Below are 144,179 nucleotides of genomic sequence, written 5' to 3'. Positions count from 1 at the left end.
CAGCTCAGCTTTGATGGGCTTATAAAAAAAAACTTAGAAATGCTGTACTACCAATTATTACATTAAACCAAGACTAGAGTTTTACATTCACTATTATAATGACATAACAATTTTATCTTAGAGTATTCATTCTGCTTTGAACTAGAAGTGGTAAATATTACTATCCATCTATTGTTTAATTTTCTTAGCATATATTCTGTTGTTCAAAAAGTTGACTGTAAACAGAAGTTGAAGAAAAGATGAAAGAGAAGAAAAAACTATTTTTCAGAAAATAAATACAATTATGTAAAACTTTAAGTTCTTTTAAGTTCCTAATGGAGATGGGGTGTGGTATGTATTACAGCATATACAATGTTCCTTACTGTGGGTCACAGTTGAAAATATGAAAGAAACTTCTGTAAGTGACCCCTACCCTTGCAATTTAGTTATTCTCCCTTCACTCACATTCCAGGGCTCAGCTCCCAGGACCAAAACAATCAGTCTTTCAAAACATGAAATTTATAATTATTACAAGAGGGAAATTTTAAAGGGGCAACATTAAGGGAAGTTCAAAGGGAAAAGAGAAGCAAATTCTGGGAAGTGGGGAAAGGAGGAGGAATAATGGGATGGGAAGGAAAAGAAAGAGAAGAGGGAAAGGGGGAATAGGTTTTCCTACTCCAGAGACCATAAGTGGCTGAAGAAAATTAAAGAGGAAGACATAGGAAGAAAAGAGGTATGAAAATGTAATGGGATTTGAGCAGCATAATACTAATCATAGAAAAACTCCTCATGTTTCTCAGCTCTTTGTATTCCAAGAACAGTTCCTTTGATTTCTACTGAGAGATACATGACCTCATACATGTTTGTTCTCAAAGATACTGGGTGTTTGCTCTTGAAGATTCTGCCATCTTTGCACAGCCCTGGCAGAGAGCCAAAGGAAGGGTAGAATGTGGGCAAGCTGCAGCATCCAATAGGAAGACTCAGTTCAGTCCTCACTTAGCACCCTATTGGGTGCTGATAAGAATTCCTGACCATGAGGCATGCTTTGTTAAAAGGAGCCAGACAGGTTCTCCCTGTCCTTAAGGCCTTAAAAAAGTGTTCCCTGTTTTGTATTTCTAATAGTTACTTCACATAAACATTATTCCTTAGGATTTGAGGCTCGGATTACTATAATATTTGAATATAAATGCTTTATATATAATTCCTTTTCTCTTTTCAAAAGTGAATTTTGCTACCTCCTAAGTGAAAAACAAAGTGGACTTGCTATCAGTGTAGATAATAAAATCAAAGTAGGATAAAGAAAAGTTTTTCTCTGAGTTTGATCATCAGCACTGAGCATCAGTAATTAACAAGGGCATTACAATACAGGCATCACTACTGAGATCTTTCTATAACTCACCAACTGTCTGCATACTCTCCTCATTGCCACTTTCATTTCTTGATTCCTGAATGTATAAATGACTGGATTCAGGAAAGGAGTGAGAACTGCATAAAAGATGGCCAAAAACTTATCCAGGTGTGTGGAAGGAAATGGCCATGTATAGATAAAAATCAAAGGACCAAAGAACAGAGCTACTGCAGTGATGTGAGCTGAAAGTGTGGACAGAGCCTTAGATGAACTACCTGAAGAGTGTTTCTGAACAGTGAGAATGATGACAATGTAGGAAATTATCAGAATGAAGATGGAGCCAATAGAGATGAATCCACTGTTGGCCATGACCATGAATTCTAGTTGGTATGTGTCTACACAGGCAAGTTTGATCAACCGAGGAAGGTCACAGTAAAAGCTGTCCAACACATTTGGGCCACAGAAGGGTAAGTTTACTACAAAAGGCAGCTGAACCATGGAGTGGAGAAAGCCTATTATCCAGGCAGCCACTAAAAAGGAGATGCACATTCTAGGGTTCATGATGGTCAGATAATGGAGAGGCTTACATATTGCAACATATCTGTCAAAGGCCATGGCTATGAGCAGCATCATCTCCACACCACCAACGATGTGGATGAAGAAGATTTGAGTGATGCAGCCTCTAAAGGAGATGACTCTATGCTTTCTGAAAAGGTCATAAATCATCTTGGGAGAAGTGACAGAAGAAACTCCCAGGTCAATGAAGGAGAGGTTGGCCAACAGAAAGTACATGGGAGAGTGTAAGTGAGGGTCACAAGTCACAGTGAGAATAATGAGAGAGTTTCCCATCATGCTTGCCACATAAAATGTGGATGAGAACACAAACAGAAGTAGCTGGATCTCCCAGGAGTTGGTAAGTCCCAGGAGCACAAACTCTGACACCACAGACTGATTTGCTCCATCCATTAGCTTTGTTAGCATTACTACCTGAAGGAGGACAATAGAAAAAATGTAAATCATGATAATTATGTTAATAATAAATTAGAAGAAAAAGGATTACAGTTATGAAAGCCTATTTCTACATTAGCATTAGAACTGACCTAATATGCTCGTGACCTTAAAATGTCTTTACACAGGAAAACTGATGGCTATCATATGGGGCTATTCTTAGCACCTTATTTTTTCTGCATTTAATACCCTCTGCTTCCTCCCAGGATTGATGCCCTGTATTACTCATGAGATACAAGATGTTCAGCATTAGTATAAGGAATTCAACCTCAACCCTTTGAATTTGGGTTCAAAATCAATATGATCCAATCCTAGTTACAATGAACTAATCACTACTGCCATGTCTTTCAATCTACAAACTTTCGCCTGGCCCCACCCATGAGAACACATTCACCTTCAATATTATTTAAAGGTTTACCATATTTACCCAGTTTTGGCTTACTATTACTAGCATTTATTTTATTGTCCCTGTATTATAGTGAACTGATAACAACTCTAACTTACCAAGTAGACTCTAAGCTTCTTGAAGGCAGGGATTTTGGCTTATTCATATTTGTACTCCCTAAAAAGTGGTCCAGAGAGGTGTAGGTCCATGAACTGTTACCAATTTGTATCATACCAGGTAGAGAGTTTGTGAGTCAATATTTAAAAACTTCTCTAGCAATTTGATATACAGTGATGCCAAGTTTTGTACTTCAAAAAAGTAATAGTCCATGAAGAATTAGAAATAAAGGGAAAAATCTTATCCTTTAGCACAAGTAATTTGAGAAACATTGTCTTAGGGTTCTTAGCATATGATCTGAAAATCCTAAAACTATGAAATGCACAATGTAGTGGAAACCATTTTGTACAAATCTCTATATAAGGACTTATTCCAGTATCACGTGATTATTAATTCTAGAGATACAACTTAGCGAAGGGAATACGGGTTTTGGATTTAGATTTTAAGATTTATACTATAGTTCATTCATTGATAGCTTTATCTTGGAAAAGTTGCTTAAATTCTTTGAGCTTCCGTTTATTTACCTATGCATCTAGACATAAGGTGATAGTAAGTAACTGAGTAAGTGTTAGTTGCTCAGTCATGCCCGACTTTGCAACCCCATGGACTGCAGCCCACCAGGCTCCTCTGTCCATGAGATTTTTCAGGCAAGGATACTGGAGTGGATTGCCATTTCCTTCTCCAGGAGATCTTCCCGACCTAGGGATCGAAACCAGGTCTCCCGAATTGCAGACAGATTCTTTACTGACTGAGCTACAAGGGAAGTAAGGTGATAGTAAGTATTCAGTAAATATTATGTTTACTTTATTTCACTTGCCCTCATAGCACTCAGTACATGAGACATAGTGAGTGAATAAGAAAACAAAACACTATTGACATACAGGGAGTAGCACACTTTTATATCAGAAAATATATTTCATAAATAATTAAGAAAAATATTAATATTTACATTTTCTTAAAAATTATCTTGTATAAGTTTAATTGATTTGCTCTCAAAGCACACTGTATTCTAGCAGTACTTAACAGATATGTAATTATTTGTTCAATTTCTCCTTCCCATCTAGGCTGCAAGTTCTACAAAGTTAAGAACTGCATCTGCCTTCCTCAATCCCATTCACTGAAAATTTACAATCACAAATAATTGTTTGCTAAAACTCTGAATAACAAGTACAGTTGTCCCTTGAGCAATATGGATTTGAACTTTGTGAGTCCATTTACATGTGGATTTTTTAATAAATATACAAAAATATACCTGTAGAAAATTGTGCAAAACTTATATTGACGTGGATAGCCTGTCCTTATATAGACATAAGGTGATTAATATTTAATGTAAAATTAACAATGTGCTAGTTTCCTTAATCTTTCATAACTTGGCTTTATAAAATTACTTTACTGTATAGTAATTGGAGACACTACCTATCAGTCTGTGATCACAAGTAAGTATGTTTTAAAAACTCGAACAATGTTTCCAATGCTAAGTTATAAATATTATTGTGAAGCTATATACCATAAAGGGCTTCCCTGATAGGTCAGTTGGTAAAGAATCCGCCTGCATGCAGGAGACCCTGGTTTGATTCCTGGGTCAGGAAGATCCGCTGGAGAAGGGACAGGCTACCCACTCTAGTGTTCCAAGAGTATATATTCTAGCCTTGGAGTACAAAATAAAGCAGGGCAAAGGCTAACAGAGTTTTTCCAAGAGAATGCACTGCTCATAGCAAACACCCTCCTCCAAAAACACAAGAGATGACTCTACACATGAACATCACCAGATGGTCAATACCAAAATCAGATTGACATATTCTTTGCAGCCGAAGATGGAGAAGGTATATTTTTGTATATTTATTAAAAAATCCACACGTATATGGACTCACAAAGTTCAAATTCATATTGCTCAAGGGACAACTGTACTTGTTATTCAGAGTTTTAGCAAACAATTACTTGTGATTGTAAATTTTCAGTGAATGGGATAGAGGAAGGCAGATGCAGTTCTTAACCTTGTAGAACTTGCAGCCTAGATGGGAAGGAGAAATTGAACAAATAATTACATATCTGTTAAGTACTGCTAGAATACAGTGTGCTTTGAGAGCAAATCAATTAAACTTATACAGTCAAAAAATCAAAACCGGGAGCTGATGTGGCTCAGATCATGAACTCCTTATTGCCAAATTCAGATTTAAATTGAAGAAAGTAGGGAAAACCAACAGGCCATTCAGGTATGACCTAAATCAAATCACTTATTGAAAATGAAAGTGACAAATAAATTAAAGGGACTAGATCTGATAGACAAAGTGCCTGAAGAATTATTGATGGAGGTTCATGACATTGTTCAGGAGGCAGTGATCAAGACCATCCTCAAGAAAAAGAAATGCAAAAAGGCAAAATGGTTGTCTGAGGAGGCCTTACAAATACCTGAGAAAAGAAGAGAAGCTAAAGGCAAAGGAGAAAAGAAAAGATATACCCATTTGAATGCAGAGTTCCAAAGAATAGGAAGGAGAGATAAGAAAGCCTTCTTCAGTGATCAATGCAAAGAAATAGAGGAAAACAGCAGAATGGGAAAGACTAGATATCTGTTCAAGAAAACTAGAAATACCAAGGGAACATTTCATTCAAAGCGGGGCACAATAAATGACAGAAATGGTATGGACCTAACAGAAGCAGGAGATGTCCAGAGATGGCAAGAATACACAGAAGAACTATACAAAAAAGATCTTCATGACCAAGATAATCATGATGGTGTGATCACACACCTAAAGCCAGACATCCTGGAGTCTGAAGTCAAGTGGGCCTTAGGAAGCATCACTGTGAACAAAGCCAGTGAAGGTGATGGAATTTCAGTTGAGCTATTTCAAATCTGTAAAGGTGATTCTGTTAAAATGCTGCACTCTATATGCCAGCAAATTTAGAAAACTCAGCAGTAGCCACAGGACTGGAAAAGGTTAGTTTTCATTCCAATCCCAAAGAAAGGTAATGCCAGAGAATGTTCAAACTACTGCATAATTGCACTCATCACACATGCTAGCAAAGTAATGCTCACAATTCTCCAAGCCAGACTTCAACAATACGTGAACTGTGAACTGCCAGATGTTCAAGCTGGATTTAGAAAAGGCAGAGGAACCAGAGATCAAATTGCCAACATTCATTCAGTTCAGTTCAGTTCAATCGCTCAGTCGTGTCCGACTCTTTCTGACCCCATGAATCGCAGCACGCCAGACCTCCCTGTCCATCACCATCTACTGGAGTTCACTCAAACTCACATCCATTGAGTCGGTGATGCCATCCAGCCATCTCATCCTCTGTCGTACCCTTCTCCTCCTGCCCCCAATCCCTCCGAGCATCAGAGTCTTTTCCAATGAGTCAACTCTCGCATGAGGTGGCCAAAGTACTGGAGTTTCAGCTTTAGCATCATTCTTACCAAGAACAGCCAGGGCTGATCTCCTTTAGAATGGACTGGTTGGATCTCCTTGCAGTCCAAAGGACTCTCAAGAGTCTTCTCCAACACCACAGTTCAAAAGCATAAATTCTTTGGTGCTCAGCTTTCGTTATAGTCCAACTCTTACATTCATACATGACCACTGGAAAAACCATAGCCTTGACTAGACAGACCTTTGTTGGCAAAGTAATGTCTCTGCTTTTCAATATGCTATCTAGGTTGGTCATAACTTTTCTATCAAGGAGTAAGTGTCTTTTAATTTCATGGCTGCAGTCACCATCTGCAGAGATTTTGGAGCAAAAAAAAAAAAAAAAAAAGTCAGACACTGTTTCCATTTTTTCCCCATCTATTTCCCATGAAGTGATGGGACCAGATGCCATGATCTTTGTTTTCTGAATGTTAAGCCAACCTTTTCACTCTCCACTTTCACTTTCATCAAGAGGTTTTTTAGTTCCTCTTCACTTTCTGCCATAAGGGTGGTGTCATCTGCATATCTGAGGTTATTGATATTTCTCCCAGCAATCTTGATTCCAGCTTGTGCTTCTTCTAGCCCAGCATTTCTCATGATGTACTCTGCATAGAAGTTAAATAAGCAGGGTGGCAATATACAGCCTTGACATACACCTTTTCCTATTTGGAACCAGTCTGTTGTTCCATGTCCAGTTCTAACTGTTGCTTTCTGACCTGCATATAGGTTTCTCAAGAGGAAGGTCAGGTGGTCTGGTATTCCCATCTTTTTCAGAAAGTTCCACAGTTTATTGTGATCCCCACAGTCAAAGGCTTTGGCATAGTCAATAAAGCAGAAATAGATATTTTCCTGGAACTCTCTTGATTTTCCATAATCCAGCGGATGTTGGCAAATTGATCTCTGGTTCCTCTGCCTTTTCTGAAACCAGCTTGAACATCTGGAAATTCACGGTTCACATATTGCTGAAGCCTGGCTTGGAGAATTTTGAGCATTACTTTACTAGCATGTGAGATGAGTGCAATTGTGCAGTAGTTTAAGCATTCTTTGGCATTGCCTTTCTTTGGGATTGGAATGAAAACTGACATTTTCCAGTCCTGTGGCCACTGCTGAGTTTTCCAAATTTGCTGGCATATTGAGTACAGCACCTTCACAGCATCATCTTTCAGGATTTGAAATAGCTCTACTCGAATTCCATCACTTCCACTAACTTTGTTCATAGTGATGCTTTCTAAGGCCCACTTGACTTCACATTCCAGGATGTCTGGCTCTAGGTGAGTGATCATACCATCGTGATTATCTTGGTCATGAAGATATTTTTTATATAATTCTTCTGTGTATTCTTGCCACCCTTTCTTAATATCTTCTGCTTCTGTTAGGTCCATGCCCTTTCTGTCCTTTATCAAGCCCATCTTTGCATGAAATGTTCCCTTGGTATCTCTAATTTTCTTGAAGAGATCTCTAGTCCTTCTCAATCTGTTGTTTTCCTCTATTTCTTTGCATTGATCGCTGAAGAAGGCTTTCTTATCTCTTCTTGCTATTCTTTGGAACTCTGCATTCAGATGCTTATATCTTTCCTTTTCTCCTTTGCTTTTCGCTCCTCTTCTTTTCACAGCTATTTGTAAGGCCTCCCCAGACAGCCATTTTGCTTTTTTGCATTTCTTTTCCATGGGGATGGTCTTGATTCCTGTCTCCTGTACAATGTCACGAACCTCCATCCATAGTTCACCAGGCACTCTATCAGATCTAGTCCCTTAAATCTCTTTCTCACTTCCACTGTAAAATCATAAGGGATTTGATTTAGGTCATACCTGAATGGTCTAGTGGTTTCCCCTACTTTCTTCAATTTAACTTTGAATTTGGCAATAAGGAGCTCATGATTTGAGCCACAGTCAGCTCCCAGTCTTGTTTTTGCTGACTGTGTAGAGCTTCTCCATCTTGGGCTGCAAAAAATATAATCAATCTGATATCAGTGTTGACCATCTAGTGATGTCCATGTGTAGAGTCTTCTCTCATGTTGTTGGAAGAGGGTGTTTGCTATGACCAGTGCATTTTCTTGGCAAAACTCTATTAGTCTTTGCCCTGCTTCATTCCATATTCCAAGGCCAAATTTGCCTGTTACTCCAGGTGTTTCTTGACTTCCTGCTTTTGCATTCCAGTCCCCTATAATGAAAAGGACATCTTTTTTGGGTGTTAGTTCTAAAAGGTCTTGTAGGTCTTCATAGAACCATTCAACTTCAGCTACTTCAGCATTACTGGTTAGGGCATAGAGTTGGATTACTGTGATATTGAATGGTTTGCCTTGGAAACAAACAGAGATCATTCTGTCGTTTTTGAGATTGCATCCAAGTACTTCATTTCAGACTCTTGTTGACCATGATGGCTACTCCATTTCTTCTAAGGGATTCCTGCCCACAGTAGTAGACATAATGATCATCTGAGTTAAATTCACCCATTCCAGTCTATTTTAATTCTCGAAATCCAAGAATGTCAATGTTCACTTTTGCCATCCTGTTTGACCACTTCCAATTTGCCTTGATTCATGGACCTGACATTCCAGGTTCCTATGCAATATTGCTCTTTACAGCATCAGACCTTGCTTCTGTCACCAGTCACATCCACAACTGGGTATTGTTTTTGCTTTGGCTCCATCCCTTCATTCTTTCTGTAGTTACTTCTCCACTGATGTCCAGTAGCATGTTGGTTACCTACTGACCTGGGGAGTTCCTCTTTCAGTATCCTATCATTTTGCCTTTTCATACTGTTCATGGGATTCTCAAGGCAAGAATACTGAAGTAGTTTGCCATTCCCTTCTCCAGTGGACCACATTCTGTCAAACCTCTCCACAATGACCCACCTGTCTTGGGTTGCCCCATGGGCATGGCTTAGTTTCATTGAGTTAGACAAGGTTGTGGTCCTAGTGTGATTAGATTGACTAGTTTTCTGTGATTATGGTTTCAGTGTGTCTGCCCTCTGATGCCATCTTGCAATACCTACCGTCTTACTTGGGTTTCTCTTACCTTGGATGTGGAGTATCTCTTCACGGCTGCTCCAGCAATGCTCAGCCGCTGCTACTTACTTTGGATGAGGTGTGTCTCCTCACCGCTGCCCCTCCTGACCTTGACGTGGAGTAGCTCCTTTAGGCCCTCCTGCACCTGTGCAGCCACCGCTCCTTGGACGTGGGGTTGCTCCTCTTGCCCGCTGCCCCTGACCTTGGGCATGGGGTCCTCCCGGCTTCTGCCCCTGACCTCGGACGTGAGGTAGCTCCTCTCAGCTGCGCTTGTGCACTGTCGCAGCCGCCCGCGCTTCCTCAACATTCATTGGATCATCAAAAAAGCAACAGGGTTCCTGAAAAACATCTACTTCTGCTTCATTGACTACATCAAAGCCTTGGACTGTGTGGATCACAGCAAACTGTGGAAAATTCTTCAAGAGATGGGAATACCAGACCTCCTGATCTGCCTCCTGACAAATCTGTATGCAGGTCAAGAAGCAACCATTAGAACCGGACATGGAACAACAGACTGGTTTCAGATAGGGAAAGGAGTACGTCAAGGCTATATATTGTCACCCTGATTATTTAACATATGCAGAGTACATCATGTGAAATACCAGGCTAGATAAAGCAAAAGTTGGGATCAAGATTGCTGGGAGAAATATCAATAACCTCAGATACGCAGATGACACCACCCTTATGGCAGAAAGCAAAGAAGAACTAAAGAGGCTCCTGATGAAAGTGAGAGAGTGAAAAAGGTGGCTCAAAACTCAACATTCAATAGACAAAGATCATGGCATCTGGTCCCATCACTTCATGGCAAATAGATGGGGAAACAATGGAAACAGTGACACACTTTATGTTTCTATGGGTCTAAAATCACTGAAGATAGTGCTTGAGGCCATGAAATTTAAAAGACTCCTGCTCCTTGGAAGAAAAGCTATGACCAAGCTAAACAGCACGTTAAAAAGCAGAGACATTACTTTGCTGAAAAAGGTCTGTCTAGTCAATGCTATGGTTTTTCCAGTAGTCAGGTATGGATGTGAGAGCTGGACCATAAAGAAAGCTGAGCACCAAAGAATTGATGCTTTTGAACTGTGGTATTGGAGAAGATTCTTGAGGGTCCTTTGAACTGAAAGGAGATCAAACCAGTCAATCCTAAAGGAAATCTGTCCTGAATATTAATTGGAAGGACTGATGCTAAAGCTGAAACTCCAATCCTTTGACCACCTGATATGAAGAACTGACTCATTGGAAAAGACCTTAATGCTGGGAAAGATTTGAAGGCAAGAGGAGAAGGTGATGACAGATGATGAGATGGTTGGATGGCATCACTGACTCGATGGACATGAGTTTGATCAAGCTCTGGGAATTGGTGATGGACAGAGAAGCCTGGCGTGCTGCAGTCCATGGGGTCACAAAGAGTTGGACACGACTGAGGGGGCTGAACTGACTGACTGATATACCATAAAATTTTATAGTGATTCATTCATTATTGAATCAGCAAGGCTACCGTGAAGCAATTGTATTGATTACTCTAGGTTACTTTGAGGCAATTATATTGCTGCTTCTTCATTATCAGTATATAAATTGTTATGACTAAGGATCAATCTCTCTTCACTTTATCTTTTCTTTTTTGATGTCTAGTGTTAGCAATATGTGTAATATACACAATATTTTGTATCTTACAAGATATGTAGATATAGGTATAGACAGATGATTTATCTTATAAAGAGATGATGTAAAGTTACAGTGCTGTAAATATATTTTCTCTTCCTTAACATTTGCACACTACTATACTAAATGGCAACCTACTCCAGTATTCTTGCATAGAAAATCCCATAGATGGAGAAGCCTGGTAGGCTACAGTCCATGGGGTTGCAAAGAATTGGACATGACTGAGCAACTTCACTTTTACACTTAAAATAGATAACCAACAGGGACCTACTGTATAGCACAGGGAACTCTGCTCAATATGTTGTAACACCCTAATTAGGAGAAGAATTTGAAAAAGAAACAGATACATGTATATGTATTATAAGTGAATCACTTTGTTGTACACCTGAAACTAACACATTGTTAATCAACTATGCTCTAAAATAAAATAAAAAGTTAAAAATATTTTCTTTCTCTAGCTGACTTGATTGTAAGAATATAGTATGAATGTGTGTGTGCTCAATTTCGTCTGACTCTGCAACCCCATGGATTCCAACCAAGGGATCAAACCTACACCTCCTGGATTGTGGGTATATTCTTTACACATTGAGCCTTGAGGGAAGCCCAAAAAAGAAGAGGGGGAGATACCAAAAATATTGGTTCTGTGAAAAATTGGCTAAAATTTTCAGTGATGTGAAAAATAGGATGTAAACAGATAGCCTTCAACATAGGAGAATCAGACTGCAAATCTTATAGTAATAGGTAATAGCAGATTATGTACTTATAACAAGTCAACAAAGATAAAATGGATATAATTGGGTGTTTAAAAAAAATTACAATATCCCTGGTTATATAACTGATGAGACACACTAAAAGACTGAGAAGAGTTCTCAGGAGACAAAAAGATTAGAGACTAGATTATAAAAGTGAAGGGATAAGGAGAAGAAACTACGTTAAAATGAGAACTAAAAAGAAAAAAGGATTAAAGAAAGTATGTGTATAATGACAAGAAGAGAAAAGACAAGGCCCACTTTATGAAATACGACTTTCATGACTTTCTGGACCCACTCTTCAGGAATTTTATAATCATAAACAACATTTAATACTGTATTTCAAGTATCATTTAGGCACTCAGTCTCTTGGAAGATGTTCTCCATAAGCCTTATCAATTATACACATCAAATTGTAAGGTTTATTTGCCCTTTGGATCTCCAATATCTTCAACTACTTAAGAACTGGAATTTGAGGAAAATGGGTTTACAGGGGAAAGAACTATAACCATGAAGCCTGATAGGATAATGCTAAGAGTGATTTACTTACCATGAAATAAGTATGGGAAAAAAGAGCTTAGAAGTCAAAATTAAAATTTCCCTAGATGTACTAAAAGGAAGAAAAGTATACATCAAATATCATAATACAGAAACTCACAGTTTTAAGTGTGAAAGTCTAGATGGAGACACCAGGATATGATGTCTAGTCACCTCTTGTTTAGTTACTAAGTCGTGTCCAACTCTTTTGTGATGCCACAGACTGTAGAGTGCCAGGTTCCTCTCTCCATGAGATCTCACAGGTGAGAATACTGGATTGGGTTATTTCCTTCTTCAGGGAATCTTCCTGACCCAAAGATCAAACCTGTGTCTCCTGCATTGCAGGTGGATTCTTTACCATTGAGCCACCAGGGAAACGCCATGATGTCTAGTCACCTAGGAGTCAATATCTAGAAACCACCTCCTGACTGATGATGTTCTAAAACCCCGTTCTCTTACAGATTGGTTTTTCTCAAAGGAGAAAGTTGTTAGATTGTTTTTCTCAAACACGCTAATTCTAACTCTTTATTAAAGTAATTAAGTATTCAGATATAAAAGAAAAGGCCCAATCCCTTGCCTTTTATTGTGATTAATTCCCTTTCTTGATCCATGTAGAATCAATTAATCTTCCAGAAATAGATTCCAAGACACTTAATCTTTATAGATAAGGGAAATATTTGCAGCTATGGTTCCAAATTATAGAATTATTAAGCTGAAAGGGGATTATGACATCTTTTAGTTTTGAAAATCTAGACTATCATTGTAAATTTCCTTCTCAAACTAAAAATATTGAGAGGGTATAACTTCCCTCAGCTGAAATGCCCTGCATTTTGTTTAAAAATTGTGATAAATTTGTCTCCATACCTAAGTAAATATCTGCTTCTCCTAAATTAAGAACAGTTCTTTTACTTGTCATAACAGTGTGCAAGAAAATAATTTTCAATGTCTCTTTCAATTAACTTTTTATGTATATATACTCAGCAAACTAAGCTTTCAGTTTTCAAGACTCAAAAACTCAATCCCTTTTACATTTTCTCTTGGGATCTCTTTTTTGTGTACTTCTATGTCCAAAAAAACCACACATGTCAACTCTCTCTAAACCTTCTGCATTCTACTTACAGATTAAAGACAAAATTTAAAAAGCAAAATTCGAAAATTATTAAGCACTTAAGAGAGTAGTAGAGCCAACCGATATTTAAGTTTTTATTTTACTTGTCTACTTTCCATATCATATTATAAGATGATATTTACACTGGAAATAATTTATTCAGTTTCACATTTTTGGATGTCTCTTCTATTCAGGTAGTTCCTATTCAGACTCTTTTTCATCTTGAAAATATTACAAGTACCTAATTAATTTTTCCCCTTTTTCAGAGCATTGGTTTGTAATTTATGTCTTTTGAAGAACTAATGGAGATTACAAGAACCCTTGTTTTCTTAGTTTCTTATGTCAGCAATTTTTCTTACCTGTTTATCAAACTACAGAGGATGAGAATCATTCATATAATCATCTTGGCAACAGAGTGCTAAACCCCAAACATTAAAAACTCATTTGACTTTTCCTAATATCTTTCATGTTACCCTAATGCAAAAGCTGTGTGACTCTAGTAAAAGGCCAAAGTCGGTTTACTTTCAGCAACATATCAATACCCCTTTTACACTTATACTCCACTGCTTGTCAATTTGTTACTTCAGACACTAGCTACCCAGTTTTAGGGTAACACTCATGCATTTGAACATATGACTCACATCCTTAGCAGCTCATATCTGACATTAGAGTTACTTTCCTTATTGTTGTTTACCCTTATTATGTTCTTTTACCTGTACAAAGAAAAGAATATCTTCATAGAGTCTTAGATTTTCTGTGTTCTTTAATATAAAGTGCTACAAAATATTGTTGTTGTAGAAATAAAGCTAATTAATATTTCCAGAGGACACTGATCAAGTGATTCTGCCTAGAAGAGAGTTGCAGGGAGTTCATGGGTCTAGGGACTTTACCCCTGGGGACTTATTTGGTTTGACCAGAACAGAGATTCTAAAAAACTCATAATAAGACACTAGAGACAGAGAGGAAACAACATATGTTTATTAACATTGAAAAATGGAACGCAAGGTCTGTAAACAAGATTTTGTTAATTTGACTTATAACTTTCAAATATTTCTTTCTTCTTTAAAAAAATCTTTTGGGTGCAGTGCACAACATGTGGGATCGTAGTTTCCAGACCAGGGATCAAACCCCTTCCTCTGCATTGGGAGCTTGGAGTCTTAACCAAGTCCAGTCTTAACTGGACCACCGTGGAAGTCCCTCAGATATTTCAATATATTGCTTATGTACTCTTGTTTTCACTCTTGCCTACTTCCCCACAATTGCCATAGGCAATAACTCTTTCATTTACAGATTCAGTGATATGAGGAGCCCAAAATTGTCAGAGGCCAGTCTTAGCTGTATTCCCTTTGGAATATTCTTCCCAGGAGGCATTAGGACCTCTGAGCTTACTAACCCAAAGTTCACAAGGATGGGGAGTATAAATTCCCATGGTAAATGATTCAATCTGATTGCTAAAGTGACTTTCCCCCTCTTAGGTTCACATATGCTGGCTATAGGACAGAGGGCAATATGTAGTGGCCAGTGGTTTAAGATATGTTCTGCACAGAATATATAGCCTCCTAAACTTGCTAGGTGTTCACTTCCCAACTGATACAAAAGCTGAGCATTTACAAGGCCATTCCATCATGCCATCAGTGAGCTGTTTCTTAGTTATGGAGCATGCATGTGTGTATGCATGCTATAGTAAATTCTTTTGGTCTGTTGTTATACTTCATTTTCTGCAAAAATGTGCACAGAGCTGCTGATGTTTCATGGGACACCACAAGAACAGATAAAGGCAGAAAAGGTATTCTGTAAGCCTATAAATGATAGTTTCTGCAGATGCGCCATGGTTGGGAAAGAAAAATCAGTACCCTGAATAAATTTATATCACTGTAAAGACAGGTCTGTAATCCTGGAAAATCTGGATGGTGAGTCTACTGAGAGCATGGTGAGGTATGGCACCATAAAGGGTTCTGAGGCTTTATATGTTAGAGAGGGCACAGAGAATGCCTATGCAAAAGACTATTAGAGAATACTCACTATACAGGAACAAGATGATTTGCCTCTGTGATGTAAAACTTGCCTCCAACTTCCCTCCCTAGACTGCATGTCAAAGAATTTATACTTTGGTCTTTCTTAGGTCTTAAGGAAACAAACCAACCATTAGCCTTGTTTACAAATGAGTAACATCTATAGTAAGTAAGATTAGTAAGTATCATAGGACATCTTTTCTTCCAAGGAAAGTATACCATTACAGATATTCCCTGTCTGAGGGAAGGGAAAGATGGCTGTATAGGAAGATCCTGAACTCATCTCCTTCCACAGGCACATTGAATATATACCTACATAAAGAGCAACTGCTTCTGAAGAAGATCTGAGGATTGATTGACCATCTACTGCACAGAGTTAGTCTACATAAAAATGGAATACCCATGATGAGGGTAAAAAAGGAGAGTGAAAAAGGTGGCTTAGAACTCAACATTCAAAATCTAAGACCATGCCATCCAGTCCCATCACATGATGGCAAACAAAAGGGGAAAAAGTGGAAACAGTGGCAGATTTTATTTTCCTGGGCTCCAAAATCACTGTGGACAGTGACTGAACCCACGGAATTAAAAGACGCTTGCTCCTTGGAAGGAAAGCTATGACAAAACTTAGACAGTGTATTAAAAAGCAAAGGTATCACTTTGCCAACAAAGGTCTGTATAGTCAAAGCTATGGTATTTCCAGTAGTCATGTATGGATGGGAGTTTGGACCATAAAGAAGACAGAGCACCGAAGAATAAATTCAGTTCAGTCCCTCAGTCATGTCCGACTCTTTGCGACCCCATGAATCACAGGATGCCAGACCTCCCTGTCCATCACCAACTCCCGGAGTTCACTCAGACTCATGTCCATCGAGTCAGTGATGCCATCCAGTCATCTCATCCTCTGTCGTCCCCTTCTTCTCCTGCCCTCAATCCCTCCCAGCATCAGAGTCTTTTCCAGTGAGTCAACTCTTCGCATGAGGTGGCCAAAGTACTGGAGTTTCAGCTTTAGCATCATTCCTTCCAAAGAAATCCCAGGGCTGATCTCCTTCAGAATGGACTGGTTGGATCTCCTTGCAGTCCAAGGGACTCTCGAGAGTCTTCTCCAATACCACAGTTCAAAAGCATCAATTCTTTGGTGCTCAGCCTTCTTCACAGTCCAACTCTCACATCCATACATGATCACAGGAAAAACCATAGCCTTGACTAGACGGACCTTTGTTGGCAAAGTAATGCCTCTGCTTTTCAATATGCTATCTAGATTGGTCATAACTTTCCTTCCAAGGAGTAAGTTTCTTTTAATTTCATGGCTGCAGTTACCATCTGCAGTGATTTTTGAGCCAAAAAAAAAAAAAAAGTCTGACCCTGTTTCCACTGTTTACCTGTCTATTTCCCATGAAGTGATGGGACCAGATGCCATGATCTTCATTTTCTGAATGTTGAGCTTTAAGCCAAGTTTTTCACTCTCCTCTTTCCCTTTCATCAAGAGGCTTTTTAGTTCCTCTTCACTTTCTGCCATAAGGGTGGTGTCATCTGCATATCTGAGATTATTGATATTTCTCCCGACAATCTTGATTCCAGCTTGTGTTTCTATGCTTTCAAATTGTGAAGCTGGAGAAGTCTCTTGAAAGTCCCTTGGACTGTAAGGAGATCAAACCAATAATCCAAAAGGAAATCAGCCCTGAATAATCATTGGAAACTCCAACACTTTGGCCACCTGAGACAAAGAGCTGACTTACTGGAAAAGACACTGCTGCTGGGAAAGACTGAAAGCAAAGGAGAATGGGGCAGCAGAGGATGAAAAGGTTAGATAGCATCATTGACTCACTGGACATTAATTTGAGCAAAACTCTAGGAAATAGTGTAAAACAGGGAAGCCTTGCAAGCTGCAGTCCATCGGGTTGCCAAGAGTCAGACACGACTTAGAGATTGAACAACAACCCTTCATGGGAACCCCACCAGACATAGAGAGCTTCAATAGGGAGGACTACGACTGGTGTGCTCCCCTGAGACATGCTGAACAAATAGTAGTTTCAAATACACCTAGACTATATGAGAAGACAACCTACTTAGTAACCGGAGGTCATCTGTCAAACAAACGGGAAACTGCTGGAGCTCTCTTAAAGGTCAGAGGTGCTAAGGAGCTCCATTTTTGATGCCCCTCCCACTATGGAGAATCTGCATGGTCTGTACTTCCTCAGTGCCCAGCCATCCCTTTAAGATTGTCTTAGGTGCTGCACTCCCCAGGCACTGCCTCCAGTCTGGATGCTCATGTTCCAGCCAGCTTGCCAAAGCCCCAAAACACAAGTAGTCTACTCAAGAGGATGTTTCCCCATGGGGACAGTTTTTCAAGACCTCGAGAGGTCACTGTTTCACCTAATTCATAGAAACAAGAACCACTGGTCAAACCAAATGAAAAGACAGATAAGCATGTTCTAAACAAAAGAACAAAATGAAACACCAGACAAACTCTAATGAAATGAAGATAAGTAATTTACCTGATAAAGAGTTCAAAAAAATGACCATAAGGGTGTTCATAATACCTGGGAAAAGAAAGGAGGAACTCAGTGAGAACTTAAATTCTTAGATAATGTAAGAAAGAACCAATCACAAATGAAGAATTCAATAAATAGATGGAATCAACAGAAGACTGGATGATATGGAAGAGAAGCAATCTGTGAGCTGTGCTAGTGGAAATCACCCAGTCAGAACAGAGAAAAAGAAGAAAGAATTTTTTGAAATGGAAAAGATTTTAGTAAAATTATGATATCACAATTTAAACGCTCTACGGAGTTGGAATCATGAAAAGTACAATTTCTATGCTGCAGAAAGTGATAGCTAAAGCTAAAAAAAACCAACAAATTCAGGGAGACATTTGAATACAAATATTTGTATTATACAAACAGAAAAATTCAAATACAATATTTGAAAGCAAATAATAGAAATATTATAATAAAGGAATTAATATCATTAGCATAGATGTGGCACTGATAAATCAATATGCAAAAGCTAGTATTCCACTGATGAGAACAGGGTGGAATAACATCTCAACACAGGATATTAATTTCTATTTCATAAGAAAAAATATGTGACAACTTTTTGTCTGTCTTGAATCACTTTTGTCCTTCCACTGATGACAGTATCCCACCTCCCCCATTTGAGAAATGTTCCTCCTTAAATTCATATAGTTCTCTGGAGGTTGTCAACCATACACTTTGGTCTTTGCGACTAAGGTGGGCATCCAGACATAGTCCATGAAAGATCTGGCATAGAGCTAAAACAATGCTAACTAGAATTCTTTTATTGTGTTTTAATATAGATGTTAGGAAAGGAAACCTCTCCCTTTCCTACAGGGTTGCTCAGCTGAAATGACTTAAAATTTGAGTTATTTGCAGCCTCTCTTCACTCCCTACACGATGCATAAAAAAGTCCATGTGCAACAGAAGAAAATAAGACCAATGTACAGGGAAAAAAATAGTCAATAGAGAAGGAGGGGAGAAAGAAACAGAGCAAGGAGCAAGACAAATGGAGTGAATGAGAGATAAAAATCCCAAAGTGTGCAAGTAAATGACTCCCTGGAGACTGTGAGGCTGGATCCAGTATTAGACATCCCAGTACCCTGAGTCAATAAGTTCCTTTAAAAAATATTAAAAGAGTTTTTGCATTGTGGTAAAAATCTATGTATATAAACACATTTCACCAGTTCTAAGTACAGCTCAGTAATGTTAAGTATATTCAAGTTGTTGTACAATAAATCTATATATCTTTTCTTCTTGAACAACGGAAATTTTTCAATTCTTTGTTTTAGTTACTTTAAGCTTTTTTTGATTGGATTCCTGACACATGTAATTCAAAGAGTTCAGATTAATAATGTGAAAAAGTACAAGTATAAAAAAAAGAAAGTTAAGATAATTTTTTTAAAAAGAGCTTCCCAGGTGGCTCAATGGTAAAAGAATCTGCCGGCCAATGCAGGAGATGCAGGAAACGCAGATTTGATCCTTGGGCTGGGAAGATCCCCTGGAGGAGCAAATGGCAACCAGCTCCAGTGTTCTTGCCTGGGAAATCCCATGGACAAAGGAGACTGGTGGGCTAACGTCCAGGGGGGTCACAAAAGAGTTGGACATGGCTTAGTGACTAAATGACAAAATAAATGGATATACAGGTATTAGTTTCCCAAGGATCCAAAAATGGACTCAACAATGAATAAATGATATAAGGGCAATGGAAATAAAGAGAAAAGGCAAAGAAATTATCAAGTAAGATAAGATATGAAGTAAATAACGACTGCTTGTAAGACCAAAGGAGTATTGATAAACTATATAAGAATCTATAAAAATCAGAGTTATTTGCAGTACATCTTTGAGAATAAGCCTTAGTTCCTCTTTGTTGAAATGGGTATGAATTCTAAACCTGTTGATGCAAATCCTTCATTTCTTTATAAGAGAATATAGTCATATAGAAAGCATTTGCCAAACTTAAATTTAGTTTGCAATTCATTCAAATGCAACAGGAATAGTCATGCCAGGAGAAGGAATGGGAAGAACCTGGCTAGTCACATGTGGAAATAAGAAAGTATCTGTAATAACATAGGGATTAGATGACCTGGAACATAGTATGAAAACGAGTCAAAAGGTAAACCTTGTGATGCCCAGCCAACACTGTCCAGATAGAAGTCCTGACCTAAGGATCTTATTTTTCCAGTGTGATGGTAGGCATATCCTAGTGTGGGGACATAGTCATTAAATATCAAAATCTGATATGATTAAATATTTGTATAATCCAGCTAACTCTTCTTGCTCTGATTCCCTGCTCATTAATGTTTATATCACTGTTTAACTTCCCAGAAAATTTCCTACAGTTGTGAGTTACATTTATGTGTAAGTTCAGGCCACTTAACTGATTTTTCTATGACAAATTAATAAATAGGCATCTTGATGTATATATTTCCATGTAGTATTGCTTTATAAGTGTCAATTGACAATCCTTTATATAACCCACTCTGACACTGAAGAGACAATTTTGAAGTTTCGGTTCAGTTCAGTTGCTCAGTAGTGTCTGACTCTTTGGGATTCCATGGACTGCAGCACACCAGACTTCCTTGTCCTCACCAACTCCCGAGCTTGCTCAAACTCATGTCCATTGAGTCTGTGATGCCATCCAACCATCTCATCCTCTGTCTAGAAGTCTGCTGCTGCTGCTGCTAAGTCGCTTCAGTCGTGTCTGACTCTGCGACCCCATAGATGGCAGCCCAGCAGGCTCTGTCATCCCTGGGATTCTCCAGGCAAGAACACTGGAGTGGGTTGCCATTTCCTTCTCCAAGGCATGAAGTGAAGTTGCTCAGTCGTGTCTGACTCTCAGCAACCCCATGGACTGTTTAGAAGTCTAGACCATAGTAAATCCATCAGATAATGTGTCCTGAAAAACAAGCAATTGGCCTTCCCCAGAAGATACTTTTTACCACACCATATACTTCCTCCAACCATAGTCAGTGACATGGTTTCTCAGTTAACATTTGTAAAAGAATCATATTATTTTAATCTGGGTCATCTAAACGTGAATATAGTACTAGAAAACTCCCAATATTAATAATAGAAGTATAATATCACTCCAACTCAGTAAAGAGACTTTATAATACTTTGGGCATTTAAGAAATCCTTCCGTAAATAATAAATTGACTGCATACTTTCTTCATTGCCACTTTCATTTCTTTGTTCCTCAATGTATAGATGACTGAATTTAAAAAAGGGGTGAGAACTGTATCAAAAACAACAAGGAATTTGTCTAGGTGTGACGTGGAGTGAGGCCAGATGTAAACAAAGATGCAAGGACCGAAGAACAAAATCACCACCATGACATGAGTTGACAAAGTGGAGAGGGCCTTAGACGAGCTACCTGAAGAGTGTTTCCTAACAGTGATGAGGATAAAAATGTAGGAGACAATCAATATGAAGAATGATCCCAGGGATATGAATCCACTGTTGGTTGTGACCATAGACTCTAGCCTGAAGGTATCTGTGCAGGCAAGTTTGATGAACTGAGGAAAGTCACAGTAAAAGCTATCAATTATATTAGGGCCACAGATTGGCAATTTTACAACAAAACCCAGTTGAACCACAGAGTGAATAAAGCCAATTATCCATGCAGCCACAAGAAGCAGAAGACACATTTTTCTGCTCATAATAGTGAAATAGTGGAGAGGCTTACATATGGCAACATATCTGTCAAAGGCCATGGCGATAAGAAGCACCATCTCCACACCACCAATGATATGGATGAAGAAGATTTGTGCGATGCAGCCTCCAAAGGAGATGACTTTATGTTTTCTAAAAATGTCATAAATCATCTTGGGAGAAATTACAGAAGAAACTCCCAGGTCAGTGATGGAGAGGTTGGCCAACAGAAAGTACATGGGGGAGTGTAAGTGAGGGTTCCTCATCACAGTGAGAACAATGAGGGAGTTTCCTAGCATGCTGGCCATGTAAAAGACGGAAGAGAACATGAAGAGGAGAAGTTGGATCTCCCAGGAATTGGTGAGTCCCAGGAACACAAACTCTGACACCATGGAGTGATTCATTCCATGAACTGATATATCAGTTAGAATGTTGAAAAGGAAACTAAAGAAAAAGAAAAGGAAATTAAAATATTAATAATTTTTTATATTATTAAATATAATAATCACTTATTCTAGGATATTCACACTCCAAAGACTATAAATCTCCTCAATTCCTTCTCAGGACCATATAATTACTAAACAGCATTTTTCCTGTGGTCATCTAAAGTAGTTGGGTCACTTCCATGTGCAATGTTCCTTTCACCACAGCCTCCAGGACTACTCATCTATAAATAAGAGAATAGAACAAACATGCTAACATAGTAGATGTCCATGGTCAGACTTGGAGGGGAAGGGACAGTGGTATAGTGCACCACAAAGAGAAAAAGAAGAGGTAGAAATGTCCTTTGCCAGAACACACATATTCCATTTTTAAATTGTTCATAAAGCAATCCTTCAGCTATTCAAGTTGTGTCATTTCTTAACCTCACCTCATCTCTGGCACATACTATGTGTCTTGAATCCTTTTATGTCACTACCTACAACTACATTTGCCATTCACACAAATCACCTCAGATATGCAGATGACACCACCCTTATGTCAGAAAGTGAAGAGGAACTAAAGAGTCTCTTGATGAAGGTGAAAGAGGAGAGTGAAAAAACTGGCTTAAAACACAACATTCAAAAAATGAAGATTGTGGCACCTGTCCCCATCATTTTGTGGCAAATAGATGGGGAAACAATGGAAACAGTGGCAGACTTTATTTTTTGGGCTCCAAAATCACTGCAGATGGGAACTGCAGCCATGAAATCAAAAGACACTTGTTCCATGGAAGGAAAGATATGACCAACCTAAACAGCATGTTAAAAAGCAGAGACATTACTTTGCTGACAAAGATGTGTCTAGTCAACTATGGTTTTTCCAGTAGTCATGTATGTATGTGAGAGTTGGACTATAAAGAAAGCTGAGTGCCAAAGCCTTGACGCTTTTGAACTGTGGTGTTTGGTAAGACTTTTGTGAGGCCCTTGGACTGCAAGGAGATCCAAGCAGTCCATCCTAAAGGAAATCAGTCCCGAATATCCATTGGAAGGACTGATGAAGCTGAAACTCCAATCCTTTGGCCATCTGATGCGAAGAAATGACTTATTAGAAAAGGCTCTGATGCTGGGGAAGGTTGAAGGCAGGAGGAGAAGGCAACAACAGAGGATGAGATGGTTGGATGGCATCACCTACTCGATGGACTTGAGTTTGAGCAAGCTCCGGGAGATGGTGATGGACAGGCAAGCCTGGCATGCTGCAGTCCATGGGGTTGCAAAGACTCAAACATGACTGTGTGACTGAACTAAATTGAAGATCATGGCATCTGGTCTCATCAGGTCAGTTCAGTCTCTTAGTCATGTCCAACTCTTTGTGACCCCATGAAACACACATGCCAGGCCTCCCTGTCTATCACCAACTCCCGGAGTTACCCAAACCCATGTCCACTGAGTTGGTGATGAGACATCCAACTGAGACATCCAACCATCTCATCCTCTGTTGTCCTCTTCTCCTCTTGCCCCCAATCCCTCCCAGCATCATGATCTTTTCCAGTGAGTCAGCTCTTCGCATGAGGTGGCAAAAGTACTGGAGATTCAGCTTCAACATCAGTCCTTCCAATGAACACCCAGGATTGATCTCCTTTAGGATGGACTGCTTGGGACTCCTTGCAGTCCAAGGGACTCTCAAGAATATTCTCCAACACCACAGTTCAAACGCATCAATTCTTTGGCGCTCAGATTTCTTTATAGTCCAACTCTCACATCCATACATGACCACTGGAAAAACCATAGCCTTGATTAGATGGACCTTTGTTGGCAAAGTGATGTCTCTGCTTTTCATTATGCTATCTAGGTTGGTCCTAACTTTTCTTCCAAGGAGTAAGCATCTTTTATTTTCATGGCTGCAGTCACCATCTGCAGTGATTTTGAGCCAAAAAAAAAAAAAAAAAAGGCAGACATTGTTTCCACTGTTTCCCCATCTATTTCCCATGAAGTGATGGGACCAGATGCCATGATCTTCGTTTTCTGAATGTTGAGCTTTAAGCCAAGTTTTTCACTCTCCTCTTTCCCTTTCATCAAGAGGCTTTTTAGTTCCTCTTCACTTTCTGCCATAAGGGTGGTGTCATCTGCATATCTGAGGTTATTGATATTTCTCCCAGCAATCCTGATTCCAGCTTGTGCTTCTTCCAGCCCAGCATTTCTCATGATGTACTCTGCATATAAGTTAGACAAGCAGGGTGACAATATACAGCCTTGACATACTCCTTTTCCTATTTGGAACCAGTCTGTTGTTCCATGTCTGGTTCTAACTGTTGCTTCCTGACCTGCATCTAGGTTTCTCAAGAAGCAGGTCAGGTGGTCTGGTATTCCCATGTCTTTCAGAATTTTCCGCAGTTTATTGTGATCCACACAGTCAAAGGCTTTGGCATAGTCAATAAAGTAGAAATAGATGTTTTCCTGGAACTCTCTTGCTTTTTCCATGATCCAGCGGTTGTTGGCAAATTGATCTCTGGTTCCTCTGCCTTTTCTGAAACCAGCTTGAACATCTGAAAGTTCACGGTTCACATATTGCTGAAGCCTGGCTTGGAGAATTTTGAGCATGACTTTACTAGCATGTGAGATGAGTGCAATTGTGCAGTAGTTTGAGCATTCTTTGGCATTGCCTTTCTTTGGGATCGAAATGAAATCTGACCTTTTCCAGTCTTGTGGCCACTGCTGAGTTTTCCAAATTTGCTGGCATATTGAGTTCAGCACTTTCACAGTATCATCTTTCAGGATTTGAAATAGCTCAACTGGAATTCCATCACCTCCATTGGCTTTGTTCATAATGATGCTTCTTAAAGCCCACTTGATTTCACATTCCAGGATATCTGGCTCTAGGTCAGCGATCATACCTTCATGATTATCTTGGTCGTGAAGATATTTTTTGTATAATTCTTCTGTGTATTCTTGCCACCTCTTCTTAATATCTTCTGCTTCTGTTAGGTCCATACCATTTCTGTCCTTTATCGAGCCCATCTTTGCATGAAAAGTTCCCTTGGTATCTCTAATTTTCTTTTTTTTTTTTAATTTAATTTTATTTTTGAACTTTACAATATTGTATTAGTTTTGCCAAATATCGAAATGAATCCGCCACAGGTATACCTGTGTTCCCCATCCCGAACCCTCCTCCCTCCTCCCTCCCCATACCCTCCCTCTGGGTCGTCCTAGTGCACCAGCCCCAAGCATCCAGTATCATGCATCGAACCTGGACTGGTTCTTGAAGAGATCTCTAGTCTTTCCCATTCTGTTGTTTTCCTCTATTTCTTTGCATTGATCACTGAGGACTGCTTTCTTATCTCTCCTTGCTATTCTTTGGAACTCTGCATTCAGATGTTTATATCTTTTCTTTTCTCCTTTGCTTTTCACTTCTCTTCTTTTCACAGCTATTTGTAAGGCCTCCCCAGACAGCCATTTTGTTTTTTTGCATTTCTTTTTCATGGGGATGGCCCTGATTCCTGTCTCCTGTACAATGTCAGGAACCTCCATCCATAGTTGATCAGGCACTCTATCTATCAGATCTAGTCCCTTAAATCTCTTTCTCACTTCCACTGTATAATCATAAGGGATTTGATTTAGGTCATACCTGAATGGTCTAGCGGTTTTCCCTACTTTCTTCAATTTAACTTTGAATTTGGCAATAAGGAGCTCATGATCTGAGCCACAGTCAGCTCCCGGTCTTCTTTTGCTGACATAGAGCTTCTCTATCTTCGACTGCAAAGAATATAATCAATCTGATTTCGGTGTTGACCATCTAGTGATGTCCATGTGTAGAGTCTTCTCTCGTGTTGTTGGAAGAGGGTGTTTGCTATGACCAGTGCATTTTCTTGGCAAAACTCTATTAGTCTTTGCCCTGCTTCATTCCATATTCCAAGGCCAAATTTGCCTGTTACTCCAGGTGTTTCTTGACTTCCTGCTTTTGCATTCCATTCCCTTATCATGAAAAGGACATCTTTTTTGGGTGTTAGTTCTAAAAGGTCTTGTAGGTCTTCATAGAACCGTTCAACTTCAGCTTCTTCAGTGTTACTTGTTGGGGCATAGACTTGGATTACTGTGATATTGAATGGTTTGCCTTGGAAACAAACAGATCATTTTGTCGTTTTTGAGATTGCATTTCAGACTCTTTTGTTGACCATGATGGCTACTCCATTTCTTCTAAGGGATTCCTGCCCACAGTAGTAGATATAATGGTAATCTGAGTTAAATTCACCCATTCCAGTCCATTTTAGTTTACTGATTCCTAGAATGTCGATGTTCACTCTTGCTACCTCCTGTTTGACCACTTCCAATTTGCCTTGATTCATGGACGTGACATTCCAGGCTCCTATGCAATATTGCTCTTTATAGCTTCGGACCTTGCTTCTATCACCCGTCACATCCACAGCTGGGTATTGTTTTTGCTTTGGCTCCATCCCTTCATTCTTTCTGTAGTTACTTCTCCACTGATCTCCAGTAGCATATTGGGCACCTACTGACCTGGGGAGTTCCTCTTTCAGTATCCTATCATTTTTCCTTTTCATACTGTTCCTGGGGTTCTCAAGGCAAGAATACTGAAGTGGTTTGCCATTCCCTTCTCCAGTGGACCACATTTTGTCAGATGTCTCCACAATGACCCACCTGTCTTGGGTGGCCCCACAGGGCATGGCTTAGTTTCATTGAGTTAGACAAGGTTGTGGTCCTAGTGTGATTAGATTGACTAGTTTTCTGTGATTATGATTTCAGTGTGTCTGCCCTCTGATGCCCTATTGCAAAACCTACCATCTTACTTGGGTTTCTTTTACCTTGGATGTAAGGTATCTCTTCACGGCTGCTCCAGCAAAGCTCAGCTGCTGTTCCTTAGCTTGGATGAGGGGTATCTCCTCACCGCCGCCCCTCCTGACCTTGAACTTGGAGTAGCTCCTCTAGGTCCTCCTGCGCCCATGCAAGCATCGCTCCTTGGACGTGGGGTAGCTCCTCTCGGCCGTGCTTGTGCACTGTCGTGGCCACCCGCACTTGGTCAACATTCATTGGATCATCAAAAAAGCAACAGGGTTCCTGAAAAACATCTACTTCTGCTTCATTGACTACATCAAAACCTTGGACTGTGTGGATCACAGCAAACTGTAGAAAATTCTTCAAGAGATGGGAATACTAGACCTCCTGATCTGACTCCTGACAAATCTGTATGCAGGTCAAGAAGGAACCATTAGAACCGAACATGGAACAACAGACTGGTTTCAGATAGGGAAAGGAGTACGTCAAGGCTATATATTGTCACCCTGATTATTTGACATATGTGGAGTACATCATGCGAAATGCTGGGCTGGATAAAGCAAAAGTTGGGATCAAGATTGCTGGGAGAAATATCAATAACCTCAGATACGCAGATGACACCACCCTTATGGCAGAAAGCAAAGAACTAAAGAGGCTCCTGATGAAAGTGAGAAACTGAAAAAGGTGGCTCAAAACTCAACATTCAATAAACAAAGATCATGGCATCTGGTCCTATCACTTCATGGCAAAAAGATGGGGAGACATGGAAACAGTGACAGACTTTATGTTTCTATGGGTCTAAAATCACTGAAGATAGTGCTTGAGGCCATGAAATTAAAAGACTCCTGCTCCTTGGAAGAAAAGCTATGGCCAAGCTAAACAGCATATTAAAAAGCAGAGACATTACTTTGCTGAAAAAGGTCTGTCTAGTCAAAGCTATGGTTTTTCCAGTAGTCAGGTATGGATGTGAGAGCTGGACCATAAGGAAAGCTGAGCACCGAAGAACTGATGCTTTTGAACCATGGTATTGGAGAAGACTCTTGAGGGTCCTTTGAACTGCAAGGAGATCAGAGTCAATCCTTAAGGAAACCAGTCCTGAATATTCGTTGGAAGGACTGATGCTAAAGCTGAAATTCCAGTCCTTTGGCCACCTGATATGAAGAACTGACTCATTGGAAAAGACCTCGATGCTGGGAAAGATTGGAGCCAAGAGGAGAAGGCGACGATAGAAGATGAGATGGTTGGATGGCATCAGTGTCTCGATGGACATGAGTTTGAGCAAGCTCTGGGAATTGGTGATGGACAGAGAAGCCTGGCGTGCTGCAGTCCATGGGGTCAAAATGAGTTGGACACGACTGAGGGGCTGAAGTGACTGACTGATATACCATAAAATTTTATAGTGGTTCATTCATTATTGAATTGGCAAGGCTACTGTGAAGCAATTGTATTGATTACTCTAGGTTACTTTGAGGCAATTATGTTCCTGCTTCTTCATTATCAGTATATAAATTGTTATGACTAAGGATCAGTCTCTCTTCACTTTATCTTTTCTTTTTTGATGTCTAGTGTTAGCAATATATGTAATATAAACAATTATTTTGTATCCTACAAGATATATAGATGTAGGTATAGACAGATGATTTATCTTATAAAGAGATGATGTAAAGTTACAGTGCTGTAAATATATTTTCTTTTCATTATTACATTTGCACATTACTATACTAAATGGCAACCCACTCCAGTATTCTTGCCTGGAAAATCCCATGGATGGAGGAGCCTGGTAGGCTACAGTCCATGGGGTTGCAAAAAATTGGACATGACTGAGCAACTTCACTTTCACACTTAAAATAGATAACCAACAGGGACCTACTGTATAGCACAGGGAACTCTGCTCAATATGTTGTAACACCCTAATTAGGAGAAGAATTTGAAAAAGAAACAGATACATGTATATGTATTATAAGTGAATCACTTTGTTGTACACCTGAAACTAACACATTTTTAATCAACTATGCTCTAATATAAAATAAAAAATTAAAAATATTTTCTTTCTCTAGCTGACTTGATTGTAAGAATATAGTATGAATGTGTGTGTGCTCAGTTACGTCTTACTCTGCAACCCCATGGATCCCAACCGAGGGATCAAAACCACATCTCCTGGATTGTGGGTATATTCTTTACCCTCTGAGCCTTGAGGGAAGCCCAAAAAAGAAGAGGGGGAGATACCAAAAATATTGGTTCTGTGAAAAATTGGCTAAAACTTTCAGTGATGTGAAAAATAGGATGTAAACAGATATCCTTCAATATAGGAGAATCAGACTGCAAATCTTACAGTAATAGTAATAGCAGATTATGTACTTAAGTTCAGTTCAGTTGCTCAGTCGTGTCCAACTCTTTGCGACCCCATGAATCGCCGCACGCCAGTCCTCCCTGTCCATCACCAACTCCCAGAGTTCACTCAGACTCACGTCCATCGAGTCAGTGATGCCATCCAGACATCTCATCCTCTGTTGTCCCCTTCTCCTCCTGCCCTAATCCCTCCCAGCATCAGAGTCTTTTCCAATGAGACAACTCTTTGCATGAGGTGGCCAAAGTACTGGAGTTTCAGCTTTAGCATCATTCCCTCCAAAGGAATCCCAGGGCTGATCTCCTTTAGAATGGAGTGGGTGGATCTCCTTGCAGTCCAAGGGACTCTCAAGAGTCTTCTCCAATACCACAGTTCAAAAGCATCAATTCTTCGGCACTCAGTTTTCTTCACAGTCCAACTCTCACATCCATACATGACCACTGGAAAAATCATAGCCTTGACTAGGTGGACCTTTGTTGGCAAAGTAATGTCTCTGCTTTTCAATATGCTGTCTAGGTTGGTCATAATTTTTCTTCCAAGGAGCAAGCGTCTTTGAATTTCCAAGGAGCAAGCGTCTCTGAATTTCATGGCTGCAGTCACCATCTGCAGTGATTTTGGAGCCCCCCAAAATAAAGTCTGACACTGTTTCCACTATTTCCCCATCTATTTCCCATGAAGTGATGGGACCAGATGCCATGACTTATAACAAGTCAACAAAGATAGAATGGGTATAATTGGATGTTTAAAAAAACATTACAATATCCCTGATTATATAAATGGTGAGATGCACTAAAAGACTGAGAAAAGTTCTCAAGAGACTAAAAGGTTAGAGACTAGATTATCAAAGTTAAAGGATAAGGAAAAGAAACTATGTTAAAATGAGTACTAAAAAGAAAAAAGGATTAAAGAAAGTATGTGTATAATGACAAGAAGAGAAAAGACAAGGCCTACTTTATGAGACAGTTTAAGAAATATGACTTTCATGACTTTTTGGGCCCATTCTTCAGAAATTTTATCATCATAAACCACATTTAGTACTGTATTTCTGGTATCTTTTCTGCACTCAGTCTCTTGGAAGATGTTCTCCATAAGCCTTATCAGTTATACACATCAAGTTGTAAGGTTTATTTGCCCTTTGAATCTCCAATACCTTCAACTACTTAAGAACTGGAATTTGAGGAAAATGAGTTTACAGGGGAAAGAACTATAACCATGAAGCCTGATAGGATAATGCTAAGAGTGATTTACTTACTGTGAAATAAGTACTGGAAAAAAAAGCTTAGAAGTCAAAATTAAAATTTCCCTAGATGTACTAAAAGGAAGAAAAATGTACATCAAATATCATAATACATAAACTCACAGTTTTAAGTGTGAAAGTCTAGATGGAGACACCAGGATATGATGTCTAGTCACCTCTTGCTTAGTTACTAAGTCCTGTCTAACTCTTTTGTGACGACATGGACTGTAGTGTGCTAGGTTCCTCTCTCCATGAGATCTCACAGGTGAGAATACTGGATTGGGTTATTTCCTTCTTCAGGGAATCTTCCTGACCCAAAGATCAAACCTGTGTCTCCTGCATTGCAGGTGGATTCTTTACCATTGAGCCACCAGGGAAACGCCAGATGTCTAGTCACCTAGGAGTCAATATCTAGAAACCACCTCCTGACTGATGATGTTCTAAAACCCCGTTCTCTTACAGATTGGTTTTTCTCAAAGGAGAAAGTTGTTAGATTGTTTTTCTCAAACACGCTAATTCTAACTCTTTATTAAAGTAATTAAGTATTCAGATATAAAAGAAAAGGCCCAATCCCTTGCCTTTTATTGTGATTAATTCCCTTTCTTGATCCATGTAGAATCAATTAATCTTCCAGAAATAGATTCCAAGACATTTAATCTTTATAGATAAGGGAAATATTTGCAGCTATGGTTCCAAATTATAGAATTATTAAGCTGAAAGGGGACTATGACATCTTTTAGTTTTGAAAATCTAGACTATCATTGTAAATTTCCTTCTCAACCTAGAAATATTGAGAGGGTATAACTTCCCTCAGCTGAAATGCCCTGCATTTTGTTTAAAAATTGTCATAAATTTGTCTCCACATCTAAGTAAATATCTGCTTCTCCTAAATTAAGAACAGTTCTTTTACTTGTCACAACAGTGTGCAAGAAAATAATTTTCAATGTCTCTTTCAATTAACTTTTTATGTATATATACTCAGCAAACTAAGCTTTCAGTTTTCAAGACTCAAAAACTCAATCCCTTTTACATTTTCTCTTGGGATCTCTTTTTTGTGTACTTCTATGTCCAAAAAAATCACATATGTCAACTCTCTCTAAATCTTCTGCATTCTACTTACAGATTAAAGACAAAATTTAAAAAGCAAAATTCGAAAATTATTAAGCACTTAAGAGAGTAGTAGAGCCAACCGATATTTAAGTTTTTATTTTACTTGTCTACTTTCCATATCATATTATAAGATGATATTTACACTGGAAATAATTTATTCAGTTTCACATTTTTGGATGTCTCTTCTATTCAGGTAGTTCCTATTCAGACTTTTTTTCATCTTGAAAATATTACAAGTACCTAATTAATTTTTCCCCTTTTTCAGAGCATTGGTTTATAATTTATGTCTTTTGAAGAACTAATGGAGATTACAAGAACCCTTGTTTTCTTAGTTTCTTATGTCAGCAATTTTTCTTACCTGTTTATCAAACTACAGAGGATGAGAATCATTCATATAATCATCTTGGCAACAGAGTGCTAAACCCCAAACATTAAAAACTCATTTGACTTTTCCTAATATCTTTCATGTTACCCTAATGCAAAAGCTGTGTGACTCTAATAAAAGGCCAAAGTCGGTTTACTTTCAGCAACATATCAATACCCCTTTTACGCTTAAACTCCACTGCTTGTCAGTGTGTTACTTCAGACACTAGCTACCCAGTTTTAGGGTAACACTCATGCATTTGAACATATGACTCACATCCTTAGCAGCTCATATCTGACATTAGAGTTACTTGCCTTATTGTTGTTTACCCTTATTATGTTCTTTTACCTGTACAAAGAAAAGAATATCTTCATAGAGTCTTAGATTTTCTGTGTTCTTTAATATAAAGTGCTACAAAATATTGCTGTTGTAGAAATAAAGCTAATTAACAGTTCCAGAGGACACTGATCAAGTGATTCTGCCTAGAAGAGAGTTGCAGGGAGTTCATGGGTCTAGGGACTTTACCCCTGGGGACTTATTTGGTTTGACCAGAACAGAGATTCTAAAAAACTCTTAATAAGACACTAGAGACAGAGAGGAAACAACATATGTTTATTAACATTGAAAAATGGAACGCAAGATCTGTAAACAAGATTTTGTTAATTTGACTTATAACTTTCAAATATTTCTTTCTTCTTTAAAAAAATCTTTTGGGTGCAGTGCACAACATGTGGGATCGTAGTTTCCAGACCAGGGATCAAACCCCTGCCTCTGCATTGGGAGCTTGGAGTCTTAACCAAGTCCAGTCTTAACTGGACCACCGTGGAAGTCCCTCAGATATTTCAATATATGGCTTACGTACTCTTGTTTTCAATCTTGCTCACGTCCCCACAATTGCCATAGGCAATAACTCTTTCATTTACAGATTCAGTGATATGAGGAGCCCAAAATTGTCAGAGGCCAGTCTTAGCTGTATTCCCTTTGGAATATTCTTCCCAGGAGGCATTAGGACCTCTGAGCTTACTAATCCGAAGTTCACAAGAATGGGGAGTATAAATTCCCATAGTAAATGATTCAATCCTATTGCTAAAGTGATTTTCCCCCTCTTAGGTTCACATATGCTGGCTATAGGACAGAGGGCAATATGTAGTGGCCACTGGTTTAAGATATGTTCTGCACAGAATAGATAGCCTCCTAAACTTGCTGGTGTGCACTTCCCAACTGATACAAAAGCAGAGCATTTACAAGGCCATTCCATCACACCATCAGTGAGCTGTTTCTTAGTTATGGAGCATGCATGTGTGTATGCATGCTATAGTAAATTCTTTTGGTCTGTTGTTATACTTCATTTTCTGTAAAAATGTGCACAGAGCTGCTGATGTTTCTTGGGACATCACAAGAACAGATAAAGGCAAGAAAGGTATTCTGTAAGCCTATAAATGATAGTTTCTGCAGATGCGCCATGGTTGGGAAAGAAAAATCAGTACCCTGAATAAATTTATATGACTATGAAGACAGATCTGTAATCCTGGAAAATCTGGATGGTGAGTCTACTGAGAGCATGGTGAGGTATGGCACCATAAAGGGTTCTGAGGCTTTATATTTTAGATAGGGCACAGAGAATGCCTATGCAAAAGACTATTAGAGAATACTCACTATACAGGAACAAGATGATTTGCCTCTGTGATGTAAAACTTGCCTCCAACTTCCCTCCCTAGACTGCATGTCAAGGAATTTATACTTTGGTCTTTCTTAGGTCTTAAGGAAACAAACCAACCATTAGCTTTGTTTACAAATGAGTAACATCTATAGTAAGTAAGATTAGTAAGTATCATAGGACATCTTTTCTTCCAAGGAAAGTATACCATTACAGATATTCCCTGTCTGAGGGAAGGGAAAGATGGCTGTATAGGAAGACCCTGAACTCATCTCCTTCCACAGGCACATTGAATATATACCTACATAAAGAGCAACTGCTTCTGAAGAAGATCTGAGGATTGATTGACCATCTACTGCACAGAGTTAATCTACATAAAAATGAAATACCCATGATGAGGGTAAAAAAGGAGAGTGAAAAAGGTGGCTTAGAACTCAACATTCAAAATCTAAGACCATGCCATCCAGTCCCATCACATGATGGCAAACAAAAGGGGAAAAAGTAGAAACAGTGGCAGATTTTATTTTCCTGGGCTCCAAAATCACTGTGGACAGTGACTGCAGCCACAAAATTAAAGATGCTTGCTCCTTGGAAGGAAAGCTACGACAAAACTTAGACAGTGTATTAAAAAGCAAAGGTATCACTTTGCCAACAAAGGTCTGTATAGTCAAAGCTATGGTATTTCCAGTAGTCATGTATGGATGTGAGTTTGGACCATAAAGAAGACAGAGCACCAAAGAATCAGTTCAATTCAGTCACTCAGTCATGTCCGACTCTTTATGACCCCATGAATCACAGCATGCCAGGCCTCCCTGTCCATCACCAACTCCCGGAGTTCACTCAGACTCACGTCCATCGAGTCAGTGATGCCATCCAGCCATCTCATCCTCTGTCGTCCCCTTCTCCTCCTGCCCCCAATCCCTCCCAGCACCAGAGTCTTTTCCAATGAGTCAACTCTTCGCATGAGGTGTCCAAAGTACTGGAGTTTCAGCTTTCACATCATTCCTTCCAAAGAAATCCCAGGGCTGATCTCCTTCGGAATGGACTGGTTGGATCTCCTTGCAGTCCAAGGGACTCTCGAGAGTCTTCTCTAACACCGCAGTTCAAAAGCATCAATTTTTCAGAGCTCAGCCTTCTTCACAGTCCAACTCTCACATCCATACATGACCACTGGAAAAACCATAGCCTTGACTAGACAGACCTTTGTTGGTGAAGTAATGTCTCTGCTTTTCAATATGCTATCTAGGTTGGTCAGAACTTTCCTTCCAAGGAGTAAGTGTCTTTTAATTTCATGGCTGCAGTCACCATCTGCAGTGATTTTGGAGCCCCCAAAATAAAGTCTGCCACTGTTTCCCCATCTATTTCCCACGAAGTGATGGGACCGGATGCCATGATCTTTATTTTCTGAATGTTGAGCTTTAAGCCAACTTTTTCACTCTCCACTTTCACTTTCATCAAGAGGCTTTTTAGTTCCTCTTCACTTTCTGCCATAAGAGTGGTGTCATCTGCATATCTGAGATTATTGATATTTCTCCCAGCAATCTTGATTCCAGCTTGTGTTTCTATGCTTTCAAATTGTGAAGCTGGATAAGACTCTTTTAAATCCCTTGGACTGTAAGGAGATCAAACCAATAATCCTAAAGGAAATCAGCCCTGAATAATAATTGGAAACTCCAACACTTTGGCCACCTGAGGCAAAGAGCTGACTTACTGGAAAAGACACTGATGCTGGGAAAGACTGAAAGCAAAGGAGAATGGTGCAGCAGAGGATGAAATGGTTCGATAGCATCATTGACTCACCGGACATTAATTTGAGCAAAACTCCAGGAAATAGTGAAAAACAGGGAAGCCTGGCATGCTGCAGTCCATGGGGTTGCCAAGAGTCAGACACGACTTAGAGATTGAACAACAACCCTTCATGGAAACCCCACCAGTCATAGAGACCTTCAATAGGGAGGAATATGGCTGGTGTGGTCCCCTGAGACATGCTAAACAAATAGTAGTTTCAAATACACCTAGACTATATGAGAAGACAACCTATTTAGTAACCGGAGGTCGTCTGTCAAACAAACAGGAAACTGCTGGAGCTCTCTCAGAGGTCAGAGGTGCTAAGGAGCTCCATTTTTGATGCCCCTCCCACTATGGAGAGTCTGCATGGTCTGTACTTCCTCAGTGCCCAGCCATCCCTCTAAGATTGTCTTAGGTGCTGCACTCCCCAGGCACTGCCTCTAGTCTGGATGCTCATGTTCCAGCCAGCTTGCCAAAGCCCCAAAGTACAAGTAGTCTACTCAAGAGGATGCTTCCACACTTTTTCAAGAACCACTGGTCAAACCAAATGAAAAGACAGATAAATATGTTCTAAACAAAAGAACAAAACGAAACACCAGAGAAACCCTAATGAAATGGAGATAAGTAATTTACCTGATAAAGAGTTCAAAAAAAAAAAATGACTAAAAGGATGTTCATAATACCTGGGAAAAGAAAGGAGGAACTCAGTGAGAACTTAAAATCTTAGATAATGTAAGAAAGAACCAATCACAAATGAAGAATTCAATAACTAGATGGCATCAACAGAAGACTGGATGATTTGGAAGAGAAACCATCTGTAAGCTGTGCTAGTGGAAATCACCCAGTCAGAACAGAGAAAAAGAAGAAAGAATTTTTTGGAATGGAAAAGATTTTAGTAAAATTGTGATGTCACAATTTAAAAGCTCTATGGAGTTGGAATCATGAAAAGTACAATTTCTATGCTGCAGAAAATGATAGCTAAAGCTAAAAAAAACCCAACAAATTAGGGGAGACATTTGAATACAAATACAAATATTTGTGTTATACAAATACAAAAGTTCAAATGCAATTTTTGAAAGCAAATAATAGAAATATTATAATAAAGGAATTAATATCATTAGCATAGATGTGGAACTGATAAATCAATATGCAAAAGCTAGTATTCCACTGATGAGGACAGGGTGGAATAACATCTCAACACAGGATATTAACTTCTATTTCATAAGAAAAAACATGTGACAACTTTTTGTCTGTCTTGAATCACTTTTGTCCTTCCACTGATGACAGTACCCCACCTCCCCCATTTGAGAAATGTTCCTCCTTAAATTCATATAGTTCTCTGGAGGTTGTCAACCATACACTTTGGTCTTTGCGACTAAGGTGGGCATCCAGACATAGTCCATGAAAGATCTGGCATAGAGCTAAAACAATGTTAACTAGAATTCTTTCATTGTGTTTTAATATAGGTGTTTGGAAAGAAAACTTCTCCCTTTCCTACAGGGTTGCTCAGCTGAAATGACTTAAAATTTGAGTTATTTGCAGCCTCTCTTCACTCCCTACACGATGCATAAAAAAGTCCATGTGCAACAGAAGAAAATAAGACCAACACACAGAGAAAAAAATAGTCAATAGAGAAGGAGGAGAGAAAGAAACAGACCAAGGAGCAAGACAAATGGAGTGAATGAGAGATAAAAACCCAAAAGTGTGCAAGTAAATGACTCCCTGGAGTCTGTGAGGCTGGATCCACTATTAGACATCCCAGTACCCTGAGTCAATAAGTTCCTTTAAAAAATATTAAAAGAGTTTTTGCATTGTGGTAAAAATCTATGTATATAAACATACATCTCACCAGTTCTAAGTACAGCTCAGTAATAAGTATATTCAAGTTGTTGTACAATAAATCTATAGATCTTTTCCTCTTGAACAACAGAAACTTTTCAATTCTTTGTTTTAGTTACTTTAAGCTTTTTTTGATTGGATTCCTGACACATGTAGTTCAAAGAGTTCAGATTAATAACGTGAAAAAGTATAAGTATATATATAAAAAAAAGTTAAGATAATTTTTTTAAAAAAGAGCTTCCCAGGTGGCTCAATGGTAAAAGAATCTGCCTGCCAATGCAGCAGATGTAGGAAACGAGGATTTGATCCTTGGGCTGGGAAGATCCCCTGGAGGAGGAATGACAACCTGCTCCAGTGTTCTTGCCTGGGAAATCCCGTGGACAAAGGAGACTGGTGGGCTACAGTCCAGGGGGTCACAAAAGAGTAGGACATAGCTTAGTGACTAAACAACAAAATAAATGGATATACAGGTATTAGTTTCCCAAGGATCCAAAAATGGACTCAACAATGAATAAATGATATAAGGGCAATGGCAATAAAGAGAAAAGGCAAAGAAATTATCAAGTAAGATAAGATATAAAGTAAATAACGACTGCTTGTAAGACCAAAGGAATGTTGATAAACTATATAAGAATCTATAAAAATCAGAGTTATTTGCAGTACATCCTTGAGAATAAGCCTTAGTTTCTCTTTGTTGAAATGGGTATTTCATTTGAAGAATTCAAATCCTTCATTTCTTTATAAGAGAATATAGTCATATACAAAGCATTTTCCAAACTAAAATTTAGCTTGGAATTCATTCAAATGCAACAGGAATAGTCATGCCAGGAGAAGGAATAGGAAGAACCTGGCTAGTCACATGTGGAAATAAAGTATTTGTAAGAACATAGGGATTAGATGACCTGGAACATAGTATGGAAAAGAGTCAAAAGGTAAACCTTGTGATGCCCAGCCAACACTATCCAGATAGAACTCCTGACCTAAGGATCTTATTTTTCCAGTGTGATGGTAGGCATATCCTAGTGTGGGGACATAGTCATTAAATACCAAAATCTGATATTATTAAGTGTTTGTATAATCCAGCTAACTCTTCTTGCTCTGATTCCCTGCTCATTAATGTTTATATCACTGTTTAACTTCCTAGAAAATTGCCTACAGTTGTGAGTTACATTTATGTGGAAGTTCAGGCCACTTAACTGATTTTTCTATGACAAATTAATAAATAGGCATCTTGATGTATATATTTCCATGTAGTATTGCTTTATAAGTGTCAGTTGGCAATCCTTTATATAACCCACTCTGACACTGAAGAGAAAATTTTGAAGTTTCGGTTCAGTTCAGTTGCTCAGTAGTGTCTGACTCTTTGGGATTCCATGGACTGCAGCACACCAGACTTCCCTGTCCATCACCAGCTCCCAAGCTTGCTCAATCTCATGTCCATTGAGTCTGTGATGCCATCCAACCATCTCATCCTCTGTCTAGAAGTCTGCTGCTGCTGCTGTTGCTGCTGCTAAGTCGCTTCAGTCATGTCCAACTCTGCGACCCCATAGACAGCAGCCCAGCAGGCTCCATCATCCCTGGGATTCTCCAGGCAAGAACACTGGAGTGGGTTGCCATTTCCTTCTCCAAGGCATGAAAGTGAAAGTGAAGTCGCTCAGTCGTGTCTGACTCTTAGTGACCCCATGGACTGTCTAGAAGTCCAGACCATAGTAAATCCATCAGATAATGTCTCCTGAGAAACAAGCAATTGGCCGTCTCCAGAAGATACTTTTTACCACACCATATACTTCCTCCAACCATAGTCAGTGACATGGTTTCTCAGTTAACATTTGTAAAAGAATCATATTATTTTAATCTGGGTCATCTGAATGTGAATACAGTACTTGGAATCTCCCAATATTAATAATAGAAGTATAATATCACTCCAACTCAGTAAAGAGACTTTATAATACTTTGGGCATTTAAGAAATCCTTCCGTAAATAATAAATTGACTGCATACTTTCTTCATTGCCACTTTCATTTCTTTGTTCCTCAATGTATAGATGACTGAATTTAAAAAAGGGGTGAGAACTGCATCAAAAACAACAAGGAATTTGTCTAGGTGTGACATGGAGTGAGGCCAGATGTAAACAAAGATGCAGGGACCGAAGAACAAAATCACCACCATGACGTGAGTTGACAAAGTGGAGAGGGCCTTAGATGAGCTACCGGAAGAGTGTTTCCGAACAGTGATGAGGATAAAAATGTAGGAGACAATCAATATGAAGAATGATCCTAGGGATATAAATCCACTGTTGGCTGTGACCATGGACTCTAGCCTGAAGGTGTCTGTGCAGGCAAGTTTGATGAACCGAGGAAAGTCACAGTAAAAGCTATCAATTATATTAGGGCCACAGATTGGCAATTTTACAACAAAACCCAGTTGAACCACAGAGTGAATAAAGCCAATTATCCATGCAGCCACAAGAAGCAGAAGACACATTTTTCTGCTCATAATAGTGAAATAGTGGAGAGGCTTACATATGGCAACATATCTGTCCAAGGCCATGGCGATAAGAAGCACCATCTCCACACCACCAATGATATGGATGAAGAAGATTTGTGCGATGCAACCTCCAAAGGAGATGACTTTATGTTTTCTAAAAATGTCGTAAATCATCTTGGGAGAAATTACAGAAGACACTCCCAGGTCAGTGATGGAGAGGTTGGCTAACAGAAAGTACATGGGGGAGTGTAAGTGAGGGTTCCTCATCACAGTGAGAACAATGAGGGAGTTTCCTAGCATGCTGGCCATGTAAAAGACGGAAGAGAACATGAAGAGAAGAAGTTGAATCTCCCAGGAGTTGGTGAGTCCCAGGAACACAAACTCTGACACCATGGAGTGATTCATTCCATGAACTGATTTATCAGTTAGAATGTTGAAAAGGAAACTAAAGAAAAAGAAAAGGAAACTAAAATATTAATAATTTTTATATTATTAATTTAATGATGAGTTATTCAAGGATATTCACACTCCAAAGACTACATATCTCCTCACTTCCTTCTCAGGACCATATAATTACTAAACAGCATTTTTCCTGTGGTCATCTAAAGTAGTTGAGTCACTTCAATGTGCAATGTCCCTTTTACCACAGCCTCGAGGGCTACTCATCTATAAATAAGAGAATAGAACAAACAGGCTAACATAGTAGATGTCCATGGCCAGACTTGGAGGGTTAGGGATGGTGGTACAGTGCACTGCAAAGAGAAAAAGAAGAGGTGGAGATGGCCTTTTCCAGAACACACATATTCCATTTTTAAATTGTTCATAAAGCAGTCCTTCAGCCATTCAAGTTGTGTCATTTCTTAACCTCATCTCATCTCTGGCACATAATATGTGTCTTGAATCCTTTTACGTCACTACCTACAACTATATTTGTCATTCACAAAAATCACCTCAGATATGCAGATGACACCACCCTTATGTCAGAAAGTGAAGAGGAACTAAAGAGTTTCTTGATGAAGATGAAAGAGGTGAGTGAAAAAACTGGCTTAAAACTCAACATCCAAAAAATGAAGATCATGGCACCTGGCCCCATCACTTCGTGGCAAATAGATGGGGAAACAATGGAAACAGTGACAGACTTTATTTTTTTGGGCTCCAAAATCACTGCAGATGGTAACTGCAGCCATGAAATCAAAAGACACTTACTCCTTGAAAGGAAAGTTATGACCAACCTAAACTGCATATTAAAAACAGAGACATTACTTTGTTGACAAAGATCTGTCTAGTCAACTATGGTTTTTCCAGCAGTCATGTATGGATATGAGAGTTGGACTATAAAGAAAGCTGAGTGCCAAAGACTTGATGCTTTTGAACTGTGGTGTTGGGTAAGACTTTTGAGAGGCCCTTGGACTGCAAGGAGATCCAGGCAGTCCATACTAAAGGAAATCATCTACTCAATGGACTTGAGTTTGAGCAAGCTCCGGGAGTTGGTGATGGACAGAGAAGCCTGGTGTGTTGCAGTCCATGGGGTCGCAAAGACTCAAACATGACTGAGTGTCTGGACTGAATTGAAGATCATGGCATCTGGTCCCATCAGTTTAGTTCAGGCTCTTAGTCATGTCCAACTCTTTGTGACCCCATGAACCACACATGTCAGGCCTCCCTGTCTATCACCAACTCCCTGAGTTACCCAAACCCATGTCCACTGAGTTGGTGATGCCATCCAACCATCTCATCCTCTGTCATCCCCTTCTCCTCCTGCCCCCAGTCCCTACCAGCATCAGGGTCTTTTCCAGTGAGTCAGCTCTTCGCATGAGGTGGCCAAAGTATTGGAGTTTCAGCTTCAACATCAGTCCTTCCAATGAACACCCAGGACTGATCTCCTTTAGGGTGGACTGGTTGGATCTCCTTGCAGTCCAAGGGACTCTCAAGAGTATTCTCCAACATCACAGTTTAAAAGCATCAATTCTTCTGTGCTCAGCTTCCTTTACTGTCCAACTCTCACATCCATACATGACTACTGGAAAAACCATAGCTTTGACTATATGGACCTTTGTTGACAAAGTAATATCTCTGCTTTTTAATGTGCTATCTAGGTTGGTCATAACTTTCCTTCCAAGGAGTAAGTGTCTTTTAATTTCATGGCTGCAGTCACCATCTGCAGTGATTTTGGCACCCAGAAAAATAAAGTCTGACACTGTTTCCACTGCTTCCCCATCTATTTGCTGTGAAGTGATGGGACTGGATGCCATGATCTTAGTTTTCTGAATGTTGAGTTTTACGTCAGCTTTTTCACTCTCTTCTTTCAGTTTCATCAAGAGGCTTTTTAGTTCCTCTTCACTTTCTGCCATAAAGGTGGTGACATCTACATATTTGAGGTTTTTGATATTTTTCCCAGCAATTTTGATTCCAGCTTGTGCTTCATCTAGCCCAGCGGTTTTCATGGTGTACTCTGCATAGAAGTTAAATAAGCAGGGTGACAATATATAGCCTTGATGTACTGCTTTTCCTATTTGGAACCAGTCTGTTGTTCCATGTCCAGTTCTAACTGTTGCTTCCTGACCTGCATACAGATTTCTCAAGATGCAGGTCAGGTGGTCTGGTATTCCCATCTCTTTCAGAATTTTCCACAGTTTCTTGTGATCCACACAGTCAAAGGCTTTGGCATAGTCAATAAAGCAGAAATAGATGCTTTTCTGGAACTCTCTTGCTTTTTCCATGATCCAGCAGATATTGGCAATTTGATCTCTGGTTCCTCTGCCTTTTCTAAAAACGTCTTGAACATTAACCAGTAGTCATACATGGATATGAGAGTTGGACTATAGAGAAAGCTGAGCACTGAGGAATTGATACTTTTGAACTGTGATGTTGGAGAAGACTCTTGACAGGCCCTTGGACTGAAGGGAGATCCAACCAGTCCATCCTAAAGGAAATCAGTTCTGAATATTCATTGGAAGGACTGATGCTGAAGCTGAAACTCCAATACTTTGGCTACCTGATATAAAGAGCTGACTCATTAGAAAAGACCCTGATGCTGGGAAAGATTGAAGGCAGGAGGAGAAGGGGATGACAGAGGATGAGATCATTGGATGGCATCACTGCCTCAATGGACATGAATTTGAGCAAGCTCCGGGAGATGGTGATGGCAGGGCAGCCTGGTGTGCTGCAGTCCATGGGGTTGCAAAGAGTTGGAGATGACTGAGAGACTGAACAACAACCAGAACTAAATAATCACTACTGAAGCTTGAGGGATAATGATTTTATGACTAATTTCACTCCTCATGCACAATGAGGTATGCATGTGTGTGAATATGTAAACAGCCATATTAAAAGGCAAAGTTTTGGAATCCATTTTTTTCTATTGCTGGGTTTCTTTTGCCCCTTTGGTTCCAAGTTAACCATTTGAAAATAAGGAAAGGGGTCCAGTGAGAAACAGCAACTAGTTATTGACAGATAATCCAGATTTTCTATTTCATGTATGGCTTCAGAGTTTACCCAGTAGAAAAGAAATAAAGTGAGAAGACATAAGCTACACCCTAGATCTATTCAGTGCAAAACTGTAACTACTAGTTACATGCTGTCATTCAATGAAACTAAAAATCTGTTTTCTCAGATGCACTGGTCACATTTCCAGTGCTCAACCGCTATTTTTTATGTAGTGGATAGTGCAATAGACCATTTCTGACAAGTACTCATCCTGAGCCACTCAAGTGAGCCACTCACCTGAGCCACTCAGGTGGCTCAGCGGTAAAGAACCTGCCTGCCAATGCAGGAGACACAGGCTCCATCCCCGGCTTAGGAAGATCCCCTGGAGGAGGAAATGACAACCCACTCCAGTATTCTTGCCTGGGAAATCCCATGGACAGAGGAGCCAGGTGGGCTATAGTCCATGGAGTTGCAAAAAGTCAGACGTGACATAATACCTAAGCAACAAACATCCTTTAAAGGTAAATCAACATCCCATTTTCTCCATGAACATTTCCCTAGCTACTCTATATTAATATCTTCCTTCTCTTATTCCCAGAAGTCAGGAAAGTTAAATTTTGACTGAAATAATTAATAATTCCCGATATAAAAATAAATATATGACACCATGGACGAAGCTTCAGGTGCTTGTTGTTGACCAGGAAGGACACATAAGAGTCCACTGGACATTCAGAGACAGCTTTACAAAGAAGAAAGGATTTGAAGTGAGTTTTGAAACATCAGTAGGAGTTTAATAAGCTGAGAGGAAGGGGCAAAGTATTCTGAGAAAATATAATAAGTATCCCTTATTTAGAGCAAATCCTTGGCTATTTATCATAGTTCTTCAGTGATTTTAATTTTTAATCTGTAGATTCTCTCCCCAAATATATTGTAAGTCTGAGGAGATTAAAGACCATTTTTTTCTGGCTCTCGTGTTTTTAAAAATAACAAATGTAATAAGCAGCAAAGATTTCTTGATTGTTTAGGCAGTAACATTCCTCTGAATCAAGGCCATTTTTTTCAGTTCTGTAATTTTCCACAGTTCCTGCTTTAATAGTCTAACATATTTTCCTACTAAGTCCAGTAGGCATAAAAGAATTTGAAATTAAAAACTAACTATTAAAACTTTCCCAACAACTCTGAAGAGAATGCCTGATATTCTTGCCTTAAATTCCCAGTTGTCTAGTAAGGAAGCCTCAGATCAAGGCATCTAGAGGTCCATGGTTTAACTTCTGAAATTTTAGAAGACAACAAGAAGCATGTAAAAAAGAAAGATAGAGGAGGGAACAAGGGAGATAGATAGAGATCAAAAGAGAAGCAATAGCAACCAAAATAGAAGGGAGCTAGTTTCTATCTTCCAAATTTCATAATACAATTAACAGTCATCTTCCACACTGTTTTGAAATTCAGAGAAGCAAATACAGATGTTTTAAAACCATATTTTAAAAGTTTCTAAAATAGTTAATGATGATATTTTAGAACTGAAAAAGCATACATTATCTGTATGCCATATACATACTAAGTACTGTTACATATTAGATGCTTATGGTTACCTTTTGGGCAAATCTTTCCATAATAAAATTATTTTCATTTATAGGCAAGGAATCTCAAGTTCAGAAAAGTTAGAATTTATCTCAGAATATAGAGTTATTTAGTTTGGAACCAAAAATCAAGTTTTCTGATTCCAAACCCATTGCTATTTAAATACATCAGGCCAATATGGATTTTTGTTCATGATCTAAAACAACTATTCTTATTACAAATTTTAAGCATGAATTAAAAAAATTGTGCACCTGAAATTTACACAGTGTTATATGTCACTTTTTTCTCTATAAAGTTGGAAAATAAAGAATCCCATTTTACTCAGAAAATATCATTTACATGTAAATACTTAACACATACATAAATTAACTCACCTAAGATTTCAAATCTACTAGTAGGAGAACCTAGACTTAAATCCACATATTACTGCTAGAACTTAAAGGGAAGGGAGAAAGGTGGCCTGCTGGTTAGAATATGAAAGGAATAAAGTAAACCAAGATTTTGGTGTCAATAAATGATTCACCAAAGTCAGGAGGCAATTTATTCATAAAGAGCTGTAATAACTGACAGACCAGAAAGATTCTAACTAGAAGCAAAATTTGGAAGGTATCTAAAATTTGAAGTCATGATAAAAATGCTTATTTAAAGGATAGCATATAAAGAGATAAAAGAAAGTTAATGGAGAAACCATACATAGCCCCCAAAGAACAAATACCCTGAATCTGTCACCATCCTTATTTTATTACTATTACAACTGCCTTTAAAACACCATTTCTGTGCCCAGCAACAAAAATCAAAGGAGAATGAAATATCAAAGAGTTAAATAAGGGCTGTTACTTTCACATGCTACAAAGAAATAAAAAAGAAACACTAAGAAAATATATGACTTAGGGCTAAGATATCTTTGGTGACATAAAGGAGAGCAGATGAAATCGAACAGTAAAGTGAGAATCAAGATTGCAGGGAAGTAAAAATGGTGATAAAGTAGAAAAGGCAAAATAAAAAATGATGAATAATTTCAGTCTATAGGAGAAAAGTGTTTTCAGGGGAAATGTGGAAAATCAGACAATATGCTATGTGTACCAAATTTGCAGAAGGCATAAATCTATAAACAATTAAAAGATAAATAAAATTTCCAAGTAACTGAAAATCTTGTTGAAGATGAGAATCACAAACTTGGAGAAAAGCTAGATGGAATATTTTTGTGACACCACTCAGAAAAACTCAGGAATTATTTAATACTTGGAATTTTTGAGTAGCACATTTGTTTTGCATAATATGCAGAAAGGAGGATCAAATGAGACAGAGATCCTTGAAGGTTAGAGGTCACACTGAAATTGTTTAACCAAATTTCATTCTGGGAAACACAGCAAGTGAAACCAAAAATGACCTGATATGTAGAGAAAATAGAAAATAGGACCAGAAATCTTAAAAACAGGACAGCAATTGTAAGCTTATGATAACTACTCCTTCTCCTCTATCTTGATTCTCAAATCTTAATTCCCATTAAAAATTAACTTTACTACAATATGATAACTATAGTTATCACTGCTGTATGAGTCACAGGAAAGTTGTTAAGATAGTAGAGCCTAAGAGTTCTCATCACAAAGAGAGTTGTTGTTGTTTTTTTTTCCCTTTCCTTTTTATTTTACCTTATGAGATGATGGATATTAAGTAAACCTATTGTGGTAATAATTTCACAATGTATGCAAATTAAACCATCATGTTGTACACCTTAAACTTATACAGAGGTGTATTTCAGTTATTACTCAATAAAACTAAGAAAGATAAAACAATCTCATTTCCTGATGACATTCTTCTTGTGGTAGAGTACAATTCACCAACCCCTCACCCCACCTACCTAATCTATCAAAAGATCTCAGATGGCAGCATGGTCAAGGACTTGGAGAAGTTTCACAAACTAAATTTTCTTCTGTGCATGAGCATTATCCACATCCTTCCACCCACCTCCCTAGGATAAGAAGCTATTATTGATAATATACAAAACACTGCTATTTTGAGAGATGTGACTAATTAGCTTTAGGAGAAGGTGGTGACCAAGTGATGCATTAAGAGTTCTGGGATGCTCTGACTGAGGTCATCAGGACAGGGAATTGTCCCACAGGATTGTGAGGGAGGAGAAAAGGGAATGTATAGTTTTCTTATAAAAAACCCGAACATTTACCATTTTTTTTTTATATACTTATTTCATTATTTCATTACATGACCCAGTGGTATCTCTAATGAAAGGAATGCATATTTTTCTAATGCTTAAATGAGAAAAAGTCCAACAGTTTCTTGAAAAGACAGTACTTAGATAACTTGACAAAGTCAAGATAAGTTGACTTGACAAAGTCAAGTTGACATGACAAAGTCAACTAAGTCTCTCTGTGTGTTCCAAGTTTCAATGACAATTAGGAGCAGCAAGCATGAGTAAATATGAAAGACTTAGAATAATGGAAAAGGATGGGAATACCTGGAGTGGAAACAGAGCAGAAGAGAGACAGGATGGAAGCAGAGACGGTGACAGAGAGATGTGTGCACATACCCTTTACTTCCTGGAGAAACAATAGGCAGCCAATTACAAGAATTGTTAGAGCTCAGCAAATTTGAAAAATACAAGATAGTACACACACAAAAACTGCTAATACAAGGATATAAAGTTGAAAAATAAAATAAGATGATTTAAGTCAAAATAAGGCTCCCCAGCCTGGCAGCTCAAATGGTAAATGCTTGCAATGCAGGAGACCCAGGTTTGATCCCTGGGTCAGAAATATCCCCTGGCGAAGGAAATGGCAACCCACTCCAGTATTCTTGGCTGGAGAATTCCATGGACAGAGAGCCTGATGAGCTACAGTCCATAGGGTAACAAAGAATTGCATACGACTAAATGACTAACACTTTCACTTTTCACTACTAGAAGGGATATTTAGGGAGTTTGGGATTGACATGCACATACTGCTATACTTAAAATGGATATCCAACAAGGACCTTTTATATAGCACAGGGTACTCTACTTAGTCTGTAACAACCTAAATGGGAAAATAACTTGAAAAAGAATACATACATATTTATGTATAATTGAATTACTTTGCCATACACCTGAAACTATCACAACATTGTAATTCAACTATAAAGAGAAAAAGTGTTAGTCGTTCAGTTGTGCCTGACTCATTGTGACGTTATGTACTGTAGCCCACCAGATTCTGCCATCCATGGAAATTTCCAGGCAAGAATACTGGAGTAGGTAGCCATTCCCTTCTCCAAGGAATCTTCCTGACCCAGGGATCTAGCCCTGGGCTCCTGTATTTCAGGCAGATTCTTTACTGTCTGAGCCACCAGGGAAGCCCTAATCAACTATACTCCAATATAAAATGAAAAGTTAAAAAAAAAAACAAATAGACTGTGAGGTACATAGTAAGAGCTCAGAGACTTTCAGGGTGATCTAGTGGTTAAAACTTTGCCTTCAAATGCAGTGGGCACAGGCTCAATCCTTGGTTGGGAAGCCAAAATCCCACATGGTGTGTGGTGAGGCTAAAGATAAAAAGCAATATCAACAAAAAACATAGTAAGTACTCAAAACTGGTGATAATGACGGTAAAAATAATTGGCAACATTTCATTCTTTTTATGGCTGAGTAGTACTCCATTTTGTGTATGTGTGTGCACATGTATATATGTATGTGTGTGTGTGTATGTGCATGCTAAGTCACTTCAGTCATGTCCAACTCTTTGCAAACCCATGGACTATAGCCCCCAGGCTCCTCTGTCCATGGGATTCTCCAGGCAAGAATACTGAAGTGGGTTGCCATGCCCTCCTCCAGGGGATCTTCCTGACCCAGGGATCAAACCCATATCTCTTATGTTTCCTGCATTGGCAGGCAGGTTCTTTACCGCTAGTGCTGCCTGGGAAGCCCTGGAAAGCAGGACAATTATATGCAAAGAATCAGATTGGACTACTCTCTCACACTAGGCACAAAAATAAATTTAAATGGCATTATTTTGTGCTTTTTATGACTGAATAATATTCCACTGCATTATATATACCACATCTTCATTAGTGATTCTCCTATTGATGGACATTTAGGTTGCTTCCATGTCTTGGCTATTATAAATAGTGCTGTAATGAACACTGTGATGCATGTATCTTTTTGAATTGGGCATATATTCAGAGAAAACCACAATTTGAAAAGATACATGTGCCTAAGAGTGGCATATGGTAGCTCTATATTTAGTTTAGGTGAGGGAGATTAAGAGGTACAAACTTCCAATTGGAAGATAAATGTCACAGATATGAAATACACTGTGGGGTGAATATAACCAATAACTATGTAATGTCTTTTTATAGTGACATAGCATAACTAATTTCAGTGAATTAAAGAAAGATCTAACCACTGTTTCTCATATGATCTGATATTGTGTTGTAAGTCAATTTTATTAAAAAAAAAACTCATAGAAAAACAGATCAGATTTGTGGTTACCAGAGGTGAGGAGTAAGAGGAGGGGAAAATTGATGAAGGCAGTCAAAAGGTACAAACTTCCCCTTATAGGATGAATAAGTACTATAGATCATAAAGTACATGATAAATATAATTAATACTGTTCTGTGTTATATGTGAAAATTATTAAGAGAGCAAATCCTTAGAATACTGATCATAAGGAAAAATTGTTCTTCTACTGCTTCAATTTTGTATTTATATGAGATGATGGATATTCACTAAACTTATTGTGACAATTATTCCACCATATATGTAAGTCAAATCATTGTGCTATACACCTTGAACTTATACTGTGCTTTATGAAAATTATATCTGGAATAAATGAATAAAACTGGAAGAAGAAAAACAAGAAATTTGCTAAATAACTAATGTATGGAACCAGTATGCAAACTTGGGTACGTTCAAGTGCTAGTATATTCTATGGGCCTATTGCATGTTTCATAAAGAAAAAAATTAAATCACTGGCAAAAGAAAAATAAATTTCTAAAGTGATAACCATGTTTCAGCCCAATTGTGGCACAGGTCAGAATCACAGAACTAGTGAAATCAAGAGTTATGAAGGCCATTTACAGGCAGGATTCATTCACTCTTAGGAACTTAAAGACAGATATCATATATCTCTTACATATGGAATCTAGAAAAGGATACAAGTGAACTTATCTACAAAACAGAAATAGAATTACAGATATAGAAAACAAACTCATGGTTACCAATGGGGAAAGAGAGGAAAGACAAATTGGGAGACTGGGACTGACATATATACACAACTATATATAAAATAAATACTATATATGCGGGGGAGGGAGGGGGACGACCCAGAAGTACAGGGAGGGAGGAGGGAAGAGGCTTCAGGATGGGGAACACGTGTATACCTGTGGCGGATTCATGTTGATATATGGCAAAACCAATACAATATTGTAAAATTAAAAAATAAAAAAATAAAATAAAATAGATAATAATAAGGATCTACTGTACAGCACAGAACTCGGTAATGGCTTATATGGGAAAAGAATCTAAAAAAGAGTGGAGGGAGATATATATATATATATATATATAATTGATTCGTTTGCTGTAGAGCAGAAACTAATTCAACATTATAAAACAACAATACTTCAATAAAAATTTAAAAAACAACTTGATTGCAATCAGCTTTCAATTTTGTTGTTCTCTCATTCAGTTCAGTTCAGTTCAGTTGCTCAGTCATGTCCGACTCTTTGCGACCCCATGAATCGCAGCACGTCAGGCCTCCCTGTCCATCACCAACTTCCGGAGTTCACTCAGACTCACGTCCATCGAGTCAGTGATGCCATCCAGCCATCTCATCCTCTGTCGTCCTCTTCTCCTCCTGCCCCCAATCCCTCCCAGCATCAGAGTTTTTTCCAATGAGTCAACTCTTTGCATGAGGTGGCCAAAGCACTGGAGTTTCAGCTTTAGCATCATTCCTTCCAAAGAAATCCCAGGGCTGATCTCCTTCAGAATGGACTGGTTGGATCTCCTTGCAGTCCAAGGGACTCTCAAGAGTCTTCTCCAACACCACAGTTCAAAAGCATAAATTCTTCGGCGCTCGGCTTTCTTCACAGTCCAACTCTCACATCCATACATGACCACTGGAAAAACCATAGCCTTGACTAGACGGACCTTTGTTGACAAAGTAATGTCTCTACTTTTCAATATGCTATCTAGGTTGGTCATACTTTTCTTGCAAGGAGTAAGTGTCTTTTAATTTCATGGCTGCAGTCACCATCTGTAATGATTTTGGAGCCCAAAAAAATAAAGTCTGACACTGTTTCCACTGTTTCCCCATCTATTTCCCATGAAGTGATGGGACCAGATGCCATGATCTTAGTTTTCTGAATGTTGAGTTTTAAGCCAACTTTTTCACTCTCCACTTTCACTTTCATCAAGAGGCTTTTGAGTTCCTCTTCACTTTCTGCCATAAGGGTGGTGTCATCTGCATATCTGAGGTTATTGATATTTCTCCCGGCAATCTTGATTCCAGCTTGTGCTTCTTCCATCCCAGAGTTTCTCATGATGTACTCTGCATATAATTTAAATAAGCAGGGTGACAATATACAGCCTTGATGTACTCCTTTCCTGATTTGGAACCAGTCTGTTGTTCCATGTCCAGTTCTAACTGTTGCTTCCTGACCTGCATATAGGTTTCTCAAGAGGCAGGTCAGGTGGTCTGGTATTCCCTTGTCTTTCAGAATTTTCCACAGTTTCTTTTGATCCACACAGTCAAAGGCTTTGGCATAGTCAATAAAGCATTTTGATATTTGGCAAAACTAATACAATTATGTAAAGTTTAAAAATAAAATAAAATTTAAAAAAATAAAGCAGAAATAGTTGTTTTTCTGGAACTCTCTTGCTTTTTCGATGATCCAGCGGTTGTTGGTAATTTGTTCTCTCGTTCCTCTGCCTTTTCTAAAACCAGCTTGAACAACTGGAAGTTCACGGTTCACATATGCTGAAGCCTGGCTTGGAGAATTTTGAGCATTACTTTACTAGCGTATGAAATGAATGCAATTGTGCGGTAGTTTGAGCATTCTTTAGCATTGCCTTTCTTTGGGATTGGAATGAAAACTGACCTTTTCCAGTCTTGTGGCCACTGCTGAATTTTCCAAATTTGCTGGCATATTGAGTTCAGCACTTTCACAGCATCATCTTTCAGGATTTGAAATAGTGCAACTGGAATTCCATCACCTCCACTAGCTTTGTTCATAGTGATGCTTTCTAAGGCCCACTTGACTTCACATTCCAGGATGTCTGGCTCTAGGTCAGTGATCACACCATCGTGATTATCTGGGTCATGAAGATCTTTTTTGTACAGTTCTCCTGTGTATTCTTGACACCTCTTCTTAATATCTTCTGCTTCTGTTAGGTCCATACCATTTCTGTCCTTTATTGAGCCCATCTTTGCATGAAAAGTTCCCTTGGTATCTCTAATTTTCTTGAAGAGATCTCTAGTCTTTCCCATTCTGTTGTTTTCCTCTATTTCTTTGCATTGATCGCTGAGGAAGACTTTCTTATCTCTCTTTGCTATTCTTTGGAACTCTGCATTCAGATGCTTATATCTTTCCTTTTCTCCTTTGCTTTTTGCTTCTCTTCTTTTCACAGCTATTTGTAAGACAGCCATTTCTTTCATTAGCGAGTTAAATAAATAATTTATATGAATCATGTTTTTAACTTCTTGAAAATGATTTGATCATTTTGGAGGCTCATCAAGATATCCAAGTGGACACATCTTCTCAAGTCAATATATTTTATTTCCAAAGCAATGCCCTTATAGGGACATTTAAGCCGAGACACATCTCTCCTAGTTTCCAGAGTGGATCTGAAGCAGAGTGAAAGTTTACTTTCACAGACACTGATCTCTGTTTTGTTTTATGCTTTGGTAGTTTTTTTTTTTTTTTTTTGCTGTTGATTTGTTTGTTTCTGGGTCTTGGCAAAGTTTGGTTCAAGTCCTGGTTTATACAGGACTGATAGATTATTCCACACTGGTGGTAACATAGATTGTGAATTTCATTTCATAATCTGGACATTTGGAAATCTCTACTGAGATGGTTGAAAAGCAGAGATATTACTTTGCCAACAAAGGTCCGTCTAGTCAAGGCTATGGTTTTTCCAGTGGTCATGTATGGATGTGAGAGTTGGACTGTGAAGAAGGCTGAGTGCAAAGAATTGATGCTTTTGAACTGTGGTGTTGGAGAAGACTCTTGAGAGTCCCTTGGACTGCAAGGAGATCCAACCAGTTCATCCTAAAGGAGATCAGTCCTGGGTGTTCATTGGAAAGACTGATGCTGAAGCTGAAACTCCAATACTTTGGCCACCTCATGTGAAGAGTTGACTCATTGGAAAAGACCCTGATGCTGGGAGGGATTGGGGGCAGGAGGAGAAGGGGACAACAGAGGATGAGATGGCTGGATGGCATCACTGACTCAATGGAGATGAGTTTGAGTGAACTCTGGGAGTTGGTGATGGACAGGGAGACCTGGTGTGCTGTGATTCATGGGGTGGTAAAGAGTAGGACACGACTGAGTGACTGATCTGAACTTAACTGAGATGGTGAGGATCTGTCATGGGTTGAACTGTCTTCCCTCAAAATTCATTTGCTGAAGTTCAATCCCCAGTACTTTAGCTGCTGCTGCTGCTAAGTTGTGTCAGTCGTGTCCGACTCTGTGAGACCCTATAGAAGGCAGCCCACCAGGCTCCTCTGGCCCTGGGATTCTCCAGGCAAGAATACTGGAGTGGATTGCCATTTCCTTTTCCAACGCATGAAAGTGAAAAGTGAAAGTGAAGTCGTTCAATTGTGTCTGACTCTTCACGACCCCATGGACTGTAGCCCAACAGGCTCCTCTGTCCATGGAATTTTCCAGGCAAGAGTACTGGAGTGGGTTGCAATTGCCTTCTCTGCAGTTCTTTAGAATGTGAGGTTATTTGGAAATAAGGTCATTACAGAGGCAATGAGGTACGATGAGGAAATTACAGTAAGCCCTTATGTATAGTAGGGAAATTACAGGGCTTTTTTACTCTCTTCCTTCACTTTCATCAAGAGGCTCTTCAGTTCTTTGCTTTCTGCCATAAGGGTGGTGTCATCTACATATCTGAGGTTATTGATATTTCTCCCAGCAATCTTGATTCTAGCTTGTGCTTCATCCAGCCCAGTGTTTCTCATGATGTACTCTGCATATAAGTTAAATAAGCAGGTTGACAATATACAGCCATGATGTACTCCTTTTCCTATTTGGAACCAGTCTGTTGTTCCATGTCCAGTTCTAACTGTTGCTTCCTGACCCGCATACAGATTTCTCAAGAGGCAGATCAGGTGGTCTGGTATTCCCATCTCTTTCAGAATTTTCCACAGTTTGTTGTGATCCACACAGTCAAAGGCTTTAGTGTAGTCAATGAAGCAGCAGTAGATGTTTTTCTGGAACTATCTTGCTTTTTTGATGATCCAATGGATGTTGTCAATTTGATCTTTGGTTCCTCTGCCTTTTCTAAATTCAGCTTGAACAACTGGAAGTTCATGGTTCACATTCTGTTGAAGCCTGGCTTGAAGAATTTTGAGCATTTCTTCACTAGCATGTGAGATGAATGCAATTGTGTGGTAGCTCAGCATTCTTTGGCATTGCCTTTCTTTTGGATTGGAATAAAAACTGACCTTTTCCAGTCCTGTGGCCACTGCTGAGTTTTCCAAATTTGCGCTCATATTGATTGTGGCACTTTCATTGTGATTATCTGGGTCGTGAATATTTTTTTTTTGTATAGCTCTTCTGTGTATTTTTGCCACTTCTTGGTGGGGTTAATGGTGATCTCCTCCAAGAGGGCTTATGCCACACCCAGGTCTGCTGCATCCAGAGCTCCTGCCCCAGGGACAGGCCGCTGCTGACCTGTACCTCCACAGTAGACAGTTAAAGACAGGTCTGATTCAGTCTTTGTGGGGTCTCCTGGTATGCACATGGTTTGTTTGAACCTTCTGAGCATCTCTGGTGGATATGAAGTTTGATTCTAAATGTGATTTCACCTCTCCTACCAACTTGCTGGGGTTTTTCCTTTACCCTTGGATGTAAGGTATCTTTTTTGGTGGGATCCAACATTCACTTGTTGATGGTTCTTCATCAGCAAGTTGTAATTTTGGCGTCCTTGCAGTCCTCCTACTCCATCATCTTGATTTTCCTGGGTGAATATTCTCTTGAAGAATACTGGCAACATCCTAATTTGAACCTCTTTGACATCAATTTTTATCCCTTGCCTCTAAACTAAATTCTGAGTATCTGTTCTTCCTGCTGTTGAAGAACAGCTAAACCACCTCATGAGATGCTCAAAGAAGAGAAATAAATCCTTCAGCAGCAGCTGGAATAGGAGCCTGGTGTAAACTGAAGAATTTTCCCCACCATCCAGTTCTACAAAGCCTGAGTTATTAGCCACAACAGTCACTGACCTGCAATGCAATAGTTTTCTCATGTGCTTCCAGTGAAATTCCTGGTTCCTCGCCCTCCACACCGATCCTTTATAAGCCTTATTTATGCTGCCTGGGCTACAGTTACACGGGCAAACCCTCATGTGAAAGATATTTTGCACTGTGTTACGTTGCTCACTGAGTGGCCACTGCCGCTTTCCTGTAGTCATGTATGATGTGAGAGTTGGACCATAAAGAAAGCTGAGTGCTGAAGAATTGACGCTTTTGACCTGTGGTGCTGGAGAAGACTCTTGAGAGTCCCTTTGACTGCAAGGAGATCAAACCAATCAATCCTAAATAAATCAGTCCTAGATATTCATTGGAAGGACTGATGCTGAAGCTGAGGCTCCAATACTTTGGCCACCTGCTGTGAAGTACTGACTCACTGGAAAAGACTTGGATGCTGGGAAAAATTGAAGGCAGGAGGAGAGGGGATGACAGAGGATGAGATGGTTGGATGGCATCACCAACCTGATGGACATGAGTTTGAGCAGGCTCTGGGAGTTGATGATGGACAGGGAAGCCTGGTGTGCTGCAGTTCACGGGGTTGCAAAGAGTCAGACATGACTGAGTGGCTGAACTGAACTGAAATTACTACATTAAATTTGTTAGCATTTAAAAAAATTATCATAAGAAATCACTAGCTCAACAGCATTTTTATACTATCCAGATTCACACAATCAATTCAGGCTGATTTGATAATATTTTTTATAAAGCAGTTATAGGTCTTGTCCCTGACCTTATCAGTATAGACTGTAAAATGAGAATTTAAAATTAAAAAAATAAAAAAACTAAATGATTAACCAACTTCAGCAATACTTCTAAGAGTTCTGTGGTGTATCCAGTTAAACTTGACATTTAATATCCTTAGCAATTTTAAGACCTTGGTTTAATAATAAATACAGTATTTAATGGATATTCTTTGGGTAATTTTTAAGTAAGATTGAATATTGAAACACTGGTCAGGGTGTGTGTGTGTGTCTTTGCATGTGTGACTTTTATGTAAGTCTTGTTATACTCTATCTTTTTATAAAATTACTGAGCATGTTCATTTTTGCTACTTTAACATTTACCATGTAAGAAGGTGTGAATAGAATGTGTGTAGGTTGTTGAGGGTTTTTCTCATGAGCCTGTTGGTTTACTACAGTGATTGTATATGATAGATTTTATATATAAAATATATATACACATAATTTTGAATAATCAGTCTGAAACAATGCAATGAATGTGTTTAAATAATTTTGGCAAAGTTTACACAACTCAGGTTTTTAGGCTTGTTTAGGAATGCTTTACTAAAATATTACATTATCCAGTATCATGCATCGAACCTGGACTGGCGACTCGTTTCATACATGATAGTATACATGTTTCAATGCCATTCTCCCAAATCTCCCCACCCTCTCCCTCTCCCACGGAGTCTGTAAGACTGATCTATACATCAGTGTCTCTTTTGCTGTCTCGTACACAGGGTTATTGTTACCATCTTTCTAAATTCCATATATATGTGTTAGTATACTGTATTGGTGTTTTTCTTCCTGGCTTACTTCACTCTGTATAATAGGTTCCAGTTTCATCCACCTCATTAGAACTGATTCAAATGTATTCTTTTTAATGGCTGAGTAATACTCCATTGTGTATATGTACCACCGCTTTCTTATCCATTCATCTGCTGATGGGCATCTAGGTTGCTTCCATGTCCTGGCTATTATAAACAGTGCTGCGACCCAGAGGGAGGGTATGGGGAGGGAGGAGGGAGGAGGGTTCAGGATGGGGAGCACGGGTATACCTGTAGCAGATTCATTTCGATGTTTGGCAAAACTAATACAATATTGTAAAGTTTAAAAATAAAATAAAAAAATAAATAAAAAATAAAATATTACATTAAAGGAAAACTAGCAGTTGGTTTTCTCTGTTAGAGAAATAAATTTATCTTGAGAAGTTCATTTTTTTTTTTTTAACTAGAAGCAGTGAATGTTATTATCCATCTTCTGTGTAGTTTTCCTAGCACAGAGTCTAGTTCACAAAGTCTCTTATAAAAAGAGGCTTTTAACTGAAAAGAAGAAAGCAAATTTCCCCCCTAAGTACATATTGCTATATAAAACTTTATTTAAATTTCTTCCAAAGATGGGGTGTGGTATATACTATAACAAATACAATATTCTTTATTGCGCATCCATGCTAAGTCTCTTCAGTCATGTCTGACCCTTTGTGACCCTATGGACTGTAACCTGCCAAGCTCCTTTGTCCACAGGATTTTCCAGGTAAGAATACTAGAGTGGGCTGCCATTTCCTCCTCCATGGGCTCTTCCCCACCCAGGAGGGATCGATCTGGATCTCCTGCATTGCAGGAAGATTCTTTACCACTAAGCCACCTGGGAAGCCCCTACTCTTGCCATTTAGCTATTTCCCCCTTACTCAAACTTCACAGCTGAACTTCTGTGACCAAAGCGTTCTTGAAGGTGTGAAACTGTTGAGTAGGCAACTTATAATAATACAATAGAACAATTGTAAAGGGGAGAAGTAAGGGAAGCTAAAAGGGGACAGAGCAGGCAATGCAGGAAAGTAGGAAAAGGAAGAGTAATAATGGGACAGGAAGAAAGAGAGGGAAGTCTAAGAAAGGAGAGGGAAATAAGAAAAAGTTTTTCCTAGTCCAAAGACCATAAGTGACTGAGGAAAAAATGAAAAGAAAGAATTAGAAAGAAAAGGGAAATGACAATCTAATGGGGTTTAGTAGCAAAATGGTAATTATAGAGAAAAACTGTGGTGTTTCCCAGCTCTTTTTCTTCCAAGAACAATTCCCATGGCTTCTACTGGAGATGTGCGACCTCATACATGCATGTTCTCAAAGATTCTGTGTGCTTGCTCTTGAAGATTCTGCCCTCTTTGCACAACCCTGGAAAAGAGCCAAAGGAGGGGGCAAATGTGGGCAAGCTGCAGTATCCAATATGAAGACTCAGTTCAGTTCTCACTTAGCGAGTCTCCCACTAGGTGCTGATATACCTGTGGCGGATTCATTTTGATTTTTGGCAAAACTAATACAATTATGTAAAGTTTAAAAAAAAAAAAAGGAATTCATATCTGTGAGACATGTTGTTCAATCACTAAGTTGTGTCCGACTCTTTGCCACTCCATAGACTGTACCAGGCTCCTCTGTCCTCCACTGTCTTCCAGAATTTGCTCAAATTCGTGTTCATTGAGTTGGTTGCTGCTGCTAAGTCGCTTCAGTCTTGTCCGACTCTGTGCGACCCCATGGACTGTAGCCCACCAGGCTCCTCCGTCCATGGGATTTTCCAGGCAAGAGTACTGGAGTGGCATGCCATTGCCTTCTCCGATTGAGTTGGTAATGCTATCTAAATATCTCTGTGAGACATGCTTCTGTTACAAAAAGACAGATTCTCCTGTCCAAAGGCCTTAAAGAAGGATTCCATGTTTTGTATGTGTAAAAATTACTTCATATAAATATTATTCTTTAGGAACAGAGGCTCAAGATCACTGTAAACTTTGAAAATACTTCATATGTAATTCCTTTTCTCTTTTCAGAAGTGAATGTCCCTCCCTTCTAAGTGAAAGACAAAATAGATTCTACATCAGTGTGCTTAGAAAATCAAAGTAGGATGAAGAAAAGATTTTTTCTTGAGTTTGGCCACCAATAATTAACATCAGTAGTCAACAAAGGCTCTTCACAATGCAAGCATCACTTAAGAGATCTTTCTATAACTCACTAGCTGTCTGCATACCCTCCTCATTGCCACCTTCATTTCTTGATTCCTGAATGTGTAAATAACAGGATTCAGGAGAGGAGTGAGAACTGCATCAAAGATGGCCAGAAACTTATCCAGGGGTATAGAGGGAGATGGCCACGTGTAGACAAATATCAAAGGACCAAAGAACAAGACCACTACAGTGATGTGAGCTGAGAGTGTGGACAGAGCCTTAGATGAACCTGCTGAAGACTGTTTTTGAACAGTGAGAATGATGATAATGTAGGAAATGATTAGAATGAAGAAGGAGCCAACAGAGATGAATCCACTGTTGGCTGTGATCATGGACTTTAGTTGGTATGTGTCTATGCAGGCAAGTTTGATGAACCGAGGAAGGTCACAGTAAAAAGTGTCTAACACATTAGGGCCACAGAAGGGTAATTTTACCACAAAAGCTAGTTGAACCATTGAATGGGTAAGGCCAATCATCCAGGCAGCCACTATAAAGAAAACACACATCCTTGGGCTCATGATGGTCAGATAATGGAGAGGCTTACATATGGCAACGTATCTGTCAAAGGCCATGGCAATGAGCAGCACCATTTCCACCCCACCGATAACATGGATGAAGAAGATCTGAGCAATGCAGCCTCCAAAGGAGATGAATTTATGCTTTCTGAAAAGGTCATATATCATCTTGGGAGAAGTGACAGAAGAAACTCCTAGGTCAATCAAGGAGAGGTTGGCCAACAGAAAGTACATGGGAGAGTGTAAGTGAGGGTCACAAGTCACAGTGAGTATAATGAGGGAGTTTCCCATCATGCTTGCCACATAAAATGTGGAGGAGAACACAAAGAGGAGAAGTTGTATTTCCCAGGAGTTGGTGAGTCCCAAGAACAGAAACTCTGATACCACAGACTGATTTGCTCCCTCCATGGACTTTGTTAGCATTGCTATCTGAAGGAGGACAAAAGGAGCAAGTGTAAATTATGATAATACTGGAAAAAAAAAAAAAAAGGTCAAACTCGTGCAGCTTATTTCAACTTTAGCATTAAAACTGACCTAGTATACTTATGGCTTATAAGTGTCATTACACAGAAAAAAAAATTAGTTGTTCTTATGTGAGGTTGTTCTTATCACCAACTTGTCTCTGCAGTTAACACCTTCTGCTTCCTGTCAGGGTTGATGCCCTAATATTAGTCATGACATACAAGATGGTCAGCACGAGTAAGAGGAAGTCAACCCCCAAACTTTTGATTTTGCATTTAAAACTATCATGTTATGACCCCAGTTCCACTGAAGTAAGAGGTGCATACAGGGAGGTGCAGGTCCATAAACTCTTTCTAGTTTGCTCATTGAGGCACAGAATTTATGAGTATTTAGAAACTTCTTTAGCAATCTGATGTTACAGTGACATTCATGTTTCTGATTTTGTTTGTTTCCCAAAGAAATAGTCCATGGGAGACTACAGACTAAAGAAAAATCCTTCAACAAAGGTAATTTGAGAAACACCGCTTTAGTGTACTGAGAACATGATTTGAAAATTTTAAAGCTATGAAATGTGTAACATAGTGAAATCCCATTTGTACAAGTCTTGATATAAGGTCTTATCACATTATTTTGTAATTATTTATTCTTATTTAGAGATATATCCTAGCTTAGAAAAGAAAATAATGTTTCTGGATTTAGATTACAAAGATATATACATGTATAATGTTCAGCCACTGACAGCTTTATCTTGGGTGAGTTACTTAAACTCTTTGAGCCTCAGTTTATTGATCTATGAAATCATAATTAGTAAAATAATTAATGTATATTAATCATATGGCAGTACTAAGCATTCAGTAAGTGTTATGCTTCTATTTATTTCAACTGCCCTGATAGCACTCAACACTGTGCAGTGAATGAATAATAAAACAAAAAATATTGACCCACAGGGACCATCAAATTTTCATATCACAAAATATATTTCAGTAAATAATTATAAAGAATGTAATATTCACATCCTATTAATTATATTAATTATCTTCTACAAGTTTAATTCCTTTGCTCTCAAAGAACACTGTATATATTAGTAGTAACACCACAAATGTAATTTATTATTTGTTTCTCTTTCCCAACTAGGCTGCAAGCTACATGAAATTATGGACTATATTTGTCTTCTTCATTGCAATGAACCAAAAACTTAGAATCACAAATATAGATTTGCTGAAAAGGTAAATTAAATGTATTTACTCTGGTTAGAGACTGATTATGTGAAGAAAGAAGGAACACAGTTATGAGTTGGGGAATTTAGGAAAATGAAAATTTTGCATAAAGGAAAATGAAAATAGGGAATAGGATTAAAATTAAAGTTTTCAATCTAGTGAAAGAGACTAGTGAACTCAATGAGGTCAACTTCAGGAACTGTTGTAGCCATGCGTTCCGGGAAACAAACTCACTCAGAAGGACAATGCAGATAGTGGAGTCCAGTTTATTCCACCGGCGGGCCCAAGGTAGAGTCTCCTCTTAGCCAAGGACCCTGACCAGTTTTTGTGAAAACCTTATATACCCTGACTGTATGTGCATAAACCGACCTCCCCCAATTCCCTGACAATCAAAGTTAACCCATGATTCATTTGCCTGAAGCCTAGGTAGTTAACAGTGGACAATTATCAATAGGCCTGTGGTTATACCCCAATAAGCATAATAGAATATATGATTCTAGTCACATATGCACAGATAATTAGGATAGTCTTTTAGTGATGGAGAGCCCTGGGGTTCTTCCATCTGGGTGGGTGGGGGGGGCTCTGGTTTTCCAGTTGGTATGTCATTTCCATAGACACTGGGCATATAGCTCAAAGTCTGCAGTCCGGCCCAAGATGGAGTTCTGATTTCAAGATAGAGCCTGTTCTGTTTCCTCCTTCAGAACTATTGATAAAATCAATATGCTTTATTTATGAAAATCCCTAGTCATTATAGATTAGGAAATAAATACCTAAATATGTAAAATAACTTGATCCAAACCATAAGTTTACTTAGTGTTAGCACTTATACTAAAACCCAAATCTACTGACTCCAAGATGAGTCCTATTTTCTGTTTATTTTTTTCTGTAATCATGACTTTCTGAGGATACAGTTTCAACAAAAACATGTGACAGAGTGATAGTAGAAACTGTTGAGGAAAGATAAGCCCCTATTATAGCTGATGACAGTCATTTATTATCAAGCTGGTACCTGCTGCCTTGGTCTTCATGATTAATTACCTCCAACAACTTTCTATCACTAATTAATGTACTTCAGTGTCCTGGGAAACTGGGAAGCTTGCTAAGACATTTGTTCTTACTCTACTTGTCCAGGAAAGTACTCTTATTTGGAACATAAGGCTTTTTGGATGAACTCATGATACAAAATGCCAGCTTAATTTGTTCTACTCAACCTCTCTATCTCCTAAGGGGCCTCAGACACCATAAGAGAATCATTGTCACCTAACCACTCAAAAGTCTCCATAAATTTGCCTGAATTCAATTTCTACCTCCTTAAGAAATCATTCTTAATTCCTCCAACCTGAGTAGTTTTCTGCTTCTAATGTTTCCTTTTAACTCCCTCAATAAATTATAGGGCTATTCTACAACTATATTTCTTTATAAGCACCACAGTAGAGGAATTAACAAGTCTTCAGTAAAATGCTTGAGTGCCTCATTCTAGTCAAAATATATTGAAGTTAATCATCAATCTCAATGTGGAATCAGGGACAACAGACTCCATTTGGGACTTTGTGTTAAATAGACTGATTATATGACTTCATTATTCTTTGACTTCATCTCAATTTAGCTCTTATCATATTCTATAACAAGTGTTTCTATTATTTTTAAAAGAAGCTGCATGGGATAATGAAATGAGTATAGGCTTTGATATCTGAAAAATTATATTTCACCTTCTGTCACCTAATACTTGGTGACTTTGGTAACATACATTTCATATCTGACCCCTTTTCCCATTTGTAGAATGGAGAAAATGAATGTGTTTCAGAACTGGGAATGTGAGACAATATTTGTCATCAAATCTAATTAATTTCTCTTCTTTAATGTATCTGGTAATGGAAGTAATATATATATATCCACAATGAGGTTATATATAAGTAAATTGTAAGTTAATACAGTGAAATGAAATGAATTATTTGGAAAGTAAACTAAATAAACCAGATTTATATTTATCATCATGAAAAACTCAAATATTTTATATTGAATGAAAAACATAAAATTTTATACTAACATAAATATCATTTTATATGTTTCAAAACATTATTGAATATAAATATATATGGATGCAATAGAAAGTTTGAACAAGAATGCTACCCAACAATGTCAGAATAGTGATTTTCTCTGAGGAGGAAAAGAGAGGAATCTGATAGGATGAGTGATTTCAATTTTACTTGCAGTGATATCCTCTCAAAACAAATTTGTTAAATAACAAGTGTCCATTAATCTTGAAATTAAATACCCAATCATACAGTTTTGGGTACTTTTTAAATGACTGAAATATGTCAGAATTTCTTTTTTTAATTTAATGCATTTGCCATGGATCCATTCCTTTCTCTTTCCATTACCCCTACTTTCATCAGTTCTTGCTACATCTATCACAAAAATCTCACCAGAATTCTCTTCTCTTTCAAGTACTTTCCCTTCCAACAAAAATACATCAATTCTCAAAACAGACCCAACCATATTGTTAAAAATCTAGTGTGTCCCTTTTTGCCTTCATGTAAACCACAAAGTTCTAACAGAGCATTCAAAGTCCTCTGGAGTCTGGTTCTTTTCAAGCTCATTTCCTGTCTACTTTTCCTGCTTCTTTGCTTATACTCAATGATTTGGCAATTATGATTTACACATAATAAAGATAACCTCAATATAGGAAGATAAGATTGCAATTGAAATAGAGATAGGAATACAGATTATATATTTATAACATAACAATTCAATAAAGATAAAAGATAATATAATTAGATGATTGAAAACCATAAAATATGGCTGCTTTGTGTATCTATGGCAGGAGTTTAAAAAACTGCCAGGAGTTTTGAAGAGACAGAAGAAAATAGAAACAGATTATAAAAATGGAGGAGGATTAAGGAAAAATGAGTAGCCCATGTCAAAAAGAAGGGATATAAGGCAAGTATGTGTATAATGACAAAGAAAGACAAAGTCCACTTTAAATGAAGTAAATGGTAGCTTATGGGATATGAGTAATATTAGTTTCTGGGCCTATTCTGCAGAATTTTTAAATTATAGCAACTTTTAAGACCATGTCTACAGGTATCTTTTAAGTACTCAGTCTCTTTGAAGACTTTCTCCATACGCCTATACTAGTAACACACATCTAGTTATGAATTTAGTTTCCTTTTGGATCTTGAATATCTTCCACAATGTAACAACTGGGAATTTGAGGAAAAGTGCATCGAAAGAGGGAAGAGCTATAAATATGGAAACTACTGGGGTAACACTGATTGTTCTTTAACTACTCTGCAATGACTACTAGAAGAAAAGAAAGAGGTGAAAAATGAAATTGCTGTATATGTTCCAAAAGGGAGAGAAATATACGAACAAATGTCAGAATATAGAAATTCATAGTTTGATGTGTAAAACTCAAATGTCAAAGTTTTAAATGCATCTGAAGCACATTAAGAATTCTATTTATGTCCTTTTTTAAAAAAAAAATTTTTTTTTTTTTATTTATGTCCTGAGCAATAGTCAAAGAGAGGGTTCTAGATGGAGACATTAGGGTCTGATGTCCAGTCACCTAGGAGTCAACAAATACCTACAATCAATCTCCCAGTTGATTAGATTTTGAAACCATTTTCTTATAGATTGGTTGTGCATCCATTTTCACTCTTGCGATAGTTTACACAAATATCAGAGGCAAGTTCTTTTCCATCTGCTGGCTCAGTGACACGAGGCACCTCAAGTTGTCAGAGGCCAGTCTTAGGTGTTCCCTTTGGAAGAATTCTTTCCTGGGGCACAGGGCCGTCTGAAGCCAGCTGAATCATAAATGATCAAATGATAATTATTTAAGCAATTAAATTTACATGGTAAAAAAGAAAAGGTCCAGTTCTTCTCCTTTTACAGTATTAATTTTTTCTTGACTTATAGAGAATTGATCAATCTTCCAGAAACACATTGCTAGACATTTAATTCTTTATAGATGAAGAAAATGCTGGTAGGTGGGGGTTCTAAATAATGGAATTATCAAGCTGAAAAATGGTATCCACAGACATCTCATAGTTTTGAAAAATCTAAACCACTATTCATATACATTTCCTTCTCAATCTAAAATTATTAAGAGGTTTGAAAGTCCCTCAGCTGAAATGTCCTGCATTTAAAAAATTATTCATTTATTTAATTTTGCTTGTGCTGGGTCTTCAGTTGCTGCACATGTGCTTTCTCTAGTTGCTGCGAGTGGGGGCTACTCTTTGTTGTGGTGCGTGGCTTCTCACTGTGGTGGCTTCTTTTGTTGTAAAGCATGGGCTGTAGGTGCACCAGCTTCGGTAGTTACGGCACATGAGCTCAGTAGCTGTGTTGCATGGGCTTTGTTGCTCTGTGGCACGTGGAATCTTCCTGGACCAGGGATCAAACCTGTGTCCCCTGCATTGGCGGGTGGAGTCTTATCCACTCTACCACCAGGGCTGTCCTGAAATGTCCTGAGTTTTAACTTTCAAATTGTCATAAAAATCTTTCTTCATACCTAAGTAAAATTCTGTTCCCCCTAATTTGACTGTTTCTTTTACTTTTTATAGCTGTATGCATAGAAATCATTTTCAGCATATTTTTCAATTACTCTTTTATATATATGAATTAAAAAAGACTGAGTAATCCCTTACTTTTCTGTTTCTAAAACTCAATGTCTTTTATGTTTCCTCTTAGTATTCCTTTCTCATCTAAATCCTTACTATTCTTACTAGAGAAAAAGATTAATAAAAAACAATTATATAAAGTTTAAAAATAAAAAAAAATAAAAAAAAATAAATAAAAAACATTTTAAAATTGTAAAGCACATAAGAAAGCAAGAGAACCAATTTGATCTCCTGGTAGTTTTCATTTTGTTTTTAAATTTTGCACATCTTATTTTAAGTTGACATTTTATTGAAAACAACTTATTCATATTTGGAACTTTGAGTGTCTTATCTATTTAGGTGTCTCTAAAACTCTTTTCCACCTTGAAAATTTCACAAGTTAAATAAATTTGCTGCCCTTTTCAGAGAAGAAAACCAGTTTATAATTTATCTTTTTTGGAAAACCAATAGAGATTACAGCATTACCCTTGATTTCTTAGTTTCATGTGTCACCAACTTTTCTTACCTTTTTAATAAATTGCAGAGAATGGGAATCATTCATTTCATTATCACTGAAAATAGAGTGCTAAACCCCAAACATTATAAAACCATTAGATTTTTCCTAATATCTTTCACATTACCCTAACACTGTGTGATTCTAGTTAAAAGTGATGGTCAGTTTACATTCTCCAATGTGTTAATACCCCTTTTCACAATTATTCTCCATTACTAGTCAAATTGTTACCCAGGTTTAGGATATACTCATACATTTTAAGATATGATTCATTTCCACAGTAGTTTCCAAATAGAATCATATCTGATATAGAGCTACTTTCCTTATTGTTAAGTTTATTCTCATTCTTCCATTTTACCTGTACAAAGAAAAGAAGCCTCCTCATAGAGTGTTAGATATTCTTGTGTTCTCTAAGTGCCATAAAATCTTGCCATTATAGAAATGAAGTTTATTAATAAGTCTAGAGGACAATGACCAAGTAACACTGCAAAGACTGAAGTTTAGGAGTTCACGGATCATGGGACTTTATCTCTAGGGACCTATTTAGCTTGACCAGAAAAAATCTCCTAAAGACTCATAATAAGACACTAGAGAAGAAGAGGAAATAACGTATGTTTATTAATGTAGGACAAAACACAGTGTACTCAAAATTTTGTTACCTTGATTTATAACTTTCAAATATTTCAAAGTATGGCTTATGAGCATCCATTTTAACTCTTGCAATAGTTTCCACAAATATCAGAGGCAAGTTTTTTCCATCTGCTGGCTCAATGACACGAGGCACCCCAAGTTGTCAGAAGCCAGTCTTAGCTGTGTTCCCTTTGGAAGCATTCTTTCTTGGGTCATAGAGCTATCTGAATGCAATAAACCAAAGTTCACAAGAATAGGAAGCATAAGTTTATATTGTAAATAATTTCAGTTCAGTTCAGTTCAGTCACTCAGTCGTGTCTGACTCTTTGTGACCCCATTAATCACAGCACGCCAGGCCTCCCTGTCCATCACCAACTCCCTGAGTTCACCCAAACTCATGTGCATTGAGTTGATGATGCCATCCAGCCATCTCATCCTCTGTCATCCCCTCTCCTCCTGCCCCAAATCCTTCCCAGCATCAGGGTCTTTTCCAATGAGTCAACTCTTTGCATGAGGTGGTCAAAATATTGGAGCTTCAGCCTCAGCATCAGTCCTTCCAATGAACACCCAGGACTGATTTCCTTTAGGATGGACTGGTTTGATCTCCCTGCAGTCCAAGGGACTTTCAAGAGTCTTCTCCAACACCACAGCTCAAAAGCATCAATTCTTTAGTGCTCAGCTTTCTTCACAGTCCAACTCTCACATCCATACATGACCGCTGGAAAAACCATAGTCTTGACTAAGCAGACCTTTGTTGGCAAAGTAATATCTCTGCTTTTAATATGCTATCTAGGTTGATCATAACTTTCCTTCCAAGGAGTAAGCATATTCTAATTTCATGGCTACAATTACCATCTGCAGTGATTTTGGAGCCCCTCAAAATAAATTCTGACACTGTTTCCACTATTTCCCCATCTATTTCCCATGAAGTGATGGGACCAGATGCCATGATCTTCATTTTCTGAATGTTGAGCTTTAAGCCAGTGTTTTCACTCTCCTCTTTCACTTTCATGAAGAGGCTTTTTAGTTCCTCTTCACTTTCTGCCATAAGGGTGGTGTCATCTGCATATCTGAGGTTATTGATATTTCTCCCAGTTTGTGCTTCTTCCATCCCAGTGTTTCTCATGATATTCTCTGCATATAAGTTAAATAAGCAGGGTGACAATATACAGCCTTGACATACTCCTTTTCCTATTTGGAACCAGTCTGTTGTTCCATGTCCAGTTCTAACTGTTGCTTCCTGACCTGCATATAGGTTTCTAAACAGGCAGGTCAGGTGGTCTGGTATTCCCATTTCTTTCAGAATTTTCCACAGTTTATTGTGATCCACAAAGTCAAAGGCTTTGGCATAGTCAATAAAGCAGAAATAGATGTTTTCCTGGAACTCTCTTGCTTTTTCAGTTGGCAATTTGATCTCTGGTTCCTCTGCCTTTTCTGAAACCAGCTTGAACATCTGGAGGTTTATGGTTCAGGTATTGCTGAAGCCTGGCTTGGAGAATTTTGAGCATTACTAGCGTGTGAGATGAGTGCAATTGTGTGGTATTTTAAGCATTCTTTGGCATTGCCTTTCTTTGGGATTGGAATGAAAACTGACCTTTTCCAGTCTTGTGGTCACTGCTGATTTTCCAAATTTGCTGGCATATTGAGTGAAGCACTTTCACAGCATCATCTTTCAGAATTTGAAATAGCTCAACTGGAATTCCATCACCTCCAGTAGCTTTGTTTGTAGTGATTCTTTCTAAGGCCCACTTGACTTCACATTCCAGGATGTCTGGCTCTAGGTCAGTGATCACACCATTGTGAGTATCTGGGTCATGAAGATCTTTTGCAGAGTTCTTCTGTGTATTCTTGCCACCTCTTCTTAATATCTTCTGCTTCTATTAGGTCCATACCATTTCTGTCCTTTATCAAGCCCATCTTTGCATGACAGAATGTGTCCACTGGAGAAGGGAATGGCAAACCACTTCAGTATTCTTGCCTTGAGAACCCCATGAACAGTATGGAAAGGCAAAATGATAGGATACTGAAAGAGGAACTCCCCAGGTTGGTAGGTGCCCAATATGCTACAGGAGATCAGTGGAGAAATAAGTCCAGAAAGAATGAAGGGATGGAGCCAAAGCAAAAACAATACCCATTTGTGGACATGACTGGTGATAGAAGCAATGTCTGATGCTACAAAGAGCAATATTGCATAGGACCATGGAGTGTTAGATCCATGAATCAAGGCAAATTGGAAGTGGTCAAACAAGAGATGGCAAGAGTGAATGTCGACATTCTAGGATCAGCGAGCTAAAATGGACTGTAATGGGGAATTTAATTCAGATAACTGTTATCTACTACTGTGGGCAGGAATCCCTTAGAAGAAATGGAGTAGCCAGCATGGTCAACAAAAGAGCCCGAAATGCAGTATTTGGGTGCAATCTCAACAATGACAGAATGATCTCTGTTTGTTTCCAAGGCAAACCATTCAATATCATGGTGATCTAAGCCTATGCCCCAACCAGTAATGCTGAAGAAGCTGAAGTTGAACGGTTCTATGAAGACCTACAAGACCTTTTAGAACTAACACCCAAAAAAGATGTCCTTTTCATTATAGGGGATTGGAATGCAAAAGTAGGAAGTCAAGAAACACCTGGAGTAACAGGCAAATTTGGCCTTGGAGTATGAAATGAATCAGGGCAAAGACTAATAGAGTTTTGTCAATAGAATGCACTGGTCATAGCAAACACCCTCTTCCAAAAACACAAGAGAAGATTCTACACATGGACATCACCAGATGGTCAACACCAAAATCAGATTGATTATATTCTTTGCAGCCCGAGATGGAGAAGCTCTATATAGTCAGCAAAAACAAGACTGGGAGCTGACTGAGGCTCAGATCATGAACTCCTTATTGCAAAATTCAGACTGAAATTGAAGAAAATAGGGAAAACCACTAGACCATTCAGGTATGACCTAAATCAAATCCCTTATGGTTATACAGTGGAAGTGAGAAGTAGATTTAAGGGCCTAGATCTGATAGACAAAGTGCCTGATGAACTATGGACGGAGGTTTGTGACATTGTAAATGATTTGGTCCTTTGTAAAAGTGACTTTTTATACCTTGGGTTCATATATGCTGCCTTTAGGATAGAACGCAAGATATATTGTTCACTGGCTTAAGATATGTAGTGCACCAAATAGGAAGCATCTTAAATTTAAAAGTTGTTCACCTCCCTGTTGATAGAAACCTGACCATTAACTAGTCCATTCTACCACTCCATCAATGAGATGCTTCTGGTAAATGTAGTAAATTCCATGGGTGTAAGCTTATTATCACACTTCATTTCCTAGAAAATTATGTCCAGAGCCAAAGTTGCATGGGACACCATAGGAACAGATAAGGCAGAAAGGTATTCTGTAAGTCCACAAATGGTAGTGCTAGCAGAAGCACCACATTTGGGAAAGAAAATCAGCACAGTATGGAGACAAATCTCTAATACTTGCAGGAAAGGTAGACAGTGAGTCTATGGAGAGTATGATGAGGTGTGGCATCATACAGGGAAGCTTTACATCTGCATGGGAAGCTTTGGCACTCAGCAATAAAGATAGATTACCCATAGTGAGGGGGAAATTCATGTTGCTTCATCTATGCAGAGACGTCAACTATGCTTCTATCAGCACTGTTTAGTACCAATTAATAATGAATAGTATGTGATACCAATGAAATAATACTAGGATAGCTGGGAAAATAGGTTGTTTTGCATCACAGAAGGAAGTCTTCTTGTTACTGTATAGTGAATAATCTCTAATAGTCTTTTTCATGGGCAGTCTCTATCCTTTTTGAAAAGTCCATCCATATATACTTCTCCTCAGACTCTACCATAAAAAATTTATACTCGTGTTCTTTCTTAGGTCTTAAAGAAACAAATAAATCATTAGCTCTCCTCAGAAATTAGTATTATCTGTACAATAGGCCATCTTCCCTTCCAAGAGAAGTGTACAACTAAAGGTTATTCCCTGACTGGAAGAAAGGCAAGATGGCAGCATAGGATAATGCTGAGCTCGTCTCCTTCCATGGGCACAACAAATCTAAAGCTATATACAGAGCAACTTTTCCTAAAGAAGACCTGAAGGGAGATTTGACAGCTCCTGCATAGATATGAGGAAAGATGGAGACACAATATCCACGTAAATCCAACCTCATCCTCATTGTGATGTGATATGGAGGGTCATAACTGAGGGACTTAAGTGCAGACTCTCCCACCCTGCAGACAGTGACAAAACATCAACTTAAAGCCCATCTAGACAATATAGGAAGAAAACTCACAGTTACTCAAGTAGCAGTGACAATAAGCCATGAACTGCTAGAGCCCTCTTTGAGGTCAGAGATATCAGCAAGCATCATGGGTTGAGTACCCTTAGAACCCTCCCTTGCCATTTATTTTCCCTTCACTCATACTAGATAGCTGAACTCGTGAAGAATAATAAACTCTTCAAGATATGAAGTATGTTTGAGGAGGCAACTTACAACTACAATAGAGCGATTAAAAAGGGACAGCAGTAAGGGAAGTCAGGAGTTCCTGTCTCCAGAACATGAGACGATTTCTGTTATGGCAGCCAGCCAGTTTGTGGTATGCTGTATCGCAGCCTTAGCAAACTAGTACAAAAACGATTCTCTATCAGATGAGAAGTGATAGAGAATTTTCTCTGTTACTTAACTAAAGATTAAAGAAAAATCTATTTGTGTAAGAATATGTCTCTTTTTCTCTATAAGTAGAAAGTTTATTTGCAATCTAATGCCTGTGAGTGTCTCTTCTTTTGATGTCTTGGTAAATCTGATTCTTCTCTTGATCTGTAGGTAAGGTTGTAAATTTGAACATGAGAACTTTATGTGTGGCTGTACTTCTGCAATTGAGAAACTAGTGTGAATGTGAAATAGTCCAACTCAAGGAGATATTAATAATTTTTGTACAAAATTTTTGTACAGTTAGAGGCTGACAGGAATCTACAATAATACAGCCCATATTGCAAAATTTTTAAAATGAACTTCTACTCCTTTAAATTTGCTAGATTTTTCAGAAAATTTCTTATAAAAATGACTAACACAGAAGTGTTTTTCTATGAAAATCCAAATGCACATAGTGAAAATAAATCCTTGGACAATTCAGATTCAATTGATTATATTTTTAATAAAACAGTGATAGATATCCTTTCCAACCTTACCAGTAAAGATTATAAGACAAGCAGTGTGTCTATTTAAACAAAATGTTTAATATCTTCAGCAATTTTAAGACCTTGGTTTACTATTAAACATAGTAATTAGTAGATATTCTTTGAATAAGTTTTGAATTATTCAAAGATTGAATGTTGAAACATTCAGTGGTGTGTGTGTGAGAACTTATTTACATCTTTATAGAGCATCTATATCTTTTGATCAAGTTACTGCTTATGTTCATGTTTGCAACTTTAAGAACATAATTTATACTACCTATAAGAAAATGTGAACAGAATGTGTGCGTGTCTGTTGGGGGTTATATTAGTGTGTTCATGAGTTTTGCTAGTTTACTAAAATGATTCTCCTTTATTCTCCTTCAAGAACTCTCAGTGGAATACAAATTGCTTATGTTGGTTAAAAGTAATAATTACTATGGGTGACTGAGGCTGTACTAGAATTAACATGACCAGAAACTATCAAGGGGAAAAAGGGTACATTTATCCTAGGATAAAATGTTATTCCAGAAATTGAAAGTGGATAGTAAACAATAAAACTGAATGGGTTCGATACATGCATGTAATCATTTTTAGTACTAAAGAATACTAAGTATAGACACCAAGAATTGAATGTATAATTTGCTTTAATAAGAGTTTGGTATATTAAAATTGTGGTAATCAAGGCATGATTTTTCTTTCATTACAAATAATACACTGTGTTTTCAATAAAAATAAGGTATTGTTAATGTGTACTTATAAAAGAAGACCTGAATGGATATGGAGAGCCATAGATGGTTTTTAGGAAGCAAATTCTATTTGCTTTGGATATATATCATATAATTATATATGCATATATATAATTTCAAATAATGAGCTAAATTGAAGCAATGATATATATTAGTTTTGACAACATTTGTACAGTAAAGTTTTGATAGGCTTATTTAAATAAATTTAGAAGTGCTATACTATTAAATATATTAAAGCAAGACTAGATTTTGGATATCTGTTAGAATGACATAACACACTGATCTTGGTATATTTATTCTGCTTTTAACTAGAAACAGTGAATGTAACACTCTACTTCTGTTTAATTTTCTTAGTAATCAGAGATTCTGTAAACAACTCACAAAGTATGTTTTTAACAATTCTTAGTAGGAAGAAAATGAAAGGAAAGCAAAATTTCATAAAAATAAATATCGCTACGTTAAGCCTTAGTTCAGTCCTTTGTGGGGATGGGGTATTGTATGTACTACAGTGTATACCCTATTTCTTACTACGAATCTCTGTCAAAAAGTATGAAAGCCACTTCTATAAGGGGCCCTCCCCTTGCCATTTATTTTGCCTTCAATCACACTCAACAGCTGAACTCCTGAAGAATAATAAATCCTTTAGACATGAAATGTGTTGAGTTGGTGACTTATTCTAACTACAATAGAGCAATTAAAAAGGGGAATCAGGAAGGGAAGTTAGAAGTGGACAGAGCAGCAAAGGCAGGGCAGGGGGAAACAGGGAGGAATAACAGGATGAGAAGAAAGAGAAGGAAGAAAGGCCTGGGAAAGGAGAGGGAAAGGGGGGAAAGTTTTCCTAGCCCAGAGTCCATAAGTGGCTGAAGAAAAATGAAGAGGAAGATACAGGAAGAAAAAAGGAAGGAAATGTAATGGGTTCAAGTAGCATAAAGCCAATCACAGAGGAAAACACCTGGTGTTTCCCAGATCTTTTAATTCCAAGAACAACTTCTATGGCTTCTACCCAGAGTTGTGTGACCACTGGGTTCCTACATGTATGTTCTCAGACTGTGTGTTTGCTCTCGAAGAGTCTGCCCTCTTTTGCACAGCCCTGGCAGAGACCCAAGGAAGAATGTGGGAAAGTTGCAGCATTTAGTATGAAGACTCATTTCAGTCCTCATCTAGCAAGTCTCCCGCTAGGTGCTGATAGGAATTCCTGTCTCTGAGAAGGGTTCCTGTTAAAAGGGTCCCTGTTCTCAAGGCCATAAAGAAGTTTATCTGTTTTGTATTTCTAATAGTTACTTCATGTGAATATTATTCCTTAGGAACTGAGACTCAAGATTACTATAATCTTTGATTATAAATACTTAATATGTAACACCTCTCTTCAGAAGTGAATGTCACTCCCTCCTAAATGAAAGACAAAATAGACTTGATATCATTGTGCATAATTAAGGTAGAACAATCAAAAGCTTCTGTCTGAGTTTGATCATCAGTAATGACCATCAATAATCAACAAGGGATCTTTACAATACAGCCATCACTTAAGAAATCTTTCTATAACTCACTAACTGTCTGCATACCCTCCTCATTGCAACCTTCATTTCTTGATTCCTGAGTGTGTAAATGACTGGATTCAGGAAAGGAGTGAGAACTGCATCAAAGATGGCCAGAAACTTATCCAGGTGTATAGAGGGAGATGGCCACGTGTAGACAAATATCAAAGGACCAAAGAACAAGACTACTACAGTGATGTGAGCTGAAAGTGTGGACAGAGCCTTGGATGAACCTGTTGAAGAGTGTTTCTGAACAGTGAGAATGATGACGATATAGGAGATGATCAGAATGAAGAAGGAGCCAATAGAGATGAATCCACTGTTGGCTGTGACCATGGACTCTAGTTGGTTTATGTCTATGCACGCAAGTTTGATCAACCGAGGAAGATCACAGTAAAAGCTGTCCAACATATTAGGTCCACAGAAGGGTAAGTTTACCACAAAAACCAGTTGAACTGTGGAGTGGATGAGGCCGACCATCCAGGCAGCCACTAAAAAGGAGATGCATAGTCGTGGGCTCATGATGGTCAGATAATGGAGAGGCTTACATATGGCAATGTATCTGTCAAAGGCCATGGCAATGAGCAGCACCACCTCCACACCACCAATGACGTGGATGAAAAAGATCTGAGTGATGCAGCCACTAAAGGAGATGACTTTACGTTTCCTGAAAAGATCATAAATCATCTTGGGAGATGTGACAGAAGAAACACCCATGTCAATGAAGGAGAGGTTGGCCAACAGAAAGTACATGGGAGAGTGTAAGTGAGGGTCACAAGTCACAGTGAGAATAATGAGGGAGTTTCCCATCATGCTTGCCATGAAAAATGTGGAGGAGAACACAAAGAGGAGAAGTTGTATTTCCCAGGAGTTGGTGAGTCCCAGGAACAGAAACTCTGATACCACAGACTGGTTTGCTCCATCCATGGACTTTGTTAGCATTGTTATCTGAAGGAGGACAGTAGGAAAAAATGCAAATTATGACAATTGTGTTGATGAATTTGAAGAAGAAAGGTCAAAGTTATGAAAGCCAATTTACATATTAGCATGAAAACTGATCTAAAATGCTCATGATCTCTAAACCATGTTTACACAGTAAAACTGGTGGCTGTTATATGAAGCTGTTCTTGCCTCCAACTTATCTCTGCATTTAATACCCTTTTCTTCCTCCATGGGTTGATACACTGTATTACTCATGAGACACAAGAAAATAAATATGAGTAATATGCATTCCACCCCAAGTCTTTTTGATTTTGGGTTCAAAACTATTATGATCTTCCCAGTCATATAGCACTAATCACTACTGCAATCTCTTTGAAGCCTTATAAACCTTCACCCAGCAGAAAGACCTATCTCTTCCTTCCTTGTCCCTACCTCTGGGAACACATTCGTCTTCAATATTACTTAGATATTGTTTGCATCTATGAAGTCTTACTTTATTATTACTAGAATTTAAATTACTAGCATAACTACCAAATTTTCTCTGTATTTAATACCACTCTGCTTCCTTCTAGGGTAGATGCTATAATGTTATTCATGACATACAAGATCGGTCAACATGGGTAATAGGAATTCAACCTTAAATTCTTGACTTTTGGCTCAAAACTAATACAGGCTAGCTCCAATCACACATACTCTTCATCACTTCTCAATTCTTCCATCAACTTTTAAGAATACAAGCCTTATTCTCATAGACAGAGCCTTCCTTTTGGCTCCCCATCTCTGGAAGATATTTGTCTTCAAGTTCTATTAAGTTTTAACCATATTTGTGAGGTCTTGTTTTATACTACAAGCATTTATTTGACTATTTCTTGTATTTTAGTAAACTGAGTACCAGTCTAACTCACCTCGTAGGCTGTAAGCTTCTGGGAGGCAGGGGTTATGATTTATTCATATTTAGATTCCCTGAAGCAATGAAAAATGATCCACACAGAGGTGCAGGTCCACAAACTGTTACAAGTCTGCGTCATGTTAGGTGTGGAAATCGAGTGTTTAGAAAATTCTCTAGAAGTGTCACAGGATAGCAAACCAGTATAAAATTTTGCATTTGTTAAAACATCAGTCCATGAAGGACTGAAGAACAATACCTGATTCTTCACCAAAGATACTTTGAGAAGTACTGCCCTAAAGTACTTAGCACATAGTCTGTGAAGCTTAAAACTGTGAAGGAGATCATGCAAGAGCGAAAAGTATCTTGCTCAAACCTCTATGTAAGAATTTATCACAATATCTTGTAATTTTACTTTTAGTTACAGGAGGAACAGAGCACAGTGGAAGGAATATGTCCTTTGGATTCTGTAAGTCAAGATTTAAACTGTACTTCAGTTACTGACAAGGCAATTTTGGCAAATTCTTGAACCTTCATTTATCCATGACATTACAATTAATAATACTAACTCCTCAGAGTAATTTGGGGTATAAAATCATTGGAATAATGATAAAATAATTAAAGTTTTGCAATAATGCATTCAGTATATACCTACTATAGGTAAATATTCAGTAAATGTTATTTTTTCTTTTTTCACACATCTATAATAGTGCACAGTATATAACACGATTTAATAAGAAGAAAATAAAATGGTATTGACCAGGAGATAATATCAAATTTCCATATCAAAAAGATATTTTTTTATGTTATAATTATCTCCTATATAATAATTGGAGAATATAATATTCATATTGTTAGGGGCTTCCCTCATGGTCAGATAGTAAAGAATCTGCATGCAATGCAAGAGACCCGGCTTTGATCTCTGGGTTGGGAAGATTCCCTGGAGAAGGAAGTGGCTACCCACTCCAGTATTTTAGCCTGGAGAATTCCATGGGCAGAAAAGCCTGGCAGATTACAGCTAAAGAGTTGGACATACTTATTTACACTCATTCTTTTAGAAAACAAACTAAAAACCATCTTGTGCAGATTAAATATATTTGCTTTCTAAGAAGCACTGCATTTTTTTAATAGTACTATAAATGTAGTTCACTGATTTTTTTTTTGTTTGTTCTCATTTCCAGTTAGATTGTGACTCCCAGAAAGTTAAGGACTACACCTGTGTAGTTATCCATGTATCCCCAACTTAGAATGACACTGGTACATAAAAGAGCTATGTAAATATATCAGGAATTAAATATTTTTTGAAAGATCAAAGAGGATGTATTTAAGTAACTAAAATTATATGAATATAATTCAGTTCAGTTCAGTTCAGTTGCTCAGTCGTGTCCGACTTCTTGCGACCCCATGAAATGCAGCACGCCAGGCCTCCCTGTCCATCACCAACTCCCGGAGTTCACTCAAACTCATGTCCATTGAGTCGGTGATGCCATCCAGCCATCTCATCCTCTGTCGTCCCCTTCTCCTCCTGCCCCCAATCCCTCACAGCATCAGGGTCTTTTCCAATGAGTCAACTCTTTGCATGAGGTGGTCAAAGTATTGGAGTTTCAGCTTCAGCATCAGTCCTTCCAATGAACACCCAAGACTGATCTCCTTTAGGATGGACTGCTTGGATCTCCTTGCAGTCCAAGGGGCTCTCAAGAGTCTTCTCCAACACCACAGCTCAAAAGCATCAATTCTTTGGTGCTCAGCTTTCTTCACAGTCCAACTCTCACATCCATACATGACCACTGGAAAAATCGTAGCCTTGACAAGATGGACCTTTGTTGGCAAAGTAACGTCTCTGCTTTTGAATATGCTATCTAGGTTGGTCATAACTTTCCTTCCAAGGAGTAAGCGTCTGTTAATTTCATGGCTGCAATCACCACCTGCAGTGATTTTGGAGCCCCCAAAATAAAGTCTGACACTGTTTCCACTGTTTCCCCATCTATTTTCCATGAAGTGATGGGACTGGATGCCATGATCTTAGTTTTCTGAATGTTGAGCTTTAAGCCAACTTTTTCACTCTTCTCTTTCACTTTCTTTAAGAGGCTTTTTAGTTCCTCTTCACTTTCTGCCATAAGGGTGGTGTCATCTGCATGTCTGAGGTTATTGAGATTTCTCCTAGCTTGTGCTTCTTCCAGCCCAGCGTTTCTCATGATATACTCTGCATATAAGTTAAATAAGCAGGGTGACAATATACAGCCTTGACGTACTCCTTTTCCTATTTGGAACCAGTCTGTTGTTCCATGTCCAGTTCTAACTGTTGCTTCCTGACCTGCATATAGGTTTCTCAAGAGGCAGGTCAAGGTACATATAATTATATAATTAAGGAAGATGGGTAAGGAACCTGTGCATAGCTCCTAAGCAACCAAGAATAATAGAAAATAAGGAACTGTAAAAGTAAAGAAGACTTAGGGAAAAAGAAGAAATAAAAGGAAAATCTAATAAGGGTGAAAAAATTAAGAAAGTGTGTATATAATGGATTCCTGGTAGCTCAGAGGGTAAAGACTCTGCTGGTAATGTGGGAGACCTGAGTTCGATCCCTGGGTCAGGAAGATCCCCTGGAGAAGAAAATGGCAATCCATTCCAGAGTTCTTGCCTGGAAAATCTCATGGACAGAGAACCCTGGCGGGCTACAGTATTCTTGCCTGGAAAAATCCCATGGACAGAGGAGGAGCCTGGCGGACTACAGTCCATAGGGTCACAAAGAGTCGGACACGATTGAGTGACTTCACTTTCACTTTTCATGTGTATGATGACAAAGAAAAGAAGGGTAATTCTTGCTTTAAATTAAGTGAAAGGTAGTTTATGAGATTTAATTTGCAGTACTTTCTCGACCCACTCTTCAGAAATTCTGTAATTATAAACAATTATAGGTGTCTTTTAGTACTAAGGCTCTGGGGAGAATTTCTTTTGTTTTTAACTTTAAACTTTGTATTTTGTATTGGGGTATTAGCTGATTAACAATGTGGTACTCTCAGGTGAACAGTGAAGGGACTCAGCCTGGCAGATGGTGAGAATTTCTTAATAAGTTTTTATCAGCTATGTGCATACAGCTGTGAATTTATTTGCCTTTTGACTCTGCAATCTCTATCAACTAGTCAAGAACGAAGAATTTTAGGAAAGGTGATTTAAAGCAGCTGCTGCTGCTGCTAAGTCACTTTAGTTGTGTCCATCTCTGTGTGACCCCATAGACGGCAGCCTACCAGGCTCCCCCGTCCCCGGAATTTTCCAGGCAAGAACACTGGAGTGGGTTGTCATTTCCTTCTCCAACACATGAAAGTGAAAGGTGAAAGTGAAGTCGCTCAGTCGTGTCTGACTCTTAGCGACCCCATGGACTGCAGCCTACCAGGCTCCTCCATCCATGGGATTTGCCAGGCAAGAGTACTGGAGTGGGGTGCCAGTGCCTCCTCCGTTTAAAGCAGAATAAGGTATAAATATGGAACTTAGGTGTATCCATCCAAATGTAAAGGAATGTAAAAATTTGAAAAGTTTGGGTCATCACAGTTTTAAAGTCACTTGAGACAAAGTCAGGATCCCAATCTCAGTCCAGAGCAAGAGTATAGAGATGATTCTAGATGGAGACTTTATTCACCTAAAAGTCTTCAAATACAGGGGCAAACTGAATGAAGGTGTTCTAAAATCTTTTGCCTATTGGCTATGCTTTGAAATAATTTTTCTTAAACAAATTAGCTATGCCCATGTTTTAAAATTCATTGAACTGAAGTCGCTGGGTCGTGTCTGACTCTTTGCGATCCCATGGAATGTAGCCTACCAGGCTCCTCAGTCCCTGGAATTTTCCAGGCAAGAGTACTGGAGTGGGTTGCCATTTCCTTCTCCAGGGAATTTTCCCAACCCAGGGATCGAACCCGGGTCTCCTGCTCCGCAGGCAGACGCTTTACCCTCTGAGCCACCAGGGAACCCTGTAAACTCATTAGATACCTGTAACTCGCAAACCAAGGCATAATGCCTTGCCTTCTGTTGTGATTAGTCCTTTTTTTGTTCCATGGAGAATTGATTAATCCTTCAAACAGATTACCAGACATTTAATCTTTTACAGATGAAGGAAATATTGGTAACTGAAGTTTCAAATAGTCACCAAATTGAAAGGGATCTATGTACAGCTGTTTGATTTAAGCAAAATATTAACTAAAATCATAATTTATATGTTTCTCCCTCAATTTAAAAATATCGTGAGCTTAACAATCTCCTCGGCTCAACCTTCTTTGCAACCAAGTAAAACACTGCCTCCTCTAATTTAAGACCATCTCTACTTTTACTTTCTATAACTATGGTAAATATAGATAATTCTGTGTCCTTTTCAAATAACCTTTATGTACATAAATGCAACAAATTAAGTCATCCCTTAGCTTTCTGTTTTCAAGATTCAGCAAACTCATTACCTTTTAAAATTTCCTCCTAGGACTTCTTTTTCACTTTCCCTCTTTTACCTACATCCCCCAAATTTCATTTTTTAACTTTCTCTAAACTTTCTTCATTCTCCTTAAGCTTACAAAATAATCTATTTATAACCAAGAGACTAGGAAAACAAATTCAAGCTCTCGGTAGTTTTAAGTGTTTACAATTTTTTTCCACATCGTATTTTAAAGTGTCATTACACTGGAAATTATTTATTCAGCTTTGCATCTTTTGGTCTCAATACCTTTTATTTCTATTGAGATATTTCTGTAATCCTTTCCCACCTTATAAATTTGAGTTCATAATAAATTCCTTCCCTTTTTCACAGGAGATGATCAGTTTATACACATTTCTTTTGTAAAGCTAATGGAGAGAAAAACACAATTACCTTTTTAAAAAATACTTTCAAGTGTCATTAATTTTTACTGCTTGTTTATTATGTGGCAGATGGTGAGAAGCATTCTTAATCAGCATCAATGAACTGATTGTCATTGACTGTAAATGTGATTGATTGCAACATATGCTGAATCCAAAATATTACAAAACCATTTGACCTTTTTTAATATCTTTCACATTACCCTAAGAACAATGTGATACTAACTAAAAGTCACGGTCAGTTAGCCTTTTCCAGTGTGTCAATAAACTTTTGTACAATTATTCTTTGCATTATTCAATTCCTTATCCTGCATGCTATTTACTTTGCTTTTAGGATAACACTCATAAACTTGAGGATATCACTATTATTTATAGCACTTATGACAACAAAAATTATGCCTGAAAGTAAGGCACTCTTTGCATTGTCAAATTTATTTCCATACTTCCATTTTACCTGTATAAAGAGAAGAGTCTGAGATTTTCCTATGTTCCATAAAACAAAATGCCATATAAAATTCTTCCATAAGGAGAATTACATTAGAAGGAAGCAATTTACAGCTTGAGAGAAAGAGTGACCAAATGATAATGCAAAAACAGTTTAGAAGGAGCTCATGGATCATGGGACTTTGCCCCTAGAGAGCTAATTGGTTTGACCAGAGCAACCAAAGGATCAAAAACTATAATAAGTCACTGGAGAGAAAGAGGGAAACAAAAGTGGAATATTTTGTATATAATAGCACAAAATATTTGTGTTATTTTGTTGAAAATTTTATAAATATTGGTAATCACCCATTAGAAATAAACTCTGAAAATAGATAAATATTAACTCAAAATTTAACTCTAATCATATTAATTTTTCTGTTATAGTTTAGATAGCAGAAGAACATATGTGACTTAATTTTTATTCAATCTTATATTGACTAACTATGGATGTATATGGGCTTCCCTGGTGGTACAGACAGTAAAGGATCCTCCTGCAATGCAGGAGACCTGGGTTTGATCCCTGAGTTGGGAAGATCCCCTGGAGGAGGGATGGCAACCCACTCCAATATTCTTGCCTGGAGAGCCCCCATGGACAGAGAAGCTTGGTGGGCTACAGTTGCAAAGAGTCAGACATGCCTGAGCGACTAAGCACATGGATGTGTATAAAGATTTAGCAACACAGAAGTTCAGTGAATAAAGCTTAAAAGTTAATGAAACAGATACCAACTGATGATAAATTTAAAAAATTATGATGCATCCATACAGTTAAATCCTCTGAAGTCACTAAAAACAAGTTTCAATTCTATACAGTTAAGGACACCATACACACTACTGAATGGAACTGTGGATGGTAAAATAGCACACGTAGTGTGATGTTGTGCAATAATTATCTCTATGTCTATCTCTACTTACATCTGCACCTATATGTATGTATCTGAAAATACCAGCAACAAACTTTTTGACAAGTACTTCAGGACTATGTGATTGTTAGGTAATAAGACAAAAATTTCAATATTTAATTTTGTATCCTGCCAGGGCAAAAAATAGTACACTCAAGTTACAACCAACACAGCAGAAGCACAATCATAAGAGACTACTGCAAACAACTTTATGCCAACAAAATGGACAACCTAGAAGAAATGGACAGATCCTTAGAAAGTTGCTATCTCCCAAGGCTGAACCAGAAAAAAGTAGAAAATATGAACAGATCAATTACCAGTACAGAAATTAAATCAGTATTTTAAAAACTCCCAACAAACAAAAGTCTAGGACCAGATGGCTTCACAAGTAAATTCTATCAAACATTTAGAAAAGAGTTAACACCTATCATTCAGAAACTATTTAAAAAATAGAGAAAAGAATGCTACTAAACTCATTCTATAAGGCTAGCATTACCCTGATACCAAAACCAAACAATGAAAGCAAAAAAGAAAACTATAGAACATAGATGAACATAGATGCAAAGATCTTCAACAAAATACTAGCTAAGAGAATCCAACAATATATTTAAAAGATCATATGTTATGATCAAGTGGGATTTATCTCAGAGATGCAAGAATTTTTAATATCCACAAATAAATCAATGTGATAATCACATTAACAAATAGAAGAAAAAAAATCATATGATCATCTTAATAGATGCAGAAAAAAGCTTCAATGAAGTTTAAAATCCATTTGATAAAAAAACTCTCCAGAAAGTGGGTATAGAAGAAACATATCTTAACATAATAAAGGCCATATATGACAAACCCAGAGCTAATATCACACTCAATGGTGAAAAACAAAGTATTCTCCCTAAGATTAGGAAGAACACAAGGAAGCCTACTTTTCTTTACCATAGCTTTGGAAGTTTTAGCCACAGCAATCAGAGAAGAAAAGAAAAGAAATCCAATTTGGAAAAGAAGTAAAATTGTCACTGTCTTCAGATGACATGATACTATACACAGAAAAATCCTAAAAGCACCACTAAAAAATTACTAGAGTTCATCAATAAAGTTGGTAAAGCTGAAGGATACACAATACACAGAAATATGTTGCTTTTCCCTACATGAACAAAGAACAAATATCAGAAAGAGAAGTTAAGCAAACAATCCCATTTACATCTCATCAAAAAGAATAAAATATCTAGGAATAAACCTACCTAACTATGCAAAAACCTTGTACTCTGAAAAGTATAATACTCTAATGAAAGAAATTGAAGATTACAAAAACAGATGCAAAGATATATTGGATTGGAAGGATTAACATTGTTAAAATGACCATACTACCCAAGGCAATATAGATTCAATGCTATTTTTATTAAATTCTCAATGGCATTTTTTTCACAGAACTGGAACAAAAAGTTTTAACATTTGTAGGGAGACACAAATGATTCTGAAAAGCCACAACAGTCTTGAGAAAGAAGAATAGAGCTGGAGGGATCATGCTCCCTGACTTCAGACTACACTGCAAAGAAGTATGGTCCTGGTACAAAAACTGACACTTAGATCAACGAAACAGGATAGACAGTCCAGAAATAAATCCATATACTTATGGTAAATTAATCTATAACAAAGGAGGTAAAAACATGCAGTGGAGCAAAGACATGTCACTTCAATAAATGGTGCTGGGAAAACTGGACAGGTACATGGAAAAGAATGAAATTAGAACATTCTCTAATACTGATTATGAAAATAAACTCAAAATGGATTAAAGGCCTAAACATAAGACTGGACACTATAAAAATTCTAGAGGAAAACATAGGCAGGACATTCTTTGACAAAAATCATAGCAGTATATTTTTGGACCCATCTCCAAGATGGAAAGCAAAACAAAAATAAACAAATGGAACCTAATCACACTTATAAAATTTTGCACAGCCAAGGGAAACAAACAAACAAACAAAAAAAAAATGAAAAGAAAACCTACAGAATGGGAGAAAATGCTTTCAAATGATGATACTGATAAAAGATTAAGTTCCAAAATTAACAAACAATTCATTCAGCTCAATATAAAGAAAATCAACCCAATGAAAAAGTGAGCAGAAGACCTGAATAGGTATTTATCCAAAGATTCATACAGATAGCCAGTAGGCACATGAAAAGATGCTCAATATTGCTAATTATTAGTAAAAGCAAATCAAAACCTCACACTTTTCAGAATGGCCATTATCAAAAAGTCTATAAAGAATGAATGTTAGAAAGGGTGTAGAGGGAAGGGAATCCCCCTATACTGTTGGTGGGGATGTGAGTTGGTGCAGCCACTATGGAGAACCATATGAAGTTGATTTAGAAAATGAAATGTAGAGTTACCATATGAGATAGCAATCCCATTCCTGGGCAAGTATCTGTAGAAAACTCTAATTCAAAAAGATACATGCACTCCAATGTTCAAAGCAGCACTATTTACAATAGTCAATCTTGGAATCAACCTAAATGTCCATCAACAGATGAATGAATAAAGCAGATATGGTGTGTGTGTATATATAAACACATATTGTGTATATACATGTATATATATATATATACACACAGACTAATACATATATATATATGATGGAATATTACTCAGCTTTAAAAAATGAAACAATGCCATTTCACAACATAGATGAATCTAGAGATTATGATACTAAGTGAAGTAAGTCAGAAAAAGACAAATAGTATAGGATATAACTTATATGTGGAATTAAAAAAATGATACAAATGAATTATTTACAAAAGAGAAATAGATTCATAGAAAACAAACTTATGGTTACCAAAAGGGAAAGGGAAGGAGGGGTAAATGTGGAATTTGGAATTAACAGATATACACTGCTGCTGCTACTCGCTTCAATCGTGTCCGACTCTGTGCGATCCCAGAGATGGCAGCCCACCAGACTCCCCCGTCCCTGGGATTCTCCAGGCAAGAACACTGGAGTGGGTTGCCATTTCCTTCTCCAATAACAGATACACACTACTACATATAAAGCATACAAATAAAAGCACCTACTATACAGCACAAAGAACTATATACCTTATAATGAAAAGAGTCCAAAAAAGAATTTATATATGTATAACTGAATCATCTTGTTGTATACCTGAAATATTTTAAATCAACTATATTTTTATTAAAAAAATAAAAAATAAACAGCAAGGACCTATTGTATAGCACAGGGAACTCTATTCAATATCTTGTAATAACCTATGATGAAAAGGATCTGAAGTGTATATATATATATATATATATTCTGAAGAACATATACATATAAAACCAAACTTTGCAGTACATCTGAAATATAAATCAACTATATTTCAATAAAAAATAAATTAAAAAAATCTCCACTTGCATGGCTGATTATGAGGCTTATTCTGATAAAACAATATTCCTCATTTCTTTTTATCTCCATAAAAAACAGAACTTAGCTGAACAGCACATTCTATGTAGTGGGATAAACTAAACTTCACTTCTATAGGTTATCAGTCCTGAGATAATCCTTTGTTTAATGTGATGTCACTATTTTGCATTGATGAGAATTACTGTGCAAAGAGGCACTAATAAGCACTCCAACAAACCCCCTGAGTTCTGTACTTAATATCCCTAGTTTCTATTGTGGAATCAAAACCAAATTTCCTCCTGGTAATTGAGATCTGTCAACCTGACATGCAGTACTGTCTTTAGACCCAAATGATAGAATCCTGTGCCCTGGCCCCTATTCTTAGAAGACCTTAAATTGGTCATTGGTCCCTTCCCAGTCATGGCCTTTTATCATGGCGTGACAATTCCAAGGAACCAAAGAGTACGTCCACCTAGAGCCTAGGTGCATCCTACCAGATCATGTTCTGGTCTCCAAAACCCAGGGATTTCTTTTCAAACTTCCCCAAGTCTATAAGCCTAACTTTACAAGATTTGCTCTAGATATGCATAACAGTTATCATATATATATTTCTTGACATCAACAGATAGAATTCATATACTCAAGATTCTATTACACCGAAGGATAAAATTTTATATACTCAAGATTCCATTACCTTGATTCTATTAACTTTAAAACATTTCAACATATAGTTCATGGATGTCCATTTTCACTCTTGCCTCAGTCACCACAAATATCAGCTGTAGATCCTTTTCAGTCTGTAGGTTCAGTGATTTTAGCCCAAAGTGGTTAAAGACTGGTCTCAGCAGAATTGCCTTTGGAAATATTCTTCCCTGGGACACTCAGGTCTCTGAACCTACTAAACCAAAGTTCAAAAGAACAGGAAGCATAAATTTTCCCAGTAAATTATTTGGACTTATTGTTAGAGTAACTTTTTCTACTTTGGTCATACATTCCAGCCTTAAATAGATAGCAAAGTATATATTAGTCACTGGTAAGATTTGTACTGCATCAAACAGCACCCTAATCTTGCAAGGTTTTCATTTCCCAGTTGGTACAAAAGCTGAGCATTTTCTAGGCCATTACACTAATATTTCAAGCCAGTTGTTTCTGGGTGTGGGAGCGTAAGTCCAGTGAATGCTATGATCACACTTCACTTCCTATAAAAATAAGTCCAGATGCAATATTGTATGTGATATTATAGCAACAGGTAAGGCACTAAAGGTATTCCATGAATCAAATGGTACTGCTGCAGAAGCCCTGTGGAAGGGAAAGACAAATAATTTATACTACATAAGTATAGTATGCTGTGTTGTGCTTAGTCACTCAGTCATGTCCAACTCTTAGCGACCCCATGGACTGTAGCCTGCCAGACTCCTCTGTCCATGGAGATTCTCCAGGCAAGAATACTGGAGTGGGTTTCCACTCCAGGGGATCTTCCCAACTCAGGGATTGAACTCAGGTCTCCTGCATTGCAGGTGGATTCTTTACCTTCTGAGCCACCAGGGAAGCCTATGAATACTGGAGTGAGTAGCCTATCCCTTCTCCAGGGGATCTTCCTGATGCAGAAATCGAACTGGGGTTGCCTACATTGGAGGTGGATTCTTTACCAACTGAGCTACCAGGGAAGCCCCCCAATATAATATGCATTATGACATATATTGGAGAAGGCAGTGGCACCCCACTCCAGTACTCTTGCCTGGAAAATCCTATGGATGGGGGAGCCTGGTGCGCTGCAGTCCGTGGGGTCGCTAAGAGTCGGACACGACTGAGCGACTTGACTTTCACTTTTCACTTTCATGTATTGGAGAAGGAAATGGCAACCCACTCCAGTGTTCTTGCCTGGAGAATCCCAGGGACGGCAGAGCTTGGTGGGCTGACATCTCTGGGGTCGCACAGAGTTGGACACAACTGAAGTGACTTAGCAGCAGCAGCATGACATATATTTGTTGCTTTTGTTCAGTCACTAAGGTGTGTCTGACTCTTTGCGACCCCATGGTCTGCAGTACACCAGGTTTATGTTTATATATAATTATATATATATATATATATATATATAATTTATATATTATATATTTATAATGAATAATGTATAGGTATTATAGTAAATACTATGTACAGTACTTTATATTAAATGCATATCTATTAGATGTGTATACACAAGATGCATAAGTATATAAATAATATTTCTTCCTATGAATTGAGATTACAGAAAGAGAGATAAAGAAAGAGATTTATATCCCTATAGAGATAAGCATCTCCCCCTTCCATAAAAGAAGGGTTTTGAGCTTTATTCAACCTGCCATAAGGCAGATAGCCCTCTAATAGTCAAGTGAGATATCACACTATACAAGATGCTGACCACTTACTTCTGTTTTGCAGCTTGGGCAAGTGGTAGTTATGGTAGACAGACCAGCTCAATGAGGGGAAATGCATGTTGCTGATTTTATGTAGAGATATCAACTAGCTGCTATGACCACTTCTAGCGCCAATTATATAGTTCTAGAATAGTTGAGAAAAGAGGTTTAATAGACATCCACAGGGGCAGGTCATCTTATTCTTGTTTAGTGAATAACCTCTAAACAGCTCTTACATGAGAATAAACATTGTCATTCTCTGTACTTTTCTGAGAAATCTGGCTACACACCTCTTCTACACAGAACTCTATGCCAATAATTTTATAGCTTTTCTTTCTTAGAACCTAAATAAATATGCAAACCATTAGGCCTGCCCACAATTAGTAATATATGTACCATGAGCTACATTTCCTTCCAAGAGAATTGTGCAACTAAAGGTATTCCCTGAGTTTCTTTCCATTAGAAAGTTTTCCCTTCACCACTCTCCTTCAAGGCTATCTCTAAATAGAATTTAATGCAATGGCCATTTACTTACAGTTGTTGCCATTATGACATGCATAACTATTCATAAGTAGGCTGTGTTTTCTCCATTGCTAATTGGTTATAGAGAGCTTCCAATGTTCAAAGACAGAGAGATGTAGAAAAAAATTAAATAAATAGAAAATTTTTCTTCACTTTGGAGAGGATATCCTTTTGGTGGGAAAAAGGAGAAAAAATTTTATCACATTTTACACCTTCTATCACTACTAAGTTGGCTTAAATTCAACATTCAAAAAACTAAGATCATGGCATCTGGTCCCATCACTTCACGGCAAATAGATGGGGAAACAGTGTCTGACTTTATTTTTGGGGCTTCAAAATCACTGCAGATGGTGATTGCAGCTATGAAATTAAAAGACGCTTACTCCTTGGAAGGAAAGTTTTGACCAACCTAGATAGCATATTAAAAAGCAGAGATATTACTTTGCCAACAAAGGTCTGTCTAGTCAAGGATATGGTTTTTCCAGTAGTCATTTATGGATGTGAGAGTTGGACTATAAAGAAAGCCGAGCAACGAAGAATTAATGCTTTTTAACTGTGGTGTTAGAGAAGACCCTTGAGAGTCCCTTGGACTGCAAGGAGATCCAACCAGTCCATGCTAAAGGAAATCAGCCCTGAATGTTCATTGGAAGGACTGATGCTGAAGCTGAAGCTCCAGTCCTTTGGCCACCTGATGCAAAGAACTGACTCAATGGAAAAGACCCTGATGCTGGGAAAGATTGAGGGCAGGAGGAGAAGAGGATGAGAGAGGATGAGATGGTTGGGTGGCATCAATGACTCAATGGACATGAGTTTGGGTAAACTCTGGGAGTTGGTAATGGACAGGGAGGCCTGGCATGCTGCTATTCATGGGGTTGCAAAGAGTTGGACATGACTGAGTGACTGAACTGATCACTACTAAAGACACACAATGCCTGTTATATTACTCCTGTTTCTGGAGGAAACATTCTATATGACGAATATCACTCCATGTACTGGAAGATATGAAAGGTTGTCAGCTTTGAGAAGTGTACAGCTCTAGAAAAGTTTTTTTGTGTGTTTTAATTGAAGTATAGTTCATTTACAATGTTATATTAGTTTCCAGTGTGTGCAGCAAAGTGATTTTATTAAATGTGCACAAGTTAATCACATACCCTGTGACCCTTGCACTTCCCTTTAAATATGCTTTGCTGAAACCCTTCAGGGAGCTTGAGGCTTTTCAGAGTGTGAGACAGCTCATCTCCTTGTATAGCCTTTCAATAAAACTTTCTCTGCTTAAAAAAGGAGGCTGTCCTGACATTCTACAGACCACTGAACTCCTATTTTTTTTTTTTAAACTTGAAGGAAGAATTGACAAATATAATTGCACATATTTAAAGAGTACAATGGGCTTCAATATATACAATTATATTTTCCAGAAAGGTAGAAAAATAAGAAATCAAATTGTCAACATTTGCTGGATCATAGATAAAGGAAGGAAATTACAAAAAAAAACATCTACTTCTGCTTCATGGACTATGCTAAAGCCTTTAACTGTGCTCAGTTCAGGTCAATCAGTCGTGTTTGACTCTTTGTGACCCCATGGACTGTAGCACACCAGACTTCCCTGTCCATCACCAACTCCTGGAGCTTACCCAAACTCACGTCCATTGAGTCAGTGATGTCATCCAACCATCTCATCCTCTGTTTGCCTCTTCTCCTCCTGCCTTCAACTTTCCCCAGCATCAGGGTCTATTCGAATGAGTCAGGTCTTTGTATCAGGTGGCCGAAGTATTACAGGTTCAGCTTCAGCATCAGTCCTTCCAGTGAATATTCAGGACTGGTTTCCTTTAGGATGGACTGGTTGGATCTCCTTGTAGTCCAAGGGACTCTCAAGAGTCTTCTCCAACACCGCAGTTCAAAAGCATCAATTCTTCGGTGCTCAGCTTTCTTCATAGTCCAACTCTCATAGCCATATATGACCACTGGAAAAACCATAGCTTTGACTGTACGGATCTTTGTCAGCAAAGTAATGTCTCTGCTTTTTAATATGCTGTCTAGGTTGCTCATAGCGTTTCTTCCAGCGAGCAAGTGTCTTTTAATTTCATGGCTGCAGTCACCATCTGCAGTGATTTTGGAGCCCAAGAAAATAAAGTCTGTCACTGTTTCCATTTTTTCTCCATCTATTTGCCATGAAGTGATGGGACCGGATGCCATGATCTTCATTTCTTGAATGTTGGATTTTAAGCCAGCTTTTTCACTCTCCTCTTTCACTTTCATCAAGAGGCTCTTTAGTTCCTCTTCACTTTCTGCCATAAGGGTGGTGTCATCTGTGTATCTGAGTTATTGATATGCTTCCCAGCAATCTTGATTCCAGCTTGTGCTTCATCCAGTTCAGCACTTCACATTTTGACTGTGTGGATCACAACAAACTGGAAAATTCTTAAACAGATGAGAATACCAGACCAGCTTGCCTGCCTCCTGAGAAAACTGTATGCAAGTTTAAGAAGGAACAGTTAGAACTGGACACGGAACAATGGACTGCTTCCAAATTAGGAAAGGAGATCATCAAGGCTGCATATTGTCACCCTGCTTATTTAACTTATATGCAGAAAACATCATGTGAAATGTTGACCTGGATGAACCACAAGCTGAAGCAAGATTGCCGGGAGAAGTATAAAGAATCTTGGATATGCAGATGATACCACTCTAATGGCAGAATGTGAAGAGGAACTAAAACGTTTCTGGATGAGGGTGATAGAAGATAGTGAAAAAGCTGGCTTAAAACTCAACATTAAAAAAACTAAAATCATGGCATCTGGGGTCCCATGATTTCATGGCGAATAGAAGGGGGAAAAGTAGAAGTAAGGGCAGACTTTATTTTCTTGGGCTGCAAAATCACTGCAGATGGTGGATATAGCCATGAAATGAAAAGATTCTTGCTCCTTGAAAGAAAAGCTATGTCAAACCTAGACAGTGTGCTAAAAAGCAGACATATCACTTTGCCAACAAAGATCCATATAGTTAAAGTTATGGTTTGTCCAGTAGTCATGTACGGATGTGAGAGCTGGATCATAAAGAAAGCTGAGTGCTAAAGAACCAATGCTTTTGAATTGTGGTGCTGGAGAAGACTGTTGATAATCTCTTGGATTGCACGAGATCAAACCAGTCAATAACAGAGGAAATCAGCCCTAAATATCCATTGGAAGAAATGATGCTGAAGCTGAATCCTTTAGCCACTTGATGTGAAGAGCCAACTCATTGGAAAAGACTGTGATGCTGGGAAAGATTGAAGGCAAAAAGAGAAGGGGGTAAGACAGAGGATGAAATAGTTAGACGGCATCACTGCGTCAATAGGTATGAATATGAGCAAAAACTCTGGTAGATGGTGAAGGACAGGAGAGCCTGTTGTGCTGCAGTCCATGGGGTCTCAAAGAGTTGGACACAACTTAGCAACTGAACAACAACAAAATTATACCACGTAATGATTTAACATACATATGTAATATGGGATTGTGACCAAAATCAAGAACATTAACACATCCACAGACTCACATAGTTAACTTGTGTGTGTGTGTTTGTGTGTATGTTTGTGGTGAGAATATTTTAAGACTTTTTTTTTCAACAACTTTCAAGTACATGATACCATAATATTAACCATAGTCACCACCTTGTACATTAGAGCCTCTAAACTTGTTCTTATAACTGAAAGTTTTACTCTTTGACCTCTATCTCCCCATTTCTCTCTCTTTCCAGCCCATGAAACATTCAATCCTGTTTCTATAAAATCAGCTCATTTTTTTTTTTGATTCCATGTGTAAGTGATACAATACAATATTTGTCTTTCTCTGTCTGGTTTATTTCACTTAATATAATACCCTCCAGACTCATTCATGTTATCACAAATGGAACAATTTCGTTTTTCATGGCCAAATAATATTCTACAATGTATATATGCCACATTTTCTTTATCCATTCATCCATTTAAGGATATTTTTATTGTTTCCATATGTTTGCTACTTGAATAATTCTGCAATGAAGATGGATGTGTAAATATTCAAGATGCTGATTTTTCCCCCTTTCACTGTATAGCCAGAAAGTAGAATTGCTACATTTTATAGATCCCTGGGTTGGGAATATCATCTACAGGAGGAAATGGCAACCTACTCCAGTACTCTTGGATGGAAAAATCCCAAGGTCAGAGAACCACGGAAAAGTTATGGGGTTGCAAAGAGTCGGATGCTATTGAGGACACACCCATGCACACACACACACACACACAGTAGTTCTATGTTTAATTTGGGGGGAAACTTCATACTGTTCTCTAAATTTTCATGCTGTTTACAGTAACTTAGAGGCTGCACCAACTTTTTCTTTTTGGCCGTATTGCTTGACTTGTAGGATCTGTTTCCCAACCAGAGATTAAAATTGGGCCACAGCTATGAAAGCCTGGAACTCTAACAATTAGGTCACCCCAGGGAAATTCCTCTCTGTTTTTTTAATGATAGAGGCATGCATTGTGAGGTGATTCCAACATGTGTGAGGTGATATCTCATAGTGGTTTTGGTTTATATTTCCCCAATGATTAGTAATGTTGAGCACCTTTTTATATATTGATTGGCAATTTGCATGTCTTTTTTGGAAAAATGTCTATTCAACTTCTTTGCCCATTTTTTAATTAGATTAATTGCTTTTTGGTATTGAGTTGGGTGAGTTTTTATATATTTGGGATATTAATCCCTTATCAGATATATCCTTGCAAATATTTTCTCCCATTCTGTAAATTCAATATATGGATTGTTTCCTTTGCTGTGTAGAAATTTTTAAACTTGATATCAGATCAGATCAGTCATTCAGTTGTGTCCGACTCTTTGCGACCCCATGAATCGCAGCACGCCAGGCCTCCCTGTCCATCACCAACTCCCGGAGTTCACTGAGACTCACGTCCATCGAGTCAGTGATGCCATCCAGCCATCTCATCCTCTGTTGTCCCCTTCTCCTCTTGCCCTCAATCCCTCCCAGCATCAGAGTCTTTTCCAATGAGTCAACTGTTCAAGTGAGGTGGCCAAAGTACTGGAGTTTCAGCTTTCGCATCATTCCTTCCAAAGAAATCCCAGGACTGATCTCCTTCAGAATGGACTGGTTGGATCTCCTTGCAGTCCAAGGGACTCTCAAGAGTCTTCTCCAACACCACAGTTCAAAAGCATCAATTCTTCGGCACTCAGCCTTCTTCACAGTCCAACTCTCACAGTCTCACCTATTTATTTTACCTTCTGTTGTCTATGCATTTGGTGTCTTATCCAAGAAATTGTTGCTAAGACCAATTTCAAGGAGTTTTTTTTTTAATTAATTAATTTTCATTCTCTATTTCAGATCATCTCAAACCCTACTCATTATTTATTTCTAATTGGAGGATAATTTCCTTACAATGTTGGGTTGGTTTTTTCTGTACAACAATGTGAAATAGCCATAAGTATACATACATCCCTTCCCTCTTGAGCCTCCCTCCTATCTCCCTCCCTCTCACCCCTTTCAGTTCAGTTCAGTCCCTCAGTCGTGTTCGACTCTGCGACCCCATGAATTGCAGCACGCCAGCCCTCCCTGGGCTTCCCTGGTGGCTCAGACGGTAAAGCGTCTGTCTGCAGTGCAAGAGACCCGGGTTGATCCCTGGGTTGGGAAGATCCCCTGGAGAAGGAAATGGCGACCCACTCCAGTATTCTTGCCTGGAAAATCCCATGGACAGTGGAGCCTGGTTGGCTGCTGTCCATGGGGTCGCAAAGAGTCCGACACGACTGAGCGACTTCACTTTCACTTTTCACTTTCAGGCCTCCCTGTCCATCACCAACTCCCGGAGTTCACTCAGACTCAGGTCCATCGAGTCAGTGATGCCATCCAGCCATCTCATCCTCTGTCGTCCCCTTCTTCTGCCCCCACTCCCTCCCAGCATCAGAGTCTTTTCCAATGAGTCAAACTCTTCCCATGAGGTGGCCAAAGTACTGGAGTTTCAGCTTCAGCATCATTCCTTCCAAAGAACACCCAAGCCTGATCTCCTTCAGAATGGACTGGTTGGATCTCCTTACAGTCCAAGGGACTCTCAAGAGCCTTCTCCAACACCACAATTCAAAAGCATCAATTCTTACTTGCTCAGCTTTCTTCACCCCTTTACGTCATCACAAAGCACTAGGCTAAGATTGTCAAGGAATTTTTGCTCTATGTTTTCTTCTAGGAATTTTGTAGTTCTAGGTCTTACATTTAAATCCTCAATCCATTTTGTGAATTCCTAAAATTTTAATGGTGTGGCAATTCCCTCATTATTTATAAATTTATTTCCTCCTTTGAAAACACATATACATTACTAAAGGACTGAATGCACTTGGAACTTATTTTTTAAATGGTTTGATAGCATGATATCATTAATATGATAGACAATTATAATGGTCCATAAAATGTTCAGATAGCTCAGATCTCTTTAGATTATGTATAGCAAAGGGTAAAACTGTAAATATGTGTTGTTTATTCCATGTGAATGCTAACTATTTCTACTTCTCCTTTCTAAAAGAGATAGAAAGTTTTTTTTTTTTTTGTGCCAGATCAATGGTCACATATTATATACCCAAGCTATGTTAATCTGCTCTAGCAAAGATATCAGCTTTGGTACAGTGGCTACAGTAAAGACTACTACTGGGTTGATCTTACAATAGTCCACTATCTTTCTTCAAGGTCTGTACGGTTTTATAGGGGCTACAGTTGTGAATTAAATGGAAATAGGATGCTCATCACCATTTCTATATATTTTGTATATCTTTTTGCCATCATTATCCTTACAGAAAATAATATAATTTTTAAAATATTATTTAGGCCTGTGGATGGGGCAGTTCAGTATCTTGCCCTCTACTATAGCTGTGACCCACAGGGCAAGGAAACAGTGTAGGAGTTGAACCAACTACCAAGTATATCCATTCAGATTATCCATTCAGGAAATGGTGCAATGATCATTATGGGTTGTCATTTGGTGGACCCACTATGCACCAATCTAGACCAGGACTCTGTGTGTACCTAGTTCCCACATGCCTCCACTTATACAAAAGAGCTACAATAACCCTTCAGGAATCCAGGTACACATGTCAAAAACTGTGTCCGACAGTCCCCACAATGTTATGCTATTACTTTTTCCCCTGGTATGTGATTAAGTAAATTATCCTTGGTACCTTTGAGAAAAGTACTGGAAGAATCATTGCAATGTACACTTTCTGAGAAGTTGTATAGTCCTTCCTCCTGTAACTTTTTATTAAAGCTGACCTGATAATGCCATGTCCCTCAGCTCCTACCAGAAGGATAGGGTAAGGGATATTTTAGTATATTAAACATAATAGATCCATTCAAATATCTTCTTGAGCCTGTAGACAGACTCCTTCCTCTACAGTATTTCAGGAACAATTTGATATTTCAACTTTGATAGAAGTAAGTACCTAGAAAAGATACCTAACTGGCTTTACATACACAATAAATAATTTGAAATTTAATAGTCTCACAGATATATAGGGTTTTGAGGGTGATGGAATAGCTAGAGGAAGACCTACAAAAAGGCATTATTTTCAAGTAAAGGAGCCATTCTGATATCTTTTATTACCAGAGATCAATTACAGTGCAGAAGTTAAGATAACAGAACTTGGATCAAAAATGCAAGACTTAACACACCCTAACACCATTCACAAAAATAAACTCAAAATGGATCAAAGACCTAAATGTGAGAATCAGTCAGTTCAATTGTTCAGTCGTGTCCGATTCTTAGTGACCCCATGGACTGCAGCATACCAGGCTTCCCTGTCCATCACCAACTTCCGGGGCTTACTCAAATTTATATGCATACAGTTGGTGATGCCATTCAACCATCTTATCCTCTGTTGTCCCCTTCTCCTCCTGCCTTCAATCTTGCCCAGCATCAGTGTCTTTTCCAAAAAGTTAATTCTTCGCATCAGGTGGCCAAAGGATTGGAGCTTCAGCTTCAGCATCAGTCCTTCCAATGACTGATTTCCTTTAGGATGGACTGCTTGGATCTCCTTGCAGTCCAAGGGCCTCTCAAGAGTCTTCTCCAACACCACAGTTCAAAAGCATCAATTCTTTGGCACTCAGCTTTCTTTATAGTCCAGCTCTCACACCCATACATGATACTGGAAAAACCATAGCATTGACTATACTGACCTTTGTCAGTAAAGTAATGTCTCTGCTTTTTAATATGCTGTCTAGGTTCATCATAGCTTTTCTTCCAAGGAGCAAGCGTCTTTTAATTTCATGGCTGCAGTCATGAAATGTGAGAATGGACTCTATAAGCTCTTAGAGGAAAACACAGGCAGAATATTCTCTGACATACATTGGAGCAAGATATTTTCCAGTCTACCTCCTACAGTAATGAAAATATAAACAAAAATAAATGGGATCTAATTAAACTTAGGGCTTCCCTGGTGGCTCAGATGGTAAAGAATCTGCCTGCAATGCAGGAGACCCAGATTCAACCCCCTGGAGAAGGGAATGGCTATCCACTCCAGTATTATTGCCTGGGAAATCCCATGGACAGAGGAGCCTGGCAGGATATAGTCCATAGGGTAGCAAAGAGTTGGCTTTTGCACTGCAAAGAAAAGCATAAACAAAACAAAAAGAAAATCATCAGAATGGGAGAAAATATTTGCAAATGAAGAAGCCAACAAGGGATTAATATTCAAAATATACAAATAGCTCATGCAGCACAATATCAAAAAACAAGCAACCCAATCAAAAAATAGGAAGAAGACCTAAGTAGATGTTTCTTCAAAAAAAAACATACAGATGGTTAAAAAGCACATGAAGGGATGCCAACATCACTAATTATTTGAGAAATGCAAATCAAAACTGCAATGAGGTATCATCTCACACAGGTCAGAGTGGTTATCATCAAAAAATCTGTGAACAATAAATGCTGAAGAAGATGTGAAAAAAGAGAGCCTTCCTACTCCATCAGTGGGAACGTAAACTGGTAAAACCACTATGCAGAATGGTATGGAGGTTCCTTAGAAAACTAAAAATAGATCTACCATATGATCTAGTAACCCCACTGTTGGGCATATCTCCAGAGGAAAACATGTTTCAAAAGGATACACAACCCCCAATGTCCATTGCAGCACTATTAACAATAGCCAAAACATGGAAGCAACATAAATGTCCATAAACAGAGGAATGGATAAAGAAGATATGGTGCACACACACACACCCCCCCACACACACTCATACATGCACAATGGAATATTACTTTGCCATAAAAAGAGTGAAATAATGAATGTCATTTGCAGCAACATTTGTGGACCTAGAGATTTTCATACCAAGTAAGTCAGACAGGGAAAGATAAATGTAATATTGCTTATATGTGGACTCTAAAAAATGATACAAATTAACTTATCCACAAAACAGAAATAGACATAGAAAACAAGTTTATAGTTAGCAAAGGAGGAAAGGGTTAGGAGGGATAAATTAGTTTGAGATTAACAGATACAAACTGCTATATATAAAATAGGTAACTAATAAGAACCTACTGTGTAGCACAGGGAACTCTACTTAATGTACTACATTACTCTGTAGTGGTCTATGGGGGAAAATAATCAGAAAAAGGCTGAGCATATCTATATATATAACAGATTCACTTTGCAGTACATCCGAACCTAACACAACATTGTAAATCAACTATGACCCAAGGAAAATTAAAAAACAATCTTTGCAAGACTTTGTGTACAGGCTTATTGCTTAATAGACCTTGAGGATACTGGACATATTTGTTTCTCAGACACTTCCTCAATGAAATGAGATGATGAGAATATCCACTCCATAAGATTTATGAACAATGCTGAAATTGTAAAAAGCACTATATGAGTGGCATCAGTTATTACCTTCCCCAGGACACAAATGATGATGAATCAACTCCATTGCATCATGAAAGAAACTTCAATTAATAGATTTCTTTCTATTCTTTAGCAATCATATTAAATAACCAACTGCACAATTTCTTGTAAAAGAGAAACTTCACACAGATTTTATAAATATTTCTTTTTCTATTTGCTGAAATATTTATCTTTCTGGGAGGGACACAATGAACTTAGTGTGACTTACTTAAGCAGAGTACACAATTCACCAATCACATTTATTTCCCACAGTAGAGAGAGCAATATTAACTGTTAAGTATTAGGGGGGATTTCAAGCCTACGAAATAGAATTTAATCAAAGGTCTCTCTGAACACCAGTGAAGACAAAAGAATACTGTTTAATAATGAATTTTAAATGTTTTTCATAATTAAAGCTAAGGTTTAAAATTTGGCTTTGGTAGGATCCACCTTTGTTATGGTAATAGTAGGAACAAGGAAAAGTTTTACAACTGGTAAAGAAGTACTAAACGCTAATGACAATTTTGTAGGGAGAAGAGGTACAAATGAGAGTTGTGAAGCTCTCCCTTCAAACAGGACTACAGGAGAAAGCTGAAAGAGTTGGATGTGAACAGAAAATCAAATGCAAAATTGATTTGAAAGTGAAAGGTCAGTGACCTGGCAACGGGAGGCATAGTTTCTGGTACCTGTCTCTCTCTGGTGACTTCTAGCTGTGTGCTCTTTGGCAAACTGTAGCCACCTCTCAATTCCGGGGTTTAGCATGTGCAACTGTGGGAATGAGAACTAACACTGTTGGTAATCTATCCTAGCTTTAAATTCTATAATTTCAACATAGGATTAATAATTTCCCAGACTTCCAGATAGACAAACTTGATAAAGATGCAAAAATATGTAAAAACTGGGGAAATAAGAAGTGAAGTAGGAACAAAGATAATTAAAATCAAGATTGGTAGTAAGTAGATGAAAGAAAATAAAAATGCCCAGTTTGTCTATCAATATAATAGCTGGTCAATAAAAAGAAAAGATAAAAATGTCATTATTTGCTCATTTACATGGTACTTTCTTAAGACCAGATAGATTACAAAGGACATATTATTTTCTTTTTAACACTTTGATGTACAGAGTATTAAAGAATGACATGATTTGTAATTTAATGGTGAAATAGATATCATAATTTATTAAACAAGATATTTATAGGCATACAACACTGCCTAGGTTTTGAATATTTCTCTGAAATTGCATAATGTCTTTTCTGAAACCAGAATGAGAGAGAATCTATAGTTCCATATCTTCATAGCAATTCAATCAGGAAATATTTTTATAATGCACAAAACGACTGCACAGTCTCCTCATTGCCACATTCATCTCCTTGTTCCTGAAAGTATAGATGACTGGATTCAGAAAAGGAGTGATAAATGCATCAAAAATAGCAAGATATTTATCCAAGTGTGATGTGGGAGAAGGCCAGGTGTAGAAAAACATTAGTGGCCCAAAGAACAAAACCACCACAGTAATATGAGCTGACAAAGTGGAAAGGGCCTTGGATAACCCACGAGAAGCATGTTTCCAAACAGTAAACAGAATGAAGATGTAGGAAATGACCAGCAAGACAAAGGAGCCCACAGAAATGAGCCCACTATTGACAGTTACCATGAACTCCAGTTCTTGGGTGTTTGTGCAGGCAAGTCTGAGGAGCCGAGGAAGGTCACAGTAAAAACTATCTAACACATTAGGACCACAAAAAGGTAAATCTACTACAAAACCCAATTGAACCAATGAATGTATAAGGCCAATGGCCCAGGAAGTGACTAAAAAGTGTAGACACATTCTTGGACTCATGATGGTCAGGTATTGGAGAGGCTTACATATGGCCACATATCTGTCAAAGGCCATGGTGATGAGCAGCACCATCTCAGTGCCACCAGCAGCATGGCTAAAGAAGATCTGGGTAATACATCCACAAAAGGAGATGGATTTATGCTTCTTGAAAATATCATAAATCATTTTAGGGACTATGATTGAGCAAAATACCATGTCAATGACTGAAAGGTTAGCCAAGAGGAAATACATGGGGGAGTGCAGATGAGAATCCAAGGCTACAGTGAACACAACGACAAGGTTTCCCATCATGCTTGCAGAGTAGAACAAAAAGGCGAAGACAAAAAGGAGGAGCTGGATCTTCCATGAAGTGGTGAATCCCAGGAATATGAACTCTGATACTATGGATTGATTCATTACATCCATTGTCTCAGACACCAGGATCACTTTTCACTTTACCTAAAGGAAGAAGGAAAACGAACAAGCATTGCCTAGACAATATTGGTATTTGAGAAAGAAAGCCTCCAGTCCATGAGAAAATTATCATGTTAACATCTCCCACAACCACTCTTCACTACATGCACACCTGACTTCTGCTTACAGGAATACTATGGTTCCCATACGGCATTATGAATTTCAGAACTACTACTACTAAATTATTCTTCCTCTGGACCTCTTTCCCTTTTGCTTTCTCCTAGTATTACATGGATATTTCCTATTTCCTGTTGCCTGGTGTGTTTTACTTCAATAACATATAAGTCATCTTCAAACTCTTTTGATCATTATTTCTTATGAATGAATATTATTTCAGCCATTCATAAGAAAGTGAAAGTGAAAGTCAGTCAGTAATGTCTGACTCTATACAGTCCATGGAATTCTCTAGGCCAGAACACTGTTGTGGGTAGTCTTTCCCTTCTCCAGGGGATCTTCCCAACCCAGGTATTGAACCCAGGTCTCCTGCATTACAGACAGATTCTTTACCAGCTGAGCCACAAGGGAAGCCCAATTCATACAAACCACCTAACAATTCCTCATGTACAGCATACAGCTTTCTGAGTCTCTGTTCTGTCAATCATATGGCTCAATTAGAGCAATGTGGACTTAGTTGCTCAGTTGTGTCCAACTCTTTGTGACCCACGGACTGTAGGCCACCAGGCTTCTCTGTCCATGGGGATTCTTCAGGCAAGAATACTGGAGTGGGTTGCCATGCCCTCTTCCAGGGGATTTTCCCAACCCAGGGATTGAACTCAAGTCTCCTGCATTGCAGGTGAACCCTTTACCATCTGAGCCATGATGAACCTTCAGAACCTTCCTTTTTCGGAGGGAAGGCTTGATCAGAAAGACTTAGGCCTCTTTCTTTCTTTTTCAAAATTTCATTTTATTCTTCCAGTCACAATGGGGAATGCGGGTATACCTGTGGTGGATTCATTTCGATATTTGGCAAAACTAATACAATATTGTAAAGTTTAAAAATAAAATAAAATTTTTAAAAAAATAAATAAAAAGTTAACCAGGAAAAAAAAAGAATTAAAAAAAAAATCCAATTATAAATATCCCACCCTCCCTTATTTGTGGAATCTTCCAAATTGCCCAAGTCTCTATACTCCCTCTGCACCATTAGCATTTATTTCATTGTCTCATGATTGTATAAATTTTCATCTCTTTATCAAAACATAGTCCTTGGGTACAGGAATAATATCTGGTTCATTTGAGTAGTCCTCAACACCATCACAATCACCAATAATGACTAACACAACCAGGTACTAAATGAGTTCTTCACACTTGTTGAATCAAGAAAGCATATCAAAAATGACCATCATCAAAGTCTACAAATGATAAATGCTGGAGAAAGTGTGGATAAAAGGGAACACTTCTTCACTATTGGTGACAATTTAATTGGTGCAGGCACTATGGAAAATGATATGAAATTTCCTTAAAAACAAATAGAGTTACTATATGATCCAGTAATTCCACTTGTGGGCATATATCCAAAGAAAACTCTAACTTGAGAAGATACATGCATCCCAATGTTCATTTTAGCACTAGTCACAATAGCCAAAATATGGAACAACCTAAAAGTCCATCGACAGATGAACAGACAAAGAAGACATGGAGATGTGGTACATATGTACGATGAAATAATAGTCATAAAAAGAATGAAATATAAGGCCATTTCCCACAACATGGATGAAGCTAGAGATTACTGTACTAAGTGAAGTAGGTCATACAGAGAAAGAGAAATATATGACATCACTTACATATGGAATCTAAGAAATGATACAAATGAACTGATTTAGAAAACAGAAATGACTCAAAAACACAGAAAACAAACTTTTATGATTACAAACTGAGAGTAGGGAATGAACAGGTTGGTTCCAAACTTCTAATATAAGATATCAATTCTTGATTTAAAATAGTCAATAAAGCCTTTGATATATCTCAAAATGGAAAAAAACATTTTATCTTATAAATGATGCACATTCATCATATCCTCAAAGATAACTTTGCCACATAAAGACAGTCACATTTCTTTTTTAAAACACATTTGGAATAGTTAAAGAGTGACAGAAATAAAATACTGGGTGAAGAGTCAGACAGTGTCTGTGTCTTTATTGAGAGAGGGGGATAATTGAGTTTTAAATTCCAGAAAAAGAACAAAAGGATATGAGCCAGATCCCAGCATGGGGAGGTAAAGACAAAACTACAATCCTTCAGAAGCAAGAACTGCCAGAGATAGACTATCAGAATTCCACTGTTTAACGAGCTGTTCCTGATTTATTTCACATCTATTTCATCAGTGAAACAATTTATACAGAATAAGATAAGTCGTTTATGTATTATCACAAATGTGAGTGGTGGGAGAGTTTATACTGTTCCACTGTTTAATGAGGTGTTCCTGATTTATTTCACATCTATTTCATCAGTGAAACAACTTACACAGAATAAGATATAGGAAGTTATTTTTTTATTATCACAAATGTGACTGGTGGGAGAGTTTATACTAGGGTCAAGAATCCCTGACTCTGATTGAAAATCCATTGCATTTTAATAGTTTCCTATGTCTCCTGTAACAAATTACTGGGAACTTAGTGGCTGAAAAACACAAATGTATTATCTAACAGTTCTGGAGATGAGAGAGCTGAGATGGGTCTTCCAAGCTAAAAATTAAGGTGTTTGCTGAGTTGCATTCTTTCTGGAGGATCTAGGAAAGAATCAATTTTCTTGCTTTTTCCAGGGTTGTCTGCATTCTTTGGTTCATGACCCCTTCTTCCCTCTTCAAAGTACATCACTCCAAACTGCCTCTGTCATCACATCTCCTCCCTGACTCTGATGTGAAGTCTTTGCTTCCATGCAAGGTAACACATTCACAAGTCCAAAGACTCATACTTGGACATCTTTGGGGACCATAACAATATTCTGTATACTACAACTTTATTACACGTGAACAAATAATTTAGAAGAAAAAGGAAAATCTTTTTTCCCTAAATATTGAGATATTGAAAGAGGAGGTACAAATTGTGCATCTTGCCTTTTCCCCTGAAACTACATGTAAGTGCTTTCTGATTCCAACTATATCCAGGACCAAGCCTGAATAACTAATATCCAACAACGATAGGGAACATATGGTGATCACTCAACCAATATGTTCTTGGACAAGTAGATGTATGATTGACTCCCGAGTGATTCTCTGAATGATTTTTGTTCATTAATTCAATAACTATTTTTGAGTGCTCAGAATGCCCAGCACTATTCCAGTCACTGGGGATATAGCATTGACAAGAATTCCTGCCTTTGAGAAGTCCATATACATGACAGGAAATGCAATTTTGGTCTGTTACATACAGATTTTTATTCTCTAGAAAGGATAGGAACATTTGAAGAAATGTTATGTCATTAAATACCCGGGATTATCAAACACTCTGTCTGCTTTTAGCTCAATTTCCACATTCAGGAAGTTTCTCCTCAGTTTTCTGACTGCTTCCTTTATCTCCTTTATCTGAATCTTCACATCTATAATTTCTATCACATTAATTTTCAGCAGTTTTCTAATAAATATGCATGAATTTTCTCTCTCTGAATATATTATAAAACTTGAGGTAGGATTGATGCATCATAATCCTTTGTACTGATTGAAAAGCAACTCAAAAATGATGCTGGCTGTATTTCTTGGCTTATTCACATGTTCATTTAACAAATATAATTTATGCCACATCTATAAGTACTTTGTACTCTGCTATTAGAATAAAATAAAGATAAAAGAATAGATATAAATTATGTGGAATAAAATAGTGAAGTAAGAAAATGAATAGATGTAAAATGGGACCATAAAGTTATCAGAACAACTTTAAGAGCTGTATAAATCATTTTATGACTTCTAAACAAATCTCCATAATATGAACTAACTAATCAAAATATATCTATGAAATGGGAATAAAAATAATGCAAAAAGAATTCCTCTGACCACTAAGGGAAAAAAAAATGCTCCTAAACAAAAGTATTTTAAGACTTCCATGAGGTAGGGGTAACAATGAGAATACACTAGGAAGTGAAAATATAAGTGTGGTTCCTCCAAATTGAAATTTGAATAGCAAAAAATACAAATGAGAATAGCAAAAGAAATGGTGGTAAATTTGACTATTAGTTAACTTATAAGAAATAGAGTTAGAAAGTTAGAAGATGATTTGTAGGGTCATTCAGGAAAAAAAAAATCAGAGATTCTATGTGAAGTTTATATCAAGACAGAGGCTAGCCAGAGGACAGGAAGGACTTTTTAAAAAAAGAAGTTTAGTGCTTTTAATAAATCAGAAGTAAAATGAAAGAAAGATGAGAAAAAGAAGTGCAAAGCAAAACTGATCTGTTGAATGCAGCAGGAGACCAGGAGGTGGTCAGTTAGATGGAAAATTATAATAAAAAGGAAGAAATGGTAGAATGGGAGGTTCAGATGCATGATCTCAAAAGCCCCAGTACCCCAGATTATTTTCTAATAGAAACCTAGTTTAAGAATTGATTTCTTTTAGGATAACATACTGAATTCCCTAGTTTTACATTTACTTAGTAATACATTACTAAGAGGAGAGTGCTTCATTAAGCTATTACAGACAAAACAAATAAGTTACCAGATAACTTTCCTTAGCTGAGATCTTATGTATGCAAGACATGAGAGCATTGACAATGAAGAAATAAGCGATCCATTTTAATACTAATTCATCATCCAATAGGTTGTTGCATAAGGCAGGGAAAGAGCTGTTGAGCTCAGCAGGAGACAGGAATGACAGCTAGGAAAAGGAGAAATGGGATCAAAGACAAACTGCATCTACTTTAAAATTCCTTCAAGAGCAAAGAAGACAAAATAATACAAACAGCAAATGTCAATATATCTGGAAACTTACGCAATCCCTGTCTTCAAGGCTTCAAATTTCTTGACTATTCATCTAATGTCTTTGAGTGATAGTTTAGTCTCTGAATGGTTTCTAGCAGGATATGCTAGGTTCTGGGTGCTTGGTCACTTTCAGATATGCCAGACCTCCCATGGAATAAGTATGTGCTCTCCTTAAGACCATTGTCTTTAGAAGATATACCACTTTGAATTCTCTAGTTTTGGTCTAACTATTACTTTCAAGAACTATAAGGACATGAATTACAGTTATTATTTATTTAGACTTAAATAATTAGGGCTTCCCAGGTGGTTCAGTGGTAAAGAACCCACCTGCCAATGCAGGAGATGTGGGTTTAATCCTTGGTTCAGGAAGATCCTCTGGAGAAGGAAATGGCAACTGCTAGGGTCCAGCCCCGGCTGATCCAAGGTATTTGAAGGGGAGACGGCTTCGGCGAGGATCAGGATACAATAGCTTCAATTAGACATTAATTAGAGATGTAAAGAGTAATAGAATGAGGATAGCTCAGTAGGAAAACTCAGTGGAGAAAAAAGGCTGAGTAGCTTGGTTTACGCGGGAGACCAATAAAACTTCAAGACAAGAAGCTTGCACCACTTACGTAGGCCACAGGCGTCCTTCTGTCCTCCCGAAGGAGAGGAGACACTGAGGCCTCCCCGGTCAGATCTTAGAAGCCCAGGCATAATTAGTAAGCATGGCGGGTTCTGCACTCCAGATGGAGACTCAGCCAGAGTGAGAGAGAGAGAAAGACATGGGGAGGCCAGTATTTCAAGTAACTGATCCCAAGTCTTTATTTTCCAGGGTCTGTTTTTATACACTGAGGTGTTATACAAAAGTCACGTGGGGTCAGCAGTCCTGACTTTTATCAAGGTCAGGTGCTTCATACAAATGTATACAGAGGTCTTAGGGGTGTTACATCATCTTCTGGCCAGGGGGCCTGCTGACAATTTATGACCCTCTCCTTGTGACAGCGGTCAGTCAATCAGGACACTTTTTTCTCCAAGGGTGATTATTCTTAAAACAGACGCCACCCAAATAAAGTTACATTCTATAGGGTGAGGGTGTAGTGGGTTTTAGTTAAGGAAAGAATTTACTTAGCCTAAGGTCTAACATGATTAATATCAAAGGTTAATACTTATTTCTTCTATATATTCATTAATGTGTATAAGGGCAGGGGATGTGGAGACTCAGCAACAAACATTGGCTCAACAAATGAAAAACCCTTCACCAACACAATTTCTAATCAGCCCACTATACTTATACTAATGGTTTTCTAACTTTTCTAAGGAACCTGTTTTTAGAAGGTTTAAAGCATCTTGTGCCTCTCACGGTTGGGAGGCTGTGAGCAATCACATGTGGCCGGACAAACCTGTCAGGCAGGCTAGAGAACCTTCAGAGGAGTTTGTAGGTTGAAACAGTCTTATCACGCCCAGGAATTATTATTAACTGGAGCTCTAAGTTAACTCCTTCTCCGAAAGAGGTGGTGGGGGACAGCCCCCCGTAAAGTCAGAGGTGTAGGGGAGAGCACAAAGTAGTAAAGTAGGCAGGCTCTGGTTATGGGGGTAGATGCTCGAGAATTTCCAGGGGGACTCCTGAGGCTCGATCCCGCCTTTGCGTATGTCGAGCCTTCTTCCTCATGACCTTTGCCATGGGCGGAATGCCTCACGCCGGCCCCCAACAAGCAACCCTCTCCAGTATTCTTGCCTGGGAAATCTTATGCAGAGGAACCTGGCTGGCTACAGTCCATGGAGTCACAAGAGTCGGACACGACTTAGTGACTGAGTGCACATGCACTTAAGTTATTAGGATATGTGACAAATCCAGATTCTGCAGCATTTGATATAATCATCATATAAATGTCTTGATCTATATGGAAGCAGAATTGGACAATACTTAACAATCCACTGAAAATTTTTGGAAGAAAACAGAGAGAGAGATACTCATTATGACCAATTAATAAAATCAGTCAGCCTAAAGAGATCTAAAAATATGTTCTGACTCAGTTCCTTCCTTTAGTTTCTCCATCTAGGACATGTCAGGTCTTCCTCAGTTTACAAAATTTCCTGCTTTTTATTAATGTTATAGTCCAAATGTTCTTCCTTACAAAAAGAAAATCTCTCATCCTTTTAATTAAGCCAATGTCCACTTAATTCTTTCTCTGTGAATATAAAGAAGATGTCAGAAACTCTTTCAGATAAATGTTTAATATCCTCGAATATGGTCAAAGCAAATGAAGATAACTCATCTGTATTCTCTAGTTTAAATCACATCAATTCCTTTGGCCTTTCTTCATAGGATCCATCTTCTATCCCATTATCTTTGTGACTATAACTGCCCTCATTTCACTACCAAAAGTAGTGACCTAGAAAGAATTCAAATAAATGTTTAAAACACAAAAATAAAAACAGAAGGTTTGATTGCTGGTTTCTAAGCATTATTCATTTAGTTTTGTAGCTTTTTCCTCTTTTTTTTTTCATGACCTAATTTTAACTGACACTACATTATTTTAGTTTAGGGTGAATTAGATTCATAGATATTTTTCTTCTAAGCAAGTCTTCAATCATTCTTTCCTCACTTTGATTTGATGAACTTGGGGTTTTATTTTTTTAACATTTCACTTGTGGCTCAGATGATAAAGATTCTGCCTGTAATGCAGCAGACCCAGGTTTGATCCCTGTGTCGGGAAGATCCCCTGGAAAAGGAAATGGCAACACACTCTGCATTCTTGCTGGGATAATCCCATCGACAGAAGAGCCTGGCAGGTTATAGTCCATTGGGTGGCAAAGAGTAAGACATGACTGAACGATTAACACTATCATTAGTACCCAATGAACTTTTTCTTCTTTAGATTTTAGTTTTTTAAAGACAGAAGTAAAGCAGACAACAAGCTTATTAGGAAGACAAAAAGCATATTTGCCTTTACTTTCAGTGCTAATAGATTTCCCTAAAGATTCTTGTTAAAAGTTAACAATTCAAACTGTGTCCTAGTCCTGATCACAGTGTGGACTCCAGACTCTATGATGTGTCTGCAGTCACACCTTTGGATTTCCAAGTCACTTTCAAGTCCTAGTCAAAAATTAAGGTTAATTCCTGTTCTTCAGGGAAGATCCTCTGGAGAAGGAAATGGCAACCCACTCCAGTACTCTTGCCTGGGAAATCCCATGGATGGAGGAGCATGGTAGGCTACAGTCCATGGGGTCACAAAGAGTCATGTTCACAAGCATTCATATTTATTCTCCTATTGTGCTCATCATCTCACCACCACCACCTGTTTCTTCCTGGCTCCTGGCCAAAGCTTAACTGACGTGTACAAAAATCAAACTGTTACCTGAGTTTTCCTTGTCATTGAAGTTTATCTAGTTTAATATAGTCCTCCTGTTGTCAACTTCACTCCATCACTCCTATAAGGGAAGCCTTGTAGCTATTCTCAGATTATTATCTGAAGCACACAGAGGTATATAAAATGTGTCTAAAAATGAAAAAAATAGCTAATTAACTACACTAGAGGGTAGTGACCAAATAATGCTATAGTGTCCTGAGATTGTAAAACTAAAGTTAGTAAGTCAAGGAAATTGTCTTCTAAAAATATATATTCATAGTGATCAAAGAAACAAAGGGGAAAATGTTGATAATGACTCATAGGAGGAAGGGAAGACATTGTAATATTAAGAAAATCAGTATTATTTTATTAAATAATAAAAATCATTTTACTTGCCAATTCAAATCCTATCATGGTATCATGGTGAGTGAAAGACTCCCCTGGTAATTTGATGATAGTCATTTTCCAAGGAATTCATACAAATAATACGAAACAATATCATAAATATAAATTTTCTCTATAAATTCATAAATTAGGCAAGTGAAAGAATAAACTAGAAAAGTTAATTTAAAATAGTTTTAAAATAATTTTATTTACTTATTTATTTTTGGCTGCACTGGGTCTTCATTGCTTTGTGCAGAGTTTCTCTAGTTGCAGCAAGCAGGGACTACTCTTACTTGCAGTGTGTGGGCTTTTCAACGTGGCGGCTTCTCTTACTGAAGAACACAGGCTGTAAAGTATGTGGGCTTCAGTAGTTGTGGTTTGTGGGCTCTAGAGCACAGGTTCAGTAGTTGTGGTGCATGGGCCTAGTTGCTCCATGGCATGTGGAATCTTTCCAGACCAGGAACCAAATCCATGTCTCCCGACTGGCAGGTGGATTCCCCAGCCCTGCACTGCCAGGGGAGTCTAAAAATAGCTTTTTAATGTGACTTTTACAAATAAGTTTACCACATTATAATAAGAAGATTTTTTTCTAACTCATATTTGTTTCTTCCAAGGCAACTTGTACAGTTAGTCAGTCAGTTCAGTCACTCAGTTGTGTCTGACTCTGCAACCCCATGGACTGCAGCACGCCAGGCTTCCCTGTCCATCACCAACTCCCAGAGCTCGCTCAAACTCATGTCCATAGAATCGGTGATGCCATTGAACCATATCATCCTCTGTCATCCCCTTCTCCTCCTGCCCTCAATCTTTCCCAGCATCAGGGTCTTTTCCATTGAGTCTGTTCTTTGCATTAGGTGGCCAAAGGATTGGAGCTTCAGCTTCAGCATCAGTCCTTCCAGTGAATATTCAGGACTGATCTCCCTTAGGATGGACTGGTTGGATCTCCTTGCAGTCCAAGGGACTCTTAATAGTCTTCTCCAACACCACAGTTCAAAAGCATCAATTCTTCAGTGCTCAGCTTTCTTTATGGTTCAGCTCTCACATCCATACGACAACTAGAAAAACCATCAGTTCAGTTTAGTCGTTCGGTCGTGTCCGACTCTTTGTGACCCCATAAATCGCAGCACACCAGGCCTCCCTGTCCATCACCAACTCCCAGAGTTCACCCAGACTCACGTCCATCGAGTCAGTGATGCCATCCAGCCATCGCTTTGACTATATAGACCTTTCCTGCCATCTAGAAGGCCTAATAGTTATTTGTTGAACTTAACAAAAAAATCAAGTCATTGGAATCATTCCATTGTCCTTTACTGTACCTGTCATTTGTAGGTAGAAATAATATGAGTAAAGAAGTTGACTTCAAAATATTAAGAGGAAGTAGCAGGACTTATTTCCCTCTGTCTTCAGCTTCAGGTATAGACAATGAGTTACTCAGTTCATAGTACATTATCAGCATTGGTTAACAAGGGGCTTGCTTTTCTTTTGTATTTCCTTTAAACTCCATTTTCAGTCCCTTTACCTCAGAGAAAACCATTTCTAGTGTTTTAAAAATGTATCTCAGTATTGTATGTGTTACCCTAAAACATGTATATTATTTTGTATGTATGTACATATAAGAGCTTTTTATATACATTGCTCCAGTTCTTTGTTCACTTAGCCCATATTGCTATGTGTACTTTCAGTCTATTACTCCAAATACTGCATAGTAATCCACAGTGGGTATGCTACTTTTTGTCTGTCTGATTACCTAATGACAGACACCCAGGTTACCTCCAGTGTTTTCAAGCTGCTGCATAAGACTGCACAGGTATTGGATGATTCTTCCTCCAATTTCTTTAACCCATAAACGGCAGTAATGTTAATATTCAGCTGGAACACAGTTGTTTGATTAAAGTAATTGCTAAAATTCTATAATATGTGCCCACTGATTAGAATATAACCACTGTCATAAGTCCTTTCAAGTTCCACTTGTCACCAAGATTTTCCCCCAGTATTCCTTATGAATTCTCTACTAAAAGTTAATGCCTGGAAAAGCAAGATTCTTCAAGACCCTGTTCCAACTCTGGAAAGCACATGTTATGATGGGTTGTGTCTATACCATGCAGTTATGGAACATCTGTTACCTGGCAGCTTGACTAGGCTCGAAGGATTTAAGACAGTGTCATTCACTTCGATGGGGCCTTAATGCTGACTTTTAGCTATGACAGTCTCTCCAAGGGATCTTTTATCATTCAGTAGTCCTGCCAAAGCTTCCTTACTTGGTGATGAAGAAAAATGCAAGAGGGCAAAGGCAGAAGCTGCAAAGCAACCTACACCTAAATTCTGGAATTCGCGCAACATCATCTTTGCCACATTCCATTTGTCACAACAAGGCATAAGACCAGGCCAAGATTTAAGGGTGGGAAAATAGACTACACCTCTTGGCAGGAAGAGGTGAAAAATATTGTGTGTATGTTTAATCAATCAACTAGAAACTACATAACTACCCACTTTGAGTTATGTTGATCGGCTAAGTCTCAGAAATCAGTTTAATGTGGGAATTGATATATGTCCTATAAGACTCGAAGGTGCTGTTGCTCCAGTTTTCACTAATTCAAAGAATCATCAGCTGTCTTCCATTCCTGCTTCTGTCTTAGATTCAACAGATTTGTAATAAGTAATTTTAATTTTTAAAGTAAGTTTCTATCCTGATACTATATATGAGTTTCAGTTGAGCTATTGATCTATAAACCTCTGTACCTGGGGCCAAACAGCCTCCCAACTGTCTACTAAAGCAGAGATATGGTAACATTACTTGGTTTGAAAGGAGCCTACAGATCCTTGGGAAAACTTTTCACCATTGACAAATGAGATTGGACGTACACAGATGACTGTCTGATGAGCTTGAGTGTCCATAGGAAGGCTGTCTGGTGCATTTGAGAGACTGTCATTATATTAATAAAAGTAAAAGACATCTGGCAGAGTAGGCCAGACTAAGTGGCAAGGCCTGGTGGGGAGTAGAGTGGACAGTAACTGCTAGTGCAGAGTGAAGGTATGGCTGACCACTCTCTAGTGAAGCTTCTCTATCCTTTCCCACGGTGTCCTCAGAGTCCTCCACATCCTTGTGCTCTCTGAAAATGATGGGACTGTGAGGTGAATGAAAGACCTGCACAACTAGAGCCCCAGCCTCCTCCCTGGGAATCCCTTCCTCCAGAAGAAGCTATGAGAAACATAAACCAGGCAAAAGGGTGGGCAGTCCAGACAAGGCCACAAAGGTTCAGGCCATGATATATGGGCAACTCAGGGATCAGCAAGTTTGAAGAAGGTGGGCAGTGGGTCCAGGAGTTATCCATTTACCACATACTGGCCTCTGCCCTTGAAGTAGAAGAATGGCTCCAGCATGGCCAACAGAACAAAGGATCTACACCTCTTAGATGAGAATCTCTACCCCAGAGTACCTTGAGAACTCTAGAGAGAACGCTTGGAGGAGAGAATACAGGAAAAGATTAATTTTCTGCTTCTCAAGCAGGTCAGAAAAAATGAGACTTGCAATGTTACAGCAACTGTGACACACGTGTACTCAGCAGATCCTACAGCCTGGTGTTTTGATTTCCTTATTTTTACTTTTACTTGATTTCTGTACCTGTTTATTAAATAGTGTGTGATACACTTATTAAAATGATGGCAATAGTTGTAAAGAACCCAGCTGTCAATGCAGGAGACATAAAAGACTCAGGTTCGACCCTTGGGTTGGGAAGATCCCCTGGAGGAGGGCATGGGAACCTACTCCGATATTCTTGCCTGGAGAATCCCATGGACGGAGGGGCCTGGTGGGCAATAACAGCCCGTAGGTCAAAAAGAGTTGGACATGAATGAGTAACTAACACTTCCACTTTCTTTCAAATATTATTCTCTTCACCAACCAAAAGATAGTCAAAGTCTAGGTTTATAAAGTGTATGAATCACTATGGGGAAGGTTTCTCATAAAACCCTTCATTTACAGCTAACATTTGTGGCCATCATCATATAAACATCTGTGTAGAAGGCATATTGATATCTGTCCATTTTAGATTTTATATATTCCACCTAGTAGTGTCTTATGCAACAGGGATGTACAATGATTGTCTGTTATTACATCTCACATGCTAGTAAAGTAATGCTCAAAATTCGCCAAGCCAGGCTTCAATAATACATGAACTGTGAAATTCCAGATGTTCAAGCTGGATTTAGAAAAGGCAGAGGAACCAGAGATCAAATTTCCAACACCCTTTGGATCATCAATAAAGCAAGAGAGTTCCATAAAAACATCTATGTCTGCTTTATTAACTATGCCAAAGCCTTTGATTGTGTGGATCACAATAAACTGTGGAAAATTCTGAAAGAGTTGGAAATACCAGACCACTTGACCTGCCTCTTGAGAAATCTGTATGCAGGTCAGGAAGCAACAGTTAGAACTGGACATGGAACAACAGACTGGTTCCAAATAGGAAAAGGAGTACATCAAGGCTGTATATTGTCACCCTGTTTATTTAACTTATATGCAGAGTACCTCATGAGAAACGCGGGGCTGGAAGAAGCACAAGCTGGAATCAAGATTGCCAGGAGAAATATCAATAACCTCAGATATGCAGATGACACCACCCTTATGGCAGAAAGTGAAGAAAAACTAAAGAGCCTCTTGAGGAAAGTGAAACAGGAGAGTCAAAAAGTTGGCTTAAAGCTCAACATTCAGGAAACTAAGATTGTGACATTCGGTCCCATCATTTCATGACAAATAGATAGGGAAACGTGACAGACTATTTTTTTGGGGCTCCAAAATCACTGCAGATGGTGACTGCAGCCATGAAATTAAAAGATGCTTACTCCTTGGAAGGAAGGTTATGACCAACCTAGACAACATATTCAAAAGCAGAGACATTACTTTGCCAACTAAGTTCCGTCTAGTCAAGGCTATGGTTTTTCCAGTGGTCATGTATGGATGTGAGAGTTGGACTGTGAAGAAAGCTGAGCACTGATGAATTGATGCTTTTGAACTGTGGTGTTGGAGAAGACTCTTGAGAGTCCCTTGGATAGCAGCAAGATACAACCAGTCCATCCTAAAGAAAATAAGTCCTGAATATTCATTGGAAGGACTGATGATGAAGCTGAAACTCCCATACTTTGGCCACCTGATGCGAAGAATGGACTCTTTGGAAAAGACCCTGATGCTGGGAAAGATTGAAGGTGAGAGGAGAAGCGGGTGACAGAGGCTTAGATGGTTGGATGGCATCACTGACTCGGTGAACGTGAGTTTGAGCAAGCTCCAGGAGTTGGTGATGGACAGGGAAGCCTGGCGTGCTGCAGTCCATGGGATCACAAAGAGTCAGACACAACTGAGTGACTGCACTGAATTGAAACAAGGACCAGGCATGAAGGGTCTCATAGTTATGTTAAGGGATTTAAACTGCCTCCTAAGGACAATGGGAATATTGAAGGTTTAAGGCAGTGGTGTGACTAAAATCTTTAGAAAGAATACTTGGTGGATAGATGGAGAATGGATAGAAAGAATTCATACCTACAAAGAAATCCATTCAGAGACTATTACAATAGATTGATAGTGGTACCTGAACTGGAAAAGTGACTTTAGGTAGTGAAATAATTGAATAGACTAAAAAAATACTTAGGAAGTAGAAGTTATAGGCCTTAGTAACCGACTGGATGGGGAGGCAATGAAGAGAATATCTAAACTGAATGAATTGTGGTGCCGCCTACTAAGACAGGAAATGGTATAGAAGCTGATTTTGAAGAGGAAAGTGAAAAATTCAACTTGGGACAAGTCAGGTTTCAGTTATTAGTCAGATATCCAAGTGGGAAAATGAAGGAGGCAGCTAGATATATAACATATGGCTGTAGCTTAGTGAAGATATTTGGGCTCAACACTTATATTCCAGTGTCACAAGTATATAAGTGCCAAGGAAGAAGATAAATTCACCCTTTTTAAAAAATTTTTTAAAATATAAATTTATTTATTTAAATTGGAGGCTAATTACTTTACAATATTGTATTGGTTTTGCCATACATCAACATGAATCTGTCACGGGTAAACATGTGTTCCTCATCCTGAACCCCCTCCCACCTCCCTCCCCATACCATCCCTCTGGGTCGTCTGAGTGCACCAGCCCCAAGCATCCAGTATCATGCATCGAACCTGGACTGGTGATTTGTTTCATATATGATATTATACATGTTTCAATGCCATTCTCCCAAATCATCCCACCCTCTCCCTCTCCCACAGAGTCCAATGTTGTGGAAGAATGTTGTTCAGTCTTGTTTCTGCAACAAAAATTTTTGAGGAAGAATTTGGCAGGATTGGGTTTTAACTGCAACTAGATTATTATTATTATTATTTTTTAATTTTATTTTATTTTTAAACTTTACAATATTGTATTAGTTTTGCCAAATATCGAAATGAATCCACCACAGGTATACATGTGTTCCCCATCCTGAACCCCCTTCCCTCCTCCCTTCCCATACCATCCTTCTGGGTCGTCCCAGTGCACCAGCCCCAAACATCCAGTAACTGCAACTAGATTATTTTTTAGGCATGCAACTTGACTGAAGCATCTTGATTTATAAAGTGGGGATAAAAAGTCTACCTTGTGAGGTTTTATGGTATTTTATGAGCTTCAAGTGAGAACATAAGTGAAACCCCTGGGTGTCTGTAGATGCTCACTTATTATTAGTTTCCTTCCCCTTCACCTAGAGATGGTTTAAACTAAATAGAAAACTCTACATAAGATGGGAGAAAAGATGAAGCACAATGTAAGATGACCTTTCCACACAAGGCAGCTAAAAGAATCTGATGTTGATGAAGTATTCCTGGGTTCATAGGGATATAAGTACTAGAATGATGACACTCATTGGTCCTTTGATCTGGTGGTTAAAGGCCTTACTGCTCATGAGTCCATAAATTCAGCAGAAAAGAAGGCATCAGTAAGATGTGTCTGTTTGGTAATGTAATTTATCCTTTTCCTTAATTGGTAAGTATCCTATATGACTGAATACCTGAATGAATTCCTTCCGTTGACCAATTAAACTGTTATGGTCATGAAACTTCCACGTGGCCATGGAACTATTCAACAATATATATTAACAATTAAATTATGCACGTGGTAGTCCCTAGAAACTCCACTTCTTTTTATATAGCCTTTGGAAGCATTTGCACACATGTATAAGAACACATGTTAAAATGTTTGCTATTACCTTATAAAAGCAAATATTTGATAAAACTCAAATGTCCATTGATAGGAAATGTTATAGACATTCACTCTCCCAGAACTTTATTGGAGCAGCACCACCACACGAGTCTGAATGCACCAGATTTTCCTTGCATAAAATATGTATTTTTGGCTTTACCAGAGCAGTTGTCTCTAGTACCATAAAGAGTATTAGTCCCAACCTAATTTGGATAGAGAAATACAATTTACAATAATACACAATTTTATACTAAACGAATAGTAGGATTTTGCCAATATGGTTCAGAGTATGGAGAACATGTATGTGAGAGCATTCTAAAATTATTATGCCAAAAAAGACAAAATATGAAACTAAAGTAGAATTTATTAACATATAAGTACTGATCTGAAATTTAGGTAGTAATGTATTAACATGACTAAGTGGAGTGGTGTTAACAGCCTATTAGATTGTTAAATCTTTTAATCAATGAAGATATTTCATGAAAATGTCCATCAAGGGGCATTAAAAAGAATCTTAATAATCAGATGGACTAGTTACCCATCCAGTGAATTTCAGTTAGCTTCTAACCACTCCAGGATTTGATTAATGGACATGTGTGCAAAGAGGCCATGGTAACAGGGATGGAAGCTATATATGGGCTCAATACTTCCCTTCAACAGACTTCCCCTCAACAAAGCTGATCTGTGTACCTCCATCACAAGAGTTCCAACCTGCCAGTATAGGAAACCAATCAGTGTCATTTCTGGGGGAAAATAGCTAGCTACTTGGCAACATATGGATTACCTTGGACCTCTTTTTTCATGGAAGGGGCAGTGATTTACCCTAGCAAGAATAGATACATATTTCATAATGAATTTGAATTACTAGTCTGCTATCATGGCTTCATATTGTGTCAACTCAGCTAAACCAGACCTGTTCCCAGAATTTCCTTCCATGTATTTTCACATTAGGATTCACCACTAGAAAAGTTTGTTTGAGATTTGGAGGAAGGAAGTGAAGCAGTACCATTTTTGTTCTGAAGGCCAAGACAGAGAAAGTATCCTTATAACTCATGCATGCAACTGGCTCACCTTGCTGATGTGGGACAACTGGGGCCTTCAGCTCCTTTCACTCCTGCTGGATTTCCACCTCAGTTTTTCTAAGTCCTGGGTCAGAGGCAAGTGCATGTTTATGATGAAGAGCATCAGCTTACTCCACAGGTCACCTGCATCATCAAAATTGGAAGCAAAGAGAGACACAGTTCTAGTTTATCCTTGGTCTCCTTCACTTCCTGTGCGTTTCTCTTCCAGATTGCTAGTTCTGCAGGCTTCCGGCTCAGAAGAAGGTTCAAGGCAATAAACTTATACTGTTTAATGGCCTCCACCATTGCATAAACCTTCCCCATGTCTTTATAGCCCCAGGGATGATAAGAGCTTACTGCTCTTGCCAGCACTGGGATCCTTTACAGTCCTTTCTTGGTTCTTGTAACCCTACCTAAACTGTTATAAGTAAGAGAGATATCAGAAATAACATACACTAGTAAGAATATTGAGAGAACAAAATCCTTGGGCACTGTAGTGGGAATGTAAATTGGTAAAGGACTATAGACACCAGCATGGAATTTCCTCAAAAAATTAAAACCAATTCTGCATATGATCCAGCAACTCCACTTTTTCATCTATACATAAAGGAAAAGAAATCACTGTCTTGAAGAGATATCTGTACCCCCATGATCACTGTAACATTATTTACAATAGCCAGGACATCAAAACAACCTCAGTGTGTGCTGACAGATGAATGGAGAAAAAAAATGCGGTATGTACACATGGAAGAAGGTTGTTCAGTCATGAGAAGGAAGGAAATTCTGCATTTGTGACAACGGGGATGGACCTGGAGAGTATTATGCTAAGTAAAAAAAAGTCAGATAAAGACAAATAGTGTATGATCTCACTTATATGTAGAATCTTAAAAAAAGCTCTGAACTCATAGAAACAGGGAACAGATTGGTGGGTTACCAGAGGTAGGTGGTGGATGACAAGTGTGGAAGTGGTCCAAAGCTACAGATATTCAGTTATGTAATAAATATGCTTGAGAAATTTAATGCACAGGAATGGTGACTGTAGTTAACAGTACTGTATTATATCAGATGGTCTCTGACTTACTATGGTTTGACAAAGTTTTTTCACTTTATTATGGTGTGGATGTAATATGCAATCAGTACACCATACTTCTAAATTTTTATCTTTTCCTGCTCTAGCAATTTGTGGTATGATGCTCTCTTGTGGTTCTGGGCAGTGGCTGTGAGCTACAGCTCCCAGTCAACTCCACAATCATGAAGGAAAACAATTGATATACTCTTAGCCATTCTGTGCTCATACAACTATTCTATTTTTCACTTGTAGTACAGGATTCAATAAATTATGTGAGATATTCAACACTTTATTATAAAATAGACTCTATGTTAGATGATTTTATCCACCTGTGGGCTAATGTATGTGTTCTGCAAACATTTAAGGTAAGATAGGCCAAGCTATGAGGTTCTGTATGTTAGGTCTATTAAATGCACTTTTTATTCAGATATTTTCAACTTACGATGGGTTTATTGGGACATAACTCCATTGTAAGTTGAGGGAGATCAGTATTTAAAAGTTGCCAAGAGAGTTCTCATTACAAGAAACAAATTGCATGTGAAGTGATGGATTTAATTAAACATGTGGTAATAATTTTGTAATATATGCAAATACCAAGTCAGTATGTTTATACTTTATATATGTTATATGGGTATAACATATACAATGTTACATGTAATTATATCTCAATAAAACAGGAGAAAAAATTTTACTATACTTGCTTTATCACACACCTATCCATCTATCCACATGTCAACACATTTTTGATTCTTTCAGAAGTGAATTGAGGATCTATTTCCTGCATTCTAATTGAATCATCATTCATTTATATTAAACATTTATTGAGGTCAGTCTGTACTATACATTGTTTCATATGAACCAGAAGACTAATTTTTTAAAAGGGCATGTTCAAATGAATCATTCTTTTTTAAAGTAAAATTTGCATTGATTTTATTTTTATGCACATTTTTCTTGTTGAGTTTGTTTGGATGAAGGTCTTAACTTGCCAAAAAGATGGAATACTAGATATGTTGCTGGGGGTCAATCCTAGGAGGGTTCTGGAAGTGGAGAGCTTTGAGTAGGTTTTGAGCAGAAGAGGCAGACTGCTTTTCTTCTGTTGGAAATACTGTTCATGCCCCTCTGTCTCCTGGTCCTTCAGATCTCAGGTACTTTGACTGCTTGACATGAATGATGGTTCACCCTATTATTCTCTCCAATGCCATTTTTTTAAAATGTGAAAGAGGTTCAAGCATTTCCTTCTGCCTATTTAGTATTATGGGTGTTTGAGCTGATTGAAATGTATAGTGAAATCTGCATGATTCTGATTTGTCTTCACAATCCCCAGGGCTTCTGCCTCATTTTAAATTACCAATGAGTCAGTAATCATTGACAGACAAAATTGCCAAAGTTGATGTTCTAAAACAGCCAGTCAGTTTTGTTTCCTCTCCAGTGATTCATTATAAGATTTTTCTTTCAGATGTCTTGTTTCAAACCAATCAGGTTCTAGGGACAATTCCCCTGACCACATGAGCTAAGTGAACAAATGTACGTATCTGCAGCATCACCTGGTCGCTCTTCTGCAGAGATGTTAATTAATTACCTTGTTTAATTCTTTCCGCTTTTTATAAAATAGCAATGGCACAAACATAAGTTCAGTTACTATGGTACTTTAGCTCTCTGAAGATGCTGTGGTCTGGGAACGGGTTGGTGGAAAAATGAAAAGTCCAGTTAACAAGAGAAAAAAATTAAACTTGATCGTTAGTTTCAGAAAAACAGTCTTAGTGGGCAAATCTTCATTTGCAGATATCAAATGGATTTTTAGTTGTAGTTAGATAAGTTATAATGTAGGGAAGAAGCAGCAGATCTCATTAGGGCTATGGATTATGGAGAGAGGTGAATAACTGACTTGGATTTTTATGCTTAGACATGTGTCTTAGGCTTTTAGGCTTAGACATGTGCTTAGACATGTGTCTTAGGCTTCCAGAGGGAAACTAACATCAAGAAGGACATAAAGGTCAGCACAATGCAATGTCTTGTGCAATGTCTTGTCACTCGAGGGTTCAGGTGATGATTAGGAAAGAGTTTATTTACTTCTTACCTCATTAACCTTTCTGATAAGAGTGAAGAAAATTAGTAACCTCAGAAGTTAGAAGGCAAGATCACTTACTCTGTTTTATTTCTGTATTTATAGAAAAGTGAAAAAAGGAAAAAAAGCCCCTGGAGACTAGTTCTCCATGGTATTTCTTGGGACTAAAATTAAATGATGTACATAGAATCTGGAGAAGGACAGACTGATCATTTGTCTTTCTGAGAACAAACTTGACCCTGTCTATATGTCTCATTACTAACCTACTGTTTTCAGCTGTTATTTAGAAAAACTGCTATAATGGTATTGAAGGAAATTTAATCTTTCTACTATTATCCATATTTGTTGGGCATTTAGCTATTTTTTCCCTTTTTATTTTTGGCCACCACAATGTAAAATACCTAAGATTTAGAAAAAAAAAAAAACATGTTTAGGAATCCAGAGGTATGAAAATTGATCTTAAGCAGAAAGGTGAAAGGAACAATCTAATTGTTACTTAAATCAAGGACAGTAGGATTTATTTAAAAGGGTTCTTGACAACGTCTCTATCTTACTTTTACAGAGCAACAGATAAATAGACATAGACTTGGAGAACTAGAAAGTTCATTTGAAAGCAGAGAAGTTTTAGACTGTCAAATTAATAAAGAATAGGGACAGCCTAACCATAGGGATACTAAATTTTTAAGTGTTATATCTCTGATGATTTAAGTATGCCAGTGATGTATTATTTGTGCTGGATCAGAAATTTCTTTATGTACTTACTGGTTTATTCAGTAGGACACTAAATCCTATGGGATTTAGTAGTAGGACACCTATTCTCTTCATTTTCTTCAACTATAAACTTGAAATGGATGAGAATCTCTTCTAGGAGACCAAACCTACATATATCTTCAAAACAATGATAGTGTTTAGACAGCAAATGTTAAAGAGTTGTTGTAACTTTAATGACCTTTAATTGAGAAGAGCATGGCAGTAGATGAAAGTCCCGGAGATTCAAAGTGTTCTTTTAGAGCAAGCTCAGTTTAACTTAGAGCCAAAAACAGCTCAGTGTCACTCTTTGAGGAGCACTTTTATGGCTTCCCCTGGGCTTGTGTATTCAACCAGGTGCAACTCTTACCTTTGAAGACACAAGCCGAATCCATGTTAATGTCATCTGGTATTCAGTTTTTTATTTACTTCATTTCCTATTTAGAACATCAGACTCATTTCTAGACTCCCCATTTTTCCTCTTTCCTTATCCAGTTCTTCCTCTGATGTACCTCACTTAGACTCATTATACTTGGACAGTACCTGATGTTCCAAATTTATTTCGCTTTTTTTGTGCTGTGCTTAGTCACTCAGTCATGCCTGACTCTTGTGACCCCATGACTATAGCCTGCCATGCTCCCCTGTCCATGGGATTCTCCAGGCAAGGATACTGGAGTGGGTTGCCATTTCCGGCTCCAGGGGATCTTTCCAACCCAGGAATCAAACCCAGGTCTCCTGCATTGAAGGCAGACTTGTTACTGATTGAGCTACTTTTTAGGAAATCAAAACTCTGAATTGCTTAAATACTTACATAAGAGGTAGCTGCTGCTCCCAAAAAGTGATCAGAAGAAATAATTTACAAAGCAATGTGAATACTTGTCATTTCTTATTGTCTAATCCTTGGGGACATTGGTATGTTATTTCTCAGATTTATTGTTTGAATGACTAGAAAAGTTCCAAAAATATCTACAAAATTAAGGAATGTATTAGGAATGTGGTCAATGTGTTTTTGTGTGTGTGTATGAAGAGATCTTGAATTCTTCTACAAAGTTTACATTGATATGGAGTGTGGTTCATTGTTTGCTCCCACTCTTTCTAAAAATAACTAGTTAGCCATTATTTAGAGATCCTTCTTCCTTTGCTTCTCTTCCATCATCTGTCAGTCCATTTGGTAGTCATCCTTCCCTCTCTACATCCACCTATCCATCCATCCACCCATCATCCATCCACTTAGTCATTTACTAATAACAGACACTAATTAGAGTCACATCTTGTGACGAGAATGGTAGTGGGGGCCTGGGAGAGTAGACAAAAATAAGACTCTGATCTATCCCTGACAAAATGCATCATTTATGTACGGTTTCTCAACCTTGGCAAATTCGGGGCTGGGTAATTCTTTGTCGTGGCAGGCTGTAGTGTTCTTGTGCATTATAGGGTGTTTACCAGCGTCCCTTGCCTCTACCTACTGGATGTCAGTAACAACTTCACTCTCCCTTCCCACCACACTTTGCCACAGTTGTGACAACCAAAAATGTTTTTAGACATTGCTAAACGGACCCTGAGTTGGACTGTGAAGAAAGCTGAGCGCTGAAGATTGATGCTTTTGAACTGTGGTGTTGGAGAAGACTCTTGAGAGTCTCTTGGACTGCAAGGAGATCCAACCTGTCTATTCGTAAGGAGATCAGCCCTGGGATTTCTTTGGAAGGAATGATGCTAAAGCTGAAACTCCAGTACTTTGGCCACCTCATGTGAAGTGTTGACTCATTGAAAAAGACTCTGATGCTGGGAGGGATTGGGGGCAGGAGGAGAAGGGGACGACAGAGGATGAGATGGCTGGATGGCATCGCTGACTCGATGGATGTGAGTCTGAGTGAACTCCGGGAGTTGGTGATGGACAGGGAGGCCTGGCGTGCTGCCATTCATGGGGTCGCAAAGAGTCGGACACGACTGAAGTGACTGAACTGAACTGAACTGACTGAAATGTCCCCTGTGGGGAAGTTTTTAATCATCTTCAGTGAGCACATTGTTTTAAGAAGAGAGATTTAAGAGGTCATAATTTCCTGCATTTGATAAGTCCTACAATAAAGGTACACATACTGCAGAAGTATTTTGAATACATTCTGCCTTTTCTCCCACCTATGATTATTACTGATACACTTCTGCAGTGTAGTTCATAGTTCAACCCCAAAAGGAGATTTTATGTTTCGGGAAATTATTCACCATATCTCATGACTGATTTTTTTTGCTCTACAGTGATTTTGTTATTTCATGTGACAAATCTTCAGCCATGAATTATTCATCCCTACAGCTAATTAGATCCTACTGCTGTTTTTCTTTTCGATCATGCAATTTCTGTTGAAATGACTGCAGAGATATTTAATAGAAATTTTCTTTTAAAAAGTAGCTATTAAATGTTAAATTATTAAAAATGAGCTAGCATACAGATCAGGATGGGAAGACTGGAATTTGCAATCACTCAGCAAAGTACATTTTTGAGGGGTATATGTCTCTTCTTTTAAATGAGGTTATTAATACTTCTATATTAGTAATTTTTCAGGCACAGATCTTCAGTGGTTTATGTCACTAACAAAGGTTGGCAATAGGTTTACTTTAACAAAGGTAAAAATAAATAATATTCTACTAAATCTAACTGGGTATGAGAGTTACCCAGTTTAAGCAATGATTTGCTCATGCAGGAGATAATAATAATATAAGTCCCTTATTAATATTTTTCCTTTTCTTACATCATTTTAGTTATTGACACTCCAGTGGTGCTTTCTCTCTTATATTTTAGATTGAAGCTTATCTTCCTTCAGCTTTTGGTGAGTTATGATGAAATGTCATATCTCTTTATATATTTTTATTTCTAACATTCAAGGAATTGTTTGAATATAGCTTCAACTACTTCCCCCTCCTCACTTGATCCTATAAAACTGGGTATGTGTAGGAATTCTTTAACTATTGGCCATGGGTGAAAGTGGGAAGAAACCGCAATTTTATTTTGCTGAGGTTTCTTATGATTACTAGGTTTCAATGCCAGCAAAGTTGTTCTATTATAGTGTGGGCAATTATTAGTTCTTTATTTTCAGATCTAAATATTCCTGATTGTTTAATTCACCTTGGTTTTATAGCTGTAAAGAGAGGTTAGCGGGGAGGATCTTCTCTGTTTCACTTAGAGCTGCAGAGTAAAGTTAAATAGAGGTACAAAAGACACTTGGCTATAATAGTCCAATGTTCACATCTAGCAGTCTTTAGTTAAGTACACACAACCTTCTACTACAACTCTAGATGTCTTGGCAGAATGAATACATATAACAAAGAAAGAGAATGGCTTTCTTATAACATTTGCTGTTTATTATAGTAAAGGTGGCTAATATATTGTTTATGATATATATAATGCAAAAGTTCCAACTGTTTTATGACAACATTCTCAGCCTGTATCACTACTTGGGCTATTGAGTTCCATAGTTTTTACTTGTTGTATAAAAGATTATTTTGTTTCCTTCAGACTCTGTTCTTAAAGCTTCAAATGTCTCTGTATTGTACAGTCCTTATTAAATGTGGTGACTAAATATATATTTACTTTATCAGCAACTTCCTTAATTTTGTAGATTTGGGTCTTTCTTGTTTATTTTCATATAAAAACTCTGCAATGAAGTACATTACTTCATAGTCTCCAAACTTCCAGGGTTATTTATAGTGCTGGACATTTCACTATGCATCATCTCAATATATCCAGATTGTAACCATATCTCATTGTCTCACTCAGTTCAGTTCAGTTCAGTTGCTAAGTAGTGTCCTGCTATTTGTGACCCCTTATTACCCTGATCTGTCACCATCATCTCTTGCTTGGATTATTGCAATAGCTTCTAATAATCTCCTTGTTTATATCTGATTATATCATTGGAACTCTTTTTACTGGGATAATATTTATTTACAGTGTTGTGTTTTTTCTGTTCTTGGCTTTATTTCTAGTGTTCAGACTACTCCTGGTACATAGTAGGCACTTGATAAATATTGTTGAAGGGAATGAGTTAATATATAGGAAAGATTTTGGTCAAATCATTCCAAAATATTTTTTTTCCACTAGAAATATTTGCAAGATATTATATGAGGATAAAAATTTAAAGGCATCATGATTTATAACCTTGAGTAGTTTAATTATATGAAGAAAGTAGACATGTGACCAACTGTAAATAGAGTAAGTAAATATGGATATACAGGTATGTTATGAAAAAGGTTAGATGAGGTACCATTTGATCTGGATACTAAAGAATTAAAAATATTTTGGGAAGTATAAAATAAGGAAGGATCATTTCTGGCTTAAGCAATGAAATTAGTCATAGGATCTTACAAATCTTTTTATCATAGAATAATCTTCTTTGCCGATCTAGTATATATGATTGGTTATTACATACAATAATCAGGGAGAGTATGGTTAACATTGATCACACTGATAAAGCAATTTAACACTGAAGACGCTTTGCTTGTGTTTTCATCAGGTGGACCTCTGGGTACCAGTCCACAAATTGCTCACCATTCCTTGTGTTAGCCAGGCCACCTGGCACGCAGTCATTGTCATATGAAAGTACAGGAATAATGGCTAAAAGGAAAATATTTGATTTTTGTGGAATTCTCAGGTAATATTCGACTTTAAAAATTTATGCACTTTTCCATAGATGGCAGTAATGTAACAGTATTAATTTTAATTGTCTCATTTTCTTCCTTTAGGTAACAGGAGAATGAACAACTAAATGAATCAATGAGTGGAGGCAACCACTCTGTAGTGTCTGAGTTTGTGTTGCTGGGACTCTCCAGTTCCTGGGAGATCCAGCTTCTTCTTTTTTGCTTTTCATGTCTTTTCTACATGTCAAGTATGACGGGAAACCTCCTTATAGTGGTCACTGTGACATGTGACCCTTACTTACACTCCCCAATGTATTTTCTGTTAGCAAATCTCTCCATCATTGACCTGATATTTTGCTCTATTGCAGCACCCAAGATGATCTGTGATCTTTTCAGGAAGCAAAAAGTCATCTCCTTTTGGGGCTGTATAGCTCAGATCTTCTTTGGCCATGCTGTGGGAGGCACAGAAATGGTGCTGCTCATCGCCATGGCCTTTGACAGATATGTGGCCATATGTAAGCCTCTCCACTACCTGACCATCATGAGCCCACAAATGTGCATTTTTATTTTAGTGGTTGCCTGGACCATTGGTCTTACTCACTCATTGACTCAACTGGCTTTTGTGGTAAACTTGCCCTTCTGTGGCCCTAATGTCTTGGACAGCTTTTACTGTGACCTTCCTCAGCTCATCAAACTTGCTTGTACAGATACCTATAAACTGGAGTTCATGGTCACTGCTAGTAGTGGATTCATTTCCTTGGGTGCTTTCTTCTTGCTCATCCTGTCTTATATATTCATCTTAGTCACTCTTTGGAAACACTCCTCAGGTGCTTCATCCAAGGCTCTTTCCACTCTGTCATCTCATATTATTGTGGTGGTTCTGTTCTTTGGTCCACTGATTTTTTTCTATCTATCACCCTCTCCTCCAACACATCTGGATAAATTTCTAGCCATATTTGATGCAGTTTTAACTTCTTTTCTCAATCCAGTCATCTACACACTCAGGAACAGACAGATGAAGATGGCAATGAGGAGAATGTTCTGCCAGCTTATGACTTTTAGGCAAAAAAAAAAAAAATCACTAGATGGCTTTATTGAAACAAAAAATTAACAAGTGGCTATTGATAGACTTTCTGTTCCTAACAGCCAATCCTTATGAAGAAGGGACTATCTTTCTGAGGTTTTATCTTTTTCTTTCATTTGCAACATGTGCCTCTGTTTCTTTATTTTTGCTACTCTCTGTGTTGTTTTCTAGGCATTAGGTAAAACAACCACCTGTCCCAGTCTTGAAAGAGTGGCCCTGTGCAGGTGGTGAAGCTTATGATTCAACCCTGCCCTAACTCTTGGTTGTCCCTCAAACATTTGTGAGTGTACGAACAGCCCTTTTCTTTTTAATGGTCCCAGGAATTGAGGGAGAAATATCAATAACCTCAGATATTCAGATGACACCACCCTTATGGCAGAAAGTGAAGAGGAACTAAAAAGCCTCTTGATGAAAGTGAAAGAGAAGAGTGAAAAAGTTGGCTTAAAGCTCAACATTCAGAAAACTAAGATCATGGCATCTGGTCCCATCACTTCATGGGAAATAGATGGGGAAACAGTGGAAACAGTGGCAGACTTTATTTTTGGGGCTCCAAAATCACTGCAGATGGTGATTGCAGCCATGAAATTAAAAGACGCTTACTCCTTGGAAGGAAAGTTATGACCAACCTAGATAGCATATTAAAAAGTAGAGACATTACTTTGCCAACAAAGGTCCCACAAAGGTCCATCTAGTCAAGGCTATGGTTGTTCCAGTGGTCATGTATGGATGTGAGAGTTGGACTGTGAAGAAAGCTGAGCACCGAAGAATTGATGCTTTTGAACTGTGGTGTTGGAGAAGACTCTTGAGAGTCCCTTGGACTGCAAGGAGATCCAACCAGTCCATTCTGAAGGAGATCAGCCCTGGGATTTCTTTGGAAGGAATGATGCTAAAGCTGAAACTCCAGTACTTTGGCCACCTCATGCGAAGAGTTGACTCATTGGAAAAGACTCTGATGCTGGGAGGGATTGGGGGCAGGAGGAGAAGGGGACGACAGAGGATGAGATGGCTGGATGGCATCATCGACTTGATGGACCTGAGTCTGAGTGAACTCCGGGAGTTGGTGATGGACAGGGAGGCCTGGCGTGCTGTGATTCATGGGGTCGTAAAGAGTTGGACACCACTGAGCGACTGAATTGAACTGGACTGAGGAATTGAGGATGTGCCAAGATCTTTCAGTGTTCCAAAGGGGAGGATCCTAGATTCAGGCTGATGGGAAGCTAGACCCTCAAGCAGCAGCATTTAATGTATGAAATAGATACAGTCCTGAGGGGCCACAGCATAAGCCCCATGGTCCACCAGAGTGAGGTGATTTGGAAGTGTTCCCTGGGTTGTAAGCACAAAAACTGGGGCTCCAGATGTGTGTATAAGCTCCTGTTTGGGAGATACCAGTGAGCTGTAGTGGCAGAGGGAGAGCAGAAAGATGTCCTGGACTGGCCTAGGTTCCCTGGAGGCAAGTCCATCATGGGCCCCTCCAGGAACTAAACCTGAAGCTACTGGTCAGGCTGATGCTCCAGGACAAGATGAGCACAGAAAGACAGGTGGGTGAGTCTTCTATATGTCTGGTGCCCTGGAGGTGGCAGCCTGCCAAGAACTGTCTCTCCAGTTGTTACAGTCCTGAGAGAGGGAGGAACGCAAGGCCAGGCCTCCTCACAGCAGGTGATCCGAGGACTATCCGTGGACACCAGCTGTGTGTGAAAGCCCTGGGCAGATCCCAGCAGCGCCAGCGGGGTGGGAGCCTGAAGAATGTGCCGCCAGTCTCGCTCCAGGATGGCGCCCTGCAGGCCTCCAGTTGTTTGCCAGACCTCCATCCTGTCCACCCCAGGCCACCCTCCAGGACAAGCACAAAGTAAATGAGCTTCTCCTGCAACTTCTGGGCGGCCCTGGGTCTGCTGTTTCTGAGCTGGGCCCTGGGCAGGTGAGTCTGAGCCTGAGAACTTTAGCCATTTCTCAGATGTTCTGTGGAAATGGCCCTGTTGGTTTTCAAAGCTAGACGTTTTGGAAGCTCCTCATTATGGTGCACGTGTTTAACTCTGGTGGTGCCTGGTGTGGGGTTCAAACCATTTGTTTCTCAGGGAGACACTCTGGATTTTGAGTTCCTGCCTGACTGTGGGTTGCTGAGCCTGGGGTGGGGGAGGAGTTTTATGGCTGGATTGTGCCCCAGCCTCCTCTACCTGCTTGCTTGTGGGCTTCTCTCCTTGGTCTGGCCCAGTAGGAGGTCCTCAGTCAGTTTTCAGAGGAAGTTGTTCCACATGAAGCTGTAAACCCAGTGTGTAAACCCAGCAGAGTCCTCCTCCTGCTATGCCGTCATCTTGAACTGGAGCAGGGACTTTCTACTTTTATAGGAAATAATTGATAAAAAAAATTTGTAATAGGAATAGAAAAGTGTTTAACTGAGCTAAAGTGAGAACTACAGCCCAAGAGATACATATTCAAAAAGCACTTGAATTGTGCTGTATGGACTACAACAAAGGGGAGGCTTATTAAGGCAAAGAATGCACAATTAGTTGAATTTTTGGTCAAGAATTAGGTTTGGAACTGGCAAGAAGTAAGGTGCTTGTTAAGCAAGGGTTGGGTTGGGGTCTGAAATCGTTGCAGAGTTACAAGAGGAAACCTTGAGACTCTAAGGTTGCAGTTCATAGCTGCTAGCAGATATGATTTTGAGAATGACTGGTGGTGTCCTTGAGTTTGATACAGTTCAGAAAATTCAGGTTGTTAGTGATATAGGAAGGTGCCTCAAACCACATCCGTGATGGCCACCTAGCTCCATTTTCAATGCCGGAACCATAGTTACTCCATTTTTATTTTTAAATGCCTTCTTTTCTTTAATGGTTAAAGCAGATGTATAGTGCATGTTTACCAGGCTGCTTTGGTTCACCTAAAGCTCCAGTTAAATTGTGTCTAAGGCAGAATGATTTCCCCATACCTCAACATATGAAAATTTCTTTCATCACTACTATACATCACTGAATGTTTGTTCATAGACTTCCTCACCCAGATGGTGAGTGTATTTTGTTCTCCCTGGAGAGTGCATTACTTCTTCTTCTTCTTTTTTTTTTTTCTGAAAAGAAAGAGGAAATTTTCTACTAAAGGTGTAGAAATCACAGTTTACATTAACCCTTACTTTTCAGTTCCCATCCTGGTGCCAATAATACATTTTACACATCTTAAATAATGATGTAAATATGTTTGTTTCTCAGGATGAGCATATTGCTGTTTTTAAGCTACTCCACCCTATAATTCGTAGTTCATTAGCATCATGCTTTATTATTTGTTTGTATATAATAGCCCCCTTTTTACTTATTTTCTTTGGTCAGTCTTTAATGGATAAAAAGCAGAAAACATCTTTCAGATCTGTGGTTACTTACGCATTTGAATTCACAAACCTTGTTTTCATGCTTTGTTCCATATGTGGAAGAATGTTCTTAACTTTATGTTCAGCCAAGGAAATCAGGTGTTGGCAAACGTATTCTGTAAAGGTCCAGGTTGTAAATAGTTTTGGATTTGGGGGCTATACGGTCTCTGGTGCAACTGCTCAACTTTACTGTGGTAGTGTACAAATAACCATAGACAACACATAAATGAAAAGGCATTGCTGAGTTTCAATAAAACTTTATTTGTAAAAACAAGAGACAGGCCATTTTGGGGGTACCTACTATATAGATTTGGCTATTCCCCCAACTATCAGTGTTTGTCTTAAAAGTCTAAAATGAAAGGCAGTATGCTGCTGCTACTAAGTCATTTTAGTCATGTCCGACTCTGTGCGACCCCATAGGCGGCAGCCCATCAGGCTCCCCTGTCCCTGGGATTCTCCAGGCAAGAACACTGGAGTGGGTTGCCATTTCCTTCTCCAATGCATGAAAGTGAAAAGTGAAAGTGAAGTTGCTCAGTCATGTCCGACTCTTAGCGACCCCATGGACTGCAGCCCACCATGCTACTCCGCCCATGGGACTCTCCAGGCAAGAGCACTGAAGTGGGGTGCCATTGCCTTCTAGCATTGCACAAAATTTGCAGTTAAAATTCAGAGATTATGGTCCCGGCTACACCAACCCAAATGCTTTGTTATCGTTCCCAAGTCACTTAACCTCTCTGAATTTCAGTTTCCTCAAAGGCTCCCCTAGAACTCATAGGTTTATTGTTATGACTGAATGAGATGATATTTGAAAGGGCTTTATCAATTTAAAAGTTAGCCTGGGTTCCTTTTCTGGTCTGTAACAATTTGCTTGGAGTCGATCAGCTTAAAAATGAAATTTGCTTTATCTTGTAATGCACATTATCTTCATTTTGTACTCTCTGTCTCCCTTTCTCCCTTAGCCCTCTCTCATACACATGTGTGCACACACACACACACACACATATCTTGTGATGTAGCTCTGTTATCTTGTCTTTTCATAGTACTGTGGTATGTACTTTCATTCATTATCACCTGCCAATTAAATATTTAATAGTTTATTCCTTCAGTTCATTGGAAAAATAATGGGAAATATATTCAAAGTATATATTATGTGTCAGGCAATGCTTTTAGCTTTACCTGTATTAACTTGTTTAATCCTCATTGTTATTTCTCTTATAAAATTGGTTTAATATTGATCCTTAAAGAGTCTTACCTTTCCTTTCTTCATTTAGGGCCAATTTGTCTATATTATTATCCTCTTGTATTTATGTAGTTCTTTGTTGATAGTATAACCATTCTAAATTAAATAAATTATGTTATGAACACAATTGAATTATGTTATATACATAAAGCTCAGCTATTATATAATTAATATTTAGTAACATGGAAAGTTGCTCAAGATAGATTAATAATTGAAAAACTTGGTAACAAAACAAGTCTTAAAACTTTATATATTTCTAAAATATACTATATATATATATGCCAAAATATTAGTAGTGATATTTCTGCCTGGGGGTGGGATTTAAGGTTTTTTAATATTATCTTATCTGTAATTTGAACATATTTTATAAGAAAGATTTTGTAATAATTACAAAAGCTACAAAACAGTTGAATATATTTTAAAAAAGTAACTTTGTTACTTTTCACAGCTTTTTGATGTTGAACTTTCACAAGGGCATTTTGCTAGCCTATGTAAATCATAATCATTGGTGGTAATTTATTTGTCTTTATAATTGGCCTCAAAAAGAATTCTAACATTCATAATTTTAGTCTCAAAAATTGCATTGCCATTCTCCTAGTGTGTCTTGGAAATCATTATACATTTTATCATCCTCATTTTCACTTTCATGCATTGGAGAAGGAAATGGCAACCCACTCCAGTGTTCTTGCCTGGAGAATCCCAGGGACGGGGGAGCCTGGTGGGCTGCTGTCTATGGGGTCGTACAGAGTTGGACATGACTGAAGCGACTTAGCAGCAGCAGCAGCAGCTGATAAGGACATATGTCTAAGTTGTCTGCAGATCCTGCATTCATTGAATGAGTTGACCTCTGAGTTTGGTACCACTAGGGATAAGAGGATGCTTTCACATGCAATTGCTGGACCCTATAAAAATGGAGGTTACAATGGCAATTTCTAATTCTCTGCACAATTCTTGAGAAAATACACTTTGGACTGATTGACTCCAGTTTTAACTTTGGGTATTTGCTGTTTAAAATAAGATACCAACTGGAGTTGTCACCAAGAATGTCCTGCAAGCTAATTTAGACACAAACAGTGAAAGGCAGCCACACAAAAGAAAGCTAAACTCCTCTTGGCAATTTTAAAATGTAGTCAAATATGGTATTCCAAACATAGTAAGTCTGTGGTAGTTCACATGGCAGACTTAGTATGTTTGGAATACTGTGATGTGCAGTATTCCAGGAGTTACAGATAGATGATGTGTAAATATTACAAACTTCCCTTAACTTTGGAAATTTATACTCCAAAGTTGAATTGGTTCTTTGCAGAAGGAAAGATAGTTTATATTCATTACAGGTTAGTAGAAGGGAAATAAAGAAATGTGAAAAATCTTCCTTCATATTGATTTAGCAGTAGTTGAAGTAAAGAGCTAGTTGATGTTATGGTCTTTGATTAGTCTATTTGGTGTTGATTGAGTTAGATTAACAAGCTCCCCAAATCAGAGCTATAGCCATAGTAAAGGCCATCTGTGATAAGCCTACAGCAAACATTATTCTCGATGGTGAAAAACTGAAAGCATTCCCCCTAAGATCAGGAACAAGACAAGGGTGTCCGGTTTTACCACTACTATTCAACATAGTTCTGGAAGTCCTAGCTACAGCAATCAGAGAAGAAAAAGAAATAAAAGGAATCCAGATTGGAAAAGAAGAAGTAAAGCTCTCACTATTTGCAGATGACATGATACTGTACATAGAAAACCCTAAAAATAGTATCAGAAAATTACTAGAGCTAATCAGTGAATTCAGCAAAGTTGCAGGATACAAAAGCAACACATGGAAATCACTTGCATTTCTATATACTAACAATGAAAAGTCAGAAAGAGAAATTAAGGAATCAATCCTATCCACCATTGCAACAAAAATAATTGAATATCTAGGAATAAACTTACCTAAGGAGACAAAAGAACTGTATACAGAAAATTATAAGTCACTAATGAGAGAAATCAAAGATGACTTAAACAGATGGAGAGATATTCCATGTTCCTGGATAGGAAGAATCAATATTGTGAAATGACTACTACCAAATGCAATCTACAGATTCAGTACTATCCCTATCAAAGTACCAATGGAATTTTTCACAGAACTAGAACAAAAAAACTCATAATTCATATGGAAACACAAAAGACCCCAAGTAGCCAAAGTAGTCTTGAGAAAGAAGAATGGAGCTGGAGGAATCAAGCTTCCTGACTTCAGGTTATACTACAAAGATACAGTCATCAAGGCAGTATCATACTGGCACAAAAACAGAAATGTAGACCAATGGAACAAGATAGAAAGCCCAGAAACAAACCCATGCACCTATGGGTACCTTATTTTTGACAAAAGAGGCAAGAATATTCAATGGGGGCAAAGACAGCCTCTTCAATAAATGGTGCTGGGAAAACTGGACAGCTACATGTTAAAGAATGAAATTAGAACACTTCTTAACACCATACACAAAGATAAACTCAAAATGGATCAAAGATCTAAATGTAAGACCAGAAACTATAAAACTCTCAGAGGAAAACATAGGCAGAATATCAATGGCAGAAATCAAAGCAAAATCCTCTATGACCCACCTCCCAGAGTAATGGAAATAAAAACAAAAGTAAACAGTGGGACCTGATTAAACTTAAAAGCTTTTGCACAACCAAAGAAACTAAAAGCAAGGTGAAAGGACAACTCTTAGAATGGGAGGAAATAATAGCAAATGAAACAACTTACAAAGGATTTATTTCCAAAATATACAAGCAGCTCATACAATTCAATGCCAGAAAAACAATCCAATCAAAAAGTGGGAAAATGATCTAAACAGGCATTTCTCCAAAGACCTACAGATGGCTAACAAACACATGAAAATATGCTCAACATCACTCATTGTTAGAGAAATGCAAATCAAAACTACAATGAGATATCACCTCACACCAGTCAGAATGGCCATCATCAAAAAGTCTACAAACAATAAATGCTGGAGAGGGTGTGGAGAAGAGGGAACGCTCTTGCACTGTTGGTGGGAACATAAATTGATACAACCACTATGGAAGACAGTATGGAGATTCCTCAAAAAACTAGGAATAAAACCACCATATGACCCAACAATCCCACTCCTAGGCATATACCCTGAAGAAACCAAAATTGAAAAAGACATATATCCCATTGTTCATTGCAGCACTATTTACGATAGCTAGAACATGGAAACCGCCTAGATGTCCATCAACAGATGAATGGATAAAGAAGTAGAGGTATATATACACAATGAAATATTACTCAGCCATAAAATGGAACGCATTTGAGTCAGTTCTGATGAGGTGGATGAACCTAGAGCCTATTTTACAGAGTGAAGTGAGTCAGAAACAGAAAGATAAATACCGTATTCTAACACATATATACGGAATCTAGAAAAATGGTACTGAAGAATTTATTTACAGGGCAACAATGGAGAAACAGACATAGAGAATAGACTTATGGACATGGGGAGAGGGGAGGAGAAGGTGAGATGTATGGAAAGAGTAACATGGAAGCTTACATACCATATGTGAAATAGTCAATGGGAATTTTCTGTGTGTCTTAGGAAACTCAAACAGGGGCTCTCTATTAACCTAGAGGGGTGGGACGGGGAGAGAGATGGGAGGGATTTTCAAAAGGTGGGGTATATGTATACCCATGGCTGATTCATGTTGAGGTTTGAGAGAAAACAGAAAAATTCTGTAAAGCAATTATCCTTCAATAAAAATAAATTAATTAAAAAAAATAGTAGGATGGTGGGTATTATTTCACTTACTCATATCAGAAACTGTAGTACCAGTAGCCTTCAACCAATATACAAAGGAGACTGAGCCATCTCTCCTAGTGTGTGTCTACACTTGAGTCTTTGTCTTTTATATTTATTTGATCTCTAATTCTAAAGAATCAACTGGCATCTATTTTTGAGATAAAGATATCCTTCTATCTTTGTTGAAATTAGCTACCACTCAGGAAATTTTTATAACACAAAAATTTTATAACACAATGATCCTGAAATATTCCAGTTTTAATGAATTTAAATGAATTTTAATGAATGACTCAATTTGTGATAACATGGTTCAATTGGTCTTAAGACCTTTAAAAACCAGTGTACTCAAAATAAATCTTTTATCCTAAAATGACAAAAGGCATCCAGCTTTAAAAAAAGAAAGTTAAAAGCCTTCTCATCAAATGATAAAAACATTCTGTCTAGCTTCATTGCTTTCATATGATTATCTTTCAAAGAAAAATTATTTTTGTCTCCTAAGATGTAGTCCTTATCTTAAAAGGAAAAAATATAATTAAACAGCATTTTTCAGCTACATTCTCATCACTTCCCATCAACAGCATTGGAATTTATCCAATTTCCTCTGCCAGAAGAGAATTTTGAGGATTTTAAAGCTATAATGAGAAAGATTTTATCAGTTAGTTTATGTTGTAAGTCAGTCTCATCTGGTTAGAGGCCAAAGGATGATGTGTTTGTTAATTTAGTTTTATCTATTTTGTTCTCTCTCATGTCAGTAATTACTTTCCACATTTTCAATGTATTTAAATACAGATCTTTCTGTATTATCTGGGTTTTTAGTTTATTTTAATATTTTATCTGTGCAAGTCCTACAAAGTGGCTGCATCCATAATCTTTTAAAAGATTATCTTTTCTATGGGTCACTAGTTATGAATGGGAAGAATTAACCCACAAATTAAATGTCCATTACCTATGGTGTTCCAGGCTCATGGGGAGGGAAAAGGAGAGAAAACTGTTTATGAACAATTTTTCATATAGTTGCATCAGCTCCAAAGATGGGGAATTCAGTTTTGTCTTCTAGCAAGAGAAAGAGCGAGAGGAAAAAATAAACTTTTTTTTAAATCCAATATGACATTTTAATAATTTGTTCTGTAGTATTTTTGATAGATCCTTATACTGGCTGTATATGTACTACTTCTTTATGACTTCTAATATGATTATTTTTCCTTAATAATCTGGCAGCTTTATTAATGCATTGTTTTATGAATAATTATACCCATGTCTGAAACAAAATAATTCTGCTTCTCAAGATTTTGTGTCTTGACAAATTCTTTATAGTGTTGTCTCCTCCAGGACCACCTCCCCCCTGCCCCATCTGCCTTCAAAATCAACTTCTGTTTATACAGCAAGAGTGTTTGAGGTGAAGGCACTGTAAAATGCCTTGACAACGTTTCTGTTTATCTCTATTATATCAGGATCAAGTAAAGAAACCCGATTTATACTTGTTAAGCCTCAGGACTCAACTTAGTATTCATAACTTTATTTCATGAAGCACATACTAAAACAGATCACCTTGGGACTCACTTTCAGTATTTTTGCAGACTCGTTTCTCTGCAGTGAGACACATTTGGTCAGTGGTTGAACATCGTTTGATTTCCTCTCCTTGAACGTCATTTAATTGCACTGGAGGGAAGACTGGTCTTTTTATCTTAAACTAATCGGGTCTTGCTCTAGGTAACGGGAAAATATTTTCTGTTAGGAGAAATTAAGAATGACCTGGAAGTTGGGATTAAGATGTTGGAAGTTGGGATTAAGAGATTATTGGGTACCCTTTCAATGGAATACTGGGTATTGTCTAGTGGGTCCTCTGGGATTATATGTTTCTATAGGAATGTGTTGGGCTTCCCTCATAGCTCAGTTGGTAAAGAATCCACTTGCAGGGCAGAAGACCTCGGTTTGATTTCTGGGTTGGGAAGATCCCCTGGAGAAGGGATTGGCTACCCACTCCAGTATTTTGGGGCTTTCCTTATAGCTCAGCTGGTAAAGCATCCACCTACAATGCAGGAGTCTTGGGTTTGATCCCTGGTGTGGGAAGGTCCCCTGGAAAAGGGAAAGGCTACCCACTCCAGTGTTCTGATCTAGAGAATTCCATGGACTGTATAGTCCATGGGGTCACAAAGAGTCAGATAGGACTGAGAGACTTTCACTTTCATAGGAATGTGAGCCTTTGTCTTTGACTAGGCAGGGTATTTAATAATCCTATAGAGATAGAATTTAAATTGTGAATACTGATGGTAATCACATGTGTCTTGTTTAAGTAATGGCAATGATTTCTGTTCATGGCAGTGCAAATACATCTTTGTTCAGTAAAGAATGTAAGTCCTTGTAAGTCAAATTCCCATTTGAAGTGGATATAATATCTAACTAGTTCCCTCATTAATTAATTACCTTTGTATGAGTGTCATGATTTTAGCCTTTTGAAAATTATGCTTTTACCTCTGTGTTCTGGCCAACTAGCTCTGCAGACACCTGTGTAGACCTAAATGACCTAGACTTTGGAGACCCACTATGAGTTAGCCCACTGGGTAAGTGCTTGATACTGCCAACCAATCAGCAAAACTCAGACCATTTTCCCATGATAGGACAAAGTCAGATCATTGACTTTTGACTTTAACAGACTTACATAAAAAAAAAAAACTTTTTATACTGGAGTATAGTTGATTAACAATGATGTATTGGCTGCAGTTGCAAACAGCAAAGTGATTCAGTAATATATATATATATATATATATATATATATATATATATATGTATCTATTCTTGTTCAAACTCTTTTCCTATTTAGGTTATTAAAAATATTGAGCTGAGTTCCCTGTGCTATATGGTAGGTCCTTGTTGGTTATCTGTTTTAAATATAGCAGTATGTACATGTAACTGGCTTAATCTTTTTTTTTTTTTTTGTCTTTGCTTTTCTCTACTCTTCCTCAGAATGAACAGTCTTTGATTTATCAGTCTGTTGCTGCACTGAATTTAATGCTATGTTTCCAACCAACTTGTTTTTTCTCTCTTTTAATTTTTATTTTACCACACCAATGAAATGGACACCAAGATGAGTTAGATGTGAAGACAAGTGCTTTATTTAAGACTCCTATACTAACGACTCCTTCAATAAATTTTGGTTGGGTTTTATTTCATTGAGACATGGCTTACACAGCATTTGTTAACTTAGACTAGTGTCTTGGTACAGCTTGTGAATTTTCAACATTCCTGTGATATTTTTTTTCACAATTGGTCATTTACAATTCAAGGCGGCCATTGCTTGTGATTTGTTTTATTCCTAAGAATTTATTACTTATCAGAGTTTATTTCTCCTACTTTATTTTCACAGTTCCTGAAACTGCTATTGAATTCAGAAGGTCTGATGAAAGCTCATGAGTAGAAAGGTGCTGCTTTTCATGGCATTGCACGATCTAGGATCCTTACCCAGTAATGCCGTGAATTTTCTTTTCTTTATCTCATTAGTGCTTCCAACAAACTTACAGGGAAAAAATCCAAGAACAAAACAAAACAAACTGGCTCTCTCCCAAATTAGAGACTGACTGAGGAGGGCGGCAGCTTTTGCTGAAACCAAAGAAAGGGTTCTAGCTCTACACATGTGATTCAATGCTAAAATCATCTTTTCTGTTGCCCTCTGTTGGAAGTCGCTGAGTTGCAGACACATATTCAGAAAAAAAAATGGCTCTTTGGTGTTTCAGTTGACTTTACTTTGTAGAACTGCAAAGAGAATAGTGGACACAGTGACTGAAGTTTTCTGGCTAGCAAAAAAATCTACAAAACTTGATGATTGTGGGTTTACTTAGCACAGGACTAGTGAGTAGTTTTATGGTCTTAGTGAACACATTTTCATTCTAATTACAAACATTTTATTTTAACCTAAGTGAACACCTGCAATTCTCTGTGACAAATATGCTTTCTGAGCTTAACTGCTTAAATGGTTACATTTATAAGTCCTTCTTTCCAACAACCATCAGTAAAGAGAGAGAATCTGAAAATTAAGAAAATAGATTATATGTACATATGTTTCAGCTTTATTAATATATTACTGACACTTATGTAAAGTTACATATGTGAATTTAAGGTGTACAGTGTGATGATTGATATACACACAAATAAATTAATGTAATATACACATTAATAGAATGAAAGATAAAAAATTATATGATCATCTCAATAGATACAGAAAAGCATTTGATAAAGCTTACCATCCTCTCAGATAGAAACTCTCAACAAATTGGTTATATAAAGAATGTACATAAACATAGTAAAGACCATAAATGACAAATACACAGTAAAGAACATACAGTGATGAAAGTTTGAGAGCTTTTCCTCTAAGATGAGGAATAAGACAAGGGTGCCCATTCTTGTCACTTCTATTAAATATAATATTGGAAGTTCTAGCCACAGCAACTGGGCAAGAAAAATAACTAAAAGACACTCATATTAGAAAGAAAGAAATACATTTTCTCTGTTGTGGATGATATAATCTTACATACAGGAAAATCCCAAATAGTCCACCAAAAACTGTTAGAACTGATAAACAAATTTAGCAAAGTTGTAGGATACAAAATCGACATATGAATGAACATCACTTGTGTTTCTAGACACTAACAATGAACTATCTGAAAAAGAAATAAAGAAGACAATTTCAGTACCATCAAAAAGAATAACATATTTAAGAATAAATTTAACCAAGGACGTAAAGATGTGTATACTGAAAATTACAAGATTTTGATGAAGAAATTGAAGAAGACACAAATAAATGGAAAGATATCCTCTGTTCATGGATTTGAAGAATTAATATTTTAAAATGTCCATCTAAAAAAAGTTCATCTATATATTGAATTCATCTGTAGACTCAATATAATCACTGTCAAAATTCTGATGGCACTTTCTTCACAGAAATAGAAAGTGCAATCCTAAAATTTGTATGGAACCACAAAAGACCCTAATTGGTCAAAGCAATCTTGAGAAAGAAAACAAAGCTGGAGACATCACACTTCCTGATTTAAAATTTTATTACAAACCTATAGTAATCAAAATAGTATGGTTCTGGCATAAAAACAGAAATAGAGACTGATGGAACAGAATCAAGAGCCCAGAAATAAACCATGCATCTATGGTCAAAAATATTTAACAATTGAACCAAGAATAGTTAATCGGGAAAGATAGTCTCTTTAATAAATGGTGTTGGGAAAACTGGATATTCACAGGCAAAAGAGTAAAACTGTACCCCAAAATTGTACCATCACAAAAACTAAATAACTACTAGAAAAATATTGGTAAAAACTTTCCTAATATTGATCTCAACAATGATATTTTGATATGACACTAAATCTATAACAACCAAAGAAAAAATAAACAAATGAGATTACATCAAAAACTTATGCACAGAAGAAATCAACAAAAATGAAAAGAGAGAACTTACCAAATGGGACAAAATATTTGCAAACTACCTGTCTGATAAAGAAATAATATCCAAAATATATAAAGAATTCATACAACTTAATAGCTAAATAAACAACCCAATTAAAAAGTGGACAAGGGATTTGAATAGACATTTCTCCATAGAAAACATACAAATGACCAACAAGTGCATGAAAAGATACTCAACACCATTAAATCAAGGAAAAGCAAATCAAACTGCAATCAGATATCAGCTCACACCTGTTAGAATGGCTGTTATCAAAAAGACAACTGATAACGTGTTAGCAAGGATGTGGGAAAACAGGGAACTGGGTACTGTTGGTGGGAATATAAATTAGTGCAGCCATAGTGGAAAAAAGTCTGGAAGTTCCTCAGAGGATTAAAAATAGAATTACCACATGATCCAACAGTTCCACTTTGGGCATATACCTGAAGGAAATGAGATCACTATGTTGAAAAGATATCTCCACCCCTATGTTCATTGCAGCACTACTCCCAATAGCCACACCATGGAAATAACTTTAGTGCCCATTAATGGATTAAAGGATAAAGAAGCTATCAGATTATCTATCTGTTACCTATCATTTATCTAATAGAATATTATTTGGACATAAAAAGAAGAAAATTTGGCCTTTTACAACAATATAGATGGATCATGAGGACACTATGCTTAATGAAATACATCAGACAAAGAGAAAATCTATTTTCCTTTATATATAGAATCTAAAAAAGCCAAATCTGCAAGAGAGGGTGAAATAATGGTTGCTAGGCAATGGCACCCCACTCCAGTACTCTTGCCTGGAAAATCCCATGAACCGAGGAGCCTGGTAGGCTCCAGTCCATGGGGTCGCTGAGTCGGGCACGACTGAGCGACTTCACTTTCACTTTTCACTTTCATGCATTGGAGAAGGAAATGGCAGCCCACTCCAGTATTCTTGCCTGGAGAATCCCAGGGACGGGGGGAGCCTGGTGGGCTGCAGTGTATGGGGTCGCAGAGAGTCGGACACGACTGAAGCGACTTAGCAGCAGCAGCAGCAGCAGGAAATTGGGGAGTGAGGAGCAGGGAAAGTAGGGTGATGTTATTCAAAGGATACAAACTTCTAGCAAGAAGATGAGTAAATCCTGAGGATCTAATGTACAGCATGGTAACAATAGTCAGCTATACTGTATTATATACAGTAAGTTGTTTAGAGAGTAAATTTTAAATGTTATTATCACATACAAAAATAGTAACTATTGAAGTGATGAAGGTGTTAATTAACCTTACTGTGGTAATCACTTCACAATGTATGTGTGTATCTATTCATCATGTTTTACACTTTAACTTGCACAATATTGTATGTCAATAATATCTCAATAAAGCTAGGGGGAAAAGCCATTATATTTATAGGCATTTTTGCAAAGAAATTTTAGTATGGTTGCTATATTAGACATAAAGCTGATTAATGTTCAACAGGCCATCAGTATCTGGGGTTATCTGTTTCAGTAGACTGAAATTATGTACATTTATACTGAACAGAAAGTTCAAGTCAAAAAGGGAACTTCACTTAGTCTATACTTTTCAATCAATATATAATAGCGAGATTAATTAAATACATTCTCCTGGATAATTCTTACATGGCCTTCACCCTCACATGGTGTTGAAAGGATATAACCCAACACTTACTTTCAAAATTTGTTTTTTACATATATTTATTAACCTTTAAATTTATTTCTTTATGAGTTATCAACCTATTTTTTTCTTTCTACTGGTTCTATTATATTTGAATTACTAAAGCAGAAAAGAGTCTATGTCTGTAATTACTAATTTCTACTCTATTATTTAAAATGTATTTTAATGTTTTTAATGTTTAACATATTTTAAATCCAATAAAACTGCATTCTGGGTCTTATTTTGAATTAAATAATCTTAACGTACTTTATTGTGTGTTCTTGTATTAACAGTTTTGTGGTGAATTATCCTATATTTTTCAAATTTGCTGAGCTCTAACAATTCTTGTAGTTGGCTGCCTGTTGTTTCTCCAGGAAGTAAAGGGTTTGTGCACACATCTCTGCATCACTGTCTCTGTTTCCACCCTATCTCTCTTTTACTCTGTTTCACTCCAGGCATTCCCATCCTTTTCTAATATCCTATCTTCATATTTATTCATGCTTTTGGTGTGGTTTACTTACTAAGTCATGTCTGACTTCTTTACGACCCTGAGGACTGTAGCCCTCCAAGCTCCTCCATCCATGGGGTTTTCCAAGCAAGAATACTGGAGTAGGTTGCCATTTCCTCATACTAGCTGCTCCTAATTATTGTTGGACCTTTGAACACACACAGCCTTAGTTGATGAATTGTGTCAAGATCTCTAAGCTCTGCAACACTTTTTACAGGAAAGTATTGAACTTTTTCCCAATTAAAAACTAGAAAATACATTTTTCCTTTTCTTTAGAGATTCCCTTGAATCATATAATAAAATAAAGATAAATTCTCTCAGAAGTTTAGGACAAACATAGGAGACCAGACAGAGCTGTTGAAAGAAATGGAAGCACTGATCAGGAAAAAAAAAAAAAAGGTAACTGGTAGAGAATCTTGAGGCCCAAATGATACTGCTGCTGCTACTGCTGCTGCTAAGTCACTTCAGTCGTGTCCGACTCTGTGTGACCCCATAGACAGCAGCCCACCAGGCTCCCTGGTCCCTGGGATTCTCCAGGCAAGAACACTGGAGTGGCTGCCATTTCCTTCTCCAATGCATGAAAGTGAAGAGTGAAAGTGAAGTCACTCAGTCATGTCCGACTCTTAGTGACCCCATGGACTGCAGCCTACCAGGCTCCTGCGTCCATGGGATTTTCCAGGCAAGAGTACTGGAGTGGGGTGCCATTGCCTTCTCCGCCAAATGATACTAGAAACCATGAATTTGTACTGACACAAACATGCACAATTTTTGATATTTCCTAACAGAATGCATCAGACCACTCTGCAGCTAGCAGTATGTATATGTGTCAAAAACAAAAGAGAATAGCATTGAAACATATACATTATCATATGTGAAACAGATCACCAGTCCAGGTTCAATGCATGAGACAGGGTGCTCAGGGCTGGTGCACTGGGATGACCCTGAGGGATGGGATGGGGAAGGAGGTGGGAGTGGGGCTCAGGATGGGAAACACATGTACACCCATGGCTGATTCATGTCAATGTATGGCAAAAACCACTACAATATTGTAAAGTAATTAGCC

General features: G+C 38.0%; 7 protein-coding genes and 1 non-coding gene across 8 annotated transcripts; 1 reads left to right on the top strand and 7 right to left on the bottom strand.

Annotated features, from left to right (window-relative positions):
* Positions 1 to 1,296: 1,296 nt before the first annotated feature.
* On the bottom strand, positions 1,297 to 2,293 carry LOC133255410 (olfactory receptor 4F3/4F16/4F29-like). Its single transcript, XM_061429864.1, has one exon. It carries the CDS (start codon positions 2,291 to 2,293, stop codon positions 1,337 to 1,339), a length of 957 nt encoding a protein of 318 aa, XP_061285848.1. The 3' UTR covers positions 1,297 to 1,336.
* Positions 2,294 to 20,951: 18,658 nt separating this feature from the next.
* LOC133255215 (olfactory receptor 4F3/4F16/4F29-like) lies at positions 20,952 to 22,353 on the bottom strand. The gene is made up of 2 exons (XM_061429758.1): positions 22,349 to 22,353; positions 20,952 to 21,921 (listed from the first exon to the last, which is right to left on the bottom strand). Exons 1-2 carry the CDS (start codon positions 22,351 to 22,353, stop codon positions 20,952 to 20,954), a joined length of 975 nt encoding a protein of 324 aa, XP_061285742.1.
* Positions 22,354 to 38,990: 16,637 nt separating this feature from the next.
* LOC133255214 (olfactory receptor 4F3/4F16/4F29-like) lies at positions 38,991 to 54,732 on the bottom strand. Its single transcript, XM_061429757.1, has 2 exons — positions 54,554 to 54,732; positions 38,991 to 39,960 (listed from the first exon to the last, which is right to left on the bottom strand). Exons 1-2 carry the CDS (start codon positions 54,730 to 54,732, stop codon positions 38,991 to 38,993), a joined length of 1,149 nt encoding a protein of 382 aa, XP_061285741.1.
* Positions 54,733 to 58,549: 3,817 nt separating this feature from the next.
* Positions 58,550 to 59,666, bottom strand: LOC133255408 (olfactory receptor 4F3/4F16/4F29-like). Its single transcript, XM_061429863.1, has one exon. It carries the CDS (start codon positions 59,629 to 59,631, stop codon positions 58,678 to 58,680), a length of 954 nt encoding a protein of 317 aa, XP_061285847.1. The 5' UTR covers positions 59,632 to 59,666; the 3' UTR covers positions 58,550 to 58,677.
* A 14,425-nt stretch (positions 59,667 to 74,091) lies between these two features.
* On the bottom strand, positions 74,092 to 75,030 carry LOC133255407 (olfactory receptor 4F3/4F16/4F29-like). Its single transcript, XM_061429862.1, has one exon. It carries the CDS (start codon positions 75,028 to 75,030, stop codon positions 74,092 to 74,094), a length of 939 nt encoding a protein of 312 aa, XP_061285846.1.
* Positions 75,031 to 79,818: 4,788 nt separating this feature from the next.
* On the bottom strand, positions 79,819 to 79,890 carry TRNAR-GCG (transfer RNA arginine (anticodon GCG)). Its single transcript has one exon. It is a non-coding gene; the product is annotated as a tRNA-Arg (tRNA).
* A 19,752-nt stretch (positions 79,891 to 99,642) lies between these two features.
* LOC133255406 (olfactory receptor 4F15) lies at positions 99,643 to 100,591 on the bottom strand. Its single transcript, XM_061429861.1, has one exon. It carries the CDS (start codon positions 100,579 to 100,581, stop codon positions 99,643 to 99,645), a length of 939 nt encoding a protein of 312 aa, XP_061285845.1. The 5' UTR covers positions 100,582 to 100,591.
* A 25,555-nt stretch (positions 100,592 to 126,146) lies between these two features.
* On the top strand, positions 126,147 to 127,295 carry LOC133255213 (olfactory receptor 4F15-like). Its single transcript, XM_061429756.1, has 2 exons — positions 126,147 to 127,095; positions 127,289 to 127,295. Exons 1-2 carry the CDS (start codon positions 126,170 to 126,172, stop codon positions 127,293 to 127,295), a joined length of 933 nt encoding a protein of 310 aa, XP_061285740.1. The 5' UTR covers positions 126,147 to 126,169.
* Positions 127,296 to 144,179: the final 16,884 nt, after the last annotated feature.

Source organism: Bos javanicus, chromosome 10 (assembly GCF_032452875.1).
Source record: "Bos javanicus breed banteng chromosome 10, ARS-OSU_banteng_1.0, whole genome shotgun sequence".
Taxonomy (NCBI): Eukaryota; Metazoa; Chordata; class Mammalia; order Artiodactyla; family Bovidae; genus Bos; species Bos javanicus.
Note: the sequence above shows the minus strand (reverse complement) of the source record. Positions and strands in the feature narration are given on the sequence as shown.

Coding starts and splice junctions, on each gene's coding strand:
- LOC133255410 (XM_061429864.1), bottom strand. CDS start 2,293: ATGGATGGAGCAAATCAGTCTGTGGTGTCAGAGTTTGTGCTCCTGGGA.
- LOC133255214 (XM_061429757.1), bottom strand. CDS start 54,732: ATGTTGCCAGTATTCTTCAAGAGAATATTCACCCAGGAAAATCAAGAT. Junction 39,961..54,553: donor GGAAAAACCCCAGCAAGTTG/GTAGGAGAGGTG, acceptor CTTTTTCTTTAG/TTTCCTTTTCAACATTCTAA.
- LOC133255408 (XM_061429863.1), bottom strand. CDS start 59,631: ATGCTAACAAAGTCCATGGAGGGAGCAAATCAGTCTGTGGTATCAGAG.
- LOC133255407 (XM_061429862.1), bottom strand. CDS start 75,030: ATGGATGGAGCAAACCAGTCTGTGGTATCAGAGTTTCTGTTCCTGGGA.
- LOC133255406 (XM_061429861.1), bottom strand. CDS start 100,581: ATGGATGTAATGAATCAATCCATAGTATCAGAGTTCATATTCCTGGGA.
- LOC133255213 (XM_061429756.1), top strand. CDS start 126,170: ATGAGTGGAGGCAACCACTCTGTAGTGTCTGAGTTTGTGTTGCTGGGA.